A 144,179-nucleotide genomic window follows, 5' to 3' on the forward strand; every position below is an offset into this window, starting at 1 on the left:
GTTTGGACAAGACTACATGCATTTTCAATATAGTGTCCTTTAATGGTTTTAAATAAGGTGTGCATTCAAAAGGAGAGACTTGGAAGTCTGAGTAATTGAGAAAATATACAAATAAAGTTTAAAATTATTGGCTATGCAAAATTATTTGGGATTTTTCCATGTGCAGTGTGCACACGTTCACATGTGCACACCCTACATATTGGAGTTAGAGAGAAAAACAGTAATATTAGAAAGAAATTGAATATGATAAATGAGTTAATTTATAATTTAATATAATTATAATTATTCGTAAAATATACGAGGGTGTGTAAGCATTAGCTTTGCTAAAAATTATAAATAGAGAATAATGAACATTTTAATTAAACTAAGGTGAAAATCTAAAGTCTGAAGTTGGAAGGTAGAGTGCAAAACCTTCGGAGTAATTTTTGAGAAGTACAATAATTATTAAATGTGGAGACTAATAGATAACTCTAGCCGTGCATGAATGTAGTGGGAGTTGGCTTGATGTATGAATGGATGCATGAAGGAGTGGTTGAGTGCATGGGAAATGAGTGAATGCATGAAGTCTAAGGTTGAGTTGCATGGGTCTCTTATGGGCTACCAACCTTGAGTAAACTAAGTGAGCATGTAGAATGGCCAGCAATCATTTCAACTTTATAAAGAGTCTCTTGCATGACAAATCCTCTTGAAAAAAGATCATACTTTTCCCATAGATTTTAGTGCTGCACTTGTTCTATGGTCATACGTTTGCATTATCTAGGCTATCATTGCTCGCGGTTGCACTCAAAAAGGTAATAATGGATATTGTACAAGCTCATTAGGATCATCAAAAAAACTCATGGACTTTTGTGGAGGAGGAAGCTTCATTTCTCTACACACGGGTATAATACCTCCCTTACAAGCTAATTTTCAAGGTACAAATAGGCCCTTTATTCAAAAATTATAATATCTCTCAATTCCTTTGTATTTTAACTGTCTATTCTATAGAATGCTTGCTTTTATGCCTTAGATGTGCATGGATGAATTAGGAGTAATGCTAGTAAAAAAACTTAGGATTTAATTCAAAGAAATTAAAGTCACTTTTATGGAAAGGAGGATAGAATTAGGTAAATCTCTTCAAAAGATGATACACTTTTAGAGAGAGAAAGTGTTATTTGAACCATAAAATAAGGGTTTGGAAGCACATCCTCTACCAAATAAGTTTAAACTCTTATCGTAAAATCTTGGAAGAAAAATTATCCTATGTGCGTTATGTTAAAATGCAAGCAAAGTGATGAGCTATGGTGGATCAAATGCAAGAATCAACATCATCAGCAAAGTGATTAGATGATGATTAAGATAAGATTAGTGAGCAATTAATTGATAGCTTAACGTAGGCATGGATACTCAAAAACAAGCAAATACTCATTAGACTGATGCCTCAATTTATAGTGTTTGCATCCACAAGATGCCAAGCATCTAATCACTGATCTCTCCTTGATTCACTCCACCTCTTATGCTTGATTCTCTCCACCTCTTCACTTTTCCCAGAATATCTCTACACATCCTAAAACTTCTCATGCTACCCTTTATTCTCTCTCAGTAGATTCCACTCATCTTTTCACTGCTACTCACTCATTTACAAACTCTCTTTTACAGCCTCTTGCTAAGGGCTTGTTCCCGCACACACCCATTCACTTGTATATTTCAACACCTCACCTCAAGTGAAAAATCCTAGACATGGACCCTATACCAAGTTTCCCTCTTACTTTGGTAGCCCGCAAGACCAGTGCCTCAAGTCCCTAACTCATAGTCCTTGACAGTCTCTCTCTCTCTCTCTCTGTGTCCAAGGCTACTACAAGTAGTGCCCGTGACCTTGACTAAAGTTCTCACACATACATCTACCACATGGCCTACATCATCGATGACTCAGAGGTGGTTTTACTTTGTTGGGGCAGGTTACATTGGGTTGTGGGGTTTCTCTCTCTTTCTCTCTCAGAAAAGATAATCTGACTCCACTTCCTTAGGAGTCTCCATGAAGTTTGCCGATGTTGTTCCTTCTTCATTGGGTTTGCTATAGCAGTCTCTTGCCATGTGTCCTAGCTTCCCATAGTTGTGGCAAGTGAAGGTCCTTCCTCCTCCCATGCCTCTTCCTCATCCTCGTCCTCGTGAGTGAGAATCCTCCTCGGGTGAAGAATGCTTTTTTCTCTCCAGCTCTTAGGTCCACCCCTTTCTTCTCTTTGACCTTGGTCGCTTGCTCTAGTAGAGCTCCTTCTATCTCATGCAGCTTCAATTCAGGTACATTCTTTAGGGTTGCCACAATGTTTTCATTTTCACCTTTGTCCACACTCTTCAGAAGCACTGCTAGTGCCTCATCATCCTCTACCTTCTTACCAATGGTTGCCAGTTGTCGCTTAATGCTTTTGTATTTGTTCAAGTGTGTGATTAAAGGTTCACTTTCCTTCATATCAAGTTTGTAGAATTGCATTAGCAGATTTATCTTTGAATTTTTTGCTTGAGTGCCAAATAATTTATTGAGTTCATCCCATGCATCTTTTGCCCATTGTATCCCTGTGATGTGGTGAATGATTTTATCATTTAAACTGACTGCAATGAGTCCTAATGCTTTCTCATTCCTGCTCTTCCACTCATTTTTCCCAATCACCTCTCTAGGCATTTATCTCTTCCCTCAACTAGCCCCCACATATTTTTTCTCATTACCAAATACATGGTTTTTGTTTGCCATGTATAAAACTGCTCCCCATTAAATTTAGTTATTTCTTGTGCCGTGCTCATGATGATGACGTGAAGGGAGTCTTACCTCTTGATCCAATTCAAGATTCAAGGGTAGTGTCTACCCTTTTACAACTCAAATCTGGTGTTTAAGTGATGATTACAATAGATTTATCAGCATAAATTCACCAAAAATTACATAAGCCAAGGGTAACAAATCTGGACTGCATGGTTGGAGTATCAAACCATCTCCAAATTGCAATCTAAAGTGATAGAGATCTGTATCAAATACCCAACGGTAAATTTGAACCCTCAATTGTACTAAAATATAGTGATTAGTATTGATTAATCACTAATTAGTAAAATAATCTCCTATTTTGTGTGCAAAAAATCGAAGGTACGAGGAGGCCAGATCAGGGGCCTTAGAGTTCAAATGAGCTCAAATCCTTCCAAATGAATCAATAGAAGTTAGTCTAGTAAAGGATCAAGCCAAGAAACAAAAGATTTGACCAAACATTAAATGCTTAATCTCTGTTTTACCAAGGTCACTTGGTAGATTTGATGCAAAGCTTGATGCCACATTTCCTTGAAGAATTTCACAAGTCTGACATCACCAACATGTAAAGCACCCTTGAAAACCCCTGGGGCCAAGAGGAATTAGACCAATTACTTCTCTGTAAGTGTAGATCTGAGGTTTTCTCCATAAATGATGCACCAGCGAATTCGTGATTTTCTGCAGCTCTCCCGTTGGCATTTTGGCAATTTGTCTTGATGAGCCGGTGCGTGGGCAGAGCCTGGCTAGGAGGGGCTAAGAGGCTATTTCCTAATGTTAAGCGTGCAGGGAGATCAAGCCCCTCCACTAGCTGGGGGTACAGAAGCTAGTTGAAAATTGACTAAAATTTGATTAACTCCTAATTATAATTAATAAGCTAATTATCAAGATAATTAGGCTCAAAAATTGGATTAATCCTAAGCTTGGCTTTGATACCATGTTAAAATGCAAGCAAAGTGATGAGCTATGGTGGATCAAATGTAAGAATCAACATCATTAGTAAAGTGATTAGACGATGATTAAGATAAGATTAGTGAGCAATTAACTGATAGCTTAATGTAAGCATGGATACTCAAAAACTAGAAAATACTCATTAGGCTAATGACTCAATTTATAGTGTTTACATCCACAAGATGCCAAGCATCTAATCCCACTGATCTCTCCTTGATTCACTCCACCTCTTTTGCTTTATTCTCTCCACCTCTTCACTTTTCCCAGAATATCTCCACACATCCTAGAACTTCTCATGCTACCCTTTACTCTCTCCCATTAGATTCCAGTCATCTTTTCACTACTACTCACTCATTTACAGACTCTCTTTTACAGCCTTTTACATACCCATTCAATTGTATATTTCAACACGTTATGGTGCACAAATGAGATCCTCCTTAGATAGGTTAAAGACACAAAAATTGAGATCATAATGTTAAGACTAAGTCCAAGATTAAGAACTAGGAATGTTCAATTAAAGGAACAAAGTCCTTAAGCTTATGGAAAAACTGACAACTCACCAATTCGATCAAAAGAGAGAAGCCAAAGTTAGGATTGGTCCAGATATTTTAAAGGATTCTACGAGGAAGAAGAATGACCCTAAACTCTATGTGTATAAGTATGTACTAAAGAATGTACATATAACTCTTAAATATTTTCAGCATCAAGATAGAACCCAAATAAGTGAAGTACATAATAGATGACCTTGGAGAGACCCTCTTTATATGCAAGGGACTCTACTTGAAGTTGAATAGAATGAATTATGAGTCATAATCTCCTAACAAAACTTGGGAGTAATCCCAAGGAAGTTAGAAAACAAAATGTCTTGGGAAGACCTTGCCAAAATTTATACAGCCAAGAAGGAATTCAACTTGCTCGAAGTTTCGATTAGAGAGTTGTGATGTCTCATCGAGCTTGCGATGGTCTAGACTGTCTTGGATATGAATATATTACATTCAGCTTAGATTTGTCTTGAAATTATTGTTTGGACACTTCATTCATATGCGATGAACATGTTATTAGTTTGTGGAAGCCTACGAAGGTACCATAGAGATTTATGGTTTTCCACGAGGGTGCCATCATGTGGGGTGCATTACACAAAGACTATCATCTGCCAAGACCTTAACCCCTCTTGGTAAATCATGGGTGTGCCCTTGGTATAATTAGTGTAATGAACAAAGAAGCGACTCCAAAGGGAAATGGACACATTAGTGTTGGCTATGTATGCATGATAGTACTACACATATATGGCTCTTGTGATGCCAGCACCTAGAGTGTTCATGCTTCTAGGGATAGGTCACAATATGTGACAGATAGAAACGGTTCCTTGGATTATGACATTTGTGTTGAGGTGGATGTAAAACATGCACGGATCCTCCAAGAGTGTTTGCGCTCAGTGTTGTATTGGTTTGAGGATCATGTGAGGATATCTATATTGATGCTGTGAAATTGATGAGTTACCTTGCGATGTCAAATGGACATATGGGATTATGCATGGTATGAAAATAATTATATGATGTTATGTTTTTCTTTTATGAAAGGATTGTTTTCATGTGTGAAACTATTTTAAGTGGTGTGTATGTGTAAAGTGGCAATTTCAATTATGGGTGTGTGATGGTCACACCGGCTCCATAGGTCCAGTATAGGACGGAAGGCTAGACCCATGGATTGGATGGAGCTAGGTTGAGCCTATGGATTGGGTTTAAGTAGAAAAGGATTAAATATTAGAAAACAATTCAACAATAGAAAGTGGGTAGACACGGTGGACCGAGTTATGGGCACTTTCCAAAAACATACTATATTTATATTATAGAAGGAAGAACTTGGGATTAAGTAGTTTAGTTTAGCAAGCATGAATAAAGATAGAGAAATTTCCTTCATAATCAAGGAGTCACGATACCTTGTTAAGCCTCAGGGAGCCACTCAATGTGACATGCTTGTGAGAATTATGAAGGGGAAACACCTATAGGAACCATTCCTTACATAAGGATTGTTCTAGTCAAGCTAAGAGGAACTAACAAAATAGCAAAGCATTAGGACATTGTGATATGAGGCCCCAAGTGAGTCACTCTATCTTTGGTGTGATTCTGTTACCTATTATTGCATAGATAGAAGGGTAGGATTGGCCATACTCCATTTTTAAATTTACACATCATTACATCAGAGCTAAGCTAGGTTTAGATGACGTGAGCTTATAATGTTAGATGTGATTTTATTCTATGATGTGTGACCTAAAACCAAAACTTACAATATTTTATTAGGTTTCAATTTTAAATGGAGTAGGAGATGGTGAGGTCTGATCTATCAAGATTCCCTAGACTACAGAGGATGACATGATAGCCTTTACCATGCAGATCAAGTCACCTTAGTCACAGAAACTTCAAGAAACTTTACTTTCTGACCATTGCTGATTGGAGACATAGGTGGTGCTCGGGGTAGTGGATCATGGCACCGTGCAGAGCCAAGATGAGAGGTTGTCAAAGAACATTGCTTTCGCGTCTTATTCGATTGGATGATGAGATGAGAGGGATAATTCTCTAGGACCGCTTTATCTGCGTGATCTCAGAGTCCCATCGTTTTTGATGTATAGAACTCTTAGGAACTATATTCCTTGTCATAAGATCTCGACTGCTACCCGATCCTCTAATCATGTTTATTATGGCATGTCCATTCATAAGTATCATCGCTCTATAAGAGAGAGACTCAATCGTGTTGATAGCATGATGGCATCTTTCATTGTACTCAAATGAAACTTTTGGAATAAATATATTGCTTTGACTCTTGTTTTCAAAAATATTGTGATTTTATGTAATGATGTGTAAATTTAAAAATGTAGTATGGCCAGTCTACACCGAAACAACAACCCATCCAAGAGTTGCATTTGAGCATTTGGCTAGCAATGGAGTAATAGCCCACCATCATTTATCTTGACTGTAGAGAATATTTCTTCACGCAACCCTATCAGTCCCTATTCATGTGGCATCATTAGTGGGATGAGTATGAAGAGAGATTTATTGTGGTGATATACATAGACTATCTTCCACGTTATGCCTCGAATCTAAGCTCACCTATGAAAAAGTTTAGATTTTGTAAAAAAGCAATATAGGATTCATGAAAATTTTCTCTTTACCCTCGGTGTTTCTCTCTAGCCAGGCTTAATCATCTTAGTTTGTATCTTCCTCATTGAAAATTTGTAATTATATGCTACTATAGTCAAATCTAACTTTTTGGATCCTAGGATTGAGATTTTTCCCTATTCATATGTAATAAAATTTTGAATTAATAAAAGAAGTATTTTTCTTATCTTCACGTAACCTTGTATCTTGTTACTTAATCTCGTTGCAAAAATTTAAGTCAAGAAGTCTTTTCTTTCAGAAGAAATCATGAGGTGCGAACATCAAGGGAAAAATGTTATACCTAAAGTAGAGGCATGGACAATGATATCAAAGAGGCACTTTGTAGATCTCAACTATAGTTATTCCAAGGTGAAGGTGACAATCTCGAAGAAGCTATTTTAAACTCAATTGGATCTCATGGACGAATACTTTGACATTGCAGGTTACAATCAGACCTTAGCAAGATGGCTCTTGCCCAGCTCAAGATAACTGATATTTCCCAAAATACTTTGCCATCGCAGGGGTAGCAAGATGGCTCTTGCCCAGATCAAGAAGGTTGGATCCTCCTCTAGATATACTAGGTAGTGAGAATGGCTGAAGATTTTGTGCAGACTTTCCCTAAGGAGGCAACGCAGTAGAAATCCTTTCTACCCCCTCCCCCAAAGAGAGCTCTATCTAATTTCAGGTTTACCAAATCTAAAGAGAGATTGGACACACGATCAGAGCTAAGTCTCAAAGGCTAGTGGACCCAAAGGTCAAGATTCTCACCCCAGGATGCCTTTAAAATTGCAATTTTCAGCTCAAGAACGAGCATGTGTTTCAGATGCCAAGAACCACGGGTTACTTGATTAATGATTGTCCAAATGCACTTGTTATTGTTATTATTTTAGCTCCTTCTATCCCAAGATCTTGTTGCTAGAGACACAAATGTAACTTCTCAGGTGGGGCTACGAGGGGTGTGCAAGCTCGTCCACCCACATCCTTGGTCCATTGTAACACTGTAATGCTCCTTCACTAAGGGGGTGAAGGTAAATCTTCCTTTTCCATAAGGAGATATCCTTCGTGGTGGTTCTCTCTCTCACAAAAGGTGGGTAGAGAAGAAGCTAATGAGAGGGAGAATCCTATAAACAAACCTATCTAGCAAGCATCTATTAAAAAAGCAAGATTTAATAGAATACAAGCGAGAGGGTTGTGAGAAGAAGGGAAGCTCACAAGCAAGATTTAAACAAACCTACCTAGCAAGCAAGATTTAATTGAATACAAGCAAGAGGGTTGTGAGGAAAAGGGGAGCTAACAAGTATTCTATTGCAAGGAAATGAATGTGTGTTGCTCAATGTCAAAAAGAAACTATATAGCTTTCACACTAGGCCGGATAAATCTTAAAAATAATTTTGGACCACTAGTTCTAATCACAGAAAAGCAAGTATATAAACAAAGTTATGACTTCCCTATTTGGCATTAAGCTCACGGTAAGAAGACTTTATAAAGTCCAGAGCCATCTTACAAAAGATAGGTGCCCATTTGAGCAATTATTTTATAGGCGGGTAAGGTGGCAAAGTACCTTACGATAAGGTTGAGAGGGTGAAACCATGTTAGTCTATTAAGTGGTTAACATACTCCCCTTCTTGATAGTGAGACCATGTCATTGTATTACCCAGCCTCATCAGAGTTGTCTGGTTAGAGAGGTATGAATGGTCCTAGATACATCATAAAGTTAGCATGCAAGGTTACGTGGTAGATTTGGGAGCAATCTATGGTCACGAATTCAAGACATGTTGGTGATAATCTTTGGATAGCCCTAGTGGTAGGCAACTTGTTGAGGCGGCGTGAAACGTATATGCGATGATGTAGTCGTTCTTCATGCAAGGCCTCCTTCTATTATGGAAGTGGCCCTGCAAGAACACATGGTTTGGTAGAAGCGAGCTGTGCCTCTTCATTGGTGGTAGAATTAGTTTCAGACCACATTGAATAATTTACATTGGTAGATGGTAGTCCGGACCATCTTGGAGCTCTTAGAGCAACAAGAAATGATTCTTAGATCTCACATCTTAGATATTGGCCTTATTCATAACTAATCCATCAGTCTAGGCGACGAGGTTACGTTTGTGTTGAATTGGAATCAAAGCAGAGGTTATAAGCTTTGAAGCTCTCTGGAGATACTTGCAAGGTCGATGGTTATCCACGCAATGGTCATACCATGGGCCAGGCTTGTACTCACCATGATCTCCCTATCCATAGATTTGAAAGCTAAAACTTTCAAATACCATGACTTAGATAAAGTTAAATATTTTATTATGATTATGATCTGTAGAATCTATTGCCATTAAGAGCCCATGGATTCTATTTATCTTTATGGTTGTGTTTCCCAATCTTCCATGGCCTTTAAGCCAAAAACGAACCAAATCCATAAACATCATAACACTTAATCTTTTGTATAAAAGGTGTGAGATATCTTGCTAGGTAAGCTTGAAGTTCATACCTTGCAACAAAATGAAGAGTAGCATGTGTATCGTTTCCAATTCCAACATTTCCAATATGAACAAAGAGTTGAGTTAGAAAAGCCCCATAATATCCATAGGTCTTGATTCTACTTTGCATTGTTTGATATAATGGTGAAGCAACTTATCTATTATCCTTAGTTATACCTAAAGAATATGTTCTTTTCAACAAATAGAAAGAGTAGGTGATACGTCTCCATATGACATCTTTTGTGCATGCATTTTTGTCTGTTTTGGAGATACATTCTTGTTTGCTAGAGACATCTTGAGGCGCCAAGAAGTTAAATATTCTTTTCAATTTTTAAGTTTCCACCATGAACTCCAAGATCATTCAAAATAGCATTAGTATCTCTAAATATCTTCTCTTACCAAGACCCATGGATGTTCAACAACATATCTCTTATAAAAGATCATTAGATCCACATGAACACAATAGAGCATGCAAGCCAATGCCGCGCTTGGGAGCAAAAGGGCTTCTACTACAAGTTTAAGAACAAAAGATTACCCCATACACATCAAAGGAAGAACTGATTTGGGTAGTTCATTTGAAAGAATAAGCTTGGTTGTGGAAGAATTAGCTCAATCAGTAAGGGCAAAGAATTTCATTGGAGTGTGGGCAATGATGTAAGATCAAGTTTTAGCACTACCCTCTCATGGGGCCATAAATACATTAAATGTGAATGAAAAAAACACCCAAAAAAAGGGTTTCTTTTGGTAAAAATGGGAATAACATGTACCCACAAAACATCTTTTGCACGTTCATTTCTTGTTTAATAACTTTGATCATGCACATTTTTGTATAGTCCACTTGGATACGCTGGAAGCTCTCTGCAAGCACATGATTTCTATATGGAGGCTTTCATAATTACAATTCTACAACACTTGGATTTTTACTGGATTTCATAATCTTTACAACCTGTCTTGATTTTGCAAAATGGACAGCAAAAGATGGACCTTACAGTATGGTCATATTTGAAAATGAGATCAAGTGTTCTTGCTATTCGTTAAAAGCTCTCCAATATCTCCCACTAAGCAAAAAATTGCCATTATCATGTATAATAATAGCAAACATGCTTGCTAATTAAAAAATGGCCACTTTAAATCTCATCATTCCCTTTTGAGACATTATATATTGCAAGCCACTAAAGTGCCTTATTGAAGCTAAAGCCTGTAAAAACTAAGGTCCTGATGATGCATTGTTTTAGTTAATTGGAATTCTGCATGAAAATAGTGGAAATCCTCACCAATGCTTCACTCCAACCCCATTTAAATACATGAAAATCTACGTTCTCAACTTCTCTTCCAACAAGAATTGAAAATCAAGTCTCCTGCTAAGAAGTAATGATCATCTCAACCTCCTTTCAATGAATCATTCATATGGAGAAAATATACTTCAGTTGAGACTCAAAAATATACTTCAGTTGAGACTCATCTCTACTGCAATGATGCCTATTATTTCCCATGTTTCAACCATAAAGTGGGAATAAAAACTAGCAAGATTTCATCCGACACATTGATGGAAGCTTGGATCTTTCATTTTTTAAAGCTTGATGAAGCCACAATTTTCCCTTTTTTACATCATCCTTAGATGCACCTCTTATTATTTCATTTAAATGGTCTTCCCATAATAAGCTCGAAATATTCAGTTCATGTTACAAGAGAACCTACTCTCAGAACTGGAAACATGGAATTTCAAAGTAGAAAATTAACAACATGCCATTGGGAGGCCCAAAACAGACCCAAAATTCTCCGCCTGGTTTATGAATCTAATTTTTCAAAAACTTTTTATTTGTTTTAGTGGGTGCAGTGTTTATCCATAAAAATATTTTTTTACATTGAAAAAGAATAATAAGACTTATGACTTAATATGAAAAATATAGTGATTGCATGGATATGCCAAATAAGGATTAGTGTTTTTATGGAGTGCACAAAAACAGAACAAACTTTCACTGGTGCCTGTTTTTGCAAGGCGCTACTCACATTCAGCTAGAGCATTTTTACCTCGGGTGTGACTGCCTAGGCGCCTTGCAGCTTACATTATCCATAAACTACTACGTTACAAAATTTTGCTACGCTCAGCAGGATGAACAGCCTCCATAAGAGGATAGAATTACTCACTCACATTGTATCAGCCTGAAAACTCATAAGCAAAGCTTTTACTTGTGGAACTAAACAGTGCATCAGCACGCCGCCACTATCGATAATATGAACCCATAAAGAAAAGCAGAGTTGACGTCGCTACAGTTACGATAAGCTCCTGCAGGCATGAATGATACGAACAAGTTAATAATCCTGCACCACTATCATGATGACATTATCAGCTTTTCTATGCTTGACCATCCCATTCTCAGAATAACCCCATGATGAGGATGGAGGACAACGCGCTTACCTGGATGTCCATGTATATGACCATGGATGTATGCGTGTGCATGCAACTACTTAAGAAAGTACTTACCTGACCACTTATGAGAGCTCGTGGGATAAATTGCCCTAAGAGTTCAATCACGTTCAGCACTCCAGTGTATGCCTGCAATATTTTACAAGATCTGATGAATTTTGCAAAAGTACGCCCATATGCACATGCAAGGCCATATGCATATGCATGTCCATCTATGTGCATGAAAGCCTTTTTCAATATACATATGTACATGCATGTAAACCTTCTTGGAACACACAATTAAATCATATTTATAATTTTGAACTAGGTAGGTGATCATGAACATCTATTTAGGGTCTATACATTAACAACCCCCACCCATGAAAAGGGGAGATCTGACACTCTCGTCCCTCATGGGCGAGAGATCTCCCACATCCACCAACCACTGCCTGTCCAATGGGCGGGGGGATCTGTCTACAAAGACCTAGGTTTTCTTTCACCAAATGTCCAGAAACTAGTACCGGCATGCCAATGGCAGCAGCACCTAGGATACGCAAACACCCGAGAGCTCATTTTCAAGCTGTGAAAGGATTACCAATGACGAGACAGCAACACAACTGAACACTAGGCCGAGTGTTCGTAGAAGACGTTTCCCACTTTTGTTCCTTTTCCCTTGATCCTCTTCTTCCTGGTGCAAATGAATAGCATCATTGTACTTACCATGTGCACACCAAAATCCAGTCACATAACAGATACACCTACCAAAACCTTGCTATGATCCGCATAATAAAAAAGAACACATGGAGGTCAGGAAATACGCTTGAGACAGATGGCTCAGCCGGCTCAAAGTCCTTCAATTTGTCAAACACACGCCACATATAGCCAAATATAAGGAACTGTAAAGGCTTCCAGTCAGCTGACTGCGTACATATAATCCAGAGTCCCTGCAGTAGTTACACAATTTTAGCCTTTAGAAACGAATTCGAGCATTATGTTTTATAAATACCCTTGGGCAAAATAGTCAAACAAGCAGGTGCATCTATTTGCAAACCCTATGGGTAGTTTTGTCAAAACAATTGGGACTCTTCAAAAGCAGGACGTTGCAGGCAGCCAAGCTAGTGGAGGTTATAGTCACGCAGTGTGAGAGCACGCAGGAGAAAGGGTAGCGGTTGCAGTTAAACAAGCCACATGTGTGCGTGTTTTGACAGAGAAAATGTGGACCTAAAGGGCAGAGCACACCAGCATATGTGCAAGTGTAAGGTAGATCATATCAGCACAAATGCATGGCAACATCAGCAAATGTGTGCTAACAGCATCACACATGAGTTTCCATGTATGATGATTCGTCTACATATTTTATGTTAAGAGGAGGCAGGAAATCTCTCCGCATTTGTATGTTGAGGGATAGCAAGAATCCTCTGTTTTGTATAGTTCTTGGCTAAAAGGTTAGTTGTTGATGTAAAAGGAAGAAGTTGAGTGTAATGGTGAGGAAGTGTAGAGAGGAACAATGTTATGGGTGAGGTTGGTGATCACATGGACTAGTCACATGGCTCTCGCACATGAGCTAATCATATGCTGTGTGTCTCTGACTTTCATGTGGGAGTCTCGAAAGGTCTTAGAGAGCTATAAAGCTATGTACTTGCAAGCTCTTGCTCAAAGAGAAAGATAAGTAGATTGACATAAATGGTTTGAGTCTCCTTGTTGCTCATTGTACTAATTTGCATCCAAGAAACTCCTACAAGACAAGCTCACACATACAAATCAACGGGTATGGTGACGGGCAGCTCATCTGACTGAAACAGCACTCAATCCCAAACAGCTCCTCAACACAAACCAACAAGTACAGTGACTAGCGGCTCACCTCCCAACCGTAGCTCCATCCGGAGCACCCCTGAGCTAGAAGCTAGACCAGCACCGTGACCATGCTTGTTGCCCATACTCTCTTTTTCCATACTACCAAGCCCACTCTAAGTGTGGCTAGAGACATGGCCAAGGCCTTGCTTGGGTCTTGATCTCCAAGGAGTCCTCCCTACGAGGGATGATCACTTATGAGATAATAAAGGACTGTTGGGGATTCGGTGCTTTATTTTTGTGATCCAGTTCTTATTTGTGTGTGTGTGTGTGTGTGTGTGTGTGTGTGTGTGTGTGTGTGAACCACCTCTAGAGATATTATGTGTGTATGAAGTAAGCAGTGATGTCATTAGGTGTGCCTTGTGTCACTACAAGAGTCAAAGGTAAGTTCTCCAAAGCCTACGAAAAGGCATGTACTCGTGAAGTTGATTATCAATCTAATCACAATCATTGAGTCGTGCAGATCATGTGTTCTTTTCCTTCGTTCCCTCTCTCTCTCTCTTTCTGTCTCCATGATGTCTTCTTTGTGCCATCATCCACCATAGCCCGCTGCTTGGCCTGTCCAGTGCTCTGAAAGGGCTGGGCTATAAATAAAGAACAAGAGCACATTTATTAATACCTAAGTCCTTTCACACAGACCCATCCTCTTAAGTGTTCGGAAGTCACTTATTCCATTACAAGGCTGCCCACTGGTATAAAGCTAGCGCCAAATCCTAAGCCAGCCACATTATGACATTTAAGGACATAACATAATACCATAAAATAAGCTTTAGTCAATTCATCATTGCTGAGTTAATCCTTAGCTTTGACCCACCATGATTTTTAACATGGTATCAAAGCTCATCTTTCATTTAATGGCCAAGAAGGAGATTAGGTGGGCATTTCACTTGGCTAGAACTTTAATGTAGGACTCCTTTGACTAGGATATGACTAGATTTTAAGGGACATTTGTAAGAAGCTAGGGTGGTTTATAATCTTATGCCTTAAAAGGAGAGAGAGAGAGAGAGAGAAAGATATATTAACATTTCCAAAAGACCCGTAAAGCCGATGAGACCATTAATAGTACAATGATACCATAGGTATATTGTGCCATGAAAAACTAAAAAAGAACGTGAAAAGTGAACTGAAACATGACTCTGTAAGCCTCCTGATAGCAAATGTGGCTATGGTGAGGGCATGTCATTCTGTCCAGAGAATCTCATGGATCGGTCTCTATGTGGTGGAGATCCTCGATGCTCTGGGTCAAGGGGTGCCTAGCACGTAGGATGGAGTAGGCCTGCCCACTTAGAACTCCTCTCGAATGCAAATATGTCCCCTGTGTGAACGGCTGGTATGAGCCAATGTTGATGAGGCGGTGTCGCCGTGGGTAGCTGATGTGGATGCTCGTGCCGTGAAAACTTCGACTGCTTGAGCATCACAATAACAACACTTAGTAGTCATCCACTCTGAGAACACATCCTTCTAACAACACACACATCTGCTAATGAGCTTCATGAACATCAGCACTCAACACTCATAGTTGTTTCTCGTACCGGTACGAGCCCATTCGTACTGCACAGTTCGTACGGTACGAGGGTTCCCCACCGCACCTTGAGAAAAAATTCCAAATGCTAAAAAAAAATATGGAAATCCTGCTGAACGAAGATCCCAAATGCCCGCAATTCTTCGCAACTTTCGTGTTCACTCAGTATTCCATATGGGGTTGCTGAGAGACCTAAAAAATCTGGCAAGGTAGACTAGTAGTGTACACTTGATTGGTAGGATGAGAGAATCTTGCTACATCACTTGGAGATCCCTAGTATAGGTAGGCTAGACAGTCAGATCCTCAAGTTATGTACGAGGGAGAAGATTCGGACATGGCCATTTTGATCTAGAGAGGAGTCCCTAAACCTATCACCCTAGATGCACTGCTCGTATTTGTGCAAGGATGGTTTCTTAGTCATAAACGCAACCCTGGGAGACCTTTGGTAATGCATTACCCATGCATGTTCTTTTTTGGAGACAATTGGGAGATCCAATTGGGACAGACACATCTCCATGTTCTGGTTCCTCAAGCACTGTAGACTCCTTCCCCCCCAACCTTCCCTCACATTCAAGCTTGAAGCTCCATAGCTTGTAAGTGTTAATAAAAAAACTGTATTTTATCGTACGGTATCCGAAAATTTCATACCGTACCAAAAATTCCCGTACGGTATCGTATTTTCGTACCGTGACAACTATAACAGCACTAACCAGCATTTTGGCCCACTTCTGCTGGGCATCAAGCAAACCATGAAGACAAGAAGCATGTTTGTGATTGCGCAACTTCTTGCCTACTTTACACCTCTGCATTAGCAGCATGCATTGCTCTTCTTTGTACCCAACACAACCCAACCAGGAGGAAGCTGTGTAAACATCTTCAAGGACAGCAGCCTTGTAGATATCGATAGAAGGCTTTCTTAGTGCACCACAAAGCCAGTAGCACTTGGCAGATACAGCCATCCAACTTGGGCACGACAGCTTCAGCATGGTCATCCCAGACAGCAGCAACCTCCACTTCAGATCATAATGGCCTCCAAAACTTGGTCTACTCAATCGGTGGCAGATCCTGCATCACCTTCTCCGTTTACTTTGCCATGGTCATCTCAAACGGCAGCAACCTCCACTTCAGATCATAATAGCCTCCAAAACTTGGTCTACTCAATCAGTGGCAGATCTTGCATCACCTTCTCCGTTTACTTTGCCATCTCATCGTAGAGTTAAGGCTTAACCTTAAAGAGCCTAAATCAGGTGTAAAAAACCCTAAGAAGCCCTAGAGAGCTAGTGTAAAGAGGCGCTAGTAATTGTTTCTTTGGCTAAGAGTGTTGAGTGTAACAAACCTAAAGATAAAACTTCAAGAGCTTTAAGGCACTACCGCACATGGGAACAAAGAAGAATATCTCCAAAGCTTTATCAACATTGGGCTTGTAAATCAATTATCATCCATCAACCAAATCTTCTTTGAGAGCTTGATTGTCATGCTGGACACTTCTCCGATAAAAGCAATGGCCTAGACGGGCCACGCAGTTGGGTTTGGATGAACATAAGGGCTTGAACGAGCCCAGGATGCTCAGGTCTGGGATGTGCGTTCAAACCTATTACCCTTGAGCTCACTGATACATGTCTTTGAGACTGGGAGATTCTATCAATCACACTTGATGCACGTGCAACATGCATTCACGGCTGCCTGGAACAATGGATTTTGTATGCAATGTTTTGGTTGCTTGCTTGATGTGTTTGTGTCAGTCTTACAGAGCTAGGGACGCCTGGAACCATAGTGGTTGAGTACTTTAGGTACAGTGCGGTATGGTACATGTCCGGTACGAGTACGTAAAGTACACATCAAGATAAGACTATGTTGCATTCCATACCCGTACGGTACGAGTACGTACTCATCCCACAAGACTATGTTTGTGGAATTTTACAGGTGGTAAGTATTCCTTCAAAACTCTTGCAAACACTTAGAATATTTTGCTTTTTGTATTTGTTATAACTATGGTGGCAGGTTCACACTTCATTACAATGAAATGGATATTACCAATAGGCCGGCACCACCATGTCCATCAAAAAGGGCATTGTACATTACAACTATGGTGGCAGGTTCACACTTCATTACAATGAAATAGATATTTACCAATAGGCCGGCACCACCATGGCCATCAAAAAGGGCATTGTACATTATATTGGTAAAAAGGACTCGTAGGATTCACTGTGGGCACCCTTAGCTCTGTGGTTATGAACCAAGACCAACCATCTTAGAAAGCCCACCATGGCACCTGGCAGGTGGAGCCCCCCATGTGGCACAAGGGAAAGGGCCTTCAAATCTACCCAACTCCCCCCACCTTACGAAGAACTTACGCGTGCATGGAGAGGAGAGTGACTCTCTTCTCTCTCTCCTAGAAGCGTGACATCACCATAGAAGGGAGGAGAGGTCAAGGCACACAACATGTGTAACTATTTGGTCCTCTCCTAGCTCTATTTCACATGATGAAACCCATACCCAAACACCAAACAAGTGGAAGAAGACATGGAGACAGGGTCCATAAGGTTTGATTAAGAAAAAGCACCATTCTTGGTCAAAAAGCAAGAAAAGGCAAAAAGTCAAACAAGATTGACCGTGAGCCAAGGGCACTATTGGAAAGAGGAGACTGAGCTGGACCAAAAAGCTAAAAGCTACTTTTTCAAAAAGCAGCTCCAAGGCCAAAAGACAAGACCCTGAAGCTAGAAAAGCAAAACAAGAACTTTTGACTAAAGTTGAGTAATATTTTACTATTAAAAAGACCAAAAGCAAAGTAAAAGGCAAAAGCAAAGCAAAAGCATCACTTTTTGGCAAAAAGCAAGACTTTCCCAAGTATAAAAGAAGCATGAGTCACTCTTGAGCATCAAGTTGAAGAAGAACCTCTTCATCGTGTTGCCATCTTCGTTGAAGCATGGAGATCATCTTCTTCATCATCATCTATGAACCAAATCATGGAGTTTTTCATCGCTGTCCGTTGATTTCAGAGCACCTCCATCAACTACAACGCCACGTCATCATCTTTCTGTAGGACTCTACGGATCTGTATAGCCATGCGAAACTGTGCGGACTGTACAGATAGAAAATTACAAAAACCCTAAAAACTGCTTTTTGGAGGTTTTTATCGCCCAAAAACCATTAAAACAAGTTTTTATATCAGTTTTCTGGCCAAAAAGAGCTTTTCCATGGTTTCCTTCATCGACGAGGCTGTAGGAGTTGTGGAGATAACTCATGGTATGAGCGAGTGATTTTTGGACTTGGATTAGGATACGGATTTGGACTTGGATATGAACTTGAACATGGAACTTGGACATATAGCTTAGGCATGAAGCTTGGACATGGAAAACTTGGACATAGAGCTTGGACATGGAACATAGAACCTGGACATGGAGCATAGACATGGAGAACTTGGACATATAACTTTTTGGATCTAGACTTGGATTTGGATCTCGACTTAAATTTGGATCTGGATCCAGACTTGGATTTGGATATGAACTTAGAGTTGGACTTAGACTTGATCTGGACTTCGATTTAGATTTGGATCCAGGCTTGGATTTAGATATAAACTTGGAATTGGACTTAGACTTGATCTGGACTTGATTTGGACTTGGAACTTGGACTTGGATTCATTGGATTTGGATATGGTACTAGCCCAGTGAGAGATACTTGTGGGTCATCCCCATGGTGTGCTCGACATCAGAGATCTCGTGCCTTGACATCGACATCGACTTAGATATCCTACATCGGCATATATGTTTGTTTTGTATTCATTGATTGTATTGAACCTGGCCAGTGTGCTCGTGAATTGTTCCTAAATAAATTCCTGAAAGGGGACGGGAACTGTTCCCCGCCAAATGTGGTGTATTGTGCAAGATCCCCATTCCCTTTTCTCTCCGCCCTCTCTCTCTATATCTTTATCTCTTGGACATGTGGTTGAGTCTGTCACACTATACACCCCGCTAGGCTTATAGTGGTATCAGAGCAAGATTTCTCTTGAAGCAACTTTCTTGGGGTGACAGAGCCATGTCGAGAGAAGAGGGAAACCAAGGATCTAATGAAGGAAACAACTATCAAGCCGATCAAGAACTTCAAGGTATGAACCTGGGTCGTTGATCCATTACTCATGAGACCGTAGCCATGTCATCAGAAGAGTACCATGACTTTCAGCAGTTCAGACAATTTCTCAGAGATGAAGATTTCCTTGCTTGGAGAACCAAGAGGGAACGTGACCAAAGAAGGATTGGAATGTTTGAAGATTTCACCAAGGATCGAGGCACCGAAGTCGAAGGAGTTGAAGTTGCTAAAGCTTATCTTCGGGCTAAAGGAGTCACCATCATAGAAGGATCTAGAGCTACTTGGTCTATTTCTCATGGAGAAGACAAGGAGGCCATCCTAGACCTGCTATCTCATATGCCGCTTTTTCGAAACAAGTAAGGGAAAGAAGGGACACTTGGCTACAAATTGTCCCGACAAGCCAAAGTAAGAAACCAAAGATATTGGAAGATCATCAGATTGACATCATGGCAGGAAGTTAAATAAGAGAAGATTATGAAGCAAATGACCAAGCTATTGGAAAAGGGTTTGATTAGACCTAGCTCATTATCTTTTTGCTTTCCAGTCTTATTGGTTTAGAGAAAGGATGGTTCTTGGTGTATTTGTATTGATTGCAAGGCTCTTAAGGAGATCATTGTAAAGAACAAGTTTCCTATTTCTAGGATTGATGATATCCTAGATAGATTGGATGGAGCCACTATCTTTAGCAAGATCGACTTAAAGAGTGGTTACCATCAAGTCAGGATTGTTTCAGAGGACATTCACAAGACTACATTCAGGACTACATTCACAAGACTACATTCAGGACTACCTTTGGACTCGTGATGCCCTTTTGGTCTTACCAATGCCACTACTTTCAACCAAATGATGGAAAGAATTTGGATATGGTATTTCAAGAATTGCGGAAGCACAAGTTGAATGTGAACGGCAAGAAGAGTGAGTTCTTTTTGGCAAAAATCCACTACTTGGGCCACATAGTGTCCAAGGAAGAGGTCATGATGGATCCAGACAAGGTCAAGGCTATTATGGAATGGCCAGAGTTGACTAGTGTGCATGCAATTCGAAGTTTCCCTGGCTTATGCTCTTACTACAAGAAGTTCATCAAGTGGTTTGCCGTGGTAACAAGACCACTACATGATTTAACAAAGAAAGCCGAGGGATTTCGGTGGGCCAAAGTTGAAAAAGAATCTTTTGAAGCATTAAAGTTTTATGCTAGCAAAGGACTAGTGTTGATTATTCCAGATTTATCAAAGCCTCTTATGGTAGAGTGTGATGCCTCAGGAGATTGCATTGGAGCAGTCTTGAACCAAGAAGGCCATGCTATGGCCTATAAATGTCAAAGACAACAAGGAAGCATATGCATTATCTCGGAGACCCTTGAGCCATGTAGTTTCTTTGGGTTACCATATGGAGTTCACTTTGATGAAGGATCTTTATGCTACCAAGGAGGATTTCAAACATGCGTTGGAACAGATTGCAGAATAGAGATTTGGTGACTTCTCATGCCATCAAGAAGGGTTTCTCTTATGATGCAAACCCAGGTTATGTGCGACACAAGGAATCCAAAGTAATGGAAGACTACCATGCTCCTCCCTACATGGGGCATAGAGACACCTTGACTACACTTTAAACTTTGGAGAGCTACCTTTTATTGACATAGTATGAGAAATACATTGAGCTTTATGATTCGAGAATGTTTGGTTTGTCAGAAGGTCAAGTTATTCATTCTGTGAGAAAAAGAGGAAAGACAGAGGTCAAAAATTTTCTCTTGGACTTTGAGAATTATTCGCTTGTGGATGTGAAATGGATGCCAAGGAAGTGTACTTCAAGGACTATCCAGATATACTTCAAGCTTATGAGGAAGTGGTTGGTCCATATGAATTTGAAGTACAAATATGGACACCTTGCGATCAAGACAGAGACCTCTTCATTGTATATACATTGGACTGGAATTCATTATTCTGCTTATAATGGTTACTTGGACATGCTCTAGATGGGTGGCAATGATGTCGGATAGCCCAAGGAGCAAGATTTGTATATCGGAGGCAACAATGCCAGATGACCCATCGGACGGCAACGATGCCAGAATGAGATTTGTATATCGGAGGCAACGATGCCAGATGACCCATTGGACGACGACTATGCCATATATATTGGACTTCGCAATCCGGCAGTCATTGCAACCAAATGGCCCAGATGACTCTATTGGATTTCACAGTCGGACGCTCATTGCGACCGAATGGCCCAGATGACTATTGAATTTCGCAATCGGGCGGTCATTGCGACCAGATGGCCCAGGTGAGTGTATTGGATTTCACAATCGGGCAGTCCTTACGACCAGTTGGCCCCCAGATGACTGTATAAGGTTTCATAGTCAGGCGGTCAATGCAACCAGATGGCCCCAATGACTATTGATGAACTCTAAAGCGATCATAGTGACTAGATGGCCTTGAGGGTAGACTGGGCGGTCCTAGTGACTAGATGGCTCAACACAGTTTTGATGAAACTAGATAGGACAATCCATGAACAGGAGGATCATTACTTATGCACTGCATATTGATGTATGTATGAATTACTTTTAACTTTGTGTGCTATTTTTGATGTGTGGACAATGCTTGGATTTATGGCATGTGATAGTCCACTGGACTCCATACTACTTGGCCAATACCTGAAGTACCCAATAGACGCGAATGATGCATACTTGTTTGTTGACTAGCTTGTGTCTAGTTTTTGCAAAAGGTGAGTATGCATTTATTTTATCTGACACATGTGACAGGCCATGACGAAGTACCATCAAGAACAAAGCTATTGGTCAAAGAAAAGGCATTGAGATGTTGCCAGATGAGCAGATGACACCGCAGATATGGGAAAGACCAGATGCACAAGCTCACCAGATGGAGCTAGTACCTTGAACATATGAATGTACTTGATGTACCTTGAAACATATGGATGTATCTTGAAATATATGGATGTACTTGATGTACCAGGAACATATGGATATACCAGAGACATAGAGACATCCGGATGTACTTGGAAGATATGGGCATGCTTGGAATACTTGCGGTCCACAATTAAGGACAACTGCGATGTAAGAGAGAGGTAATGTAACTATTTGGCCATACCCGAACACCAAACAGGTGGAAGAAGACATGGGAACAGGGTCCATAAGAATTGATTAAGAAAACGCACCATTCTTGGTCAAAAACCAAGAAAAATCAAAAAGTCAAACAAGGTTGACCGCGAGCCAAGGGCACCATTGGAAAGAGGAGACTGAGCCGGACCAAAAAGCTAAAAGCTGCTTTTTTAAAAAGCAACTCCAAGGCCAAAAGACAAGGCCTTGAAGTTAGAAAAGCAAAACAAGAACTAAAGTTCAGTAATATTTTACTATTAAAAAGACCAAAAGCAAAGTAAAAGACAAAAGCAAAGCAAAGCATCACTTTTTGGCAAAAAGCAAGGCTTTCCCAAGTATAAAAGAAGCATGAGCCTCTCTTGAGCATTAAGTTGAAGAAGAACCTCTTCATCGCGTTGCCACCGTCATTGAAGCGTGGAAGTCATCTTCTTCATCATCATCTATGAACCAGATCATTGAGTTTTTCATCGCTACCCGCAAATTTCAAAGCGCCTCCATCAACTGCAATGCCACGTCATCATCTTTCTGTACGACTGTATAGATCTGTACAGCCATTCGGAACTGTACGAACAGAAAATTTCAGAAATGTAAGCCCAGCGGTGCGTGCAATGACAGACTCAACCATGTGTCCAAGAGATAAAGATATAGAGAGAGAGGAGAGAGATAGAAGGGAATAGGGATCTTCCACAAACACTACATTCAGCGGGGAACAAGTGCCGCCCTCTTTCAGGAATTTATTCAAGAACAATCCACAAGCACGCTGGCCAAGATCAATACAATCAATGAATACAAAACAAACAGATATACCGATGTAGGATATCCAAGTCGATGTCAATGTCTAGGCAAAAGATCTCTGATGCCAAGCACACCACGGGGATGACCCACAAGTATCTCTCACCGGGCTAATACCATATCCAAAATCCAAATCCAAATCCAATGAATCCAAGTCCAAGTTCCAAGTCCAAATCAAATCCAAAACCAAGTCTAGATCAAGTCCAAGTCCAGATCCATGTCCAAGCTATATGTCTAAGTTCCATGTTCATGTCCAAGTTCCATGATGTCCAAGTTCTCCATGTCTATGCTCCACAACTCCTACAACCTTGTCAATGAAGAAAACCATGGAAAAGCTCTTTCTGGCAAGAAAACTGATATAAAACCTGTTTTAATGGTTTTTGGACGATTAAAACATCCAAAAAGCAGTTTTCAAGGTTTTTGGACCAATTTTAGGGTTTCTGAAATTTTTTGTCCGTACAATCCGTATGCCTCCGTACACGCGTCCATATCGCCCATGCATATGTCCATGCTAACCGTACATCTGAAAAGCAAGTTGAAGAAGGTGTTGATGGCGATGAAGAAGCTCTCCATGCTCATAATGATGGCCACACACAATCCACGATCTCCTTCATGATGCTACAAGAGAGGTTCAAGCCTTTTTATTCTTGAAAAGAGCTCTGCTTTTTGCCAAAAGCTTGTCCATGCTTTTGCTTTGCCTTTTTATGCTTTGCTTTTTCCTTTTTGCCTTTGCTTTTGCTCTTTTTACTTTTATTAATAAAATATGACTAAACTTTTAGTGCTTTGCTTTTCTAGCTTTAAGGCCTTGCTTTTTGGCCTTAGAGTTGCTTTTGGAGAAAGCGCCTTTTAGCTTTTTGATCCAGCTCAATCTCCTCTTTCCAATGGTGCCCTTGGCTTGCAGTCAACCCTGTTTAACTTTTTGCTTTTCCCTGTATTTTGACCAAGAATGGTGCTTTTTCTTAATCAAACCTTATGGACCCTATCCCCATGTCTTCTTTCACCTGTCTGATATCCGGGCATGGGTTTCATCATGTGAAATAGAGCTAGGAGGACCAAATAGTTACATTCCCTCCCTAAAACAGTTTCAAAAATCCTTAAAAACTACTTTTTGGAGGTTTTTATCACCTGAAAACCATTAAAACATGTTTTTATATCAATTTTCTTGCCAGAAAGAGATTTTCCATGGTTTCCTTCATCGACAAGGCTGTAGGAGTTGTGGAGATTACTCACGGGATGAGCGAGTGATCTTTGGACTTGGATTAGGATCTGGATTTGGGCTTTGGATATGAACTTGGACTTGGATATGAACTTGAACATGAAACTTGGACATATAGCTTGGGCATGAAGCTTGGACATGGAAAACTTGGGCATAGAGCTTGGACACGGAACATAGAACTTGGACATATAACTTGGATTTGGACTTGGATTTGGATCCAGACTTGGATTTGGATCTGGAGTTGGATTTGGATTTGGATTTGGATCCAGACTTGGATTTGGATATGAACTTGGAGTTGGACTTAGACTTAATCTGGACTTGGATTTGGATTTGGATCTAGACTTGGATTTGGATATGAACTTGGAGTTGGACTTAGACTTGATCTGGACTTGGTTTTGCATTTGATTTGGACTTGGAACTTGGACTTGGATTCATTGGATTTGGATTTGGATTTGGATATTGGATCTAGTACTAGCCTAGTAAGAGATACTTGTGGGTCATCCCCGTGGTGTACTCGACATCGACATCGACTTGGATATCCTACATCGGCATATCTGTTTGTTTTGTATTCATTGATTGTATTGATCCTGACCAGTGTGCCCATGGATTGTTCTTGAAGGGGACTGCTCCCTGCTTAGTGTGGTGCATTGTGCAAGATCCCTATTCCCTTCTCTCTCTCTCCCCTCTCTCTATATCTTTATCTCTTGGACAAATGGTTGAGTCTGTCACTACATGCCCCGCTGGACTTACAACATGTCCCCCGTTCTTACCATAAATCCCCTCTAAATGAGAAGCCTCACCATTATGTATGATGTGACTACTCCACATGAAAAAGCTCATGGAGGCCATGCTGAAATTGCACTTGAAGAGAAGAAAGGATAAGGAGGCCAACGATCATCATCACAAGCGGCCCAAGGAATTCAAATTGGATAAGTCAATAAAATTAGTGAATTTTCGTGGAGATTTGACTAAAAGCTTTGTCTCATTTCTCAATTTGAAATCGTTTTTCAAAAGAGAGATTTACAGGGAAGTCCATGCTTCGCCATGTTGGGATGCACCTCAAAGGCATCGCTAGCAATCCGTACATGTCTAAACAATTAACTGGCCATATGATCATGTCATGGGCTGAGTTTAAACTCCAATTCTACAAATAATTTCTCTCTCCAAATTTTAAGATAAACATCCATAAGGAATGGGATTGGCTTCCCAAAAAGGAGAGTGAGCCAGTCCTTTCCTACATCTCAAAATTTTGGAAGGTGTATCTCATGGTTGTGTCATTCATGAAGATTAACAAAGAAGAAAAGATGCAGAGGCTTGAGTCAGGTCTCCTTTCGATCATCCAAAAAGGATTGGAGATCTACCCGAATTAAACCTTCCAACAGTTTACAAACTCAGCCGTAGTGGCTGAAAACTTATATATGAAATGGGCCGAATTTGAAGATGAATACATACATGCATAAAGGCAAGGACAAGGCTGTCCCGAATCAACAAGAGGGTGGACAGCCACCAAGACAGGACTCTGAAGGCTCCAAGAGGGCTGAAAATCACTCTCAAAATAAAGAAAGAAAGAAAAAAAGGAGGAGGAGGAGGAAAAGAGGGGGGGAGGGGGGGTGTTAAAAGGAACAATCATAGCCTTTCGGAGAAACAAAGGGAGATCTACAGGAAGAAGAATAAATGCTTCAGTTGTGTAGAGAAGAATCACAAGTTGCATAACGAAAGACTTCGTGGGAAAAGTACTTGCCATTGGTAAAGTTTGCATACAACAAAACTGTGCATCTGCATCTAACGGCAAGGCCCCTTTTGAGATCATTGGTATTTCCAATCATCCTTCGCACTACAGTGAAATATTTGCAGCCAATGAATATGTACAGGATTTGGATCTTCCCTTTGTACAAGGGCAGACAGTCATAGAGGGGTCCAAGAAAAGCACAAGAAGGCTGCAAATAAGCATAGAAGGCAACTGGATATCAAGGAGAGTAACTGTGTTTTGCTGAGATTTGAGAAAGCCTGACTCTAGAAGTGCCCAAGAAAGGAAAGCATGTATCCCAAGCTTTCCACGAGATACCATGGACCCTTCAAGGTTCCGGTCAAGGTTCCGGTAAAGTTCAATGAAAAGGCTTTTCGTTTGAAAATGCCAGATCATTAAAAGATCCACAATGCATTTCATATAAACCTCTTAAAAAAGTATGTCGGACAGAAGCTTGTGGAACTGGTCATTGAGGATCCACCCACACGCCAACAGCCATAGGTATATCAGCCCAGCTTCCTACAGGTCACCATTTTCTGGTTTTTCTCCCCCGTAGGGGGAAAGTGGCCAACAGTTCCAAGGACACACAGTCAGCAGCTTTGTTCGCCTCTCTCTCTCTCTCTCTCTCTCTCTCTCTCTCTCTGTCCAAGTAACACGCACATAATCGCTCATACACCTTCTTAGTTATGTGCTGTGCACAGTTATGGGCTGAGAATTTTTACTCGACACAGCTATTTGGGCTGTTCCTCTGTTGTTGTTATTGGGCACACAAAGGAGTCTTCTCTTCCGTGCACATATTTCCACACAAATACCCCTCTGTTCATGGGTGTGCACATAGCCATTAAAACACCTTTCTTGCTTGGGCCAACATCACTTGGTGTTTCATTCTCCCATGAACTCTTAGGCCATTGGTGATGCCTGCCCGGGATGGCCCGGTCTTCCTTGGCCCACAAAACTGTATTTGATAGTTATTTTTTTATGCTTTCCGATTGTTTGCAGAGAGTCTTCGAAAGAGTCTTGATTCACGCAAAGTATACAAGATACCCTAGTGGGTGACAGCAGCCCATCTTTGATCCCCTGTGTGGGGTAAGTGGCACACTCAAAGGCACAACATCCACTATGCATGACATTTTGCAGCATGATTGCTTTTATTCCAAAACCTACTAGTCTATCACCTTATAATTAAATAACAGCAACTCCAACCAATACAATAACATAGGAAGAAACTCACAAATACTGCTGAGATTGCAAGATTGATGAGAATGTCTCTCTTACTGGAGGGCGCATACCTGCAAAATACTAAGCTTATTTAAGGCTTAGCATGGAGATTCTTCTTTGGTTTACTGGTATATACTATTAAAAGCCACAAGCCTTTAAAAAATAGTGGAACAGACGTGCTTCATACATGTACGTGTGTTGAGTTTGTTCATAAAGTCATGTCTCAGAAACATAAAAGGCCTTTTCTGATACTTCCAACATAATAATCCAAATACACTTCATATAGTAAATCGCTTTACTTGTTGGGTATAACAAAACAAAAATAATAGACCCTGCTTTGATTATTGCAATGTTCTAACACAACGTCACCAGACAAGTTTTTAAACAAAAGACTATCCAATGCAAAGAATCATGGTGCTTTGGGGAAGTCCCCTGGGGTAACCAACTACCTACAGTTATCTTTGCACCTCCATTCCTATAAGGTTGCATATAAAGTCCTCCCATTACCTTCTTTATGTTGTTGCCCCTTTTAGTGTCTCACATGTGAGATCAGTGTCTTTCGTGCGCTCAAGATCACCTTCATTCGGCTTGTTATCAACTTTGATGGTAAACGACTACATTTGGTCAGGCAATGTTGGTCCGCAAGGGAGCAGCCCCATTCACTCAAGAACTTAGAATGCATAGCAACCAGCTCAATGGGGGGGGACATTGGAGTTGATCTTATGATTCGAATCCCCTCAACTTTTTTCATATAAGTTTAATCTCAAGGCTTAGGCTAAACACTCCAAAGTGCATATATAGCCAGCCACAACACTATTATGTCCCCAAAGTTCATTATTTAGACTCACACAAATGATGAGGTTAGACTATGATTTAAGAACTTCAATAGGGAGTGACTTAAGATAAGTTATGTGCAAGTATATTGACCTTAAGCTTTAGGACAATCAAACCCTAAGTCCATAAAAGTGAGTTATAGGCTCATTATTGGGGGAAGATCCACAAGACCACAACCTTTGTTAGGCCTTAGCTTTACACTAGCCATACGCTTCCATACTGGGCACAAGACAACATACCTCTATCAGCTTTAAGGGTGGTTCCCTTGGGGCTATGGCTCAATGATGAACTCATTAGCCCTCTAATTAAGGTCCTATATGCTCAGTGGCACTCACTCACAATGGCTTCACATAGTGTGCTAATTGCAAGTTCTTTGGGCAAAAACTTAGGTTATGAATTTCTAAAACCTACCTCAATCCTTTTGCCTAGAAGTAAATCCTTCTCAAACTCATTGTCGAGCTATTTCCAATGTCCATGTCTCTCGGCTAAGCACACCTCAGCTTGTAGACCCAAATGATGCCCAACAAAAAGCTGTCATTAGTTGCTTAGTAAAGCTAAAGTTGAAGAGCTCTGGCAGCATGTCAATGAAGCAAAAAGAGAGGTAGTGAGGAAAGTGAGCAGCAGATCCTTGAGAAAGTGGATCCAAGTGAAATCATCGAAAGCGACATGGAAATCGGAGCAAGAGAGGAGCAAGCACAAGCACAAGCACTGGCATTAGCACAATCCAAGTAGAGGGAGCAATGGCAGACCAACAAATAGTAGGGCCTCAAAGATCCCGTTCTTGCAAGTTTAAAATGACATGCAAAGCTACTTCATGGTGACAATGATCACCAAATAATTTCTGGAGGACAGACCGCAATGCTAACCATTTGATTTTCTTAACTTTACTGCCTTGTTCTTTTCCATAACGGAAAACATGGACTCCAAATCAACCGCTTCATCCATATCCACAATGTTGGAAACATGAGACAGAAGCTTCGGCCAAGCCCTACTAATATCAAAAGTAATCTCGGGTGGTATTGCAAAAACATGCTAAAAATGCACAACACATTCGTGCTCTAGCTAGTGTATGTCCTGTGTCCAATTGCCATCCTCTTTCATCACTCTAGATATACATTGTTTTTGTCTCGAAACATGCAAGCTTTTGAAAAAAAAAAAGCTTTAGATGAGCAACCCTTATCCAAAAGGGGTTTTTGACGTGATCTAACTTGCCATTTTTGCAATTTCTGATGGTCATTAAGAGCCAATGCATGAGTGGTAGGGGTCCATGGTAGCACATGGACCATCTGCCGAACATAAAACAAAGACTTTTGAAATAGTTGCTGCTTGAAATCAGGTTGCTTGAGCTTACTTTGGGAAAAATTACATTCTTCACGATAGTGCGCACATTAGTGTGGATTTGCGCTTCTCCCACTTTGCATCCTGAAAATCCTAATGCAACACATCATAAAGAAACTGCATAGTAGGATCCTTATGCCTTGGCTTCTTGGGATCGGTGCCATTAACAAGTTTCTCATGTCTTCTTTCATAGTGGATTACCTGTTCCTGTGTATCCACATGATGCTAGAAGCTCACACATACATGGATGAAAAGATTCAAGGGGGAAGAGAGCATGAGCTCTTGCAAGCACACACACACTCACAAAACCCTAATAGAGAACACACAAGGTGAGAGGCTGAAAATCTTCTTCTTCTTCACTCAACACACCATATACAAAGATAAGAGTACACACAATATAAAAGGTACTCAACCAAATACATACAAGGGTTCTCTATAGTGTGAACCCAACTAAAATGAGCTGGCGCTATAACTATGCCAGTCTCTAGAATGGCTGTCACACAGCCTGTCATCCCACTAGCCGCATATCACCCATGATCTCACCAACCATGCCAGTGGTGTAAGTGTGGGACCTATCCCCCAAGCAGGTCATCAGTGTCCACCGCCTCACTAGATGAGCTCGATATCTCAACACTCCCCCTCGAGCTCAACTCCATCTCATGTACACCAAGCGAAGCCCTGAATTTGCGGAGCTTCTCTGTACCCAATGCTTTGGTGAAGATGTCAGCTACCTGATCCTCTGTGCTGACATAAACAAGATCAAGATCTCCTGCCAAGATCTTCTCTCTGGCGAAATGGTGGTGGACCTCTATATGCTTCGTACGAGCATGAAAAACTGGGTTTCTGACCAACTGTATACTGCTAATGTTGTCACAGAAAATGACAACTTGTCTATCCACTGGTAGACCCAAATCTGCAAGTAGCTTTCTCAACCAAGCTACCTCACATGCTGCCATAGCAGCTCCTCTGTACTCGGCCTCTGTACTAGATAGAGCAACTGTAGGTTGCTTCTTGCTGCTCCAAGTCACAGCAGTACTCCCCAAAGAAAACATGAATACACTAGTAGATCTCCTATCTGAGATACTATCAGCCCAATCAGCATCTGTGTACCCATGTACACATATCTCTGTCCCAGTCTCATAGAATAGTCCACAATGCAAAGTAGACCTCACATACATCAGTATGCGTCTCAATGCATCCAAATGCGGTTTCCGTGGAACCTGCATAAACTGACTCACCAACCCAACAGCATAGCTCAAATCTAGTCTGGTGATCGTCATATAGATCAAGCTTCCTACCATGCGCCTATACATAGTAGGGTCCTCCAAAATCTCTCCTGAACTTATGTAGAAGGCATGTTGCTCTGAACTCTTTTTGTTTTGTGAAGACTGTTGGTCTTCACCCAAGCTCTTCTCTTCTATAATCAGCATAGACACCAAATCTGTAAAATTGGGAATGTTTTCTCGAGTCTGAATAGATGTCTTGAACGCCTTGTATTGTGGCCCGAGATCACGTAGACAGACTTCCACCTTATCATCATCATCTACTGACACACCAATAGATGCAAGGGATTCCACAATACCCTTTATCTTCAACGCATAGTCATTCACAGACATGCTCTTTTTCTCCACAGTATGAAGTTCATTCTTCAATTGTATCTTACGTGCCTTGGTATTTGTTTCATAGAGCTTTGCCAAGGTGTCCCACGCCTCCTTGGGGGACTTGGCATCCTGAATGTGCCCAATAATGGTGTCCTGTATACTGATAGAGAGCCAATACATAACCTTTCTGGCTCCTTGATTCCAATCCTTGAACTCTTTCACATCTGCAGCAGTCGGATTGATATCCGGTATCTCCGGTGCCTCTTCATGTTCACCTTCTATGTAGTCCCAATAGCCCTTTCCCATCAAGAAATTCGTCAACCTGAACCTCCAAGCATGGAAGTTGTTCTTATCAAGCTTCTCAGCAACAATCTGGGTTATGCCATCATTTGACATCTTGCCAGATACACAACTTTACCAGAAACAGCACTCTGGTTTTTTTTGCACAAACTGCTGTATTTTCTGCACAAACTGCTGTATTTTCTGCAGCGGTACTGCAGTAGACTCAAATGTCACAACCAGTGACCTCAATGTGCATACATACACCCAATGGCAACTGTTGACCTCTTTGCAGCACCCACAGTGTCTGCACAGCCAATCTGTCTTCCTGCAGTTCTTAAAACAGAGTTCTGCAGAGAATCGATGACTTACCCGCAGTGCTCGAAATCACCTGCTTTCTCAAAAACGGAGGTCCAGACGCCCCCGAAACGCGTTTTCAGCCTGAAAAATTTAGTCCGATAAGACAGTATAGTAGCCCTATAGCTTTACTCCCACGAAGAAAGCTCCTCAATCAGAGATCGTTTGCCGGTGCCTCCCGTAGAGCTCCCGACAAGGGTGTAGTCACCAACACAAATAGGAAAGAGTAGTTGAAGCTCTTACCCTCGTACCGCTTCCTGTGGTTCTCTTGCTTGCAGCTCAGTCCTTAGCATGAACCAGGCTCTGATACCATGAAAAGATTCAGGAGGGAAGAGAGCATGAGCTCTTGCAAGCACACACACACTCACAAAACCCTAATAGAGAACACACAAGGTGAGAGGCTGAAAATCTTCTTCTTCCACTCAACACACCATATACAAAGATAAGAGTACACACAATATAAAAGGTACTCAACCAGATACATACAAGGTTTCTCTATAGTGTGAACCCAACTAAAATGAGCTGACGCTATAACTATGCCAGTCTCTAGAATGGCTGTCACACATCCTGTCATCCCACTAGCCGCATATCACCCATGATCTCACCAACCATGCCAGTGGTGTAAGTGTGGGGCCTATCCCCCAGGCGGGTCATCAGTGTCCACCGCCTCACTAGATTAGCTCGATATCTCAACAATGGAGACACAAATATGAGAGCAATGAACAACAAGAGGCAAAGGCCAGCAAGAGACAGCAACAGACAGGAAGGGAGTAGGAAAGGACAACAACAAGAGAAGAAGATAGTAAGCAGGAACAGAGGAGAGACAGCAAGAAAAGGTGGCAGCCCACTGCAATAACAGGTCACAGCCCACAGCAAATACAAACGGGAGAAAAGGACACCCAAAAGAAGCAGACGACAGTTAGTAAAATAAGGCAACAGCTCTCTGCAGAAAGAGGCGACAGCCCTCAGCAAGAACTGACGACAGCCTAGAGACTGGCAGGAAGAGGCGACGACCAGACTCAGCACTACAGGAGCAGAGAAAGTCAAACAGCAAAAAAGCAGGCAACGAACCTCTGCGCAGCTTCTGTGTCTCACACCCGAACTCTCATCCAAACTTCAAAGTTCCAAGTTGTGCCAAGTTCCAACTTCCAAGCCATCTCTCTCTCTCTCTCTCTCTCTCTCTCTCTCTCCAAGCCATCTCTCTCTCTCTCCAACTTCCAAGCCATCTCTCTCTCTCTCTCTCTCTCTCTCTCTCTCTCTCTCTCTCTCTCTTGCACCCTTCTTCCCTCTCTCTCACACTATTCATCGTCCCATACTGTTCACTGTTCAGAACATACTGAAAGGCCTGAAACTTGCACCATATTACGGAATGCAACCTTGATTCACAGCTGGAGTGGAGAACTCAATTTGGAGCCCATGAATCATTCTCTATATCTTCCTAGGATACGACTCACTTATCATGTGTGGTGTATTTTAAACGGTTTGAGTTTTGGGTTCTTATATCCAGGCTGAGACATTTAGAGGTCTAGGTTGCCTTCCCCAAATAGTCATACCGTGATATGGCATCTCAAGGTGAAGGCGCCGCCGCCACATCTTCCGTTGCGGGCTCTTCACGAAGGAGGCCGCTTGAAAGGAATCTCTACTTCTCACTGTCCCATTGATAGGTATCCGGTGTGCATACAGTGATGTCTCAAAGCTTTGATCCCAAACTTCTTGTCTAATCATTTTGATTCTCCTAGATTTCAGTCAAGGTCCTCATCAGGGTTTTGTTGATGCTTTATAAATTCTCCTTGTTCTTAGCACCTCAAGTAGTAGGCCATATATTTATTACACAGCATCATAAACCCTATGGTTAACTTCTTCATTGCTCCTTCAAAACTGCTCACCTTGATAGCTCAAAGGTAGAAGAACAAGGCCATGCTGCACACTATATTGCCTTGCAGTGTTTCTGTCAACCTCTTTCCCATTTCTGAAAAGCCAGAGGGTGACAGGTGTCGTGTTTATGGCATAATGCATTGTGCTTCAAAATCAATTCAACAGACCAGACTCTCATTATCCTGGGGCTGCTTGCAAAAACATTCGAGCGTATTGATGCATAATATGGCATACAAAGAGATTCAAAATATCTTCCTCATGCCCCAACTAGTATAAACTTAAATAATGGACCATTTCTAGCCTTTTATGAAATTGGCAAATTCCCACAAGTAGCCCCTGAGACTTGACACGAAAACGCATTTGAGACGAACCATGCCTCAAGGCTTGAAACAAATGCATTATACTTGCATAATTATGGGCCACTAGTGTATCTATAAAACCTTTTGGAGCAACAATAACACTAAAAACATCTAGTCTAAGCAAATTTGTTGGAGTGTGTCTTCACTAACCTTGGTCCCCATGGAACAAGGGGCTGCTTATCAGCATACTTTATGTCTTTTGATACCTGAAAATAAAGCACAAAACTCAGAATCAGCAATGTTGAGAAAAATATATTCATGCCTTGCAGAAAAATGAAAAAAGGATTCCCCTTGAAAAGAAAGATAGTTACATCCATCACTCAATGCAAAGATGAATGTGGAATTCATATTAGCACCCTCAAAGGGCTCCGAAAATGTCCATCAGCCTCCTAAGAGGTAGCTACAACATGTTACACATTTTCGTCTATGAGTTGAATCGCATGTCCAGGCAAGTGCACCCGCTCTGCATCTCTGGATACGAATCTTTGCCTTTCAATGCCACGGGCCATCTGGAAGATCTATGCAATTGTTGGGATTGAGAAATTGGGCAGTGTGTCTCGTAACAACAAATGCATAAATTTCCAATAAACTTAAACAGTAAACTTGGTGGGGCTAATCCAGCCTCAGTTCCTGTTCAGTTCAAATGCTGCCTCGTGCTGTGCACAAGGACAGCTGAGCAGATACACAAGAAAGAGAGGGAGAGAGAGAGAGAGAGAGAGAGAGAGAGAGAGAGCTACGGTGACTGAAGAGAGAAAAAAGGAGCCTTTTACAAGATTCACGGCTTATTACAAAGATGGAACACACTTATATGAGGAAAGACTGACACACAACATTCATTGCAATCAATTTTGGAGGACCACTCGGACAGAGAACCCATGACCCAACATGTTGGCTTTTGAAAATCCCAATCATAATCGTCCTCTTTTAGAGAAAGTTATCCACGACAGTAGCTGCGTGTTATGCTGCTGAGGATGGTTCTACTTCATGGACTTCTTCATCTTCCGCCACCAGGTTTGCATGCACCTTCTCTCGTTCTTTGGCCATCTTCTTTGTAACATGCGGAAGCTTACAAACAGGATTATACTTTGATAATGTATATTCAGCACCTTGGTTCCTGACAATTGCACTATGTAGCGGAGATAAGAGAGAGACACACACACACACGCACAGAGGAGGAGAAGAACAACAAGAAGGACAAAGTACACCCGATTAGGTTCCAAATACCCTCTGAAGGGCCCCACCAAGGACTAGTGTATTTGCTTTATTGAATAATGAGAAAAGATTGACTTTCTGTAGGTACACCTCAGCTGTAAATCTGCAGCCTGTAGTGACCTGACTCTGACCTTCAAGTTCACCTTGCATGGGTTCTCCCATGGCTGTCTTGGCCCTTGGATACCTTCAGCACTTTGTGAATTATGAGATGGTGAAAACCCTTGACAAGCTGTCACGTGCACACCAGTCAGGTGTACAGTGACATGGCATCATTTTAGCATCATTAGCATCATCAGGTATTTTACTGGCATTTATGCAATTTCATAGGCATTTATGGGGCAGCCGACAGCAGTCGTGGACATTCAGCAACTGGCCGACTGCATTAATGCTGGCCGACCAGCAGCCCTCACTCATATAAATAGAAGAGCCTCTCCATTCAGCATTGCAAGCTCATCCTAGCAGCATTCAGCAGTGTTCTCCAACGCATCTCCTCCAGGAAGCTTTGGGAGCAGCATATCCAGCCAACGCATCAGCATAATCAGTAGCGCATCATCTTCAGCATCATCATCAGCAAACGCATTCAGTTCAGCCCATCAGATCTGCAAACGCATCTGCGTTTCATCATCAGGTCAGCATAACATCTGTTCCAAAGCCTCCCTTCAGCGTTTCCTTCCCAGGAGACAAGGGAAAGATAATGGACAGCAGTTCATTCAGCATATTCAGCATATAGGCAGCATATTCAGCAGTATAGATCCATTTGGATCTCATTGTAACCGCATTCATTCATCTAATATAGCTGCATTGCATTGACACATATTTGTCTATCTCTTAAACATCATTAAGTGCAGTTTAGTTAGACTAAGGTTGTGTTTACGACGGTCTTAAGCTCTTAAATGTCACATTGGTATCAGAGCATTACAGGGTAACCGGCCTTAGAGCATGTTCAGTTCATCAGTCATTCAGTCAGTCATCATTTTTATCGCTTTCACACAGTTAAACCCCGTTCTCAAAATTTTGCAAGCCACCCTTAGGGATTTTCCCTTAGGTATGCATCAGTAACCCATCCATCTGCATTCTTGCAGAGCATATAGGGTTGCACATGGCTTGCATAGCAGACATCTTAGCAGACATCTTAGCAGTCAGTCTTGCATACATGTTGCCCATGAACTCTCAGGGAAGAATGACATCCATCATCTAAGGAGGACATAAGTTTTGGACTTCAACTGGCAGCAGCAGAAGGGGGTTTCTCTTCCACAAAAGACGGAAGTTTGCTCCAACATCGCCTCAAGAGGTTCAGAGCTTCAGGTACGACGAAGATGGCAGGTGAAAGGTTTCCGGAGGCAGGTCAGGGGTGACTCAGGCATTTGCCATTCAGTTCCCGCAGTACATAGAGTCTTGGCTCGAAGGATTTCACTCCTGCAGACGACCTCAGTCTCGGCAGCAGAAGACAGAAGGGGGCAGTGGTTCGGAGGAGAAGGATCACAGAGGAGTCGAAGGTTGCCAGGTTTATCACCCAGCAACAGTTTAGCAGCGGGGAATGTCACGTGCACACCAGTCAGGTGTACAGTGACATGGCATCATTTTAGCATCATTAGCGTCATCAGGTATTTTACTCGCATTTATGCAATTTTATAGGCATTTTACAGGCATTTATGGGGCAGCCGACAGCAGTCGTGGACATTCAGCAGCTGGCCGACTGCATTAATGCTGGCCGACCAGCAGCCCTCACTCATATAAATAGAAGAGCCTCTCCATTCAGCATTGCAAGCTCATCATAGCAACATTCAACAGTGTGTTCTCCAACGCATCTCCTCCAGGAAGCTTTGGGAGCAGCATATCCAGCCAACGCATCAGCATAATCAGTAGCGCATCATCTTCAGCATCATCATCAGCAAACGCATTCAGTTCAGCCCATCAGATCTGCAAATGCATCTGCGTTTCATCATCAGGTCAGCATAACATCTGTTCCAAAGCCTCCCTTCAGCGTTTCCTTCCCAGGAGACAAGGGAAAGATAGTGGACAGCAGTTCATTCAGCATATTCAGCATATAGGCAGCATATTCAGCAGTATAGATCCATTTGGATCTCATTGTAACCGCATTCATTCATCTAATATAGCTGCATTGCATTGACAAATATTTGTCTATCTCTTAAACATCATTAAGTGCAGTTTAGTTAGACTAAGGTTGTGTTTACGACGGTCTTAAGCTCTTACATGTCACACAAGCCTATGCTTTTATAGTTCTCTTTTATGCTGGTCGGTGGGTTGCAAGAGGGGGCCGGCCTGTTTATAATCCCACGACTTGTTTTAATGACATCAAAGGTGTCTTTTCACACTGGGCAGCCACTCAGGCTACATGCCACCTGTGGTATGGCTCCAAAGGGCTGACCGACTGCAGACTGCAGTGAAGGACTCTTAAGGGCTGGCCGCTGAATCAACAGCCATCGTTGGCTGGCCGCCTTGCTGTCCAGGCCCTCCAGGCCTGGACGACAGCCTGCCCATGCCTCCTAGAGGCAGGCCGACTAGGCCTATGCCCTATAAGGGCTGGTGAATAAGGCCTATGCCCTACAAGGGCTGGCCAATAATTCTTATGGGCTCTTGTGGCCTAAGGTCATGGCCCATGGGCTGCCTCACATGGCCCAAGTGTAGGGCAGCATGGATAAACCCATGACCCTACACTCTATGTAGTTCTACATGCGGCTATATGCTCTCTAGGTGCCCTTGCATCTAGCTACAAGCCTATCAATACCTGTAAACACCTGTCATCATTCCACTGGGTGACTCGTAGTATGGACTGGCACTGCTCCATGTGCGGGACTTGCACACCTAACCAAGACCATGTACAAGACTTGTACAACTGACCCTGGACGCTTAGAGTGGAACCCTAGCTGACTTGTCCAGAAATGGGGCTCACAAGGGACCACTTACCACTCCAAGTCCTACACTTGCTACATGGATAAGTGCGGGATGCACGTGACATCCCCTTCTGCTTACCTTGACGGACGCTACAAAGCCTCCAAGAAGTCCGTCAATAATGCCGGCCAATCTTCAAAGAAATCCCTGTCAAGCCACACCGCTTCATGTGTCCCTCGGCCTTGAAACTTCGTGAGGCACCGTCTTTCTTTTTGGCCATAGCCGTGCTTGAAACGATGCAAGAGGATCACGATAACTTCAGCTTCATCCACTACGTCTAGTTCCTGGTCATCGTGGACATCAAAGAGAGAAGATCCAATATATGGCTTCAACCAACTGACATGGAACACATCATGCATGGTCCAACTAGGAGGTAGCTTTAGCTTCATAGAAACCTCATTGATCTTCTTTAGAACAGGAGAGGGTCCAAAGCTCCGAAACAATAACTTTGGGTATTGCTTGCCCACTTGTTTCAACCTTTGGTTCACGATCCTGCGATTTACCCAATCTCCTTCCGAGAAGATCACATCTCATGTCCTTGTTGACCTCTCGAGTACAGGCCTCTTGCGCTTTAGCCAGCCTATCTTTCATAGACTCCAAAATCTCCTGGTAAGACTCCAACCTGTTAGCTGCAGGCACTGAGGAAGACGTTGTCAGGCAAAATTCTGTAAAGGTGTTTTGAGTCCGTGTACATATGGGATGCATGGTATGCAATAAAACTTTGCCCTGAATGCCCTGGCAAATGTACAGACTGAATGGCTTGCAGTGAGTTAGTACATGCATTTTTTCTTTGGAGCAGGTGCTTGAGACTTGAAGTTTTTATTGTATGAGCTTTCTATTGGTCAAGAGGGTGTCTTGGATGTACTGTGCAGATTTTTGGAATGGCCGTATGTCTCCACATCGCAGGGGGTTTGTGCATGATAGGCATGGTGATGAGATGTAGTATATGTGTGGATTCCGATGTTACAAAAGATCTTGATAGAAGCCTTGATAGGCACTGCAGTGTGGCATGGGAACCACCTTCTAATATATATATATATATATATATATATATATATATATATATATATATATATATAAACACCACCAAGTGGCAAGCGAAAGAAGGGCTAGCTGGCCGCTTGCTTTGCTGCCAGCACGACCTCTTAGAAGGTTGGCGAAGAGAGTTTACGTGGATTTGCCGCCAAGGAGGAGGATACTTCTAGGACCAACGAACGGAGCCAACGAAGAGGCGGGTGTGTTTCCTTTGTGGGTGCAAGGCTGACGGGACACAGAGCTGCAGGGGAGCCGCCTCGGAGGGAAGCCACCTTTGGAGCTAGCGGTGGTTGGCGATACCAGAGAGGGAGTCGCTTGGCACTGTGGCAAGACTGACTAGGGGATGCTGGTGTCGAAGTCCTCAGGGAGTGAAGGTGTTGGCGTCGACTAGGCAAGGGAGCCGACTAGGGGAGCAGCAAAGGAAAAAGCCAGAGGAGTGGCTTGTGTCTTGCTGGGGCCGGCTACTGCAGGTTTGACGTCAACTGGGAGAGCCAACGGCTAGGGAAGGAGTAGTCGACTACACCAAGGGAGAAATGCTGGACATGAAGAGGCAGCCGCTGAGTGAAAACGGGTTGAAGGTCGTGGTGGTGACTAACGCAAGCCGCAAGCGCAAGGAGAGCAGAGGCGAGGGCTGCTGGCGAATACTACGTGAAAGGAGAGCCGCTTAGGTGCAGAACAGAGCCGGTGGACTTTGGTGATATCAGGCAAGGCTGCTGGCGAAGGGAGTTGGCCGCCTCTAAGTGACAGCCTTGGAGTAGTGAGGGTGTTCTTGGTCAGCTGCACAAAGCTACGTAAAGTGAAGCTGCCGACAGACAGAGTCGAAGGAGTTGTGCATTAAGAGAGGGAAGCAGGGTCAGGGTGGCCGCTTTTGGGATGCAGAAGTAGAGCTGTGGGCAAGCAAAGGGAGTGAAGGAAGCCGAGTGGAGCCGGCTGAATTGTGAAAGAGGGACTTTTTTTACATTATTGTGGATAAGTGTGCGGTCTTTGATTATCTTGTGGAGTACAGAGTTTTGAGGTATCTCTGTGTGGTGTTTCGTGTTGGTTACTGGTACCCCTTTGTGCTGTCTTTTTGGTGTGAGTGGTGTGGTGAACTGTGAGAGAAGTGTTCCAGCCTGTGGCTGGTGGTGCCCCCGTTGGTGTTAGTGTTTTCAAAGTTGGGAGGTGAAGGGCTATAGAGGCATGGTCTTTTTTTTCTTGTTTTCACCTTACAGATTTCTGGTGCCCCCACTGAGGATGACCAAGTTCTTATTCAGAGGGTGTATGCCACTGTTAAGAGATTGGAGGAGGGTGATGTGAAGATTTTCTTGCACTGAAAACGAAGACATTAATAGCTGAAGCTACACTCGTGGAAACCTTCAGTTTACGATGGTGAAAATCAGTAGAGTTCTTCTTCGAATGAACCAGAAGGTGAGGAAGCTACAGCTAGAGTTGATGGATGAAGTCCAAGCGCATTATTGGAGATTTAAGAGTCTGCTTGGGGTGCTTGAAGCGGATTACCGTGTGGTTTTGACCAAGAAAGAAGTGAAGTTTCTGTGTCTTGGCACATTGCCTATGCAATTGGGCATCCAGATGGCCTGTATGAATTTTGTGAATGTGAAGAGTATGGTGGCATATCTTCTGACATTTCCAAAACAGGATTTGCATGCTTCCACAGATTCAGAAGCTGATGATTCGTCTAACGACGATGGGGATTCAAACTCTTTTTCCAGGGATGTTTATGATGAAGATAACAGAGTGGAGGTGAAAAGTGATGCTTGTAAGGAACAGGTGCAATCGGAAGAAGGGCATGATGAAGAGTTGTTTAAAGATGAAGTGTTTGAAACAAGGATTCGGCAAATCGATCTTGGCTGCGAAGAGAAGCAAGAGTGCTATTGTTTAGATGAAGCTTTGTGTGAAGTGGGGACGGATGAGGTCCATTTTGATGAGGAACGGAGTGCATCTAAGGATGTGCTGAAGATGGATGTTGCAGATGATGCCAATCCAAGTGTGGAGTTGGATTTTGAGTGTGTGCCTGAGGGAATAGGTGGTTTGTTTGATGGTAACGAGCTTGACAGCTACTTTGTGGAGTCCATGAGTGAGGGGGTGACTGCAAGTAGTGGGCCGGAGGAGCCTGAAGAGACTGTGCAGGTCATGACGCCCGAAGAGATGGATTGTCAAAAGTCAGTGTCAGAGACGACCTCCAAGGTGACAAACCCTAGTCCTGTTAAGGTTGAGGAAGTGAGTGTTGAGTGTGTGCAACTGGATGTGGCGTGACACTGCAACGAGTGTGAGGACAGTGAAGTTGGTAGGAATATTGAAGAGCTGGACACTGAATTGGAAGCGCTCTTGGATGAAGCAGCCATGGGGTTTTTGGTGTGTGGTGATGAAGTGCCAGGGCTTGTTCCTTCTTGTTATGGTGGAGATCAATTGGGAATTCCCCTAGTAGATGGGTGTCAGCTTGATAAGTGTGAAGATGGGAGTTTGATTAATAATGATGCAGAGTTTGATGCTATCTTGGATGGTGTACTCGAGGACTTTGTATGCTTAGGGGACTTGGAAACTAAGCAAGTGAGTGAGTGTTCTGGGAGTTTAAAGGTTTGTGAAACTGTAGAAGAATTAGCTTGTGAGTTTGGAGTCTTTTGTACGGAGGATGCTAAGAAAGAAATTATCAGTGGTGGGGCATCAGGTGTTCAAGTTCCTGACGAGGTTGAGCTGTTGAAGGGCTTTCGAGATATTGACGGCAAGGTGGAGCCAGACAACTCCCTTGTGAATGAGAGTGTGTTTGATGTGCGGGAAGAATACGCAAGCACAGTGGTGGACGGGATGTCTACAAAGACTTTGGACCAAGCATATGTAGAGATGGATTCAGGTTTGCGTGATGAATGCCACTATAAGTGTGAAGGACAGGTTCCAGATGGGTTTCCAATGTTTTTGGAAGAGGTGTTTGGTGAGCCTGTGAATGTAGATAGCAATCTTGGACAAATGGTCCCCTGTAAAGATATGCAGCAGCAGCAGTGGAAAGTAGATGGGAGTAAGCAGTTTGATGGCGCCAATGCATGGTGTGTGGGAATTGATGATCATAGATTTGCAGTCTATGCATTGGGTTACCTGGTTTTTGCGGGAGCAATTCTTATGCGGGCCTTGTTTATTACACTTATGCGTGGAGTAGCAATAAGGTTTAATTAGGATCCAAGTGGTAGAGTTGTTTGACAGCTACTTGAAGTGTTGTACAAAGTGTTGTACATATGGTGTGGTTTGTGCAACCGTTTTTTAGGGTTTTAATGGTGATTATACAGGATACAGTGTTAGACGATATGATTTCCAATGAAGGGCAGTCTTTGGATATGGATTTAGGTCTTGAAATGCTTTTTACTGCTGATCATGAATGATTCAGCAGGCTGGGGATTGGGCAAAGTATGTCAGGTAAAATTCTGTAAAGGTGTTTTGAGTCCGTGTACATATGGGATGCATGGTATGCAATAAAACTTTGCCCTGAATGCCCTAGCAAATGTACAGACTGAATGGCTTGCAGTGAGGTAGTACATAGATTTTTTCTTTGGAGCAGGTGCTTGAGACTTGAAGTTTTTATTGTATGAGCTTTCTATTGGTCAAGAGGGTGTCTTGGATGTACTGTGCAGATTTTTGGAATGGCCGTATGTCTCCACATCGCAGGGGGTTTGGGCATGATAGGCATGGTGATGAGATGTAGTATATGTGTGGATTCCGATGTTACAAAAGATCTTGATAGAAGCCTTGATAGGCACTGCAGTGTGGCATGGGAACCACCTTCTAATATATATATATATATATATATATATAAACACCACCAAGTGGCAAGCGAAAGAAGGGCCAGCTGGCCGCTTGCTTTGCTGCCAGCACGACCTCTTAGAAGGTTGGCGAAGAGAGTTTACGTGGATTTGCCGCCAAGGAGGAGGATACTTCTAGGACCAGCGAATGGAGCCGACGAAGAGGCGGGTGTGTTTCTTTTGTGGGTGCAAGGCTGACGGGACGGAGAGCTGCAGGGGAGCCGCCTCGGAGGGAAGCCGCCTTTGGAGCTAGCGGTGGTTGGCGATACCAGAGAGGGAGTCGCTTGGCACTGTGGCAAGACTGACTAGGGGATGCTGGTGTCGAAGTCCTCAAGGAGTGAAGGTGTTGGCGTCGACTAGGCAAGGGAGCCGACTAGGGGAGCAGCAAAGGAAAAAGCCAGAGGAGTGGCTTGTGTCTTGCTGGGGCCGGCTACTGCAGGTTTGACGTCAACTGGGAGAGCCAACGGCTAGGGAAGGAGTAGTCGACTACACCAAGGGAGAAAAGCTGGACATGAAGAGGCAGCCGCTGAGTGAAAACGGGTTGAAGGTCGTGGTGGTGACTAACGCAAGCCGCAAGCGCAAGGAGAGCAGAGGCGAGGGCTGCTGGCGAATACTACGTGAAAGGAGAGCCGCTTAGGTGCAGAACAGAGCCGGTGGACTTTGGTGATATCAGGCAGGGCTGCTGGCGAAGGGAGTTGGCCGCCTCTAAGTGACAGCCTTGGAGTAGTGAGGGTGTTCTTGGTCAGCTGCACAAAGCTACGTAAAGTGAAGCTGCCGACAGACAGAGTCGAAGGAGTTGTGCATTAAGAGAGGGAAGCAGGGTCAGGGTGGCCGCCTTTGGGATGCAGAAGTAGAGCTGTGGGCAGGCAAAGGGAGTGAAGGAAGCCGAGTGGAGCCGGCTGAATTGTGAAAGAGGGACTTTTTTTACATTATTGTGGATAAGTGTGCGGTCTTTGATTATCTTGTGGAGTACAGAGTTTTGAGGTATCTCAGTGTGGTGTTTCGTGTTGCTTACTGGTACCCCTTTGTGCTGTCTTTTTGGTGTAAGTGGTGTGGTGAACTGTGAGAGAAGTGTTCCAGCCTGTGGCTGGTGGTGCCCCCGTTGGTGTTAGTGTTTTCAAAGTTGGGAGGTGAAGGGCTATAGAGGCATGGTCTTTTTTTTCTTGTTTTCACCTCACAACGTCCTAGTCAAAAATGACTGGAACACACTTCCAAATGCTCCCTCATATGGAGTCTTGCCGATAGCTAAAGAAAACGAGTCATTCAATACAACTTGAACCAAAGGCAAAAACCGTTTGCACTTACCTTTGTAAATATCCATCTAGTTGTCCATCTCTTGTCAGCCAAGGCCTAAGGCCAAGGCAGCCCAGTCGGCTAGCCTTGTGGCGTGGCCAAACTGCTGGCTAGCCCTTGGGCAGCCAGCCAAGCAAGGTGACCAGCCTTGGCCAGGCTGGACAGCACAGCAGAAAGGAAGCCAAAAGCATGTGTGAACAGGTGCATGATTAAATGCATGAATAACAACAGGTCATGGGAGATAAATCACCAGGCCGACCCTGTATGGACCCACCGACCAGCATATTAAGAGGCTATAAAAGCATGGCTAACAATTCATTTCAGTTATCTTACAATTCACAAGGGGCTGAAGACTTCCAACGGCCATAAGAGACAAGGGGAACTCTATAGCCAAGGTGACGGTGAAAGGTCAAGAACCAGAAGATTTTACAGATTTGCATCATTCTAATAAAGCAAATACACCATCTGAGGTGGGGGCCCTACAGAGGGTATTCGGGACCCAATACTATGTCCGACTCACTCTCTATTTCTGCACATATCTCTCTATGTTGTGCATTATCTTCATCACGAAAGATTACTGAATTCTGTCCATTTAAGAACCGATTCTTTTCATCAAGCTTCCGCATGTTACTCTATAGCCAAGGTGAAGGTGAAAGGTCAAGAACCAAAAGATTTTACAGATTTGCATCATTCTAATAAAGCAAATACACCATCTGTGGTGGGGGCCCTACATAGGGTATTCAAGACCCAATACTATGTCTGTCATGTGCACAGTGTGTATCTACCGTGTGCTACACGCACACAAGACTAGCTTCGAGGTTGGGGAAGCTTGAAGCTAGGCAGGCTGATTGACGAGCTGAGTTAGGGGTAGACTAACGGGCGGGCACCCAAGTGTGGACCCTCGATGACCGACCAAGAGCCTATAAAAGGGTGGCCAAGGTTAGTTATTAGTCATATAGAGTCTCACGTGTCTTTGTGAGAGCTCTATGGTCAGGAGCCTGGATCTAGTGCAGATGTGCACCTGCTTCATGCAGTCGAGGCCGGCAGCAGTCTCGAGGCCCACAAGGGTAGCTTCGTGGCAGTATGAGACGTCACGAGATAGAGATTGGTTGGTACGTCCATCTAGTTAGCTCAGCTCGTGGCTCGGTGGGGGCAGCCAAGACTTGTGGGCTTGCCCACGGCTGTCAAGGTTGGGACTCGGGAGGTGAGTGAGGCTTGCACCCCCGTCATGTTTGTTTCGTTTGTTTGCAGGTTTCGAGTCTTGTACCAGGAGCATTCTACGAGGAGATCCTATGGGGAATTGACAGTGGTATCAGAGCAAGCCTCGTGAACGAGCAAGTCGGTAGGTAGAGAAAAAGAGGTCGAAGAAAAGGTATGAGTTCGAGAAGCTTGCTGTTTTTTCTCTGCATACTGCTGTTTTTCAATTTCAGCGTGTTGTTTTTTCATCGTAGGAACCCGTGAAGAAGATTGTGGTCTAGCATGGGTTGTTTGCTTTGCAAAGAAGAGGAAACATGTGTTTTGTAGCTGTATGAACAGTTACGAGAGAGAGAGAGAGAGAGAGAGAGAGAGAGAGAGAGAGAGAGAGAACGAAAAAGCATAGTCACAGGGGACGGAGGGGACGGAGGCTTGGAACGCCGAGACGGCGCAGGGACGGGGACGGACGGACGTCCCCCACGGGACGTTTCTCACAGGGGACGGCAACGGGGACAGCGCAGGGACGAGGACGGCGCTGTTCGGGGACGGCAGAGAGCCGTTGCGCCTGCCGTTGCTCGCCTGCCTGCCCATTTCTAGCCGTTTATGGCTGTTGGGCCTTGGCTCTTTGAGGCTTGGTCCTCTCTCTCTCTTTTGCCCTTGAGGCTTTCCTCTCTCTCTCTTGCCTATCTATATAAGAACAAGCCTCTACAAGGCTACAAGCACACACAAGTTCACAACTCTCGAGGCTCAAGGTTTCAAGGCTCAAGCTTCTTGAATCTTCTCTCTTCCAACTTCCAAGTTCCAAGCTCTAGGGCCTAGGCTCTCACGGTCTCACCTCTCCCCCTCAAGCCTCGAGTCTTGACTCTTCCAACTTCCAAGCCTCTAGGCTCTCTCTCTCTCTCTCTCTCTCTCTCTCTCTCTCTCATTCCTCAAGGCTCAAGAGTCAAGCCATCTTCAACCATGGCATCCTCCTCACGTGCCGGGGCTTCTCGTAGAAGGACAATGGGATGGACATGGTGGGAGGAGGTTAACTACACCACATCCGTTCATGGAGGCGGTTCTCGGCCATGGGTATGCAAGCTTTGCCCGTACCGGCGAACGGGTGGCGCCGACAAAGTGCGAGCCCACCTCTTGCATGAGAGTGGGCATGAGGTGAGGTTTTGCACGAATGTCACGCCCAAGAAGAGACGGGAACTTCTTGACAAGCTTAGCGTCTACGAAGCGGTCGAAGCGACAAGAAGGACACCACAAGTGGTCGTGGATCCTGCGACAATGGGGAGAGGAACTCAAGAGACAAGCCTCTACAATGGAGTCATGTGGTGGATCGGGATCATGCACACCATCACCTTCACCATCAAGTCAGAATGTTACTCCATCCACGACACCCGCACCCTCCATCTCCACGGCCTCTCAATCATTACGTGGCCCACGGCGACAATCTACACTTGGGGAGAACTGGAACCCCAAGTTGAAGGAGAAGGTGGATATGGCGGTGGCCCGCTTCTTCTTCCACGACCACATTGCCTTTCAAGCGGCTAGGTAAGTGCAATCGATCATTGCCAATTCATCATTCATGTTTTCATCATCCTAGTCCCCTTCTCATTAGTAAATTACTTTCTTGAATAGGTCGGAATACTTCAAGGTCATGGTTAAGAAGATTGGGGAGTATGGCTCAACCTATACGCCCCCCTCATCCGAGAGCTTGCGCACTACATTGCTCGAGAAGGAGAAGCGCATTGTAGAGCAAGCGGCTGACAACACAAAGCGGCAATGGGAGAGGAACGGAGTCTCCCTCGTTGTGGATGGATGGAGTGACATCCGCAAGAGGAGTATTCACGGCATGGTTGCATATTCCCGCAGAGAGATGTACTTCATCTCATCTCATGATGCATCCGGCACTAGGAAGAGCGCGGTTGTGCTTGCGGCGGAGTGGGCTACCACCATGGAGATCGTTGGCCCCGAGCATGTAGTGGGCTTTGTTGCGGATGGGGAGCCTTCCAATAGGGCGGCGGGAGCTATTCTCCAAGGTATGTATGGACATGTCACGGTGTCCTTTTGTATGGCTCATTGCCTAAACAACCTTCTCAAGGACATCGGGGCATTACCATGGATCAGCCCGCTCATTGAGGAGGCCAACACCATGGTCTCCTTTGTCCTCAACCACCAAAGACTTCGGCATGAGTTCAACAAGAGGTCTTGTCTCTCTCTCCTCAAATATTCCGACACCCGGTTTGCCTACAACTTTCTCATGTTGAGCCGGTTGAAGGATTGTAGCGGTGCTTTGAGGGGGCTTTTCCTTAGCGACGAGTTTGTCGCCATGCAAGAGTCCCATACAAACACTGGCCAAGAGTGTAGGCTACGGGCGGATGACGCCTCTTGGTGCAAGCGTGTGAAGACCACAGATGCTATGGTGAGGTCCATAGTCCACCTATTGAGGATTGTAGACGCTATGCAACCATGCATAGGCAAGGTCTATGAGGCCATGGATCGCATGATAGAGAAGTTGAAAGACTTCGTGCCTGACGAAGACAGATACGAGGAGATCCATGCCTTGTGTCTAAGAAGGTGGAATTCCTACTACTCTCCATTGCATGCAGCAGCTTATGTGGTGGACCCAGAATTCCAAGGCAACAAGCAGGAGAGCGACCGGGAGGTGAGCGCTGGCTGGAGGATCATCTTGGATCGTCTTGTGCCTGATGCATCGGTTAGGCGCAAGATCAAGGACCAGCTTTCGATGTACAGGTCATTTCATGGCTCCTATGGCTGTCATGATGCACAGGTTGACCGCTCCAAAGTTGGTGCTGCTCTATGGTGGGAGGACTTTGGTTCAAATAGACCGGAGCTGCAGCAGCTTGCCATCCGCATACTTAGCCAGGCCGTCAACTCCTCTTGCTTGGAGCAATTTTGGAGTACCTACAGCCACATTGCCTCTAGGAAGAGGAACCGACTCGGGGTAGAGCGTACCAATGACCTTGTCTTCGTCAGCGCGAACTTGCGAATGCTTTGCAAGAGCGTGACCAAGAAGGCAGATTCCTTCACCGAGCGGGAGATGAGTCAACAAGAAGAGCAACAAGAGGATGAGGTGCAGGAGCAGCATGCCAGTGAGGATGAGACTGAGGATGAGCTTGATGCTTCTGCTACCCATGACCATGAGGCGAGCACTTCACGTGGATGATCATTCATGGATCATGATTCATGGGCCTTACTACTTAGCTCTAGCCTCTAGTCTCTAGCCTCTAGTCTTCAGCACTTTTCTGTCATTGACTCATTTGAGTCCGTCCATGTATTTTGCCTTCTTAAGGCTTAGTCCTGACTCTTGAGTCCTAACTCCCGAGTCCTGACTCATTTTGTATCTACTTAATTATTAATATGACTCAAAAGCTTACCATTTTAGTGTAAATTTGTGCTCATTTTGATGTACCTCCAAAGTAGAATAAGTGTAGAGTAGAAAAATTTTTAAAAAAAAGTATTTTTTGAGGGTCGTTCCCTCCCCCATCCTCGTTCCCTACTTATGGCCGTCCCCCGTCCCGTCCCGTCCCCGTCCCCCGTCACCGTCCCCCGTCCCTTGTGACTATGCGAAAAAGCCTGTCGATTGTTTGTAAGAGCGAGAGAGAGAGAGAGAGAGAGAGAGAGAGAGAGAGAGAGAGAAATGAAATGAAATGAAATGATATATTAACGTCTTCAAAAGGCCAAAATGACCTATGAGACCAAAAAGGTTACAACAATTGGTGGATCTGATACAATGTCTGTGTAAGGAAAGCTAAAAACAATTAAACAACTAACTGAAACTGAAACAACTATGAGGAAAAGTACGTTACCAGGAGCTCCTAATGGATAACATGTGGGAGGAAAACTCCAGCAACAAAGGTAAGCATCATACACATCACTATCCAAAGATGTCTCTCATCGGTCGATGGCGGATATCCTCAATGTCCTCCATGGTGAGTACTCTAACTGGACGTCTCCCATGCCGTGCTAGTATGGTCCTGATCCTCTGTTATAGTCTCCGCTGGTGTCGAGATGGACCTCTCACCTTGGGGCGCCTGGACCGCCCCAGCTCTATAGCCCGATCAATCAATGTACCTCTGGTGCGGCTGTACTCTGGGGCTAGCTGCAATGCCTGCTGACCTGACTGCTCAATCTCTGGTCGAAAGAAGTCTGTAATCTGCCTCTGTAGGTGTCTCTCCCTCTCTGATCCCCTCCCTCTCAGGAGACCCTCTCTATGTCTACGCAGCTCTAGCAAGTACAATCCGAGGCATCTCTGATCCTGGTATCTCATGACTCTAGAAAGTGGTCCAAAGCCCTCTCTGAACAGGCAGTGAAAACGGCCTCGTATCTCATAATATACCGGACAGTGACATGTTTAAAGAAAAATCCCCAATTGACCCCGAAAGTGGTCCAAAGCCCTCTCTGAACAGGCAGTGAAAACGGCCTCGTATCTCATAATATACCGGACAGTGACATACCGGACAGTGACATAAGAGAGAGAGGTAGCGATGGCTGTACACGCAAGTAGGTGACTAGCCTTGTGCAGTCCGGTGGACAAGGCGCAAGTAGGCCGTATGCAAGCAGTCGGTTTGTATGTGCAGCCAAGCGCAGGCTGGCACAGGCACCCATGTGATGTGCAGGCGGACAGGTACATGCACGCAGGCAGTCGGGCGCAAGATATGTGCGTAGGCGGCAGCGCCAGGCAGGCGATCGCAGGCGCACGCGGGCAGTCGACGGATACCAGTGGTGCGCAGAATCGCTGCAGGCAGCACAAGTGGGCAGTCGACGAAAGGCATGAAGGCGGCTCTAAGGTGCTGCAGGAATTGGCGAATAGCAAAGTCGCCGCCTGGAGGGTTTTTTTAAGATAAATTTAGCTTCTTCTTTTTTTTTACCCCCACGCCTTGTTTGTCCTTGCTTTCGTTTTTTTTTTTGCTAACCTTAGTAAAAGGGTTTAAAAACCCACTTATTGCTTTATAAGTGTTTTTTTTTTCTTTTTTTAAGAAAACAGAATATATATATATATATATAATTTTTTATTTATTTTTTTTTTTTTAACACAAAAGCGAAAGCTAAGTTAGCTTTTGGGGAAGGCTATATATTCCCCTTAAGCAGGCTTCTTGCCACACATCTCTCAAGCTCTCTAGCACTCTCCTTGTGCAAGATAAATATTTTCTCTCCTCTTGCCCTCTTTAAGATGTCAACCCAAGAATCCGAGTTGAAGCCCTTTCTCGAATGTGAAGACCTTCTGGCTACGAAAGCCACCGATGCCGATCTTTTCGACAATTATGTTTCAAAATCAAATTTCCAAGAGTTTAAAGTTGCTCTCGAAGCTTCTTCCTCAAAACGTCAAGCATAAATAGCCGTGCAGATGCAAGCTTTACAGAACTCCATCTCTTTGTTGACCACTACCCTATCTACTCTTTCGGATATGGATACCTTGGCATCTGCTTTAGGGCCCAGTATAACTCCGGAAAAGTTTGGGGGCGAGCAAAAGGAGCGTACCAAGGAGATAGTGGACACTTGGCTACATAAGTTGCAAGTCCATTTTCAGTTTCATCCATATGACGATAGAAAAAAGATCCAATTAGCAGCAGGTTTCCTCTCAAGCAAAGCTTTGCTTTGGTGGAAGGAACTCAACCCTAAACCAACGACTTGGGCACAGTTCGAAGACGTCTTCAAGAAAGAATTCCTCAAGAAGGAGGATGACTATGATGTTGTTGCCCAGTTTACTACTTTGACCATGACCTCGCAGAACCTCACTTATGAGGTCTATCTTAGCATTAGCCGATCCTAGTCGGCCTTATGTTCTTGAAACTGATGCCAGTGACTATGCCATCGGGGCTGCTTTATTTCAAGATGGTAGACCTGTTGCTTTTGAAAGTAAAAAGCTAGACGACACTCAATCTCGTTGGCCAACCCTTGAGACGGAGCTTTATGTTGTGATTCACGCTCTCAAGGTTTAGAGACATTATTTATATGGCTCCAAGTTTGTGGTATTGACTGATCATCAGTCAATCAAGTATGTGTGTGATACGGATGATTTGAGAGGAAAGAAAGCTCCATGGGCTGAATTAATGCAAGATTTTGATTTTAAGATTCGTTATAGAAAAGGGTCCATAAATAGTGTCGCAGATGCGCTAAGTCGAATTAGAGAGATGAATACTTTGTCGTTCACCAAGATTTCTACTCTCTTATTTCAGTCATTGAGAGAGCTTTGCAGGACTGATAGTTATTTTGGTCCATTTTGGCAAAAGATCCAAGACGAGAGCTCATTGATTGACCAAGACTCAATGACTGAGCACCCTACCATTCAGGCTGCAGGAGGCCAATGGATGATTCGGAATGGTTTACTATTCCGTAATAACAAAATTTGTGTACCACAGATCTCGAACATTAGGTCCAAGATTTTGAAGAGTGTCACGACGCCCCTTCTACTAGACACCCTGGGGTACACAGGACATTATCGTTAGTGAAACACACTTTTTATTGGCCAAAGATGAAAGGATATGTAGAAGATTATGTTCTCAAGTGTCAAGTTTGTCAAGCAAATAAAGCTAAACGCTTTAGACAAGCTGGGTTGTTGCATCCTTTGCAAATTCCAAAGTATTTCCATGGATTTTATTACCGGATTGCCAAGAACATATCAAGGCCACGATTCTATTTGGGTTGTGGTAGATCGCTTGACAAAAATGGCTAGATTTTTACCCACCCGGAAGACCATTATAGCTACGCAATTAGCAAGACAATTTATCGAGCAATTGTTTAGACTGTGCGGGTAACCACATGACATAGTCAGTAATAGGGACTCTAAGTTTACGAGTGATTTTTGGAAACTTGTTTTTGAGAAGTTGGAAACAAATTTGAATTTGAGTTCCTCAGTTCATTCTCAATCTGATGGCCAAACTGAAAGAGTGAATCAAATTTTGGAGGATATGCTTCGAGCATATATATATATCCAAAAGACAGAGTTCATGGAAGGATTATCTTCCTATGTTAGAATTTGCATATAGCAGTACTAAGCATACGAGTACAGGTTTTAGTTCTTCATGCTTATGTATGGTTTTCAACCAAGATCACCCGTTACAGGGATTCTCAGGACTTCAACATGATGCAGCACGTAATTTTTTGCAAGATATGCAAGAAATGTTACGAGTTGCAAAGGAATCTATTAGAAGTGCTCAAAACCGAGACAGATTTTATTCTAATAGACATCGTTCACCCAGAGAGTTCTATGAAGGAACGATGGTGTATTTGCGAGTTCCGAAAGATTCCAAGACTTTACGGACAGGTCGATCTCCGAAATTATCCCCTAGATACTATGGACCATTTCGTATTACACGACGGATTGGTTCAGTTGCATATGAATTGATTTGCCTTCTCGTGTTAAAGTTCATCATGTATTTCATGTCAGTAGACTTAAGGAAGTACTGGGTGGAACAGACCAGTTAGTTACTCCTCAAGAAATTATAGATGTCGAGGACATGACATTTGTTCCACACGAACCTGAAAAGATTCTTGGATTTCGTGAGAGAAGATTACGTAATACGCTTATCACGGAATACAAGATCAAGTGGAAGGATCGTGTTGAGGAGGACGCTACATGGGAGACATTGACTACTCTTCAGAGACATTACCCTGGCTTTTTAGTAAGCTCAAGGAGTGAGCTCTTAGAGGAAGGGGAGTATGTCATGTGCACAGTGTGTATATACCGTGTGCTACACACACACAAGACTAGCTTCGAGGTTGAGGAAGCTTGGAGCTAGGCAGGCTGATTGACAAGCTGAGTTAGGGATAGACTAACGGGCAAACACCCAAGTATGGACGGGCGGGCACCCAAGTGTGAACGCCCGATGACCGGCCAAGAGCCTATAAAAGGATGGCCAAGGTTAGTCATTAGTCATATAGAGTCTCGTGTGTCCTATGGTCAGGAGTCTGGATCTAGTGCAGACGTGCACTTGCTTCATGCAACCGTGGCCAGCAACAATCTCGAGACCCGCAAGGGTAGCTTCGTGGCGGTATGGGATGTCACGAGGTTCGGTACGTCCATCTAGTTAGCTCAGCTCGTGGCTCGGTGGGGACAACCAAGACGTGTGGGCTTGCCCACGGCTGTCAAAGTTGGGAGGTGAGTCAGGCCTGCACTCCCGTCATGTTTGTTTCGTTTGTTTGCAGGTTTTGAGTCTTGTACCAGGAGCGTTCTACGAGGAGATCCTATGGGGATTTGACAATGTCCGGCTCACTCTCTATCTCTCTCTCTATTTCTGCACATATCTCTCTATGTTGTGCAGTATCTTCATCACGAAAGATTACTGAATTCTGTCCATTTAAGAACCGATTCTATTCATCAAGCTTCCGCATGTTACTCTATAGCCAAGGTGAAGGTGAAAGGTCAAGAACCAGAAGATTTTACAGATTTGCATCATTTTAATAAAGCAAATACACCATCTGTGGTGGGGGCCCTACAGAGGGTATTCGGGACCCAATACTATGTCTGACTCACTCTCTATTTCTGCACATCTCTCTCTATGTTGTGCATTATCTTCGTCACGAAAGATTACTGAATTCTGTCCATTTAAGAACCGATTCTATTCATCAAGCTTTCGCATGTTACATGGTATCAGAGCAGCTTTCTTCAAGTGTGAAGATTCAGCTAGAAAACCAAAAAAAAAATCGCTTGTGGTGTTGGTTTCTAGACTCCGGAGGACCACCCCTTTCGGTGTGACTCCCCATCCCTCGAAGCACGGTTGGTTTTTAGCCTCTGAAAAGTCCCCCACACGCATAATGGATGGTTTTGCTGCGGCCCAGAAAGGAGTTGCATATTCCCACTATGGTGAACTTCGACGAAGAGAGAGAACAAAGAATTCCGGAACAAGAAGCACTAGGCAGTACTTCGAGAACGGCAGACATGAGTGTGCACGACATGTTCCAGATGCTGATGCGAGCACTCAGCACTCGCAAACCAAAACACCAAGTTGGAAGAGCCCCTTTTCCTTCGTCTCCTCCTCTCTCTCCTTCTCTTTCCCAAAATCCGATAGCAAATCCTTCCCGGGTAGTTACTACCACCGCTGAGTTCGACACTCGAGTTGCCTGTGCGAGCAGTCGAGATTTGATTGATGGAAGACCATGTGACAGAATCCCGTACTGCCACACAAAGACACCCGGCGATGCGTGGAGCATGAAAGATTTCTTGTGGCTTTAGGCGCAAGAACGACACCAGCTTCTTCCTCGAGTCATCCTCCAAAGAGGATAAACTTCAATAAGTACACTGGAAAACTCGACCCCACGACTTTTTATTCTTGGCTACATCAATTTGAAGCTTATTTTGTTGCTCTTAGAAAAATGATACTGATAGGGTGATCTTGGCTAGTTATTATTTAGAGAGCGAGGCCATCCCATGGTGGACTCAACGGGCTCATGTCCACACCAGATTTGGTGTGGCAGCTTATGTCTGGGACGAATTCATCTTAGATCTTAAGCGACGCTTTCTGCCGCCCCACTACCTTGAGTGACTCGAAGACGAGTTCAGGGAGGCGCGTCAAAACACACAACCAGTCCTACGGAATGCCCACAAAATTTCTAACTTATATTTGCAATTCTAACAAGAAGAAGAAAGGGCAGTTTCTCTATGGCCTTGACGCACAAATCCAATAGGATGATCTTGGCTAGTTATTATTTAGAGAGCGAGGCCATCCCATGGTGGACTCAACGGGCTCATGTCCACACCAGATTTGGTGTGGCAGCTTATGTCTGGGACGAATTCATCTTAGATCTTAAGCGACGCTTTCTGCCGCCCCACTACCTTGAGTGACTCGAAGACGAGTTCAGGGAGGCGCGTCAAAACACACAACCAGTCCTACGGAATGCCCACAAAATTTCTAACTTATATTTGCAATTCTAACAAGAAGAAGAAAGGGCAGTTTCTCTATGGCCTTGACGCACAAATCCAATAGGAAGTACATATGTTTCAACTAGCCACCTTCGAGAATGCACTCTCGCTTGCGCACAGTGCTAAGATGAAGCACAATGGAGGAAAGTACAAGACTTTCCACCCTTCCACTCCCAAGGCACCCGCCTTGCGAGAAAAAGACCAAAACCAGACGGGGTCTTCCCTAGGACGGAACACGAGAGCTAAGACCGATGGAAAACTAAGTCTAGAAGAGACAGCTAAGTACAAGAAGAAGGATAGGTGTTTCTTTTGTGATACAAAACGACACACTTCTAAGGATTATTCAAAGAAGACACTCCGCAGATTACCACTCCAACCTCCACGGCTTCCGTGGTGGACCCCGCACCCTTGAGGTCGTCCCTAGTTCTTCAAACCCCATTTCTTCAATTGGTGCAATTGGTAGCCGGGTGCTCGAAGATAAGCAGAAGAGTGCCCAAGACTAGGAGTATGAGCGCAATGAACTACTCAACATTTGGCTACATAGGTGGCCAGAGAATCATTGTCTTGTTTTGACAATGGCAGCATGGAGAATGTGGTAACGGAACACGCCGCTCGGTAAACAAGAAAGTTAAGGAATTTAGCAAAAGCATGACAACGAGCATGAAGTTTGAAGCTCAACGTGCTAAACTAGTGATTCAAGGCATCGCATTTGTACGAGATTTTATAGTTGTCCCTCTTTTGGGGATTCAATGGTTTCACAAGTTCCAGTCAGACATTGATTGGACTGTTGGAAGGTTGCCGATTTCGAGCGTGTGATCTATGGCTAGAAGGTGCCTTGGATTATCCCATAAGTGGAAGCATGGGAAGTTGAAGAGCCATATATAGGCTAGAGTGGCACCTTGTCATAATCATCTCCTCTGGCCAGTGTTTTGGGAGGCAACTCACCGGGAGATGGGAGCCCGGTGGAAGGATGCTGCAGTGCCCGTTGGGGGTGTTCGTGGTGCTCGATGGTGATGCGTCTCCTATGTGCGTGTCTTCCGTTGCACATTCTGACATGGTATCAGAGCCCGAGCGTGTGTGGTCCTGGGCGGCTCAGGCATGTGTGGTCTTGGGCGACCCCCTCGTGCCTCGATGGCTTGCGGAGCTCGAATCGAGGGATGGTGTTGGAAGGTTGGCGATTTCGAGCATGTGATCTATGGCTAGAAGATGCCTCGGATTATCCCATAAGTGGAAGCATGGGAAGTTGAAGAGGCATATATAGGCTAGAGTGGCACCTTGTCATAATCATCTCCTCCGGCCGGTGTTTTGGGAGGCAACTCACCGGGAGATGGGAGCCCGGTGGAGGGATGCTGCAGTGCCCGTTGGGGGTGTTCGTGGTGCTTGATGGTGATGCGTCTCCTACGTGCATTAGTCTTCCGCTGCGCATTCTAACATGGACAGGCACAATTTCAGATTACCCAGAATGTGTTCAAAGCCCCAGTAATCATTAAGTGTGAGCCAAGGATCCCGAACTTTCCTCTCATAAGTGACATGCAAGCTAAACAAGAAATACAAAAGGTGCACAATGTGCAATGATTTATATCAACACTACCCATACGGTGGCCAATGCTTCCGAGAAATACCAAGTGACAAGTTCCATAAGATTTTTCTTCGAGACATCTCCCTCCCAAGTCTCCCCCTCCCCCGTCTAGACCAGAGGACCACAAGATAGACCTCATCCCGGGCTCGGATCCTCTAAGCAAGTTTCCATAACGCGTGTCCAAGGCAATTGAATCAGAATTGGAGTCGATAGGGCCTTCCCTCGCCATGATGAAACGAAAGCTGCTTGTACGATATTTTTTCCCAACGATTGCTCTGGTGTATGTTTCCTCACTCTTTTCAAGGGCCCGACTACACGACTGCTCTAGCCTTTGTACCTGCTCTACGGCTGTTTTTAGTACCTGCTATACCATTCTCTACCTATTGTACATACCTATCCTAGTGGTTGTACTATTATGTATCTATTGTACAACTTTGTAGCCACTGTACACTTGATAACACAAGGTGGAGGTGTGTAACTCGCGGCGGGTGCCCGGGGGACTAGGACCTTTGACACACTTGTTGATACCATCAATGCATATTAAAACACTTAACCATGGTCACATCCTTAACACATACATCATCACTTTGCATAAAACATAAAAGCTGGACAAAACATCCACAAATGCTGAAAATGGAGCTTGCACATGTGACACCACATAGAGGCCGGAATGGGCCGATCCCCCCCCCCCCCCCCCCCCCCCCGCCTTGGAGTATTTTATTACCCAAGGAGAATAATATCATGTACAAGCTTTGAGGGCCTTACTCTCCCCACAGGAAATGCCAGATTATCCATATACAAATGCCATAACACAACCCAACACAAGGCTACCAGCCGGAACACAGGCTGTAGAAATGCTGAGCCAACAATATAATCCATATACCTCTGTGTGGGTACTGATTCTTCCCCAAAAACCACGGGTCTTCATGCAATAAAGCTGGTACAACAGGTTCAGCTCTCCATTCAACCAGTACAATAGGTACCGTGGCTAGTACAGCCAGAATAGTGGCTGGTACAATGGCTGGTATAGCATGTACAACAAGTACAAGGACTAGTACAACAGTAGTGGCTGGTACTGTAGGTACAAGGGCTTGTACAGCCAATATAGTGGCTGGTACAGCAAGTACAAGGACTGGCACAACAAGTACAATGGCTAGAAATCATAATAAATGATTAAATACCCTTGCCTTCAGTATTTCTTCACGATGGAAGCCTCCAAAACAGTCCCCAACAGCCGGTATTCTTCATGGGCAACCTTCAAGAGATAGAGAAAGAGAGTAGCCATCATTAGGGCAGCTTTCAACGGTGGTAGAGGCTAGTTTGCAGCAAGAGAGCCTCCATTAATGAAAGAGAGAGAGCTCTAATTTATAGATTTGGGGCTCCCATGAGTGAAAATGGAAAGAGAAGGCTATGATGACAAGTGGAGAACCACACAATAGCTGGAGTGACAAGTGTGAGGCTACTTGTCTCACTTTGATCCACTTTCTGACAAGTGTGAGGCCACTTGTATCACTTTCATCCACTTTCTTGCCACATGTCCCAATCTAAGAGATGGGTTCTCCCATAATCTTTACCTCTAAAAATATCCCAACTAGCTTCTCGATAGCTTTTAAAAAGCAAGTTACTTTTTAAAAGTGCTTTTTAAAAGCAAAACTTGCTTTAAAGCAAGCCTAAGCCGACTCTATAGAAGTGAGCCATGGGAGAGGACTCTAGTCATAACCACAACATGGGTTTGAGAGGAGGCACCCAAAGAAGCCTTCACTCGCGGGCCTTGGGTACTAGTGCATGTGTGGGAGCACTCCTAGACGAGGATACTTAGAGTGAGACCGATGAAGTTATATATACCTAGATAAATCCAAGAACATGTCCAAATTCACCTTATAAGAAAGTACAATTTATAACCTCATGGTAGTCGTCCACAGGACAAGTAAACCATCAACTCCATCATGCATAGTATGGACTAGATACTACGACATCCCCACTAACGTCATCAGTGCCCAATAGTGGGTGTAGAACTAGGTATCAATATATACTCCCACACACACACACACACACACACACACACACACACACCACGCACCCACACACACGCATAAGAGCATACTTCATACAAAGACCTGTGTACTGAGTTTCTGTCAGAGCTCCGGAGATGCACGGCAGACTCGGCCATAATGAAGCCTAGCACTAAGGATCATAACAAATAGAAAGAATTATCACAACAAAAAGGTAGTTGATAGGGCATATGCACCACTAAAGATAGAAGGAATTAACACTAAAAGGTGCCTTTTCGCACTGGGCAGCCACTCAGGCTGCTGGCCGCCTGTGGTATGGCTCCACATGGCACAAGGACTGGCCGACTACTACAGTGGAGGCCCCCTAAGGGCTTGGCCAATTGGGCTGCAGCCCTCTTTTTCCTGGCCGACTGAATCAAAAGCCACGTTGGCTGGCTGCCTTGCTGTCCAGGCCCTCCAGGCCTAGCTAACAGCCTGTCCATGCCTCCAAGAGGCATGGCCGACTAGGCCTATGCCCTATAAGAACTGGCCAATAATGCTTATGTGCTCTTGTGGACCAATGTCGTAGGGGAGCATGGGAAACCCATGGCCCTGCACTCTACGCAGTTCATAGTCACATGAAACTGGAGACAAAATTGAGACCAGCAGCTACCGGAATCGGAGACCGGTTCAGATGTAGGAAACAGAATTGGGTAGGAAACGGCACATACACTTTTAAAAGAACATGTATGCAAGTACAATGAGAGTTCAAAGTGTGTGTGCAGGTGCGAGGTATGCAGAACCAATGTTTGTTGTCCAGACTCCAACGTTCAAGAAAAACCCTTTTTTTCAATATTGTTAAGAGAATGTTTTTGATTACTGGTTATGTTTATAATGTTGTATAACGTCAACAAGAATTTTATGCATAGGTCAAGGTACGTTTTCTTTTTCATCTTTTGCTCCCGTTTCCTGTTACGGGTGATGACGTGGCAATTCCCTACTGTTTTGCACATTCCTACACTTTCACCCCCTAGGAAACACAGTTTCACACTTCTGGGTCCCATTTCCTACGTTTCCAGTGACTACGATGCAGTTCTACATGCAGCTATGTGCTCCCTAGGTGCCCTTGCATCTAGCTACAAGCTTGTCAATGCCCAAAACACCTGTCATCATTCAAGAGGGTGACTCACAATACAAACTGGCACTCCTCCATGTGCGGAACTTGCACACCTTACCAAGACCATGTCAGGACTTGTACACCTAACCCTGGACGCTTAGAGTGGACCCCTGGCTGACTCATCAGATTGGAGCGCACAAGGGACCGCTGTACATATATGTCCACATGGCATCCAAGTGTGGGATGCACGTGACGTTCTTGAAACATCACTCCTCCGTGTGTCCGAGCTTTTTGCAAAAGTTGCATCTGATAGTTCTTTTCCCTTTCCCCTTTGTGAACGTGACACTATCTAACTCAAAGGAAATCTCGGATTGCTCTTTACGGCGGTCTTCAGATCTACAATCATCTCATCATAAGTCATTTCCTGAGCCACCCGTAGTATAGTCAAGGTTTCAGAGAATTTTGAAACCTCTTCTATACTTGATAGAACAACAACTTTCTTGTCATCCTCATTTCCTGCAACTCCCAAGCCAAAGAGTTGTTGTATTATGGAGCCTAGATTGCTTAAATGTTCTCTCAAAGTTTCTCTTTAATTCATTTTCAAGTAGGAAAAAAATTGTTTAAGGAAGACTTTGGAGCTCAAGATTTTATTACCAAACAAGTTTTCCAACTTGTCCCATACCTCCTTTAAGCTTTTGGTGAAATCCATGTGATGAATCACATTGTCGGACAACCCGAGCCCGATGAGCACCATGCCCTTGTCATTACAATCATTCCACGTGTAAATCTTCTTCACTCCGTCGCTTGGTTTGAGGTTCATGCTGTTGACCACATTCCAAACGCCATCTCTCATCCTCAGGAGATGCATCTTTATTTGCCATGTTGGGAAGCTGATTCCATTGAACTTTTTAGCCAAGCTGGCTTTCTTGGTCTCCATAATGCTCTACTTGAAAAAAACCCAAAATGTTATGAATGCTAAAGTGGGTGAATTAGACAAACGTCACCTGAATCATGGAGAATCCCAAAACTACGTAGAGATGCATCATTGTAAGAGGTGACAATTTGAAGGCACAAGTAGGAAGAGCTACGATGGTTGGACACAACGCGGTGCCAGCAAACCATGCTCAGGGCGAGGGAGGCGGGAGTCTGCACACTAGGCGGAGCAGCATACAGCATCGACAGCATGGAGGCTACAGCAAACAGCCACTAGGGACGGGAAGAGGCAGCAACTGGAGGGAGACTAGAGCAAGAGGATGAAATGCCGACAGCGGTGGTCAAAAACAGGGTCCGCCCAGGAAGCCCTGCATCTGCCCAGCCGATGGAGCAGCCTGCTCAGCCCAGCCAACCGACACTTCTATCACAAGCTCCACCAGGTGGGTGGTGGAATGGTGGTGCAATGGGAGGAGATGAAGGCGGCACCGGAGAAAAACTGAGACCGCGATGATGTCGTGCAGGAAGGCTCAAGCGGTAGTGGCTCTAATACCATGTTCATTTCGCATGGTGCCTGGTGCCGTGCAAAAGGACAGCTAAGCAGATACATGAGAAAGAGAGGGAGAGAGAGAGCTACGGTGACTGTAGAGAAGACAACAAAACTAAAGAGAGAGAGTATTGAACAACTCAATGATGATTTTAATTGATTGATAAAACCCTTCACAAGTACATGCTTTTGACATTGGTAGCCTTATCTTTTGACCCATAGAAATCACACACACAGACTATACTACACTTATCCCATCCTTTTATAAGAGGATGTTCACACACACTGAGCCCCAAATCCTAACAGTTCCTTCCTTTAATCCCCAATACATGAAAATAGAAACATTTGAACAGGCTTCAATGGTCCATAATGGACCCACAGCCTCCTCGGGTGGTGGATCACCCGAGATAGGAGGATCCATACGAGACCCCTCCGCTGTTCCAGCGCTCGACTCATCGCGGTGGTCATGGGGGATGCCTAATTCGTGGCTCTTGCCCGATGGTACGTGGCCCTTGCCCGACCATGATAATTGGCTAATTGTTGTAAGGGGAAATCGGCTCCACCCACTTGAGTGGGCCCCGGGTGTGTACCAAAAAAAAAAAAAAGAAACATCTGAACAGGCTTCAATGGTCCATAATGGACCCATGCCCCAACCTTCCAGGAAATAAATATTAATGGCCTCTTGCTGGTCCACCTCAGGCTGGTCTTCAACCTGTATGATAGAAGGCGACCATTGATGCGGTGAAGTACATGAAACATCATTCAGCTCAAAGGAGGTTGAAGCTCTATGTTGACACTACTGATGATTTTATGAAAGGAAACACTCAAATTCCTGGAGCTTCGAATACTTTTGACCTGCCCACTAAAGGCTATAATTGATGGTTGCAAACATGCCTAGTCATCACTTTTACTTGAAATCCTCTGTATGTTCTTGTTCTCTAAATGCTTTCATTAGCTTGTGCAGTATCATTGATCCTCTGGTTGACAGATGCTAATACATCTTGTGCACTTATTTCATTGAGTTACTACAAAGTCTTTACAATTTCAACATCACAAAGCATTGATATGAAATGCTCTGAAGAAACAATGAACAGATGGTATGAGAATGAAAGTGAATATGCGGAAAACATGACATACCTCGATCGAGCCAAAGGTAAGACCTTGCTTTCGATTAGCAAGCTGTGCCATCATAATTTTGTCGTATGCTTTCTCAATCTGGTTAATGCATTGTTAAAAAAAGTCTCTCTCTCTCTCTCTCTCTCTCTCTCTCTCTCTCTCTCTCTCTCTCTCTGTGTGTGTGTGTGTGTGTGTGTGTGTGTGTGTGCAGTTGAGGTGGTCAGGTCATATGTATACTTGGGGATCACCTTTATTGTGACCCGCACTTTACCATGTGTCTGCCCCTCCAATCACAAGTATCGTGAGGATATGCTGCCCTCGCTTAACTGGAGACGGTACTTCTAGGCACGTTTCCAAGAACCTAGTACTAAATGTTGGATATTTGATACTTTGGTTCGCCCGTGACAGTGATGTTTGGGGCTTCTTTCTGGGGCCAGATTTGGGAGTGGACGGCTGGAGTGGAGAGATTGCAAGTTATACTGCTTTGATGCATGATCAGGAGTAAGCCCTCACTGCTACATGCTATAGTATTGGCCAAGTTCGTATCAGCCCCCTTGCTCATCAATGCCATGTTCCAGAACCTCATATACATACAGCATCTCTACACATTACATAGAGATCATTCCCATGGTTGGACCCAGAGTCCTCTAGACAGTTGGCACAAGAGAATCATATCAATTGTTAGTATGCACACACTATCAGTTGATTTGGATCACATGGCCTTCAGATGGGTAAAGCCCTCCTTGATCTCTAAAGACAAATGATCGACCACATCATCCGCTTGGATTTAACTTGGCTTCACATAGACCGGACATGGATATCCCCGACTGAGCTCTCCCCGAAGCTTCAATTCTGGGCAAGTGGCACCGCAAGATGGAGGAAAAAGGAGGGGGGTAGCACGAGCTTGCTGAGCAGCAACTAAGCACGGTAAAGAGGCTATTGGTAGCACACAGGTCAAAAGCCGGAGGGTGTGCGAGGGGCTGTAGGCACAGCACAGGTTGCATATATTTTATTTTTATTTTTTTTGAAGCCGAGGAATGGAAGGGGGGGGGGGGGGGGATCCGGCTGATTTTCTCTCTATATAAATATCAAAAACTTCTGCTAGAAAATATCCATCTATGTGGCCAACTATAACAATGCAGGAATCCTCTCAAGTCAACACACACATCCATTGTTAAGGATATGCAATGAAAGGTATCTATCATACAGGCGTAGGGAAGAAATATATGCACTAGTCGGGGTGGAGCAGAGCAACATACAGAAATATCTAAAATGAAACAACTAGCTTGTAGCAAACTTATGAAGCATTCTTCCAATATCACAGCTTTAGATGCAAAAGATGGTCCAGGTTTTCTAAAAAGAAATTAAGATAAGCAAAGCGGAGAATACAAAGCATATACCTACTCGAGACAATGCAGCATCATCCCCTCTTTTTTCAGCATCTTTCTGCCTCTTTGCATAAGCAGCCTTTACCTTGTCAAACCTTTCAAATGGACTAACCCCAAGCACCTGCTCAACCAAAAATATGATAGCAATCATGTTCATTATGCTTGCAGGCTGGTGCACTCACCAAAAGGAAATGGAAAAAAGCAACTTATGAAGCAAAATTCAAATCAACAGATACATACATACATGCATATGTATGTATATGTATATGTATGTGTGTGCGTGTCTATGTATGTATGTATATAGCAGCTACAATGCTTTTATCACTCAACAGCTTAAGTTAACCTTCAAACTTAGAAGCCCTTGCTCTCAAAACATGGATGCCTTATAAATCTTCACAATGAGGGGGGAAAAATCACCTGATATGGATTTTCATCTGGTTCTGCTGTTTGGCCTCCTCCAGTAGAACTAGCTGCACTGCATACTACTCGTAAACATCTACTTATTGCTCTGATTTCCCTGTGCATGAAACCAAAATTGGACATCTATGAATCTCCAAAATACAATAAGGTTTTCAAATGGCCCTTGGGACCCCTCCATACACATGGGCTATAAGGACAGCTTGGACTTGATGACTCAAAAACATTACATTGTCCTTTGAGAAATTTTCATGCAATTATGCAACAAAAAGAGATCCTTCACACAACCTGGTAGCAAAAGCACTGCACAGTAAAGTTTGTTGCACATGTCTTTCTACTCTGCCTGGATTCAAGCAGTCGCTGCTCTATACTCCTTCACCTACAGCAAATTTCTAACAGAGATGGCAAAGGGGAACCCTTTCCGTCTCCTTCTCATTATGTCAAGACTGCCTGCCAGCACTTTGTCTCTTCTTGTCTATTCTTGGTGGCCCAAGATACCCACTCCACAATAACTGTGACTTCCCATCAGGATTTAGAGGAGCACCTACAGTTGCATATTCATACAATATTTGAGGGAAAAAAGTGGAGCCTCCATCCCTTTCAGATGAAAAAAGAATAGAGATCTACTTGCCCCCACACCAAATAGCAAGAGTCCCAAGATTCTAGTTGAGCATGCCTCCATCTTGCCCTTGCAACCACCACTGAGGCAAGATCCAAAGGCAAATGTGGACCAACTGGAGCATTTTTGACACCCCAACAGGCACCCAAAGCTGCCCACAACATGCATTGATGGATGGGACAAGTTGGGCACAATATGATCATGTTTAATGACCTTTTTATTATATTTTTGGGTCAGAAAACCGATTTCTGACCAGCATATGACCTACTATCAGGTGCCTATATAAAGGCAGGTCAAGGGTCATTTGGAATCATTTAAAGTCAAGGTTACAAAGCCAAGACTAAGGGCTATAGAGCCAAGACCAAGGGCGTCTAAATCAGCAACATCAGCTGGGGATTAGCACAATAGTGAACTTTTGTACGCATTGTAGCTAGTTTGCACAACGTACTAGATCAGATCTAAGTGTTAGTGTAGATCCGATATCATCAATGTATATATAGCATGCAATATACAATAGATTAGAATTTTACATTTCTTTCCTATTGTTGTTTGTCAAGTAGGATTAGCATTGATCTGTCTTTGAGATCACCCTTCCACAACATGTCACAGCATGTAGGCATCTTCAGCCTAAGCTTTTTTTGAGTGAGCCTTGGCTCTGAGTAGTGACTTTGGCAGCGCTTGGTTTGGAATCAACCCTTCAATACCACCTTGGCTCTGAGTAGTGACTTTGGCAGCGCTTGGTTTGGAATCAACCCTTCAATACCACCTTGACACCCCTTAAGACACACATAGCAAATCCCTTTGGGCTTTTGCAGCCTTGGATATGCTTGTTCCTCTCCTAGCTATCTTTGACCAAGCTACCAAAGGCACCCTGGAAAAGTAGTATAACATGCGTGCTAGCAACGGAAGACTTGATCGATGATTAATGCTGAGCAAAAATACGGATTAACGCTCATAAAGACAGTAAACACACACTAGAGAAGACCATAGAAATATGTACGATGATAGTCACAAATCTGAGACATAGATCTGCTCGTGCATAATCGTGCATGACTACCGATGCATATGCAAACGGTTACCTACAGCTCTCCATGTGAAAACGCACATGAGAACCACTGGCTTCTTTGATCCAGCTCTCGGGTTATTACATGGAGGATGCACCTCAAAACATTGCCTCTGAATCAATGTTGAATGCATGAAAGAATGGATGCCCTTCTATGACCTTTGACCTCCTTTATATAGGGATCTGATGGCAAGTCGTTTTCAAGTCAACCATCCATTTTCAAGTGATAAAACATCATCAAAAACACTATAAAACATGTCCATATTGTGCCCAACTTGTGTCCCAACCATTGGGCCATGTCCTAGGTGCCTATTAAAGGGGGGCTATTAAAGCTGCCCAAATCAGACCATATTTGCCCTACTCTTGCCTAGAGGAAGCACCTAAATGAGGTTCAAAACCCCCTTTATATAGGATACTTGATCGGGTGATTGCTGGTCATTTTCCAGTGAGCCACCAACACCTTTCAGGTCCAAAAACATCATCAAAAATGCCATAAAACTTGTCCATATTGTGCCCATCTTGTTCCCGTACCATTGGGCGCCTATTGGGCTGTCAAAACTACCCAAATCGGACCATGTTCTGCCACTACTCTTGCCTAAGAGGCGGCTGCAAATAAGATCCATGTCCATGTGTCACTCGTAGATCTGAATCCTGATGCACATGACAAGTGGATGGTGGGATCATGGCTGGAGCACACCAGTTCTTGTACCTTGGAATCAGCATCACGTGCTGCCTGCTGAACAGTGGGAAACATTTCTCTCCTCTAGGCCATTCACTTGGGTGCTTGGACTTTCAAATGAGTTGCTGCCAATGATCTCCACTATCACTGATCATATTGTTACATGACTGGCAACGGAAGCCCTTTAAAGATGACTAAGGCATGTGTTCAATTACTGAATCAGAAGTTGAGAGAAGAAGAGAGAGAAGAGATAGTAAGCTTTGTATAGTACTGTGGGTCCGGACTCCCAATTATCCACTTAGTCCATCAGCAATGCTTGGTGCTCCTCAAATAAATCCTCGTTGTCATGTGCACAGTGTGTATCTACCGTGTGCTACACACACACACAAGACTAGCTTCAAGGTTTGGGGAAGCTTGGAGCTAGGCAGGCGGATTGGCGAGCTGAGTTAGGGATAGACTAACGGGCGGACGCCCAAGTGTGAACGCCCGATGACCGGCCAAGAACCTATAAAAGGGTGGCCAAGGTTAGTCATTAGTCATATAGAGTCTCGCGTGATTTGTGAGAGCTCTATGGTCTGGAGCCTGGATCTAGTGCAGACGTGCGCCTACTTTACGCAGCCGAGACCGGCAGTAGTCTCGAGGCCTGCGAGGGTAGCTTCGTGGCGGTATGGGACGTCGCGAGGTAGAGATTGGTCGGTACGTCGATCTAGTTAGCTCAACTCGTGGCTCGGTGAGGACAGCCAAGTCTGTGGGCTTGCCCACGGCTGTCATAGTTGGGTGGTGAGTCAAGCCTGCACCCCCTTCTTGTTTGTTTGTTTGTTTGCAGGTTTCAAGTCTCGTACCAGGAGCGTTCTACGACGAGATCCTATGGGGTTTTGACAGTGGTATCAGAGCGTGCCTCGTGAACGAGCAGGTTGGAGGTACGGAAGATGAGGTCGAAGAAAAGGTATGAGTTCAAGAACCTTGCTGTTTTTTGTCTAGGCATACTTCTGTTTTTCAAATTAGTATGTGCTTTTTTCATCAAAGAAACCCGTGATGAGGGTGTAGGTGGTTGGCAGGGTTGTTTGCTTTGCAAGAAGAAGGCTGAAGATGTGTTTTGTAGTCATATGAACTGTTGAGAGAGAAAAAAGAAAAAAGCATGTTCGCTTTTGTTGGAACGAGAGAGAGAGCGAAAGAAGCGAACGCCGGCTATTTGCGGGTGCTGGTCGAGTATGGCTGGCCGGGCACGAGCATTGCTACCGGTTGTTGTAAACACAGGCGTGTAGGCAACCACGCCTACGCAGGCGCCCAGGCTGGCAGCCGGCCAAGCCTACGCAGGCACCCAGGCTGGCGGGCGCCCAGGCTTGCACGGGCGGGCGGGCGGCCGCACGGCCAGGCCTGTGCAGCCACGCGGCCAAGCCAAGGCGTAGGCTGGCGCAGGCCGCCCCGGACGCTTGAGCGAAGGCGGCGCCGGCAGGAAAGCATGCAACAACAGCCAGGTGGGCGACAACAACAACGCAAGCGCCGGCAACGCTAAATCCAGGAGGGGAGAGAAAAAAAAAACACTAAAAGCATTCACGCCAACTTCAGTTTGCTTTTGTTTTTTTTTAGATTAAACTTTTTTTTGAAGAGTTTAAAGACCCCCTAAGGTTTAAAAGTGTTTTTTTTTTAAGAAAACAGAATATATATATATATATATACATATACATGTACATGTACATTATTGGATAAATGTAATCCCAACTCCTTAGTCCAAATTAATATGTGGTTGATAGGCTAGTGGTCAGTGGTTGGTGTATAAAGCCTACAAATGGTTGGTGCATGTTGTTCATGCAACTCATGCAACTAAAAATAGGATAGAGGAGTCTCTAAATAAGGTGCAAGTCGTGATCAAGTGATTATGTAAGTTTGGTTCATGTCTAATCACAATTAGTGTCTTCTTGTGTTAATCTCATATCAATTTTCTGCATATACCAATTTTTGTCTCTCATATTCATGATGTCTTGTACAATCTTTGATCCACCTTGAGTATGTTTTTGATCAATATTCATAGCTTAGTTATCATATCCAACATTTGGTATCAGAGCTTGACTCAATTAGGTTTAGTTTATTAGCAAAAACCCTAATCAATTTCTTAATCACCATAGCCAGTTTTTTCTGTTTGAACCCCTTGCTGTAGTTTGATTCCATGTGTGCACCTGAGTGGATGAAACCCTAATATTATGATATAGCCTTCTTGCCTCGGTCCCACGCATCCCCTACAACAAAGGTCATCGCTCAATTTCATCGCAGCTAGGCGAATTTCTCATCGCCATCAGCGCAAACGTTTTTCTGTTCATTGAATCAATTCGCCGTCGTCCGTTCGAATTGTGCCAATTCCTTTGAGCTGTAGCAAGACTATCAAGTGAAGATTGTGCGTATCAAATCTTGTGCTATTTGGTGCACTGTAGCTGCTGTACGGAGCAAATTTCCAGTCACCCCTTTTCTGCAATTTTTGCTCCTTCAACATGGTGATACCAATTTTAAGTTATATTGATGATATTTTTGTTATTTGAGCTTAAATCATTTATGTGAGCAAGTTCTCAACATTAATCATCATATTTCATCATCGTGAGTTTCAAATTCCCCGACAAATTCAACGGAACTGGGTTCCATACCTGGCAAATCAAGGTGAAGAGCTACCTCATGAAGAAAAATCTGTGGAGTATGGTCAAGCCACTTACTGAAGATGAAGCTGGTATTTCTGCTGAGTTACAAGAGCTACAACGGCTACACTTTAAGCAAAAGATGAACAAACACTTGGTATTATCATTATTGCTTTAGAAGATGATTTTATTCATTATATTGATGATGTTGAGTCAGCTATATGAAAGCTTGGGAATTATTAGAGCGTACTTTTGGTGCAAAGGCAAAGCACTCCAAGATCAGTTTGAAGATGCAACTCTTTGATCTAACCATGGAGAGTAATGAAAATTTAGCAGCTTTGATTAACAGGTTGAAGAGCTTAATGACACAATTAGTTTATGTTAAATCTCCTGTTCCTGAAGAAGATGCTATTGCTATTCTGCTTAAAAGCTTACCTTGGAAAGTATCATAAATTCTTTGCAGGAAGAAGACAAGAAGATTACAAAGGATGTGATAGATCCTTATGCATATACTGTTACTACAACATCGGCAAAGAAGAAGTGTACTATTTGTGGTCATACAAATCATCTTACTAAGGATTGTTTCTCTAAACATCCTTGTGAGTATTGTGGAAAGACGAATCATCCATCCTCAAAGTGCTACTAAAAAGATCAAAAGCAAGCAAAGGCACATGTGGTTGAAGAAGTCAACCAACAGGAAGAAACAAATCTTTGTTCTAGTCTTAGTATAAAAGATGTAGATGAGGAGTATGCTTTTTAGATTATGTCATGTATGTGGTTGAGTCAAGACTTATGTTGTTCCAACTTGACGAGTTGTAGAGGAGAGTACACTACCCTATGTTGTTATTAAGGGGGGACTCTTACTCATTGTGTCAAGGAGGTTTGTTAGACTTGATTCATGTTTTGTAAGAAGTTGGTCTTAAGGGGGGATTGTTGGATAAATGTAATCCCAACTCCTTAGTCCAAATTAATATGTGGTTGATAGGCTAGTGGTCAGTGGTTGGTGTGTAAAGCCTACAAATGGTTGGTGCATGTTGTTCATGCAACTCATGCAACTAAAAATAGGGTAGAGGAGTCTCTAAATAAGGTACAAGTCGTGATCAAGTGACTATGTGAGTTTGGTTCATGTCTAATCACAATTAGTGTCTTCTTGTGTTAATCTCATATCAATTTTCTGCATATACCAATTTTTCTCTCTCATATTCATGATGTCTTGTACAATCTTTGATCCACCTTGAGCATGATTTTGATCAATATTCATAGCTTAGTTATCATATCCAACATACATGTATATATATATACATATACATATATATATATATACATATACATATACATATACATATTACATATATATATACATATATACATATACATATACATATATATATACATATATACATATATATATATATATATATAAACACAAAAGTAAAAGCTCAAGTTGCTTTTGGGAAAGATTATATAAACCCCTTAAGTGGGCTTCTTGCCACACATCTCTCAAGTTTTCAAGCTCTCGAGCTCTCAAGTTCTCTCGCACTATTCTTGTGCAAGATCGAATTCTCTCTCCACTTGCCCTCTTCAAGATGTCGACCCAAGAATCCGAGTTGGAGCCCCTTGTCGAATGCGAAGGCTTGCCGGCTACGGAAGATACCGATGCCGATCTTTTTGACGATTATGTGTCAAAATCATATTTCCAAGAGTTTAAAGTAGCTCTCGAAGCTTCTTCTTCGGAACGTCAAGCACAAATCGCTGCCCAGATGCAGGCCTTGCAGAACTCCATCTCTCTCTTGACCACTACCCTGTCTACTCTTTCGGGTATGGACCTTGGCCTCTGCTTTAGACCCCAACATTACTCCGGAATAGTTCGGAGGTGAGCAAAAGCAGCGTAGCAAGGAGATCGTGGACACTTGGCTACATAAGTGGCAAGTCCATTTTCAGTTTAATCCATATGATGATGAAAAAAGATCTAGTTAGCAGCAGGTTTCCTCTCACGCAAAGCTTTGCTTTGGTGGAAGGAACTCAACCCTAAACCAACGACTTGGGCACAATTTGAAGACGTCTTCAAGAAGGAATTTCTCAAGAAAGAGAATGATTATGATGTTATTGCCCGGTTTACCGCTTTGACCATGATCTCGCAGCACCTCACTTATGAGGTCTACCTCCAGAAGTTTAGGGACTTGCAGATAATCGTACAAAGATGGATCCCACTACTCTTTTGAGGTTATTCGTAGCCGGTTTACCAGACTCATACCGTTTACAAGTTAAAAATAACAAATGCAAAACTTTGGACGAAGCCATTCATTCAGCTCGTATCTATGATGATACAATGGTCTCTTCCAAGTCTAAACCCGTTACCGAGCAGGGGAACAAGCACAAAAGAAAGTTCTCCGCACCAATGGCTAACACGACTGAAGGAAAGTCTTCGAACCAACCTTTGAAGAATTCAAGTTCGACACCAGCGAAGAAGAAACGACTCCTTAAGGCTTTGAAGCTCAAGAAGGAGGGACGTCGTTTCATCTGCGAAGAAAAAGGACATATGCGTAACGAGTGCCCGAAGCAAAAGGGTGCAAAGACCAACGCAGGACCCAAGCCAAAGGCAGCTAACCAGTTGTCTTTGACAGGTACGTCAGTTGCTGTACTTTCTCGCCCTAGTACATGTTCTGATTGTCTGTTCAACTCTAAAGTTTTTGGCTTGCATGATCTTCTCCGAGTTTATGGAGAAGTGAATGGCCATAGAATCCACATTCTTCTACACCTTGGTTGTTAATTACAAACTTGTGCAAAAATTGGGTCTTGACACAACACCCAGCGATCATACCTATGAGGTACGCCTACTTGCGGGTCGGCAAGTATGGGATCGAAAGGTGGAGACACTACCGATCTGGATTCAGGACTACAAAGATACTCTGGAATACTATATTATGCACCTAGAACATGTAGACTTGTTATTACGGATTAAGTGGTTTAAGACTCTTCAAGTCCAAATAGATTGGTCTAGTCATATTTTTTCTTTTGAACATAGGAACACCCAGTATAGTATCATAGGTGATTGTATACATCTCAGGGACCTCTTGTAAATACAGTTGATTTTGGCAATATAATGGATTCTTCTTTGTATACTGCTTTCCATTGTGTATTGATTCCACTTTCTTCATTTCTCATACCTTCTATGGATGTCAATGAATTAAGTGTATTTGAAAGCAAAGAATTACAGAAGATACTTGATTCGTTTCAAGATATATTTTCTAAGGAACTGCCATCGGGTTTACCTCCTGAAAGGGCAGTAGATCATTGTATTGACCTGATCCCTGGTGCTCATCCTGTCAGTATTCCACCTTACAGGATAAGCCAAGCTGAGGAAGATGAGTTGGCTAAACAACTCGAAAATTATTTGAGGATGGGTCAGATCCGTCCAAGTAAATCACCTTGGGGTGCACCTGTGTTGCTTAGGAGAAAGAAGGATAACACCTGGAGAATGTGTATAGATTACAAGAGATTGAACAAGCTGACAATTAAGAACCGTTATCCTCTCCCTACATCAGATGACCTAATTGACCGGTTAGCAAAAGCGAAATATTTCACGAAGATAGATTTACGTACTGGCTATCACCACATACGTATTCATGAAAGGCATGTCGAAAGAACTGCCTTTCGGACTAGGTATGGCCATTACGAGTTTCTCATATTACCTTTTGGGTTAACCAATGCTCCAGCCACTTTCCAGCAAATGATGAACGATCTTTTTCGTGAACATTTGGTGGTTGTGTTCGTGGATGATATTTAGCATATAGTCATACTCTTGAGGATCATGTTAGACACCTCACGATTGTCTTATCTATTTTAAGACAGAATCGACTATATGCTAAAATTAAGTAAATGTGAGTTTTTCATGACAGACATCATTTACTTGGAACACAAGATCACTAGAGATGGATTGAGCATTGACTATGACCGAGTTCAAAAGGTTCTGGACTGGCCTATACCACGAACAGTGAAATAACTTCGTTCTTTTCTCAGTTTTGTTATTTTTCTTCGGAAATCTATGCGGGAGTACTCGCAGCTCACACTAGCGATGACCGACTTGTTGAAAGGTCGTGGACGTAAGTCAAATCAACCTATCACTTGGAATAACGATTTGGATATAGCCTTCAGACTTTTGAAAGATAAAGTCAAGGAAGCACCTATCTTGGCATTACCCGATCCTAGTCGACCTTATGTTCTTGAAACTGATGCCAGTGACTATGCCATCGGGGCTACTTTCTTTCAAGATGGTAGACCTATTGCTTTTGAAAGTAAAAAGCTAGACGACACTCAATCTCGTTGGCCAACCCTTGAAAAGGAGCTTTATGCTGTGATTCATGCTCTCAAGGTTTGGAGACATTATTTATATGGCTCCAAGTGTCTCATCCATGTCCATGTGGCATGCACATGGCATCCCGTCCTACCAAACTTGATGACAGTGATTTTTAGAAACTTGTTTTGAGAAGTTGGGAACAACTTTGAATTTGAGTTCCTCAGATCATCCTCAATCTGATGGCCAGACTGAAAGAGTGAATTAGATTTTGGAGGATGTGCTTCGAGCATATGTATCCAAAAGACAGAGTTCATGGGAGGATTATCTTCCTATGTTAGAATTTGCATATAACAGTACTAAGCATACGAGTACAGGTTTTAGTCCTTTTATGCTTATGTATGGTTTTCAACCTAGATCACCTGTTACAGTGGGATTCTCAGGACTTCAGCATGATGCAGCACGTAATCTTTTGCAAGATATGCAAGAAATGTTACATGTTGCGAAGGAATCTATTAGAAGTGCTCAAGACCAAGATGGATTTTATTCTAATAGACATCGTTCACCCAAAGAAATCCTGAAGGAACGATGGCGTATTTGCGAGTTCCGAAAGATTCCGAGATTTTATGAACAAGTCGATCTCCGAAATTATCCCCTAGATACTGTGGACCATTTCGTATTACACGACAAATTGGTTCAATTACATATGAATTGGATTTGCCTTCTCATGTAAAAGTTCATCTTGTATTTCATGTAAGTAGACTTAAGAAAGTACTGGGTGGAACAGACCATTTAGTTACTCCTCAAGAAATCATAGATGTCGAGGATATCACATTTGTTCCACACGAACCTGAAAAGATTCTTTGATTTCGTGAAAGAAGATTGCGTAATACGCTTATCACGGAATACAAGATCAAGTCGAAGGATCGTGTTGAGGAGGACGCTACATGGAAGACATTGACTACTCTTCAAAGAGATTACCCTGGCTTTTTAGTGAGCTCAAGAGTGAGCTTTTAGAGAAAGGGGAGTATGTCATGTGCACAGTGTGTATCTACTGTGTGCTACACGCACACAAGACTAGCTTCGAGGTTTGGGAAAGCTTGGAGCTAGGCAGGCGGATTGGCGAGCTGAGTTAGGGATAGACTAACAGGCGGACGCCCAAGTGTGAACGCCCGATGACCGGCCAAGAACCTATAAAAGAGTGGTCAAGGTTAGTCATTAGTCATATAGAGTCTCGCGTGATTTATGAGAGCTCTATGGTCTGGAGCCTGGATCTAGTGTAGACGTGCACCTGCTTTACGCAGCCGAGGCCGGCAGTAGTCTCGAGGCCCGCGAGGGTAGCTTCGTGGCGGTATGGGACGTCGCGAGGTAGAGATTGGTCGGTACGTCGACCTAGTTAGCTTAACTCGTGGCTCGGTGAGGACAGCCAAGTCTGTGGGCTTGCCCACGGCTGTCATAGTTGGGTGGTGAGTCAAGCCTGCACCCCCTTCTTGTTTGTTTGTTTGTTTGCAGGTTTCGAGTCTCGTACTAGGAGCGTTCTACGAGGAGATCCTATGGGGTTTTGACACTCATCCAGCCGTACTGCATCATGGATCCCTCAGTCCTTGAACTTGGTCATGAACTGGCGCTTCTCGTGACTTGATATGTCCAATGGAAGAGGTCCCATGTACTAATTCAGCCAACTGACACAAAACATAGGGTGCATTGTGCAACTAGGCAGTAACCAAAGTTGCATGGTCATGTCCTTGATCTTCTTTACAATCAAAAAGGGACCAAGACATCTAAACGGTGAGACGTGAGACACAATCCTTCTTCCAATCCGGAACTAGAAAACTTAAAGAACCATTTAATACCCAATATCACATCTACTCCTCTACAAGAAGCAACCAAGAAACCGTGCATGAACTTAATGTGTTGTATGATTGACTTAGCATTACGAGCTTCGAACTCAATTCAGACATTCATGCCTTTTCCAAATCCCGCTACTTCATGGTTAGCCAACTCCGTCAAGATTAACTTTCCTCCAATTATGCCCTAACTTACTTTCTTCTGATCTAGGGTCAACTAGGGTTAAGTCCCATCCCCTTGGTCTTGGATCCACCAGGAAGACCCTCAATGCTGCCTTGCTACCCCCATCAGCCAGCCCTTGGCCCAAAGGTACCCTCTAATAGGTGCCCAAAGACCTAATTTTGGTCACTGCTCCATGGCCCCTGAAACCTTAGGCCTTTTTTCCCCTACACTTGCATTGCTAGGTGCCTGTTAGAACCAAGGCTTTCACACGTGCTAACATTTACGACTTTAAGACTCTGACTGACTCTTAACTGGCCAGATACCTAACCAGAGGCGTAAATTGTTCCGGTGCAGTCATACATCATTACAGCATTCAAGTGGGTTACATTTGACGTCCAAGACTTGCACATAGGACTTGATACTAACTTCACACTACGACCTAGGTGCTGCCTGGTTTCATGCCCTTGAACAAAGGCTCACAAAATGCACCGTGCCCATCCCAGGTGTCTTGAGTGTACTGAATATGCAAAATGTCCACGTGGAACTCTAGTACAGCAAGTGTGCACATGACACATATAACGGCAACAGGTTGTTGTCAGCTAGGAGGTGCAACATAGGAAGCCCAACAAACCTCCCCACGCAGACCAAGTGGTAGGATGTCATGGTGCAGCTGACACATCAATCTTAGGACCTCTCGCTTCATCAATGCATCTGACCCATCCTCACAGCTGTTGATATGTGTTTAGTAAGATCCATGGGCCTGGCACATTTGCACCCCTCATGCTCACCATCTGAGAACCTTTTCCTTGGGTTCGGGGAACAGATTCAACTTCAGTGATGAAGAGACAGACCCAGGCTGGCAAGATTGGCCGGCTGACTACATGCAGGTGGTGTAGGTGTATGTGAGAATGGTCCCTGCTCAGCAAGCTAGGTAAACAAATCGTTAAAGCCAAACGGGGGGCACATTACTTGTGTTATAAAGACATAACCAGCTATACGATGCGATGGAAGAACTCCTCATGGAACCAAAAAATCAGAGCCAGCGTCATTTACAGAGCTATACATAAACGGAAAAACCCTACACACTTGAATGCATAAACTTGTCTTGAGCTACTTGAAACTGTGTTATAGCAAACGAACGTTCAGACCCATCGATGGAAGTGAAGATGACCTTGTAAATTATGGCGGTGAAGCGTACCTTGGAGGTAGAGATGAAGTGCGAGCAACTTGAATCCTGCGCGTAAGGCCATAGCCTGAGCCAGAGGCAATGAAGGAGGCCAGAGGAGAACACAAAGCCGCCATGCTTGCGAGAGAATGCCTTTAGAAACCAAAAATGTTATAGTAGAGGTTTTAAGACTTTGAGGGTTAGGGAGAGGATGGTAATTGCTCATGAATGAAGCCGCCATGCTTGCTAGGGGCACACGAGTGAAAAAAAATATTTAATTAATTAATGGAGGGGAACTTAGATAACATTTGATTTTGTTAGTAAGGTTTGACTATAGGATAAAAAAAACCTTACGTAATTAAATTTTTAGTTTTTAGAATGCCTTTAGAAACCAAAAATGTTATATTAGAGGTTTTAAGACTTTGAGGGTTAGGGAGAGCATGGTAATTGCTCATGAATGTGCACCCATAGATGGTAACAGATTTGTTCAAACATGTGAGATGAATGATGATTAAATTTTAAGAGTGTTTTGAGAATCCATGGAGAATACTGGAATGTTTTAAATATAGTGTGAATATTTTTTTTGCGCCAAAAAAGACAAAGATAAATATTCTTCGTGGTAGCCCCAAAGAAATGTATCTGGGGCCCAAAAAAATTCAAAGCAAGGAGAGAACAACTACAAGAAATATGAAACAAAGATACCCAAGATATCAAGGAGGATACTTGTGTGACAACCTTATAAACCATAATATTGTCCATCATTGCTCATTGATATAGAAGAAATCATAATGAAGGAAGCCAATGTTCAGATTGTACGTTCAGTAAAGACGTTTTTGGTCCAAACGAATTATTTCGTATTTATAGGGATCAATAAATGGACATCAGGTTCATATTTTGTTTGATCTTGGTAGTACTCATCACAATTTTATTGACAACATTGTAGTACAAAGGATGAAGCTGGAAACCACACAGAATGATCACATGTACAAGGTTAGGATGGCTAGAGGACAAGTCCAATTATGGGACAAGAAGGTGTCAAAACTACCATTAGACATCCAATTGTACTCAGATAGACTTGATTTTCATGTCATGAGCTTAGTCATGTAGACATAATTCTAGGGATGGAATGGTTTCATTATTTTAAAAATGATTTTTCTGTTGATTGGGTCAAACATTTTATGTCTTTCCATCACAATGGAAACCTTGTTACTCTTAAAGGAAACATTGTTGTACCCAAGGAAACTTTTATTATGAGCTTGAGTCAATCGAAAATCTTTTTAATTATGAACTTTTTCAATTGCTTATGGATCCAGTATCTTCATGTGCTCATTTTGATGTAAACACTATTTCTATAAATGTTTGGGAAAGTAAAGTGTTAAATTCCATAAAAACAAATTTTAGGATGTATTTCCTAATGAGTTACCTCATGGTGGATTACCTCCTAAACAAGATGTGAACCATAAAATTGAGCTAGTGCCAAGTGCAGAACCTGTTAGTACCTCCATAAAGTATTTCCTGATGAGTTACCTCATGGATTACCTCCTAAACAAGACGTGAACCATAAAATTGAGTAGTGCCAAGTGCAGAACCTGTTAGTATTCCTCCATATAGGCTTGGCCAGACTGAGGAAGACGAGCTGGCAAAGCAACTAGCTGAATACTTGAGGATGGGTCAAATTAGACCAAGTAAGTCTCCTTGGGGTGCACCACTTCTCCTGGTCAAGAAAAAAGTCAAGGTACCTAGTGGAGTGTATTGATTAAAAACATCTTAGCAAATTTACAATTAAAAACAAATACCCATTGCCTACATCGGCGGATGATCTTATTGATAGGTTACAAAGAGCTAAGTATTTCACAAAGCTTGATTTGCGAACTAGATATCATCAGATCCGTATTGCAGAGGGAAGATGTTCCTAAAATTGCTTTTAGGATATGTTGTAACCATTATGACTTTTTAGTGTTGCCTTTTGGTCTCACTAATGTACCAGCAACTTTCCATGAATGATATATTTCAGGATTTGTTGGGAAAATGTGTGGTGGTTTTCTTAAATGATATTTGATAGATAGTAAAACTTTGGCTTAGCATGAGCATCATCTTAATAAAGAGGTTCTAGGAAGGCTCATGAAGGAGAAATTGTATTGTAAATTATCTAAGTGTAATTTCTTTAAAAAGGAATTGTTATACTTGGGTCATAAGATCTCATGAGATGGCTTAAGTATAGATTTGGATTGCATCCAAACGGTTTTAGAATAGCCAATTCTGCATACGACCAAGCAGTTAAGATCTTTCTTAGGTTTCGTGGTATTTCTTCGAAAATCTGTCAAGGATTATTTAAAGTTGACAGTGCCTTTTACCAACCTTCTTAAGGGTAAAAATAAGAAGTCTAATTCTCCGATTGAGTGGAATGAGAGGCTATAGGAAAACTTTCAATACTTTGAAATATAAAGTTCGAGATGCTCCTGTGTTAGCCTTACCAAATCCTAGTAGGCCTTACATTGTAGAGACTGATGCTAGTGATTTTGCAGTAGGCGTAGCTTTGTTCCAGGATGGGAAGCCTGTGGCCTTCGACAGTAAGAAACTTAACAATGCATAGATTAGGTACCCAATTCAGGAGAAAGAGTTGTATGCAATTATTTATGTTTTAAAAGCATGGAGACAGCATCTCTATGGGTCTCAATTTATGTTCTTGACAGATCATCAATCTTTGCAGTTCATTTGTGATCAACCGGACTTGAAAGGTAGAAAGGCCAGATGGGCTAAATTTATGTAGGACTTTGATTTCATGATTAAATAAAGAAAAGGTAGCTTGAATAGCATTGCTGATGCATTGAGTCGAATTGGTGAAGTTAATGAACTTAGCTTCACGAAAATTGCTTCTAACTTGTACGATTCACTCAAGGGAAAATGCAGTATAGATATTTTATTTGGAAAATATTAGAATTTGGCAAAATCAGGGTCCAACTCTAAGGTAGATCAAAACTTGGTGAATCAAGCAAAAGCCAACCAATTTTTAATTCAAAATGGTCTTTTATTCCAAAATGATAAGTTTTGCGTATCGGATGTGTCGGAAATTAAATTGAGGATCCTATTTGAGTGTCATGATGCACCATCAGCAGGACATTCGGGAATATAGCGTACCTTGGCTTTGGTTAGAAGGACTTTTTATTTTCCAAAAACGAAGGATTTTGTTCAGAATTATGTGGTCAAATGTCATCAGTGTCAGGTTAATAAGGCAGAGCGTCTTAAATATGTTGGGTTATTACATCCTTTTTGATATTCCATCTCGAAAGTGGGAAAGTATTTCCATGGATTTCATTACAGGACTTCCACGTACCAGTAGGGGTCACAAAGACAACTGTTAAAGCTTAAGAATTGGCTTACCAATTTATCGAGCAACTGTTTAGACTATATGGTCTACCCTCTAGCATTGTGAGTGATCGGAACTGTAAGTTCACAGCTCATTTTTGGCAGGAAGTTTTCAAGAAATTGGAAACTACTTTGAGTATGAGTTTCTCTGATCACCCGTAGTCTGATGGGCAAACAGAGCATGTGAATGAGATTGTAGAGGATATGCTTCATACATACATCATATGCTTCGTACATATGTCTCTGGAAAACCATCAAATTGAAAAAATATATTCCAATGATGGAATTTGCCTATAACAGTTCTAAGCATTCGACTACTAGTTATAGTCTATTCATGCTTATGTATGGGTATTAACCTAGGGTACCTATTGATGTCAGTCTTAAGGACATTGAGCTTGATGCATCGAGGGATTTCTTGCATGATATGCAAGAAATGTTGACCCAAGCTCAGGATTCTATCAGGAGTGCTTAAGATAGAGCACGGTTTTATGCTCACCTCGGTCTTTTGAGCCAGGAGAATTGGTTTATATGAAAGTTCCTAAAAATTCTCAGACTTTGTCACAAGAAAGTGCTCAAAATTATCTCCTATATATTGTGGTCCATTCCGATTTATACATCGTATTGGCATGATTGTGTATGAATTAAATCTACCTCCACATGTCAAAGTTCATCCAGTCTTTCATGTCAATAGACTGAAAGAGAAGTTGGGAGGTGAGGATAACACAGTTACTCCTCAAGAACTCGTTGAAGTCAAAGATTTGTCTTATGTTCCACATGAACCTAAAAAGGAACTTGAATTCAGGGAAAGAAAACTTGTAGTTACCTAATTTCTGAGGTTAAAATTAAGTGAAAAGATAGCGAAATTAAGGATTTGACTTGGGAGTCAGTTGAGAACATTCAGCGCAGTTTTCCTTCTTTTCATTGCAAGAGTGCAATGTTTTGAGAGAGGGGAAGTATGTTATGTGCACATTATATGTGCATATACTAGGAGTCTAACCCATCCTAGGCATGTGAACATGGGAGCATGGGAGCATGCTCTAGTGGGGCAAGGGCTAGGTCTAACCTTAGGTTGAGGTTAGGGTCAGGCAACCAAGGGCCACACACGGAAATGGAGAGTCAAGAGTCACTTGAGGGCCCTCCTATATAATAGGGGCATGGGGCATTCTCAAGGGATGTTCTCTTGTGTATAGCATTGTGTCTACTCTCTTGCCATTTCAAGCTATAGCTAAGTGCTTCTGGACTGAAGTCATATCTCTTGGTGGTATGAGACACTAATGTAAGATATGTGATACTTCGTTGTATTTATGTGTGCACGCTTGGGCTCAAGGGTGGTTGGGTGGATGAGTATATGCTTGATTCATGCATGTTATGCATGGTTATTAGCTAGAGAAATCTTTAGGGTTTTAACAACGATCAAGGGAGCCCATCCCATCTATTTTCTCCCCATACTCCTCTTCACTTGAGGTTCCATTTTGCTTTTCCATAGTCTTTTCACTTTGATCATCTGGATGTTCTTTAATAGTAACCACCTTTTTCAACCATCTTCATATGGCAAAGAATGTTATCAATGCGCCCTGAACTATGCTATAAAAGTAGGTCATTTTACACATGCATAGTCACCTAACTAAATGACGTATGTCCTATTAATGTGTGACTTAACTACAACCTAATTTAACCTTTTTTTAAAAGAAATTTAATAATAAGACATCTGAAGAAATACATAAAGACATTTAGGAATAAAACATATAAAGAAATAAAATTAGTTAACATTGCATGAGTGAGAGTTGACTTATTGTCATGTGCCAAAGTAATAAGGTTGCACAAACTCACACATGCATAGGCTCATTGAAAACATGATTCTGCTTACTCATTGATCCTTGTTAGTGTACGAGTGAGAGTTGGCTTATTATCAAGCAATAAAGGTTACACAAACTTGCACATGCATAGGGTCACTGAAAGTGAGATTCTCCTTGATGTTATTATCCAACCCATCAACAATCATTAACATTCCAGTGTATAGGTTGGTGATGACACCAAATGTAATGTGCAAAACCCAAGGAGTTGTGAATAGTTAGTAGAACATTATATGCAATGACTTCGGTGGTGATGATACTAATGACTTGCACATGCATAGGCTCACTGAAAGAAAGGTTCTTCGTGATTGTATTTTTCCAGCCCATCAACCATTATCAAAATTCCAACATATATACCAATTTGTGGTAATACCACAAATGTAACGTACAAACCCTAAGAAGATGTGAATGGTTAAAGAACATTATACCATGTCTCCGATGGAAACCACCTAAAAACCTAAAGTATAAATCGTGGAATGATGTCAACAACCTCTGTAATGTCTCCAATGGAAACCACCTAAAAACCTAGAGTAAAAATTATGGAATGATGTCAACAACCTCTATAGTGGATTTTAGGCATCTTCCCCTTGTCTTGGTTCACATGAGAAGTTTTTCTTGATAGTAGGCTATCCAAAAGAAAGGGTGTTTTCTTGATAGTAGGCTATCCCCTTATCTTGGTTCACATGACAAGTTTTTTTTATATAGTAGGCTATCCAAAAGAAAGGGTGTTTTCTATCAATTATTCATTTATATTGTCTATTTGTTATGAGATAGGTGCCCTAAATTACAGTTTGCCAAGTGTGAAAATACGATGGAGTTAAGCTCTTTCTTCTAACTCTTTTTATTCTTGTTGGCAGCTCTTGAATCCTTCTCATGTCAGGCTAAACTTCATGTGTGATTACTAGCTATTAAAGCCATAATTCAATCTCTATTTGCTTAGGCTCAAAGTTAAAGGTGACAATTCTTTGCACGGCCCCTACTCTTCATTGTAAACCAACCTCAAGATCTCTTGAAATAGCATCTTCTCTTTGCTTCCTAGGTTCGTAGCAAACTAACTTAAGAGTCTACCGATCATATTATTGGAGGTTCTTGTTGGTGAATTTGGTAGTGAAGTTAGTATTACTAGATTTGTAGTCCTCTTCATGACCACATATCTTTGCTACAAGTTAATACTTTTGTCTCTTTATTCCATGGATTCCTCACTTAAAGTTGTGTCCAGATATTCTTAATGTCTTAGGATAGTAACACTCCTCTAAATATCACCTGAGTGATGCTCAATTTTGCTACAAGTTAATACTTTTGTCTCTTTATTCCATGGATTCCTCACTTAAAGTTGTGTCCAGATATTCTTAATGTCTTAGGCTAGTAACACTCCTCTAAATATCACCTGAGTGATGCTCAATTTTGATAAGAGGATCTTGGATCTTTAATGCACTCTTCTAGATGGCCGTCATTTCCCAGAATTCAAGTGCGTTCAATAGATTGGTTTAAGACTAAACCTCTCTTCCTAAAAAATCTCAATCTTTTCATGTTTTTAAAAGATGTATCCAATCCTTACAGATCTCTATCAAAAGTTTAATTGTACAAAATGAATTCTTTAACATACAATTATAAATGTCTGATAGTTCTTTTAAATTATGTGTACATACAAGATCAAATGTATGGGATTCATCTTCCATAGTAGGCCCTTATAAGCTACTCATAGTGAGATGCTGTTAATCACTTCCATCATAGGCTCTTCTACTCATAGTGGGAGGATGCTAACCACTTCGTAGGTTAGCATGGTTTTAATTGCTTGACCTACTGAAAGTCACTTTGTCATCTTACCTGCCTAAATGGGCACTTATCTTCTGTTACAATGCTAGGGCTGATAAAATGGCCTTAGCATGAACTTAACACGTCAAATACGGAAAAACTAAGGACTTCGTGTACACACTTGCTGTTAGATATCCGTAACGCCACTACGGGCGTTACCACGAGAGGGGACGGCCTCTCGCTCACCACCCAGCCATAGAGGAAGAATGAGGATTGCCCCTCATCCCCCAGGCTATATAGTGTGTGGCCTGCCGTCCACACTAGCCTGGCCGCCCATGACTCCGCATGGGCGTCCTCTCCCACTGAACCCCGGACATGGCCATCCGGTCTGCAGGTCGGTCACAGGCATTACAGCCTACGTGACATTACCCCCCCTTAAGAAGAGTTTTCGTCCTCGAAAACAAACTGGGGAAACCTTTTGGAAATTGCACTACGGCGTTCCCAGGTAGCTACCTCCTCATCCCTATCTATCCATTTAACAAGTACCTCCTAGTACACTTTATGTCGGGTCTGTCTATCACGATACTGTAGAATCTTTTCAGGTTCATGTGGTATCTTTGGTGGCTCTATCAAGTCCACCAAAATCTCTGGAGAAACTGCGTTCTCTAACCCGTGAACTGATTTCTTCAGTTTACTGACATGGAAGACAGGATGGACTTGAGAACTCTCCGGTAACTCAAGTTTATATGCTACGTCCTCAATCTTTTTAAGGATTTTAAAAGGACCACAATATCTCGGAGAAAGTTTATCACACTTTCCCGTTTTCATGGTTTCTGACTGCGCAGGAACCTTGAGGAATACAAAGTCACCTTCTGCAACGGTCACCTTTCTTCGTCCTTTATCCGCATAAGTTTTAGCGCGATCCTGAGCGCTACGAATGCTCTCACGTGCGGCTCTGAGCATATCATTCATATCTTCAAGGAAATCCTTGACAGATTGAATCTTCTCCTTTTCTAGGCCTACAGCCATTGGAGATCTCGGCTGGAATCCATACATTAACATGAATGGTGTAAATCTAGTCGCTGAGTGTTTGGAGCTGTTATAGGCAAACTCCAGTAAGGGTAAGTACTCTTCCCAATTAGATTGCTTCTTACTAACATAAGAACGCAACATATCCTCTAGAATTTGGTTAACTCTTTTAGTTTGACCATCAGACTCCGGATGATCTGCCGTACTCATACTCAGAGTAGTATCCAGCTTTTTGAAGACTTCCCTCCAAAAATGACTGTTGAACTTTCTATCTCTATCCGACACTATATCTGCGGGCAGGCCATATAGCTTGTAGAGATGTTCAATAAAGAGTTTTGCCAACTCTGGCGTTTTAACAGTTTTCTTCGTGGCAATAAACTTTGCCATTTTAGTTAACCTGTCTACTACCACCCACACCGAGTCATTCCCTCGACTCGTCTTGGGTAAACCAGTAATGAAATCCATGGAAATGCTTTCCCATTTCCCTTGAGGAATCTCCAGCGGATGGAGTAGTCCTCCAACCTTAAGACGTTCATGTTTATTGACCTGGCACTTATTGCATTTCAGCACATAAGTCTGGACGTCCTTAAACAAACTAGGCCAATAAAACTGTCTTTTTACTAGTGCATAGGTCTTCTGAATCCCGGGATGACCCGCACTTGGACTATCATGACTTTCTTTAAGAATTTGGGCCCGAAAGTCACCACTAGTTGGTACACATATTCTACCCTTGTAGAGTAAGTACCAGTCGTCAATGGAGTAATTAGCATATTTCTCCCCCCGACGAAGTTTATCACTCCCCTTTGAAGCCGTGGCAGTCAAAGGTGATGAAGGGCCTACGTCAGAACTCTCCGGTTCCAAACTATACCCAGAAGACACGGCTAGTCTCTCCGGACTAACTCTCGCTTTCCTTCCCGTTGCACCTTCGGCCAGTCTCTCCGGACTAGCAATACGTGCCAACGAGGGAGGTGGTCGCGTCTGTGAAGAAGTGCGTACACGTACAGCGCACCAGACCTCTGTAAAAGATGGATCATGCTCACATAAACCACGTAGGGACTCCAAGAAATCATTCTTGAAGACTGTGAAACTAAGTTCATTAATCTATGGCATGCGACTAAGTGCATCTGCCACCACGTTATACTTACCTTTCTGGTAACGTATCTGAAGGTCAAACTCCTGTAGAATTTCCGCCCACCGAGCTTTTCTACCCTTCAGTTCATGTTGACTTGAAAGCCATTTCAGACTTTCATGGTCCGTCCGGACCTCAAAAGTGGCACCATATAAATAGTGTCTCCACTTTTTCAGTGCATGAACTATCGCTTGTAACTCTCGCTCGTAAGTCGAGTAGTTACGCTGCGCACGATCTAACTTTTTACTTTCAAATGCAATTGGGCGTCCCTTTTGCATAAGTACGGCCCCAATGGCCTCATTACTAGCGTCTGTTTCCAAAACAAACGGCTCATTTGGATCGACAATTGTCAAAACAGGTGCAGCTGTACGGTCACCTTGAGCTTGTCAAAGCTCTTCTGTTGGGCGTCCCCCCAGCTAATGTTTTTTGTTTTTGACTGTAAACTGGTCAGTCAACGGGACTGCGATCTTCGCGTAGTCCTTCACATACTGTCACTAGAACCCCGACATGCCAAGAAAAATCTGCAGTTCCTCGAGATTCTTCAGCACTGGCCATTTAAGAATAGCCTCTACTTTTTCTGGCTCCATCCGCGTACCATCGGCGGATATAATATGGCCAAGGTAGTGAATTTTTGTTTCAAAAAATTCACATTTGCTTTTCTTCGCAAATAATTTGTGCTCTCGCAACAACTCGAACACTAGACGCAAATGCTCTATGTGTTCTTTCTGTGTCTTACTGTACACAAGAATATCATCTAGGAAAACTACTACGAATTTTCCCAGATATGGACGTAAAATACTGTCCATTAGCGTCATAAACGTCGCTGGAGCATTGGTTAGCCCAAATGGCATAACCAAAAACTCAAAATGCCCGAAACGGGTCCTAAATACTGTCTTCGCAACATCTTCTGCTTTTATTCTAACCTGATGATACCCAGATCTCAGGTCTATTTTTGTGAAGTATCTCGATCCATAGAGTTGATCAAACAACTCATCCATGCGTGGCATCGGATACTTGTTCTTAATCGTTATCTGATTAAGAGCCCTATAGTCTATGCACATCCGCATAGATCCGTCTTTCTTCTTTACCAGAAGAATAGGCGATGCCCACGGACTTGAACTAGGCCGAATAAAGCCTTTGTTCAAATATTCCGTTAATTGTTTTTCCACCTCCTGTGCCTCGGAGTGGCTTAGTCTATAAGCACGTTTGCTTATAGGTTTTGATCCTAGCATAACTTCGATGCCATGGTCTACTTCTCTAGATGGTGGTAAACCATCTGGTAAATCATCAAGAAAAACATCCTGAAATTCCTCTAATAAATTCGTTAAAGTATCTACGTACTTTTTCTTTAATGTCTCATTCACCTTGGATTTTTTCTTGTTTGAATCACATGCATGCCAAACAGGGTTTTCAAACAGTGGGTCTCGTCCAAGGTTATTTTGTTTTTCTTGTTTGTCTACGCAAACATCATTTATCGTTTCATCTACGGAAACAGAATTCAAAAGAGGGTAACAAGCATATACCTCTGCTATCTGGTCTCTGCGGACCGCTGTACACAACTCCATGGAGGAAATAAGTGGTGTGGCAGGGACAGTACGGTCGCCCTGCAGGGTGATGACTCTACCTCCATGCTCAAAACATAGCGTATTATGTAAGTAATTCCGAGCTAGACTAGGGCCCAAGCCATACAGCCACTCCCTACCTAGATATACGTCTGCTCTGGCTAAGTGCATGACCTGAAAGTCAAGCGGAGCCTTGTAGTCCTGCATAGATAATGGGACCCCCAATACTACAGTATTCCATACCGTTTTGTCATATCCGTTGGCTAGGCCAACAGTATACTCATGATCACTCCGGGTCTCAGTCAATCCCAACTTCTTGACTAACGAGTAGTTCAAGAAGTTATGGCTAGCTTCATCATCAATAAAAACTGTGACTCTACGGCCACCTATGGTGCCATACATGCGCACCATGTCATGCGGACCTACAGTAGACTGCCACATCGCTGGTGTCACTGAACAAGTGTGATGCTCATCACAATGACACACTGTCACCTCTCTGAACTCTGCGGAACTGAGAGGGAGTCTCTGCACTGTATGCAACTGCCTAAAAGATTTACCATCTTTTTTGGGTTCGTTTGCCAATCGTGATGGCTTTAGGCTTTGGACACTCAGCCTTCGTGTGTCCTACTTCATTGCAATTAAAGCAGCGATTTTCCTTTCGCGCTTTAATATATTGCTCTTTCTTTTGGTTTTCGGTGTCTCTTTTTTTTCTGGATGGTCGCGGTTTTTTAGACCAATGACCACCCTGTCCGTCCTGGTCCGTCCTATCCCCTTGTTTCTCACTGCGGAATCCTTTTCTTTTGAGGCCTGACCTCCTCTTTTCACTACCCTCGGCCCTGCTAGAACCACCACGCGCACTACGGCGCTGGATGTCATCGAATATCTGTGCATATTGAATTGCCTCTGCTAAGTCTTTAGGCTGTAGGGGTTCTACGTACTCAAGGTAATCATCTTTGAGGCCTCTCTTAAAGCCTCGCAATGTCTGGAATGCATCGATTCCCTTTAACTTGAGTACTATCTCCCTGTAGTTCGAGATGTACTGAGTTAGGGATTTGTTCTCCATCGAGCACTTGTCCCATAACTCCCAGCTTCTCTCTGCCTCATTAACAGGCAAAAATTCTTTTCGAAACATTGTTTCAAATTCCGTCCAAGTGGCAGGGCGAGTTGTCAGACTCATCCACCACTTGTACGCTTTGCCGGTTAAAGAGAGGCTAGCCTCTACGGGCTGTATACGGCTAGGCTGCTGTCGCAGCGCGTGCAAATCTGACCACTTCGCTAGAAACATATTGACTGACTCCTTGTTTCTCTCCTTTTCCTCGCCACCAAAACTAGGCGGCTTTAAGTCTTTTAACAACGACGAAGCTGTCGCTCTACGGACGGCCCCGCAGGCGCATCGGCCTGTACTCCTACAACCACTGGCGAGGCTACGCTCACCCGTGCCGCAGGAGCTCGGCTACCACGAGGAGTCGGAGTATTAGCCGAGGCGGCTGTCAGTGCATCTAACCGTGTGGAGATGCTCTGTAGCATCGTGACTAAATCAGCCTGGACTTTACCCATAGTGTTCAATTTGGCATTAAGATATTTAAACAGTCCACTAGAGAGCTCCGTCTCTGTCAGGACATCAGCAGGGTCCAGTAGGTCATAGTCATCGTCGTCATAATCCAAGAGGTCCTCCTCGGTCCCCTCGGCGACGTCAGTGTTCATGTCCTCTGGCTCATCGGCCAGAAAGGGGTCATCAGCCAATGCGGCCGTTGCGGGCTCGCCGGGTCCTAAGACGGGGTCAATAGACGAGGAGGGCGCTGGCGGATCACGAGTGATCGATAAGCGCGCTCCGGACCGAACAACGGTCGGGCGTGTACGGCCTGACAATTCGGTCGGGGTCAAACCCGCGACCGAGGACAAGAGACTGGAAAAACCTAGAGAAGTAGAAGGCGGTGGAGACACACTACGCCTAGCAGACATTTTTAATTCTTGCAAAAAATAATGCGAGAACTCGAAAATTACTAAAAAAAAACGCTAATAAAAATGAGCAATGGTGGAGAGAGAATAATAGTCACCCCCCTTTACGGTCGCCTGTCGATTTGTTGCAGGGCGCTTCCGGGATGCTCCGATCCACGAGAAAATATGCCTGCAACTCATAACAAAAATTAATCTCCGGACTTATCCCTTGCCGGGATTATTTCTTGCGGGGATGATTTTCTTCCCCAGCCGAGAAAGAGTGTTTCCTTGAATTTTCTGATTTTAATTTTCAAGGAATGAATAATGAAAATTAAATTTAAAAAAAATAATTATTTTTTTTTGGCAGTTAGTGGCCGCTGGGTGGGTTGGCTAGCGTCGCCGGCGTTCTGGTTTGACTGGCCGCCATTCCTGGCCGGCCGCCGCCGCCGCTGGGGCTGGCCGCCATGGCTGGCCGGCACCGCCGCCCATGGCTGGCCGCCTGGGCCTGGCTGGCCTAGGCGCTTGGGCTGGCCGCCTAAGTAGGCTAGCCGCTGGGTATTTTCAGACGGCGCACCAGATGGTTTTCCCCCTGGGCCTTCGCCGGCTGGCCTGACGCCGCCGTGGGTTTGGCTTGCCTGGGCGCAAGTAGAAAGAGAAGCGCGCTGTGCTGGTTTTGATTCTCCACGCAGCACAATAGCATTACGCGATGTAGGGGCTGCTGTTCGCCCCCCCCACACACCGCATTAACGCGTCTCGTGGGCCTGGCCGGGCTGGTCTTCGCCCCCCCCCCCACCTCGACACACAGGTCGTTTGCAAGGCAAGACCCCCACGTAGAGTTTCAGCTACATGTTTGCAGCCTAAGCTACTGGGTTTCGCCGTGGGTTTCGCCGCCTCACACAAGGAATTGCAGCTTCGCCCCCACACACACACGGGTTGGTCGTGGGGGTGGTCTGCGCCCCCCTTAACGCATACGGTGTATTACGTGGGTGTATTTCGTGGGGGTTGGTCTGCGCCCCCCCCACCTCCACACAAGATTTTTCTTTTGAAAACCTTCAACGCAGAGTATTTCGAAGCGATTCAACGCGGAAAACAAAAGAAAAATGAAAACAAACAAATTTTGCTTACCTCGATGCTGTGTGTGACGGGGAGAGAGAGTGAGAGAGAGAGAGAAAGAGTTCTTCCCTTCAAAAGTCTTGGCCCTCCTTCCTCCACACACTCCCTTGTGGAGATAAGGGTGAGGAGATTGTGGATGAAAACCATCGAGTGGGCTCCGGTCCCCCGTTCGCGCGCGGACTCTCACGATCCCTTCGAACCATGCTCTGATACCAGTGTTAGATATCCGTAACGCCACTACGGGCGTTACCACGAGAGGGGACGGCCTCTGGCTCACCACCCAGCCATAGAGGAAGAATGAGGATTGCCCCTCATCCCCCAGGCTATATAGTGTGTGGCCTGCCGTCCACACTAGCCTGGCCGCCCATGACTCCGCATGGGCGTCCTCTCCCACTGAACCCCGGACATGGCCATCCGGTCTGCCGTCGGTCACAGGCATTACAGCCTACGTGACACTTGCTTAAGACCAGTAATAATGGTCAAACTATTTTTAACATTGGTTAGCTAGTGTGAAAACTAGTCACTTGTATTCCCTTGTAATAGAATACTTGTGGGCCCTTCTCTTCTCCACTCTTACTTATATGTATAATATTGAATCTTTCTTGCATGATCGATGCATGTATACTACTGAATCTTGCATGCTTGATGGATACATGCATGATAGGTTTGTTTGTATGTTTCCCTCTTCCATTAGCTTCTTCCCTATCCATCTTTTGTAAAAGAGAACCATTGCAAAGGCCATGCACTTCTTGCCTCCATCTAGGCATATAGAGCTCTTCCTTCACCCCCATATCTATTAAATCTTGCCTGCTTGATGGATGCATGCTTGATAGGCTTGTTTGAAGGTTTCCCTCTTCCATCAGCTTCTTACCTATCTATCTTTTATAAAAGAGAACCATTACAAAGGCCATCCTCTTCTTGTCTCCATCTAAGCACATAGATCTCTTCCTTCACCCCCATAGCCGAGGAGCATTCTGGTGTGACAACGTAACGTAGTAAGGATATGATAGACAAGCTAGCTTACCCACATTGGGGAGTTTTATTATGCCTCGAAGGCAAGACTCAATGACACATGATTTGGTAAGGCTAAGGTAAACACTTAAACATATTTGCCACCATCCACACGAATTAGCCTAGGTCTTAGCTCCATTCTTCCGTCCCCATTCCAAGCTAACGGGACTACCCAATATTGCGAGGTGTTGATTAGGAGGTCACACTCTAAAAACATTGGTTTTTGGAGCTTTGGATGTGTTAGTTTATTATTATTTATTTAGTTTTGAAGTTTGTTGCATTCCAGTTTTATATCTTAGAAGGGGAAACCCAAGTTTCTTAGTGTTTTATATGGTTTTGAAACCCATATGTTAGCATCGCCTTGCTAACATGGGGAAAATATAAATTATTACATCATTTTCTTATGATTTTAACATTTCCATTTTGGTTTTTGTTTGTTCCTTTTCCTTATAGGCAACTTGGTAGTAGGAACCTCAGTGAACCTTTTATCCAAACCTCATGCCTTCTTCACTGGGTCTTACGAGTGTCTCAGCAGGTATCTCATTAAGCTTTTCCCTCCGGCTTTCATGCCTCTTTATCCGGGACTTATAGGCGACTCAATACGGATCTTTAACTAGGCTTCCTCTAGTCCTCATGCCTTCTCACTGTTGAAAATACAAGTGAATAGGGTGTGTGCGAGAATAAGCCCTTGGTTAGAGGTTGTAAAAGAGAATGAGTAAATGTGAAAGAACCTGTGAAAAGGTGAGAAGAATCTACTAGGAGAGAATAAAGGGTAGCATGAGAAGATTTAGGAAGTGTGGAGATATTCTGGGAAAAGTGAAGACGTGGAGAGAATCAGGGAAAAGAGGTGGAGTGAATCATGGAGAAATCATTGGGATTAGATGCTTGATGTAAACTCTATAAATTGAGGCATAGCCCTAATGAGAATTTGCTGGTTTTTGAGTATCCATGCCTACATTAATCTATTTGCTAATTACCCACTCTTAATTATTTGCTAATCACTTTGTTAATGATGTTGATTCTAGTGTTTGATCCACCATAGCTCATCATTATGCTCAAATTTCAACATGGTATCAGAGCCATGCCTAGAATCCATCAGATTTATGAGCCCATTATCTAATTAATTAAGATTAGTAGATAATTAGCAAATAATCAAAATTTTAGTTAGTTTTCACTTCACCCCTTCACCCCTAGCCAGTGGAGGACTCCATTCACCTTGCACACTCACAATTAGAGCAAGCCCTTCTAACACAAGCTAACCAACTCCCTTGGCTTCAAGCCCATCAAGACGGCGCAGCAAACCGCCACGTAGAAGCGCAGATTTTCACAGATTGAAGGGCACCGTTTTTCTGAGCTGATTTGGTGATTTCTACTTCCAGAGATCAAAGATCTCTAATTCCTCTTAGCCCAAGGTGTATTCAAGCATGCTCTACAAGCTGGTGAAGACAGAATTCAATTTCATCAAGTCTACATTGAGATCCAAGCTCTTCATCCTGCAGGTGACTTTGGTAAAACAGAGATTAAGCTTTCAATATTTGGTCAAATCTTGTGTTTCTTGGCTTAATCCTCTACTAGACTCATTGCTATTGATGCCTTTGAAAGCATTTGAGCTCATTTGAAGTGTAAGGCACCAAATCTGGACTCCCCGCATACTCTGTTTTTTGCACACAAAACAGAGCATTAATTTACTAATCAATGATTAATCAGTGCTAATCACTGTATTTTGGTACAATTGAGGGTTCAAATTAACCATTAGGTATCTGATACAGATCCCTATAACTTCAAATTACAAATCGGAGTTGGTTTGATACTCCAACCATCCCGTACAAATTGGTTACCCTTAATTTAATGTAATTTCTGGTGATTTTATGCTGATAAATTTGTTGTAATCATCTATTAAACACCAAATTGAGTTGTAAAAGAGTAGACACTGCCCTTGAATCTTGAAATTGGATCAAGAGGTAAGACCCCCTTCACATCACCATGAGTTCAGCACAGGAAATAGCCAAATTTAATGGGAAACAGTTTTATACATGGCAGACAAAAACCATGTATTTGCTGATGAGGAAAAATATGTGGGGATTAGTTGAAGGGAGAGATGAATGCCCAGAGAGAGGGAAAAATGAGTGGAAGAGCAAGAATGAAAAAGCATTGGGACTTATTGCACTCAGTTTAAATGATGAAATCATTCATCACATCACAAGGATACAATGGGCAAAAGATGCATGGGATGAACTCAATAAATTATTTGGTACACAAGCAAAAAATTCAAAGATAAATCTGTCAATGTAATTCTACAAATTGGACATGAAGGAAAGTGAACCTTTAATCACACACTTGAACAAATATAAAAGCATTAAGCAACAGCTGTGGCAGCTATTGGCAAAAAGGTCGAAGATGATGAGGCACTAGCAGTGCTTCTGAAGAGTGTGGACAAAGGTGATTATGAAAACATTGTAGCAACACTAAAGAATGTACCTGAATTGAAGCTACAAGAGATAGAAGCAACTCTACTAGAGCAAGAGAGCAGAGGCAAAGAGAAGAAAGGACTCGACTCAACAGTAGGAGAGGAAAAAGCATTCTTCACCCGAGGAGGATTCTCTCGAGGATGAGGACGAGGATGAGGAAGAGGCAGAGAAGAAGGAAGGACCTTCACTTTCCACAAATGTGGAAAGCCATGACACGTGGCGAGAGACTGCTACAGCAAACCCAGTGGAGAAGGAACGACATCGGCAAACTTCATGGAGGCTCCAAAGGAAGTGGAGTCGGATCATCTTTTCTGAGAGAGAGACCCCACAACCCAATGTAACCTGCCCCAACAAAGTAAAACCACCTCTGAGCCACCGATGATGTAGGCCACGTGGTAGATGTATGTGTGAGCACTTTAGTCAAGGTCGCGGGCACTTATAGTAGCCTTGGACACATAGAGAGAGAGTGTGTCAAGGACTATGGAGGTTAGGGACTTGAGGCACTGGTCGCGGGCTATCAAGTAAGAGGGAAACTTGGTATAGGGTCCAGGTGTGCTAGAATTATTCACTTGAGGGGAGGTGTTGAAAATACAAGTGAATAGGGTGTGTGCGGGAACAGGCCCTTGGTTAGAGGCTGTAAAAGAGAATGAGTAAATGTGAAAGAACCTGTGAAAAGGTGAGAAGAATCTACTGGGAGAGAATAAAGGGTAGCATGAGAAGATTTAGGAAGTGTGGAGATATTCTGGGAAAAGTAAAGAGGTGGAGAGAATCAAGGAAAAGAGGTGGAGTGAATCATGGAGAAATCAGTGGGATTAGATGCTTGATGTAAACTCTATAAATTGAGGCATAGCCCTAATGAGAATTTGCTGGTTTTTGAGTATCCATGCCTACATTAATCTATTTGCTAATTACCCACTAATTACGTCTTAATTATTTGCTAATCACTTTGTTAATGATGTTGATTCTAGTGTTTGATCCACCATAGCTCATCATTATGCTCAAATTTCAACACTCACTGGGTCTTACAAGAGACTTGGTAGTATCCTCGAGGAAAGACTCTTCCTCTGGCCCTCATATCTCGTTTTTTCAATATTAATATCGTTTGGGACCTCGCTGGGGTTCCTCCGGTCCTCATGCCTTCTCACTGTGTCTTATAAGCAACTTGATAGTATCCTAGCTAAGCGTCTCCTTGACCCTCGGTCGAGACCTCGTTGGGCTTTCTCCAGACCTCATGCCTTCTCACATGGACTTACAGGCGTCTTGGTAGTATCCTAGCTAAGTGTCTCCTTGACCCAGTTGGGACCTCGTTGGGCTTCCTCCGGACCTCATGCCTTCTCACACGGACTTACACGCATCTTAGTAATATCCGAGCTAAGCGTCTGCTCGACCCTCTCATGCTTCATTCTTTTAATATAAATATCATTTTTCCATTGACACCGTATTTCAAGACAATACTTCAAGAATTGGCTAGTTACTTACCATTTAAATTCATCAGGTCATCCAACCCGTGGTCCACACCGTACCCCAAATTGGAGTATTTTTCTTGTAGTAATATCTCTTGAAAAGTGTCCACCAGCTACCTCTTATAAGGGCAACGTCTCAATATGGTGTGCTTGTTTAATGATGTGTCATCCTCCCTTGGGCAACATCTCAATATGTCATCCTTACCTCTTCTATAAAGAGTTCCAACAAAGCAATTGCTAAGGTTCTTCTTTTTTTAGCAACCTCTTTATACTAGATCTTGCCTTAGCTTCTTTCCCTCTGGAAAACCATTAGCTAGAAAGTTAATGATTTTCCCACTCCACACGTGTAATCTCGGCATAGAAGATAAATCGCATGTAGTAGCCTACATGTCCCATAAACATTTGGACTCCCTTGCAGTTTGTTGGTGGAGATAATTCCAAGATAAATTTGATTTTACTCTCATATGTGGAAATCCAATTTTTGGATATGTCCTAAGATGATTCTGTGTTCAATCTAGAATTAGCATTTGAACTGGTTTAGAGATATGCGATAAAGTCTACAACGTTCAAATATCTTTTGTAAGCAAGATAAATGCTCCTTCCATGACAAATGAATGCATAAATCATCTAAGAAAGTTTTAAGAAACGTCCATAGAAAATCTTTAAAGGAAATGTTCATAAGTTGTTGGCTGGTGAATTTGTCAAGCCAAATGGCATAAATCTATAAGTGTAAACTCTGTGTTTTGCAACAAAAGCAATTTTAGCTTGATCCTTTGGAGCAATGAAAATTTAGTTATATCCTAAATACCTATCTAAGAAGTTATATGCTTCCTTGCTAGCTACGCGCTCAAGTACATGTTCTGAATACAACAATGAATAATTATCTCGTCTTGTTATTGCATTGACCTTCTTAAGATCGACACATACTTGTAATTTTCCATTATTTTTAAGCACAACCACAATGGGTGATACCTAGTCCGAATGTTCAATCTCATAGATAAATCCACATTCGATGAGCTTGTCTATCTCTTCTTTAACAATTTTAGCATACTTTGAATTCATTGGATAAGGTCACTACTGTGATAGACATGTTTAGCATTTGGTACCATGGGGATTGGGTGTTACACAACCTCCGTGGCTACTCTCTTCATATCATGGGGTAAGTAAAGCAAGGTTAATGAATTCAGCTTCCTAACTCGGAGTGAGGCCTTTTGCCATAAATACTAGCATACGGTCTTTCCTAGGTTTAACCAAGTCTACTTCCTTCTGTAGTAGCTGGACCATCATAGACTCCTTCTGCCTCACTTGTCAGTTTTCATGTGGCATTATCAAACACTAACTTACAGTCCCCAGTTATAAAAGATTTATAGTGCTTTGGAATAGGCCGTAAATTAGGTGTTAACTCCTCATTGTTTTTGGCTGCTTTAGCTCTAGCTTTTGCTTCTTTCTCTTTTTAGGCCACCTCAAAGGGGTAACTAAGAGCTAGATGTGTTGACTGAAAGAAACTAGATAAGCTAGCTATATAGATAACATAATCACCCTGCCAATACGACGGCAACATATTGAAGATCTTCATAGACATAGCACCCCATTAGTTCAACAAAACATAGTTAAGCATTAGAATCAATATCCCCAAGTAGCTTGAAGCCAGAGCTTTGATAGAGAGAAGGATGAGGTGAGTGTATGTGTGAAGGGCATAATATGGGGGTATATGTGCAAAAGCTTAACTAGATGGGTTTATCAAGGCACACCAACATACACAATCGACAATTGAAAAAAATCCACATTCCCCAAGCTTGCCCTCTCTCACAACGTTTCTTCACGACGTTGAAGAGTACAAAAGCTCACAACTTTTGACGGGGTTCAAGGCAGGGTTCTGAAGGGCGGTGCCAATGAGCACGCCTGCTCGTCTTGTTCGCGCGGGCTCTCGCTTCTCCCCCCAGCTTCGGCTTCTCCACCATCGCCCCCAGACACAGGCGAGTCCACCGTTCCTTTCTCTTAAATGTATGCACGCTCTGCTTTTTTAAAACTGTTTTCTGCTGCCCTAACTCCATAGCCAGAGCGTGGTTTTCTTGTTTTCATCGCGGATATGGAGTTAGGTCAACAGAAATTAGAACTATGGATTCTTAGCTACGAGGTAGGATGTTTTCTGATACCCTAACTCAACAGCTATAAATAATACCCTAACAAAAAATTGTTTTCTTGCTGCCCTTATCCATAGCCAAAGTCATGCATCTTCTTCACCCAAAACTGCAGTTTTTCTACTTTGTTACTTTGTTGCAAAAGCACTGTTACGGAACTGATACCAGTGATTGTGCTGTTTGCTGATGTTGTGGGCAAGTGCATCCCTATGTTGTACCCAGAAGCTCCTTGGTGTACATGTATCCCTCATGTATGCCGCAGTCATTATGATTGTCTCTTTAGAAGCAGTCGGAATGGTGCTAAGTCTCATGGGTGCCAAGCCATGTTTGCAAAATGCATTGCCTTTTTCAGAGATAAGATGCATGTAGATGCTCCTTTCTCGAAGTCTCCTTGCAACTTTCTTTTATCATCAAACCACTAGTATCTGCCAACTTCGTGTTTGGCTTAAAAGGTCAGTTCTTCCTTTGTACACACTCATGGCTTGGAAGAAAGTCCTGTTTTGACTGCTCGAGAAGCTAGCATACCTGTTATATGGATTGAAGATTGTTTGGCGTTTAATGCCAAATCATATCATCACGCAAAAACTTGTTCTATGGACCTGGGTGGGTGTTGATAGGCTTCTTGCTCTGCCTTTGGTTCAGCAATATCGAGGACAATATATGGCTTCAAGAGAGTTACGGCTAAATCTTTGCCTTGTGATGCCTTGCAAAGCAAGGTTGTTTTTTGAACACCTTTTTATCTGCTTAGCGTACTCATTCGAACTCCCTTCTAACATTTCTAACATAGCACTTAGCTCCATTTGAAAGGTTATGTACTCATTTGAAGTCCCTTCTATCATTTCTAACATAATCTCTTATAAAACTACTGTCTCTTATAAAACTACTTTCACCTTCACTTCATTGATCTTGGATTTTGTTGGAATCATGGTGGCTTGAATGGAGTAATTAGAGACATGGCATAAACATGATGACTTGCATTACAAATTAATCAAAAGTGATTAGGCAAATGATCAACATAATGATAACATAAGAGTAGAGAATGAGATTATGAGAGTGTACTCTTGCATTAGATTAAAGCCTTTAAATAGGCATGAGTACAATGGATAAAAGGATAATTAAGAACTAATCTTCTCTCATAATCTCCTTAGATTTGAGCACCATAAAAAGAGCATCCTTTGCCTAGATTTGAGTGAAAACAAGATCCTCCTTTCACTAGCTATCCATGAGTTTCTCTACCTGATGTGGAGGGTTGAATAGACCATAATATCCTTTACTAATATTGACTTTTGACCTTAGAAACTACTGCTCTTAATACCAATGTCATATACATGAGTATTCAGTGTGGCCCAGACTGTGTCAACCAAATAATAGAACCAAGAGAAATGATAGCATCCCTCTTAATCCCTCCCAAACTTTCTGCCGTGCCACATCTCTCTGAGGGGAGGGCACCTTTGTTGTCAACAAAGAGCGATAAAATTCTGAAGCAATATCCCTCTCCTTATCAGGCTCAATTTGAACCTCACCTTGTGAATCCTGCAAGTACCTCACAGAGTCCCTGCTATGGGAAGGCCTGTGTGCTGAAAAAAACTCTTTGTTGCATCTGCCACCCATCTGAGTCCAAAAGGCCTCGTTCGCATGAAAGGCGAACTCAGCCCTCCTGTCCTTGGCCAACTGTAGCTCTGCTCTAACTGTGGTCATGAGGTATGTAATCCAAGTCGCATGTGGATGCTTTTCATGTTCCCTCTTAAGAGCAGCAATCCTACGCCTAATAGCTCTCTCCTTGTCTAGAGCCTCCTGCTTCTTAGAGACAAGGCAATGCTATGATAATGATGGCTGGTCCTCTCAAGAGCTAGCGCAATATTATGACGGAAGAGGCTTGTGGGATTGACATAAAGCGGTAGGGGCGTATACACTGTGGGTGAACTTCGGTCGGTCTCTGCTGGAGTTTAAGTTATTTTCAGGATCAGGATCGTCACAAGATCTCCATATCTCTCTGATCTCAAGGGAAATGTCAGCATCTAGATAAAGAGAGTCAGGACACAAAACGACGGGGCAATGATCGGATTTGGTGGTGCCAGGCATAATAGCAATGGTGCCTCCTCTGTCCAAGGACCAATCATCCACATAAAATCTGTCCAGACGTGCAAAGATGCTCTCATCCCCGCTCCTGTGGTTATGCCAAGAGAAAGATAAGGAATTTGGCCTTCTCTGGAAGTCATCCTCAGTCCAGCAATCCCTGCCAAAAAAGGAAAGCATGAACCTCTCCCATGAGGCTCGCTCGAAAGGGTGTAAACTCCCTTCGCGTCCACCCTTCTTGTCAGAAGGTTGCTCAACCATATTAAAATCCCCTCCCACTATCCAATGATCAACTTGGGGAATGACATTTGTAATGGTGTCCCAAAAGGCCACCCTTTCATCTCTCACGTTAGGTGCATAGATATTCAAGATTCCCAATTTCTGACCCTCATGCATGATCAAGATCCACTGCGCTCTAGCAGGGATGATAACACCGTGCCCAATAACATGAGGTATAATAGATGCTGCCACTGAAATACAAACACCCCCTCTAGTCCTAACTGTCGAGGACAAGAAGGTGTGGCCAAAAAGCATCTTACCAGTTTTGCCACACTGAGATCTATCCAATTTGTGTTTCTGCAACAAAAGCACATCCATAGACCCTCCTGTAAAAGCAGGGTGAAGTTGGTCCTTCAGAAGGCGCTTCCTACCACGGGTGGGAAGCCCTCCAAGGCCCTGAACATTCCATGTGACATGTCACGATTGTGACGTATGTATGTATCAGATCCTCTCTTCATTGCTGATTCTTGTTGTAGATGCAAAGTGTAACCAACCAAGGGAACCCCTACCCTCGACTGGTTGCGACTCTTTGCCAAAGGATGTACCTCTTCATCGAATAGCCACATCCCTTCGACGAATGGTTGTATCTCTTGATGAGTGGTTGTGCCTCTACATCGAATAGACACATCCCTTAGCCTAAAGTTGTATCCTTTCGTCTAAGGTCATGTCCTTTCGTCAAAGGACATGCCTCTTCAAATGTGTCTCATCTCCTATATAAGAGACCTATTGTACTTAGTTTAATGAATTCAATTCAATCTTCTCTCAAGTGTTCTCCTGAAGTCTCTTGTTGATAAGTTAAGTACTTAAGTAGTAATTAGTGCACAATATGAGGGATTAACAACATAATCCTCACAGTGGTATCAGCCCTTTCCAAACAGCACTACAAAAAAATAATAATTTGTACGCTGCTTAAACAAATGGGTCCAGTCCTATGTAAAAAAAAAAAGCAACACGTCACTTTAATAATAATAAAAAAAAGTCCTCCAGTATGCATACGGGCAGTCACGCTCAAAACACAAACAAAATAAATCCTCCCCACCCGCTTCTCACGCACGCGCATGTGTGAAGAAGCCTTGAAGTTGGCATTAAAAAAAAAAACAAATTCACCCGAAGCATGGTTCTTCGGAGACAACCAGACACACATTATCTTCGTTTGAGCAACAACACTTGACATCGACATTCTTACCGTTCACAACCACCTTTTTCTTTGAATCAACATCAGCAACACAAGCAGCAACATGAAGTTTTGAGAAGGTCTCCCCTTGAAGAGCACTTAACCTCTTCAAAGTGGACTTCTCTAGTGGAACAAACTTCCGACCCTAGTCGAGCACTCGGTCGTGAATGCCGCGATGATGGACAAGTTTTCCCTCGCGAGCCATGTCCTTCTACTTCGGAAGCCTTAATACCCGCTGAAAAAGCTGAAGATTTAAGAAATTATGGTTCGTGTGTGACAACCCAAAAGCAGTGGTGAATGAGAACCTTAAGTCAACTCTGAAGACTCAAGACCTTACCTTGAATGGTACAACGGATACTGCGGACTCTTGCAGCATGACTTCAGTCGCTGCATATGAATATTTGAACAATACCTCTTCGGTGTCAACAACTCTTGAAGATTCCACTTGGCAAACAGATGAAGACATACAGCAGTACCCTAATCTTCTTCAGGAGTCCTTTGACAAACGGATGTCTATCATTTGACACATGGGTTTTATTTTAAATGGGAGGGAATGTCACGATTGTGACGTATGTATGTATCAGATCCTCTCTTCATTGCTGATTCTTGTTGCAGATGCAAAGAGTAACCAACCAAGGGAACCCCTACCCTCGACTGGTTGTGACTCTTCGCCAAAGGATGTACCTCTTCATCGAATAGCCACATCCCTTCGACGAATGGTTGTATCCCTTGATGAATGGTTGTGCCTCTACATCGAATAGACACATCCCTTAGCCTAAAGTTGTATCCTTTGGTCTAAGGTCATGTCCTTTCGTCAAAGGACATGTCTCTTCAAATGTGTCTCTTCATCTCCTATATAAGAGACCTATTATTGTACTCAGTTTAATGAATTCAATTCAATCTTCTCTCAAGTGTTCTCCTGAAGTCTCTTGTTGATAAGTTAAGTACTTAAGTAGTAATTAGTACACAATATGAGGGATCAACAGCATAATCCTCACAAGACAATTCTCATGGTAGAGAAGAGGGTTTGACCCCCGATCTAAGAAGACGATGGGCAGCGTGAGGACGCCTCTCAATGTTGGAGGACGGGAAAATCCACAGGGCAAAGTCCACTGACAAGCCCCTGTCTGAGGTCCTGCACCGTGCCTGCATATGTACGAGAAACCTGTTCGCCCTGCGGGGCATCAAGGGCAATGGCATCATGCTGAAAATCCTGCAATACATGATCCCCATTGTGCTGAACATCCTGCATATCACCCCCTCCACAAGATCATCCTGATCTGAAATATCATCTCTCTGCAAAGATGCATCAGCTGACACATCCCTCTAACCAGAAACATCATCTATCTGCACGTGATCTGAGGAAGCCTTCCCATCAATCGCACCAAGGGGGCGGGCGTGAGAGAACACGCCACACCTAGCGGACTGAAGGGCGGGAAGGAACCAAGGGAGGTGGCACCTGAGAGGCACGCTTATGGGGCCTCCTGCGACCTCGAGCCCGAGGACAATCTCGAGCAAAGTGACCCTGTTGGTGACAAACCCGGCACTGATTGGGTTTACGTGCAATCTCCATACGTTGCTTCAAAGGGCCACAAGGGCCCGGAAGCAAAACATAGTCCTCAAAGAGCTCAATGTCACGGGCAAGAACCATGACCCTGGGGACAGCATCCGCCGAGGCAGTGACCACCTGGGTAGAAGATGTCGGCAAGGCGTGAAGGGGGGGCACTTGAAGAACAAGCCCAAAGGCAGACCCGATGGCCTCTAACATAGGCCAATATGCACGCGGAAGACCTGAAAATCTGAGAGTAATTGGGAAACGGTTCCGGTCTTCCTCAACAGGGTCAAAATAGCTGGAGTAGGGAAGAAAGAATATCTTCCTCGGGCCCAATGGCAAAGGGCTGCCCTTCAAAACCTCTGAGGTTGCGTCCTTAGAGTCAAAATCCACTTGGAAGAAACCTCTTCCAACCAACTTGACATCTCGAAAGTGTAGAGCGAGGTCGGAGGGCAGAGCCACCAGGACCCAATCCCGAGCCTGGAGACGGGACGGGTGAGATCCAAAGATTCTGGCAATGAGGGTCGTTTTGGAGTCTTTCTCTGTTTCGGCGTAGAGGACCACGAGCTCGGCTTCGGAGAAAACAATGGTTCGGCCGGCCGAGGGAGAATGATTAGACATGACGCTAATCGAAGAAAAAGGCCGACTTGAACCCGGATGATAAGCAATCCGAACCAAGGGGAAGAGGAAGGCGACGAGGCGGAGGAAAGGAAAGGAGGGAGGAAAAATGAACAGCAAAAAAGGGAAGAAAGGGGGAGAGGCTGGACACAGAGGCGAAGAGGGGCGGGGGAGGGGCAGCACAGCAGCGCTGCGCTGAGGGAAGAGGCGGAGGGGAGGCGATTAGAGGCGAAATGGGCGGGCAAAGGCAAGGAGGGGAGGCGTAGGAGGAAGGGGGGCGAAGCAGCAGGCAGCGATGGAGGAAGAGGGGCGCGGCAATGGAGGAGAGGGGCGCAGCGATGGAAGAAGGAAGCGATAGGAAGGAAATGAGGAGGAAGGAGGGGGCAGCGATGAGGGAAGGAAGCGAAGGCAGAGAGGAAGGGAACGAGCGATAGGAAGGGAACGAGTCAGGCAGCGATGGAGGAAGAGGGGCGCAGTGAAGGAGGGAAGAGGGGCGCAGCGAAGGAGGAAGGAAGCGATTCAGGTTCGGGGAGCTCGCCGGCCCTGCTCTGCTTAATCCGGTCACAACAAACTCAAAAAAAAAAAAAAAAATCTGCTTGTTTGATTTCTAAGCGACGGTTGCTGTACTTGCAACACCTGCTTGTGTTGTACATGCCGCACCTGCCCGTACTATACCTGCTGCTCTTGCCAGTATCGTACCTGCTGCACGTGCTGAATTTCCTACCGGTTGATGTGCTGTACCTGTTGTATGTACTGTACCATACCGACTGCACTTCAGCCAGGTACTGTACTGCACCCGTACCTGCTGTGCGCTGTACCTGCTGCTTGGTGCTGAACTGTATCTGTTATACTTGCCGCCTTCTATAAGAAGAGGTGGAGCCAAGGTGTTACAAGGCAGGGCCACAATGATGTGTTGAGAGAGGATAGCTTTCATTCAGTGTAAAATTTCTCATTGATTTGCAAGTGTATTCAAACTAGGATTGGTGTTTCCACTTGGGTGCCCGCGCCGTTACACTATCACCCCTCTTGTTGCGGGCATCGTGCACTTTCACATAAGACTAGTGGGCATGCCGACTTGACTTGCAAATTTTGGTTCCAGTCTTGTTCACTATCATAGGCGTGTGCCTCTGGCCATTGCTTGTTAACCCCGCATAGGCGTGCACCTAACATCTACCCTGTTCAAATTCTAACCTATAGTCAGTCACTCATTGATCATGTCCTTTTTGTGAGGGCTCACAATGGCCTACCAAAACCTATTTGCCCTATCCTATCATACACTTCCTTGGGATATCTTGACACGTGCATATGACAGAAAGACTAGTAATTTTACATCTAGATCAATGTACGTATTTTATATAGTGGAATGTTTGAGTCTTTAGTGATTCTTCTTTTGTGCGTAATCTCTAGCCCCTGCTTATGAAAAACTAGCCAATTACTTGATGTTAATGTTGTATCTTAGCAGCATGTTTGCAACTTAAGTTTCCCAAACTTGCATCATTTACAGCTGTCATGGGTCGGGTTTCCAGTTGCAGGTAGACAGATATGACGCCGCTCTTTACAGACTCAACACTCCGTGTGTGCGTCACATGGGTGTGTTCAAGGAGTTCTCAAAGCGTTTTAAAGGAGAACTGGATAAGTAAGAGTCTCTTGTTCGGTGTTCATTTCTGATGTGCTTGAAATGGCAGAGGTGGCAATTTTTTAATGTGTTTGTCATATGCAGCAATCCAGAGTTGCAAAAGTCAATAGAACAGCTTAAAGAAAAAGCAGGGGATTTGAAGCATAGGTAACGTTGAGTTTGTAAAGTCCAGTTCTTGGGTATCAATGCTAGTCCTCTAGAACTTATATATTTGTAACGGGCCTAGTCGTGTCAATTTGACTTGTCACACAACTTCTTCCCATCAACAGGAGGGTCATCCAGGCTACCTATCTTCAACTCTCCATCTGACAGCACGGGCAGGGAATGTTGTGTAACCAGCTTAAGGCTTTATGTTTTTTTCAGTTGAGTAATGAGACGATTGTGCATGCAGAACAAAGGAGACAACTGAGCAGATTTACAAACATGTTGAGGGGGCTGAAGCAAGGGCTAGACAAGTAAGGCTCCTTTGCCAGATGCTGTTCTTGGACAAACTACTGGAACAAGTGACTTATATTTGCTATACATGCCTTATGCAGGTTTCAGCTGTCGTAAAGGAAAAAGTCAATGTAGCAAAGGAGAAAGTTTCAGAGGCTACTGCACAGGTATGTGAGGTGACAGAAGTTGAGTTTTGTTTTTTCCCAAGTATGTGTACATACATATACCTTGTGTGGAGGCAGATAACCCTAGCCCTGATTTTAAACACACTCCCATGTATCAACAACATGTGCCTTGAGTGTGTCAAAAAGCTACCCCTTAGTGCTAGGCTCTTGACAGTGAGCTTAGAAGTGTTGTTGCTCCAATCTAGGTCAAAAAGCTACCCCTTAGTGCTAGGCTCTTGACTGTGAGCTTAGAAGTGTTGTTGCTCCAATCTAGCCAAAGCCACATACCCTCTCATCAGCTGAGCTTAGGCTGCCGGGTGCATAATGAAGTAGGGTCCATAAATTTATAAAAGGCGAGACAATAAGCTGAGACAATGTCTACCCAATCCCCTGCCTAGGCCTGATTTTAAACACACTCCCATACATCAACAACATGTGCCTTGACTGTGTCAAAAAGCCACCCGTTAGTGCTAGGTTCTTGACAGTGAGCTTAGAAGCGTTGTTGCTCCAATTAAGCCAGAGCCGCATACCCTCTCATCAGCCGAGCTTAGGCCACTGGGTGCATAGCTGAGACAATGTCTACCCAATCCCCTGTAATGACATCAAGTGTGTCTATAGCCCACTATATCGTCAGCATAAAGCAAAATGTTTCAATGTATCACATAGTGTGGAGACCGGCCCACCAAGTCTGTCAATGAAGTCAGAGATCTCATCTATCATTGACTCATACAATGCCATGGCTTTCCACATCATCTCCACTGATGGGACAACTCCTTAAGGCGTCTAAGAAGTCACGCTGGTGGTATAATATGAAAGGCTTCGTGGAAGTCCACAAAGCAGCAATACACCTTCTACCCCTTTGATCGGGCCTCCTCTCAATGTAAAAATATGATCCAAGGTGGAATAAGTCCTCCGGAAACTTGCTTGTCTCCTAGCTGTGTGCCCATGTTTCTCTGCAAATGAGTTGACCTTGAACTCCATCATTGACCCTTAAAGTTTGGCCAATGTGTGGTTGATCATGATGGTGCGATAGTTATTTGGATCTAATGGGTCCTTGGCCTTTTGGATTGGCACAACGGTGTGTTACTAGACCATGAGGGTGGAAAACCTTGGCAAAGGGTTGTGTTAAACATATCAGCTAGGAAAGGGGTCAGAGCGTCATAGGTGGGCGATATGCTCAGCTAGTAAGTCCTCATGGTCCTTGGCCTTCCCATGGTACAATTTGTGTATGGCTTTAGTGACATTATTTATTGGTACAGAGGGTGGCAAAAGTGGGTCGGAGGAGGCATGATAGACCTATGGAGTTGACGTTAGGAATTGTAGGATTATACGTATGTGGTAGTGACCTTGTTCATGGGGGCTTATGAGAGGCATGATAGGCCTATGGAGTTGACGTTAGGAATTGTAGGATTATACGTATGTGGTAGTGACCTTGTTCATGGGGGCTTATGAGGGGCACTTTTTCCCTCCACACATTATGAAGGTTTTTTCCTTGTGGACATTTTGTGTGTCCTGACACCTTTACTTTTACATTTCGGTTTTTACTTGGGTACTTGTGGTTGTACACATCTTATCACTTCATTCTAGTATATCCACACTTTCGAGCTCTCTATTGCTCCCTACTCTGTGTTCTTGCTGTGTTTTGTGTATTTTTGTTGAACATTAGGGTTACCTAGAGGCAAGAAGACAAGCTTGACGGGAGTAATTACTCCTTGTGGAGGTTTATGATAAAAACTTGCTTGTGGCCAAGGACCTATGGGGTTTTGTGAGTAGGGATGATATCTGTCTTGCAGACATTGTGCTTGGTACGCCAAAAGAGGTGATGGGCTAGGTCGTTAGCAAGCCCAAGCCGAATTTGTTGCGCCCCTCACAGGAGAAAAGAAGATGGGATGCAAGAGATGCACATGCCATTTTCTTAATTGCTTTGTCGGCCAAGAGGTCAATTATGCCTCATATCTGATTTTGCAATATGCCAAAGCATGCTTGGGATACTCTAGAGGCTATGTACCATGGGAGGAATGAGGCCAGGGTTATGTATTTGGAAAGACTACTTGATGGTATGCATATGAATGAGGGGCACAGCTTGTCGGATCACTTGACGAAGATCCAAGATCTTCATGAGCAGTTGTTAAACATTAATGAAGTGATTCAAGACAGCCTGCTAGTGTCCACGACACTTAACTCTTTGCCTCAGTCATACTCGAGCTTCCACACGTCGCTCAACCTGTTTGTTGAGGGGGAACCTGTGATCAAATGCTTAATGGGGTTTTTATGTGGGGTGTGCTCTGGTGGTATCGGATGTTGACATCTATGTTATATGGGGAGTGGTGTGTGATCACTAGGATGTGTTGGGACACTTTTTACTCTCTTTAGGAGAGGTTTTTTCCCCCGAGCTTATACGAGTGTGATACTCTTCTCCCCTTGTACGGGACACATACCAGGTGTTGGGCATTTGGACACTCAGCCCCTGGCTGGAAATCAGCCCCTAGTTGCTGAAAATCAGCCCCCAATTGCTGCAAATCAGCAATCAGCTATGTGAGATGTTCCACCCATTGATCACACAGACATTGATGATGCAATGGAAGAAGAGAGGACAGCAATTCAGCAAGCTAAATCAGTGCATTGGCTGCCCATTATGGTTGGAAAATACATCAGTTGGATATTAAGACGGCTTTCCTTGATGGGCACTTGCAGGAAGAACGGTATGTATGTAAGCCCATTGGGTTTGAGGCAAAGGGTCAAGAATGAAAAGTATGTAGATTGAAAAAGGCATTGTATGTCCTTAAACAAGGTCCCTGAGCTTGATATGGGAAGATACATGCTTATTTTGAAAGCAAATGCACACTTATGATAGTGCTACGTGTGAATAGGACCTAACCAAGGGCACTTTTTTCCATGTGGTTTTTCCCATTGGATATCTAGTGTGAAAGGATACTCTATCTATTGCTTTGTACTTTCATATTATTATGATGGATGGATATATGTGGATGGTTGATTCCATCACCTCTACGGAATCTCACTCACCTTTTGTGTACTTTGTCTACCTCCATCTTGGTTTTGGTTGGATATATGTGGATGGTTGACTCCGTCACCTCCATTGAATCTCACTCATTCACCTTTTGTGTACTTTGTCTACCTCCATCTTTGTTTTGGTTGAGAGCTAAAACCCTAACCCCAACCCCCTCTCTCTCTCTCTCTCTCTCTCTCTCTCTCTCTCTCTCTATGGCTGTCCAACATTTGGTATCAGAGCTGGTCTCTCTTGGACAGACTTGCGTGCTAGATTGCGTGGATCTGCCCGTCCTTGAGCTGTTGTGGACAGACCTGTGCGCGCTTGTGAAATTTTCTCTAGCCGGATCGGTGTGTACTTGCGAATTTCTGCCACCTCCCCACTTGTCACGATATCTCTAGTACCTCTTTTAAGTATTAATCAAGCTCACATATACGTTAAAAGAACAAAGCATGGGTTTAAATCAAATTGACAAGACTAAAGTATAACATAAAAGCATGAAATAGAGTAAACATTACCATTGACACAAGATTGGGTGTAATCTCTTTCCTCATGCGTGCAACTCTTAGTTTCACAACATGAGTATTTTTGAGAATCGTATTCAAAATATAGTCTGAAGTAATAATAGTTGTGCGTAAAAATTAGGGCTTTGCTCTTCCACTTTTACAAAAATAATTCAAGCACTAAGGCTTGTTCACATACTATGTGTAAAATAATTAAAATTTCTCTAATACGTGTTCTAGTAAAATAGCAACGCTACACACAAGTGCACATAAATAACATTTGGCACATGGCTAATTAAAGTAACCCATATAAAATAATAATCCGAGATGTCATAAACAAGATCCGCTATGTGCTACACACGCACTGCTCATCACCTATCTCACAAACGTAAACACATTAGTTGTTCCAATTAATTATTATCACAATAATTAATCCCAATATGAAACGTGGATAAGCACAAATACAATGCACTCACCACTTGTTACACTTCGATGAGCGTATCACTATACACATCATCTAGCATGGCGTGTCATTTACATTAACCACTTATTACATAGTTACACTTGGACCGTGTAGTTGTCTAGCGTAGTCCACTTGTTTCACTTCGACAACACATAATAGTCGTCAAGCATGGCACTACTTGTTACACTCCGATAACATACACTTGTTAAACGTGGTCACAAGCTATATCAATAACACTAAGTAACTAGTATTTAATGTGGGGTCACCTACGATACCAATTCACTTAGCATGGCACACTAGCATCACGGGTGTCCTCGTTTATCCAAAGGGTGGACATTATGTAACATCCCTCCTGCTTGGATAAGCAACTGACCTCCATTGCGTGTGCTTATTTCGAGCAAAGGAGATCAAAGTCTTGCAAAATACAAATTCTAGTATCTTCTCTAAATATGACAAATAGACATTCCATCAAGAAATTCTACTTGTAATAAATTCTAGTGTCCCATATCACCAAAAAATATCCCACATAAGTCTAGAGATAAGTATGCATCAAGATCTTTCACACAGAATTAGTCTCTGTCTCATATCATGAAGACTAATACGTCGTGAAAATTTATAGAGTAGAGTTCAAGATGGAAGGGTGTCACTAGTCTAGACATTTCCCAGTATGAAAGGGGTCTGGTGGACTCCAGGACGCTAGGACGGCGAGATATTTGGAAAGTACAAGCTTTGGGAATGGGAAATTATCTTGGAATACAAAGGACCACACTCCTAAAATTTAAGAGTTGCCATCTCTCTTCATTAATGGAGGCTCTCTTGTTGCACACTAGCCTCTACCACCGTTTCAGGCTGTCCTTATTATCTCATGGATATGATGCTTTTATGGGTAAAGTCCACCTCTACACCAAGGTGTGTAGTTAGCACGGAGTATTTGGTAAGAGTTATGGTATACAAGGATTATGGTATACATGTCTATGGATTCTTGGACTTCTTTTCTAGGGATTTGGATCCATCCACAGGTTTATGGATCATGTTTATGGCTCCTTTTACTGGGATGGATTATTCTTTTTGGCTCCCTTTATTTGGGAAGCGCTGGACTTATGGAACTCATGGTTTACATACCTTGTGTACTGTTCTCTTATCCTACGTGCTCTCTTGAAGATTGTTTCTACCATGCGTGGGTGGAACAATAGAGAGCAGATGGAAGGGAACATGGGAACTTCAGATGGTAGTGTCAAGCACAACATACTCTGTGTAGTGTTCTCTTGTCCTACGTGCTCTCTTGAAGATTGTTTCTACCATGTATGGGTGGAACAATAGAGAGAAGATGAAAGGGAACATGGACACTTGAGAGGGTAGTGTGAGTTGGTGGCCAAAATGCCTACAAACTATTGATGGCCGAAATGCCTATAAACTATGTGTAGCAGAAATGCTTATGGAATACTAGGCTATCTATGCCTGTGAGTGATTGTTTTATCTTGTTACTTGAGTCCACCTCTCATCCAAGGTGTGTGGTCAGAATACCAACACGGAGTGCAAGTGGCAACATGATACTTGGTTAGCAACATAGTTGTATCCAAACTATGTTTGGATGTAATCCAAACGTTTGAAACGTTCACTAAGGTTTGGAAACGTAGTGAACGTGCACTTTTAATTTTATAGGTTAAAAAATGAACGCAAGCCAACGTCTTTTTTTTTTCGCTTTTCCTTACGTGCGTGTGGCGGCCTTTGTGCGGCACTCAAGTCTTCTCTTGCGGGCGTCTCTATGCGGCGCTCATCTCTCTCTCTCTCTCTCTCTCTCTCTCTCCCTGCCGCAAAATTGAAACTAAAGGTTGTATAATATTAGTAAGTGCTTTAATGTTCTTTGATGAATCTTTAGACTTCATATTTCAAAATTTTATAAGTAAACTATAAATTTTGTATATATATATATATATATATATATATATATATATATATATCGGGGGCAGCGTTCACTACGTTTGGAATCTTTTCAGCACGTTTTCCAAACGTACTAAATGTATCGTTCACTACGTTTGGAACCACCTTGGTTGGTAAGGGACTTATGTGTACGCCAAGGGTCATGTGGATTGGCATATGTTTGTGTGCCTTGAGCTCGTTTGTTACTGGATTATACAGTGACATGGATCTTATGGACTATATCTATGGTTTCTTATTTGGCTGAAATGCCTATAAACTAGGAGAAACAAGGTATACCTATGATATTAACTATGGAGAACTACCTTATCTATCACCATGACTTATGATCTAGAATGGCACTTTGTTTGTGTGTATAGCACATGTTTCTGTGCGAGGCACTAGTTTCTTGTGAGAGGCACTTATTTAAGTGTCTTAGCACCTAGTTGGTGATTTTCATTGGCATATGATTATCTCATTGATATTGGTGATTGAGACACAATTGGCTCTTGTGCTTGTGTGTAGCATATCTTCCATGGAATTCTTGCCCATTTATTTGGGACATGGATTCTTTAGTTATATTGGATTTTTGAGACTGTCTCGCCTCGCCTACTTGATGGGACATGATTATATCTTGGATATATGGCTTCAAGCTTAAAGTTGTGGACAACTTTTAAGAAGCTCGGGAGGATGTCACCAGCTTGGACATTTTCTAGTATGAAGGGAGTTTGGTGGACTCCAGGATGTCGAGATATTTGGAAAGTACAAGCTTTGGGAATGGGGGATTATCTTGGAATACAAAGGACCACACTCCTAAAATTTAGTAGAGTTGCTATTTTTGGCCCGACTCCAATAGAAATTATGTTCGCGTCATTACATCTGGAATTGAGCAGATACCAAGAGTTTGCAAAGTGCCTATGACAAAATGTCTACCAGTTGGGATATTTTTAGAGATAAAGTTTATGGAAGGACCCATCTCTTAGATTGGGACATGTGGCAAGAAAGTGGACCAAAGTGAGACAAGTGGCCTCACACTCGTCAGAAAGTGGATCAAAGTGAGACAAGTGGCCTCACTCTTGTCACTCTAGCTATTGTGTGTCTCTCCACTTGTCATCATAGCCTTCTCTTTCCATTTTCACTCATGGGAGCCCCAAATCTATAAATTGGAGCCTTCTCTCTTCATTAATGGAGGCTCTCTTGTTGCACACTAGCCTCTACCACCGTTACAAGCTGTCCTAATGATGGCTACTCTCTCTCTCTCTCTCTCTCTCTCTCTCTCTCTCAGGCTGTCCATGAACTATACCGGCTGTTTGGGGACTGTTTTGGAGGCTTCCATCATGAAGAAATATTGAAGGCAAGGTATTGAATCACTTTATTATTACCAGCCACTATACTTGCTGTATCAGTCACTGTACTTACTGTACCAGCATTTATACTTATTGTACCTGATGTACCAATCACTGTACCGTTTGTATCAGCCATTGTACTTACTGTTTCAACCATTGTACTTGTTGTACCGGCCGAATGGAGAGTTGTACTTGCTGTACCACCTCTATTGCATGAAGACCCATGGTTTTTGGGAGAAGAATCAGTACCCACACAGAGGTATATGGATTATATTGTTGGCTCGGCATTTCTACAGCCTGTTTTCCGGCTTGGTAGCCTCGTGTTGGGTTGTGTTATGGCATTTGTATATGGATAATCCGGCATCTCCCGTGGGGAGAGTAAGGTCCTTAAAGCTTGTACATGATATTATTCTCCTTGGGTAATAAAATATTCCAAGAAGGGGGGGTTGGCCCATTTCGGCCTCTATGTGGTGTCACATGTGCAAGCTCCATTTTCAGCATTTGTGGATGTTTTGCTAGCTTTTATGTTTTATCCAAAGTGATGATGGATATGTGTTAAGGCTGTGACCGTGTTTAAATGTTTTAATATGCATTGATGGTATTAACAAGTGTGTCAAAGACCCTAGTCCCCCGAGCACCCGTGAGTTATAGAGGTCCAGTTCCTCCAAGAAGTTCTACCTTGATGCATAAAAACTCTTCTTGAAATTTATAAAAACTCTTGAATAAAATTTATTGTAGAAATTGTTAAAAGAAATGTGTATGTCACCTTAGGAGTCGGAATACTCTTGGTTGTAGATTATGTTGTTGTTATCCTCGATGTCGTCTTCGATTATATTGATTCTAGCTAATTGATTCTTTGACTTTTGTGGACAATTTGATGTGATATATCCAATCTCCTTACACCTGTAACACGTCTTTGAATCTTCTTTGTTAGCTTGATTAGAATTGTCAACCTTAACTTTCTACACTTGTGTTACTTTCATTGGGAGGTTTGGACTTCTCGGGAGGTTTATCAAAGGGTTTGGAGAAAGTTCCAGGCTTCAGAAACCTCAATGTCGAGGGTTCAATTGTCGTTGTTTCCTTTGGGATGCCATTTTTCCTTTCACAATTTATGGCTAAGAAAATAGCCGAGCTAAGAGAGTGCGGTTGAAACATGTTCACTCCTGCTCGAATTGTGGGTTTTAAACCTGCTATAAACTTTCTTCTTTGATCCTTGCTGTGAACTTTCTCAATTGCGTACATTTGTAACAAGGTCTGCCAAAATCTATCCATATAAGCGGACATATTTTCCTTCTCAAATTGTCTGAAGGTGGTCCATCGTTGTCTAGCCCTAGCTTTGTAATGTGGATGTATGAAGGCCTTCTTGATGAGCGTCTGAAATTCCTTCTAGGATTTAGGTATGTGCTTGTTGGTTTTAGTCACGTTCCACCATAATGCTACACTTTCTACTAAAGGATTACTAGCACACTGATTTTATCCTTGTCAGAGAATATCTCCCTTGAAAAGTAATCATCTAGTTGACTAAGCCATGCAAGTATTATGCGAGCATCTTTCTTGCGATCAGAATTTTGAAAGTTAAAAGCTTTGTTGCTAATTTTCTTCTCCTTCCTAGACTCTTGAGCTTTAAGCGTAGCTTGCTCTGTTCTTTGAATTTGGTCACCATCGGGGTCTGAAGATTCACCATAACTAGCATCTCTATGCCTCTTCTTGCGGGATAACCTATCCTTTAGATCCCTTCTCAGCTCCTTCTCAACTAAAATCTGGTTTTAGAGTGTTTGAATTTACTCTTGAATGGTTGGGAGTAGAGAAATCTAGATAGATAAAAGGTGCAAATTTTAAATGTAGAAATTGACGGAAAGGAAAATTGTTGAAATAATGATAATACTTATTGCTTTCACCCGTAATTTATAAGAAGTCGGAGGCTCGTTCAACTTGTGCTGTGAGAAGAAAAATCCACAAGTGCAAGCGACCGTCGAGTAGTATCAAAGTAGGCATGTGCTCGCCATAGAAAACTCAAGAGACTTTCCCTTGAATTCTTTGTAAAACTTGAGTTAACAAGAACAATTTCTGAAATTTCTGCTAGGAGTTCCTAAATCTGAAATTTTTTGGTTGCGAATTACTATCGAAAATCTCCTTGAAATTATTCGTTTTTGAAGAAATGAAAGGCTTGTTTGGCTAGCATATAATAGCCTTTAGCTATTAGCTTTAGGTAATAGCTTTAGTAGGCTTTGTAAGCAAGGCTAGAGTAGCTGGCGGGTAGCGGAATTCAGTCTGTAAGGTTGCTCGAAAATCGGCGATGGAGAAATGGAATGAGAGCCCTTAAATCTGCAAAATCCTCAAGCTTATTGCCTTAGCAATTCTGAGAATGGGGTGTTGTTGCTCTTGAAGGATTTAAAATGCCTTCCATGTTAACCTTTTAAAACCCTATGCAAGACCACCATGAGAATAGCTTGTTATGGAGGAACTACCGGAAGTGGATGAACATGAAGAGATATTGCAACCAGAAGAGATTATCTTTCACATGGTTAGAAAGAAAGGAAGGAACATCACCAAAAAATTCCTCTTGAAGTTTAAAAACTATTCTCATATGGATCGTAAATGGATGCTAGAGGAGTATTTCAAGGATTATCTTGAAATACTCAATAGCTTATGGAGAAGCGGTCGGGTCAGAAAGTTGTCTTGAGGCCAAGACAGATTCTTAAGGGAGGGGGGATGTAACCAGCCTTCTACTTGTTCTTCACATTGATCATTGTCGTGCTCAAAACTGTTCCATATGTGAGTTGGTAATTATCAGATAGCTCATGGAGCATAAATTGTGATTTGTATATCTTTTGAGTGGCTAATTGAGCTAGATTGCTCATTTCTATTTACGGGTGGCCATTGGCCAGAACGACCAAAGTTTTTAGTCAGGTGGTCATAGACCAAGATGCCCAGATGACTTGTTTAGCGCTCAGGTGGTCAAATTGACCAGAACACCTAGATGAGTGATGAGTGGTTTCGTAGGCAAAACTAGATGCTTAAATCATTTGAACACACCGTGAACATGTGAATCTTTACAATGAAGCCTTCATGGACCTAAAGCATGCAACTCCTAGAATCTAGGAGAGTTGCTATTTTTAGTAGACTTTGATGGAAATTGTGTTCGCATCAAAACCTTCGGATTTTCGCAAGGATAAAGAGTTACTAAAAGCACCTTTGTCAAATTCTTTATGAGTTGGGATATTTTTAGCATAGAAGGTTATGGAAGAATCACCTCTTAAATTAAGACATGTAGCATCTAGAATAAGACATGTGGCATTTAGAATGAGACAAGCGTTTCTACAATTGTCCAATTAGCTTAGTACTCGTCAAATTAGCTTAACACTTGTCAATCAAAGTAGCCATTTGTCATTTGGAGCTTACTCTTTCCATTCTAGAGCATTGAACTCTTAAACCTATAAATTGGAGCACTCCCTCTTCATTTGGATAACACATTTTTGATCTATTGTAAAGATTTAGGCACTTTGTGTCCGTGGTTTGATTCAATAAATTCTTGGAAAGAGAGAGGGGTTTGTTTCCCTCACAGTGAGGTTTCGTTTCTCTTTTCTTTGAATCCTACTTTCTTTCATTATTTGTGATTGTTAATTAAGTGGGTTTGCTACAAGTAGTTCTTCAATTTTGTCACTTTCATGTGTCCCTACGTTACACTTTACTTATTGATTGCATTCATGCTTTATGATCCTTGGGGAATGAAAGATTGAAGAAAGTGGTTTTGAGAGAACAAGGGTGGTTTTAGTTTGAAGTTTGAACATAGGTGGTTTTGTGAAAAACGTTACTTAAAACTCTTATCCTTGATCCAAGTCTTCATCCAATGGTCCACAGAATTTCCATAAACTATTCAACCTTTTGTCCAAGGATTTTCATAGCTTTGCTTTCTTTACTCTTTGGGTTTTTGTGAGTTTCTCCTTTTTCTTTAAGTATAAGTACCCATAGCTTTGATACCACTGTCACAACATCTCTAGTATCTCTTGAAGAATTAATCAAGCTCATAAACACGTTAAAAGAACAAAGCATAGACTTGAATCAAATTTACAAGACTAAAGCATAACATAAAAGCATGAAATAGAGTAAACATCACCTTGACACAAGATTGGGTGTAATCACTCTCCTCATGCATGTAGCTCACACTTTTACGACATGAGTATTTTTTAGAATTGTATTCAAAATATAGCCAGGGGGTTAATAATAGTAGGGCGTACAAAATAGGGCTTTGCTTTTTCACTTTTACAAAAATAACTCAAGGATAAAGTTTGTTCACACACTAGGTGTAAAATAATCAAAATTCTGTTAACACGCGTGCTAGTGAAATAACAATGCTACGCACAAGCGTACATAAATAATATGTACAATCATTTGGCACATGGTCAATTAAAATGACCCATATGAAATAATAATAGGAGATGTCATAAACAAGATCCTCCATGTGCTACACACACACACTACTCATCACCTATCACATTAGTTGTTCCAATTAATTGCTATCACAATAATTAATTAGTTGTCTTGAGGGAGACACTATGGGCATTATTTCTTTGGAGTATTGTGTCTCTCAAGACAACCTAGCCGATCTCTTCACCAAGTCTCTTTCTCGAGATACTATTGATCAGCTCCTTATCCGTATGGGAGTCAGACCAGCATGCTGGAGCTGAGAGGAGGTGTTGGAATGACCCGTTTGATCCCTTTTATGCCTCCTTTTATTTAACATATTTATGGATATTTTTTTCATCTTTTATTAGGCGTCATTATTTCTCTGGAGTATTAGTATCTAGTCCATACTATGCATAATGGAGTTGATAGTTATATAGTCTTGTGGGTTGACTACCATGAGTATATAACATGCACGTTCCTAAAAGGTGAATTTGGGCATGTTCTTGGATTCAACTAGGTATATATATTGTCCCTCTCAAGACAACCTAGCCGATCTCTTCACCAAACCTCTTCCTTGAGATACTATTGATCAGCTCCTTACCCGTATGGGAGTCAGACCACCGGGCTAGAGTTGAGAGGTGGTGTTGGAATGATCGTCTCTAGCCGCGTTGGATCCCTTTTATCCCCCCTTTTATTCAGCATATTTATTTGATATTTTTCAGATCTTTTATTAGGCGTTTTTCCTAGTCGTGGACTTTGTCCTCAGTCTTTGGATTTTTATGCTCGCCAACCAACCCCTCCATGATGTATCTAAAAAAAGGCTTTTTGCCATATAATTCATTCGTCATTTTTGCTCGAGTGTTGGATCATTGTTGGCTGCTTCAACTCTCTCCTATGCTTGCGCTTGCTCCCTTCAATCATGCTCGCATGATAGTGAGCCATGGAACAGTCAAAGACTCAAACAATAGGATAGACTAGCTGCACGCCTATCATATCATCGTTAGTAGCAACATCATGAGAGAGAGAGAGATAGAGAAAGAAAGAAAGAAAGAAAGATATATTAAGCGTCTATTAAAGACCCAATGGGCCTATGAGACCAAAATGATACAATAATGTCCATGGTATATCTCATCATGGAATGGAAAATAAAAAAGAAAGAAAACATAAACATAGCTATCTCACTTAGGTGAGATACAAAACTGTCCATGGAAACTCATCATGGAAATACTAAGAACATAGAAACATGAGAGCAGCATCAGCTTCGAGTAGATGGTATACCACTCTCCAAAATATCAAGCATGGGACTAATGAGTATGGCCGAAAGGTCTCCCTTAGCTATGTCACGTGGAAAGGTAGCTCGATGGCAGTGGAGCATGTTTTGGATTTGGAGCTGTAGAGCTGATGAGGTGATCGTGGTCAATGGGGGGGCCGGGGGCGTCGGGCACGCTGGAGTGCGGAGGCTCGGTCCGAGGTAGGTCCGGAGCAACTCATGGAGGGTCCACAAGATCCACTATATCGGTGTCCTCCACCTCTTGGGTCTGGAAGAAACTGGTGATGGTTGGCTGGCGAGGGAGGGGGAGGGGTGGTTGGGGCTGAAGCTCTCTCAAGAAGGTGTCCCTATGTCTGCGGAGCTCAAGCAGGAAGAGGCCTAGGCAACGCTGGTCCTAGAAGTCAATGATCCTGGAGAGTGGACCAAATCCCTCACGAAATAGACAGTAAAACCTCTTGCGGATCTCATAGTATGTTGGGCAGCGGCATATGTAATGCTCCTCTGTCTCAATCTCTGTGGCATAATCGGCAGATCCTCTCCTCTCTGGGTCTCCGTATGAGCTTCCCGGCTTTGAAGATGCGCTCAGCTGTACCTATCTCCACTCTGAGGTGATGGGATGAAACTCGTATCTGGCCAATTGCAATCCGCATGGCATGGGACACTCAAGTAGCCCAGCTGCTGGATGAATCCATCCTCAGTGAGTGTGAGGAAGTGATCTCTGTAGAAGTGCATCTTCGTGGGGAGCTCCGAAGGTGTGATCCATGTGCAATGTGTGTAGAGGCTGAGAAGATCTAACCGGATAACCCGGTTGGTATCCTTGTGAGAGAGCCGGAGAAAAGGGGAGTCCAAACTGTATTGAAGGGGGGGTAGGTGGTCCATGCGGAGCCCATATATTGAGAACCAAGTGGAAACTAGTGCATACCATACTCCAGAGTGGCGCTCAAGTGCTAGCTGTCTCCACAAGATCCCCTCTATATGTGAAGCTCAATCTGGATGTGAAGGGGCGAGAGGTATTGAAGACCATTACCTTGGTTTTACCAAGGTTAACAGAGAGGTCCCGCTGAGTGCAAAAGTCCTGTAAGGCATCCAATTGTCTCTGAAGCCCCTTGGCTGAGTCTGAGAGGAGGACGATGTCATCTGCATAAAGTCGTATGGGGATCAATATGCCTGCCACTGTGGGACCAGCCCCACCTAATCCGTCAACGAAGCTCGAGATCTCATCAATGTAGAGGACGAAAAGAGTGGGTGACAGAGGGCAGCCCTGTTTCACCCCCAATAGTGCTGGAAATCTCCTGTTCCTGGGGCTCTCACTTGTCCGGTGAGAGAGAGAGAGAGAGAGAGAGATTGATTTTATGTATGGGCCGAAGCTCAACCTTCTTTTTTTCTTTTTGCAACAGGTAAAAGAGTCTGTATCAAGCTTTAAAACCAGCAGCCCACAATATTCCAAGAGCCCCTCAGAAGCTAGCAGTTGGCCATCATCTACTGATACAGCAGCTGGAGACAGCCAGTCTGGGAGAGGCACTGCTGCCAATGTTTTTTCAAAGGGTTTTCAGATGCTCTCTTCTTCAGCTTCTGTTCTCATTGATAAACTGAGGGGAGCAAAGATAGTCGATTTGGCAAAGAAAGGATATGCTCTTCTTGTAGAAGAGCTTACGGTGACTCCTTCCAAGAGACGGTTGCAAGCAAGTTACACTGCCACAACCACTGCAGCACGGAGTACTAGTACTGCCCTTGTTCCTGTGGTGAAGAAGCGATCAGGATGGGACAAGAGATGGGATGACTTGAAGGATAAGGTAACATGCTTGATGCTCATGATCTTTGTCTCAAGCATGTTAGCAGGGTTTTTTGAATCCTAGGTATAACATGAAGAATTTCTTTTGACAGTTTCGGGCTCATCCAATGTATAAGCGTGTAAGAGGTATTAAGGAGCTTCCTATAGTCGCTAAAAGCCAAGAGGTATGATTCCAATTGAGCTCTGCCTTGTCTGCATTAGATTGCTTGTTATTTTCGTTTGCTTTCAGATGACTGCTTATGTGATCCTCTTACTGCTTGGATTTTTAGATTGCTGAAGATGTACGTGAGAGATGGGAGACAAGTGATAGCCCAGTTATACACAAAATTCAGGAGTAAGTGTTCTCTGATTATGATTTGTGCATTCATGCATTAAGCTCTTGGGATTTGGTCATGTCGAATTCTGATGGAAATGTTTAATGCTATGTGGCATTGTTTTAGCTTGAATGATTCTCTATTCGGTGAAACGGCATCCGCAGTGGCAGTGAAAGAGATTCGGCAGCGAGATCCGTAAGTTAGCAGATACTCATTTTCTATGACATTATAGCTTTTCACAGCTAGTAATTTGCAGAGAGGAATAGAGATGGTGGGGGTCTGTGAGTGTGCACGTGTGGGGGGTTTTGCATGCCCTTATGTGTGCTGTGTGGTCAAGGGCCTCATAATAATGCTAAGAGAAGATATCAAGTGTGCCTTTATTTTCCATATGTATCAGAAGCTAATAAAGCAGTTTGTTCTTGCTTCAGATTGTTTTCTTTCCCAGATTTTCTTGTTGAGGTTCAACAAAGCACTCGACCTGTGCTCCAGGCTTATTTGAAGGTACCGGCTTATGCATTGTTTTACTAAAAACCACCAAGACACCCATATACACACCCCCCCTCCCCCCTTTTTTCCTCCCTCTTCCTCCTTTCTCCTAGAGGATCACATTTTTCTTTCTTCGTTGACAGGGAGACCTGACAGAACTGCAGAAAAGGTGTAGTCGTGAAGTAGTGGATAGGTGCAGAGCTGAAAGAAGAGCATACGAATCTCAAGGGATATTTATGGATAATAAGGTAATAAAAGTTTGGTGAAACATCGGACCTAGCATTTGTGGCTTTGACCTCAGTTTTAAGTGATAAGCATATTGATTAAAGACCAGCCTGGCCAAGGTGTCAAGAGGCCAAGGGTTGGGCACCTTTTTAGCCTAGTATGAACACATTGAATTACTTTTATGACACTTTTTTTGGGCTTGCAAGAGGCTGGCCGACTAGTGCTAGTTGGACAAGGATTTTCTATAAATAGGCCCCTCCACTCCTCATCCAGGCATTTCACATCTCAAATTCGGGGGTTGGTTCCAAGGTACCAAGAACATCTAGGAGCATCAAAGACCAAGACAACAATACTTCCTTCAAAGGAGACCTAGGAAAGAGATTTCAAAGGCACACAAGAGTTAGGTTGTGTTGATGAGGATATAGTGGGAACCAATCGGGTGTTTGTGCATTCTCTCTCTCCTCTCTTCTCTCAAGTTAATGCACCTTATGATTGCCCTGTTAACTTAGTAATCCACGTAAAAGGCTTCTGCGCATGTTATTGTTATCAAAGCCATAGTGACTTGGAAGGGCGGCCAATTCAATTCCCATACATTCTGAATGTGACATTCGTATTAGACTATCAAATACACTTTGAGGGTGCTCAAAGGCTCAAAGGCTCAAAGCAAGACCTATGCCAGTGCATTCGACATTTTATAAGTTTTGATGTAGATGATGCGTTTGTCCTCGAGAAGCGTGCAACAATTTTTCCAAGGACTGTGTAAAGTTGATGATGCCACTGTGGACTGGATGTCACATGCACTCCACACTAGGTCCAACTTGGAGATGCTAATACTATCATGTACTAGTTGTGGGTTAGTGGTGAGCACTTTGTCCTGTTGTGAGCCCTAGTCTAGGGACATGTCAAGCCTCTTGCCATCAGGGCAGGCCTGGGTAGGTCGAGGGAGTCTTCTGCGCGTAATCCACTTAAGAGTGAGGTTTGTACGGAATCCGGTCCCTTGGCCAAGCTGGTCTGCTCATGCTTAAGCTGCCCAAAATTGGTCCAAGACTGCCTTGTGGGCTTTCCACGCTCTGGTCCACCCTTTCTCAAGCAAGAAATCTGATGTCCAACTTGTCTGCCTTGATGTCTAACTCCCGGTACTTGTCCTAATAAGCTACCAAGACATCCAGTGTTCTTGCCATTTTCCAACAGAGTAGACTCACAAAGCGTTCTGCGTTCATCTTTCTTCAACGCACCAATTTCTTAGGGCTTGCAAAGGCTGGCCAATCAATGTAAATTGGACAAGGATTTTTTGATGAGGAGGTCTCCGTTCCTCATATAGGCATTTCATTTCCCATTCGAGGTTGGATCCTAGGCATAAGCAAGAGCATTTAGGAGCATTAAGACCAACGAAATAGGGATTCCAGTGACACTTGAGCCATGTTGTTCCGACATGGATAGAGTGGGAGTTACAAGATTGACAGCTTTGGACAGTCTGGATGCGCCCCCCCCCCCCCCCCCCCTCCGCGCCCTGGCCCTGGGGTGCTAGGGTCTTTGACACACTTTTGGAGACCATCAGTGCTTAGTAGACATAAAACATGACCATAATCACTCAAAACTGAAAGATAGAGATATGCACAGGTGATGCCACACTAGGTCCGGAATGGGCTGACCCCGCCTTGAAAAAATCCATTACCAAGGAGTATTTAAATGTGTTCAAGCTTTGGGGGCTTCTCCTCGCAGAGAAAACCAGATTATCCAAGTAGATATGCTGATAACATGAACCATATACAAATGGGTAAAATCCAATGCCCCATAAGACCATATAAATATAAATGTGAAAGCTTCTTTCTGGGAGGGCACTGATCTGCTCCTTCTCACAAGTCTTCAAGATTACCATAAGATTTCCAAGCGTCAAGAACAACAGCATAAACTCTGAATTTGCAGGTCTGCAAACAGTGAATATGCTGTCCATATAGCATATGATGTAATTTGCAGGTACAAACAGGTTGCCCATCAGAAGATGCAGTAGCAGCAGCAACTTGAATGAGTCTTCCAAGGCCGCAGGTGGCATTCACCAGCGGTGTTAGCTTCTTTCCTTATTGCTTGTCCAAAGAGAAGGTTTTCTAACAGCTACCAATGACAATTGCAAACGGGTAATTGGTATGGTTGAATCCTGCAGAAGGTACACAGTATTGATGACACCTGAATAAGGTAGTCATGTACTGATGGTGTCCGTAAAGAGTATTACCGGGTACAGCTGGTACAAGCGGTAGCAACAAACGGGGGCTGCAGTTCAGAAACAGGTACAGGTATACTGTAAAGCCTGTAGAAAAATGCTGGCATTTTATTTACTGCTGGTAGAACAAGGACAGCAGTAGTACTTGCAAGTATGGCATGTAACACAGATGGAGCACTGGTAAGGCTGAGTATAAAGAGAGAACACAGCAGCAAATAGTACGGACTGTCAGCTCGGCTAAATACTTGCAAGTACTCCTATGTACTATCATATACGGGCTATGCATTATGCTGTACGGAGGTGAAGAAAGGTCAAGCACATTCTTGTACGGAATCCATTAAGTTAACCAATTACAAAAGTACTTCCACGTCAAAGCATGTGCGGAGGCCTGTACCACACATGGTCTTTACTTCCATAAAAATACCCCAATTGTGTCTAATACCCATAAACATGCCCAATATGTCCAAATATCCACGTCAAAGTATATGTGGGTGCCTGTACCACACGATCTTTACCTCCATAAAAATACCCAAAATTGTGTCTAAAACCCATAAACATGGCCAATATGTCCAAATATCCACCCTTCATCATCAGTAAGAGAATTCACACATTTAAATTGGGTGCATATTTAATAAGGTGTCCCACTTCATTAAAAACATGAGCGCCCACAGCCCTGGGAGTCTTAGCTTCTCTCGATCGGATAGGAGCAGCATTGGCCCAACCTCTCTTGGCTGGATAGGTTTTATGTTAACGAGTGGGCTTGCAACCGTGGAGGCATGCTTGGTATTCTGGCAGGCACTACATTTTCAGATCATGCCCCAGTTATTCTGTTAGAGGACCTATGGAGGCATGACAGACATGTGAGCTCCAGGATTCCAGACAGCCTCATTCAGGACCACGAGATTTGTAGCTGGATTGAGCAGATATGGGCGGCTGTAGACTTTTCCTTAGGATCTGCAGCGTGCACTTTGGATGAGGGCCTTGGGGAGGTCAATATTTTCTTACACGAGGCAGCCTAGAGGAGATTGGAGGGATTTCAGGAGCAGGAGAGGAGTCTGAGGGAGGGGCCTAGCCTCTTTACAGTGTCTTCGGGAGAGTTCCCCAGACAGCCCGTGGATTGAGAGTCAGATCGCAGCTGCCCGCACGGAGATTCGGTGCATTGAGGAGAGGAGGGTGGAGTAAAGATACCATGACAGGGCCTCATTCTGGACTCAGGCCGGTGACAAAGTTACTGGATACTTCTTTGAGATAGCCGGCCCTCATAGGAGGAGAGACGGTATTCGCAGGCTACGTGGCCAGGATTGAGTTATTGTTTCCGATCCCCCATAGGTGAGAGCCATCGCCACGGATTTCTTCTGGTCTCTTCTCACTGGTGTCCCATTATCCCCCTAGGTGATGGATGCGCACGAGAGAGTTTGGAGACACACGAGAGAGGTGGTTTCCTCCTTCCTTCGGTCTTTCTTATTGACCCCTTTCACTGCAAAGGAGCTGGCGGAGACAGTGAAGGCATTACCCAGGGGAAAATGCCCGGGGACGGATGGGCTTCCTACTTCTTTCTTTCTTCGCCATTGGGACCTCATGGAAGGTGGCTTTCACGCTGCCTTCAATGAGACTATGCTCACAAGTGCCATGCCAGAGAGGCTCACAGAGGGCTTGATACATTTGATTCCCAAGGAGGGCGGGGATAGATTGGAGATCCGGTAGTGGAGACCCATCACCCTTCTAGGGACGGCCTACAAGATTTTGGCCAAGGCCATCAGCAGGCGACTATATTGGAGCTCGGTGAGGCTATCACTTGCAGGCAGAGTGGTGGTGGCGAACCAGGTATTGCTTGCCACCATGTGGTACATCACCTCATGCTGGGCCTTTTCTCGGGCTTGTATTGGCTAGGTACAGCGTTTGATCCGGAACTTCTTGTGGGCCGGAAGTGATGGGAGACGAGCCAGGGCCAAGGTGGCATGGAGAGTGATCATTTAGCCAGGTAGCAAAGGGAGGCTAGGTTTCATTGATCCAGCTATACAGAGCAGTGCCTTTGATTTGGAACCCCCTGATATGTTTACCCAGTGGCCACATGCTAGGGGCCCAATTGCACATATCCTGGGGCACCTTGAGCATGTGATCAGCCAGGTCTCTTGGCGATTAGGTTGCACACAGGCAGTTACCACAAGAGGAGCACGAGAGAGGCGTGACAGGGATCCGGGGTAGAGACAGGCTCAGCATCGACATTGACTTAGCTATTTCTCCGGAGTGGTTGACTCCTATTCCGGACCTGATCCCCCGATATGGCTAGGCGTGTTCACGAGACACGATATTCTTGTGGTGGTCTATGGAGCAGATGAGGACAGTTGTCTGCTCACTTTTTCTATTGGATTACATGGCAGATTAGAGAGATCAGAGCACCTCTTGGAGGATTTCAGAGGCTGCACCATGCAGAGGGTGAGGGTGATTGGTTTTCGGGCACATGTATGACACATAAATCCAGTACCGGCCAAGGTGGGTAGGGAGAGATTTTGGCAGTTATGGATTTGGGAGTGCCAACGTCTCACGCAGTTGCAGTGGAACCTTGGAGAGTGGACGTGGCATGATCCCCAAGATCGGGTGGAGACTCTGGATGTCTCTTTCTTTGCATAATACAGCGAGGCTCGGTCGCCGCAGGATCGAGATGTCGGAGATAGATGGCACACCGGCAACAACAGCACATTGGCAGTCTCAGGGCCTATCACAACGCTTCCTTTCAGATTTCTGGAAGAGGCTTTGGGACAACTTTCGATCGAGGAAGATCACTCTCTTCCTCTGGTTGACGGCACACAGGAGTCTAGCAGTGGGTATGTCATGAGAATATATTTTAAGTCCTCTTTAAGAATATTATTTTTTCCTCTTGAGTAATTTGGGGACGCCTAGGTTATTCTTGCGTCATGCCGGCTAGGTTAATATCGTGGGTGACACCACTATAAATATTAATACGTGCAGTATATGACGTATGCTTGGGGCCGTTTATGATTATTTCAGTTAGGTTTGTATGGCAGGGTGATTCCTGGAGTACTTACGCTTGGTAGTCATGAGTTGGTGATGGTTTGTGCCTGTTTAATATTTGTGGGATTAATTTAATTATTAATTGGGCTTATATTTTCACGTGATGAAGATTACGAGGATTGATAAATAATGTCGAGGAGAATGTTTCTTATGCGCATCATATTTGTTTTTACAAGCGTAGCTTGTAACCTTAGTAGTTGATTTTTTCATTTTGATACATTGGAAAAAATATATTTATAATGTTGAATTTATTAAAGCCTAAAGGCTTTACCCTAGCCCCAATTTTTGGGACACTCTATTTTTGTTGTGGAAGAGTGTTGTGCTCTCTAAAAGTTCACTTTGTATATTTTTGGGGGCTATGGCCTATTTTTGGTTGAAAGCTAATAAAAATACTCTTGTGTGGGGAAGGCCACGCACAAGGGGGGGGAAAGATTGCACCCAACATGTTTGTCTTGGAGCTAAGTATTATGTTTGCTATGCTTTTGTTCAATTTATTTGATTTTGTTGAAACCTGCAAAGCATGTGTTTTCATGGTTGAATTTATGTGTTGAATTTCTCAAGTGTTCCACAAGCTATCCTAGAGAACGATTCCGTTTTCAGTGGTATCAGAGTTTGGGCTAGGAGATTTGGAAAGGTGGGAAAGGTCTTCATCAACACAACTCTCAAGAAAGTTGCAGGCTTTTAACCGGTGGGCAAAAGAAGGGTTTGTGGTCTTTAACCAAAAATTCAAATTCTCAAAATAGCTCTACTTCTCAAACCCACTTACCTCTTTCCAAAACCATTCTTCTTCATCAAAAAGTGGTTTTGCTCAAAGCTTCATGAATTTCAAATCCAACCGTATAGATGGATTCTCCATAGCCAAAAACCTCATGTGATTTGCTAAGTTTTTGCAAAGGTTGAAGGTAGAAGCAACCTCTATAATGGACGGACTGCATGCTAAAAACGTGAGAAGAAGAAGACCAAAAATCAATTAAGCTACTAATTACTTAATCTCAATTAAGTCAAATCCTCAACTTAATCTAATTCTACTTTTCCTAAGCCCAATGCATGTCACATCAACTTTTGGAGCTTTCACACTACCTATTTTCCTATTTTAAGGAAAATTCCAAAGAATTGCAATTTTCAGATTTTTGGGTGCAGAAAATTGATTTTTCAGGGCTCAAAGAGGCTTAAAAAGGCCAAATAAATGTCAGAAAATTTTAAAATAATTTTAAAAAAATTTTAAAAATTCTCAGAAATTATTACAGAAGTTTGGTCTAAATTTCAGAATTGTTTAAGCAGTGTTCAAGATGCAGAAAATTATTTCTTCAGCATTTTGACTAGCCCAAGTCTCCTAAATCACTCGGAATTATTCAGGACTTGTGCGAAACGAAGGGAATTCGACCCAACCATTGAACCAAAGTCTTTGTTCAGTTTGAACACAAATCGAATTGCGGGAGAATTGAGATATGTACAATCATTTGCTTTATTTACATACATCAAATAATATCAATTTAACTTGTTTACATTGGTTGTATGAGCACTATGGTAAATTTTTCTATTTTACCTTCAATTCAAGAGCAACTCCAATCTCTACAACAACAAATTGTAGAAGAGAGAGAGATGCGAATTGAATTGGAGTGACAGCTTACGAGTCGAAGACGTAAGCGTGACTCTTCGTCATCTTATAATGACGAAGACGACATCATTCAAAGAGCTGTCAATACTACACTTCAAGCACAAAATTCACGGAAAGATTCTAAAATCAGTCGTAAAGCTTTTTCATTTCAGAATTATGATGGCAAGAAAGATGCTCGAGTCGTTTTGGCATGGCTTAGTCAATTGGATGACTACTTTTCGGGGGAGAAATTTTCCGAGAAGGACAAGATCAAATGTGCGGCTAATCACATGGTGGATAGCGCAGCTTTATGGTAGAGCGTCATCAAGCAAGGACGTGATAAACCGGATTCATGGAAAAGGTTTCAAAGGCTAGTGAAAAAGCATTTCTTACCTTCACAATTTAAATCTAAAGCTAGGCATCAATGAGATACATTGCATCAACTTGAAAAAGAAAGCATGTCTCAGTATGTGGAGAAGTTTTGCAATACATTACTACAGGTACAGGTTGTGGAGAAAGTCAATGAGCAGGACCAAAAGAGGAAATTTTTTTCGGGCCTTAAAAAGTCTACAATTAGGGCCGATGTGAATATGTTTAGGCCTCATTCACTTTCTACAGCTCTATCTTTGGCAACAAATTCCGAACGCAAAAATGGTTTTCCTAGAGAAGCCAAGTCATTTGAGAGTAACCACTCTAAACCTTTTCATGCTTCAAGAAATTTTCATAAGCCAGGATTTGACAAAGGCAAGGAGATGGTCAAAGGCGAATGAAATTCAAAGAAAGTCAAGGGTGGCAAGCCCAAGGTGTTGCGTTATGCCCACCCTTATAGTGTGTACAAGCCCATAAGTTATAGTACATAGTACACTTAGTACTTTTAATGTACTAAGTGCACTATGTGTACTAGTGCAATATACATGTGTGATAGGGGAGTCACACACTCATGCCTCATGAGTTGACTTATCCCCACAACTCTCTCTCTCTCTCTCTCTCCCTTACTTCTCTGTGTATGTCTCCCACATGACCTAACCCTAACTTCAACTGGTATCAGAGCCAGTGCCCATTTGAATCTCTCTGCTGTTCGTACCCTATCACTTGTCTTAAGCAGTGCTGCTCTCCCAGGCGCAGGTGGAGAAGAAGGCGAATGCAGGACAGTCAGCGCAGCAGCAGCCAGCGCACCAACAACAGGCGTGGAGCTGGTGAAGCGGTAGACTAGGCAGTCGTAGGCCTTTGTCTATACTCAGGCGATAGCACCTGGCGTGAAGTGCAGGCAGGTGAGCCGAAACAGAAGTGGCGGGCGTTGGAACACACACAGGCGTGTCAGCGCTGCCAGGCGCCTTCAGCAGCGCTCGCAGCAGGGGTCGACTACAATCGTGTAGCGTGGCTGAGGCAACGAGCGAAGCGCACAGCGCTAGGCGAATACGTGAGGCGGGCGTTAAACGAAGGCCTTCATATCCAAGGTGAAGCTCCGCAACGCCATCGGGGTGCTGAAGGACCGGATGAGCATCTCCGTTATCAAGGTAGCGAGCGCGCGGGAATGCTGTGAACGCCTGTGTCTCCGGCATTGCCAGACGACTCACAACTGGATCGTGCCCTCAAAGCCCTTATGCTTGCCCACCGCCTGCTGCGATCCCGCCTTCGAACAGGAGCTCATGCTCTCCGGAAGACAAGGATTGAAAAAAGTGTTGCTTAGTTCAAATTCGAGTAAGGCGACCTACAAAAGAAGAGGGGAAACCAGGAGTTTGTCACCCAGCCGTCCCTACCTGCACATCTGCAGGAGCATCAGCATCAGCATCAAGCATCAGCACCAAATTCGCCTGCAAATCAGAGAAAAAAATCAGAAAATTACAAGGTATTTGCCTCAATTTTTTTTTGGGATTTGCAATTGAGCAAGTACAATCAACAATTGAGCAGGTACAGGTACCCAATTGCTCAATTTTTGAGCAAAATTGGCAAAATTGGGTGACATTGGTCACAATCAGGATAAATTTGCAGGAAATTGGTCAAATCAGGATCAAATTGCAGGAAATTGGATGTCGAAATTTGGGGCTTTTGATGTAATTGTGCAATTAAGCACTCATACATGCTGTATGATGTGAAAAATCGCACATTTGGGCAAAATTGCAGCAAATTGCAGTGCAAATCAAGGGGCTTTTGTGCCGATTTGGTTGATTTGCATGCAGGCAATCGCATTTGATGCTGTGGATAATGTGTTGATGCCTTACAAGCACTCAATGTGCCTGTAAATCAAGGGGCTTTCATGTATTTGATGTATATGTGGCCAGGGGGAAGCATCGTGAACACTCTGGTGGATGCCTTCATGTGTGTCAATGTACCATGTATGATCAGCAATTGATCTTAAAACAAGGGGCTTTTCAAGTTTTTATGCTTGTTGAGCTTGGCAAAGCAGCAGGCAAGACATTTATGCCTTGAATCCTCAAAAATCAGCTTGCAGTCAAGGGGCTTTTGCCCAATTTCTGTTCGGGACTGTTTTATGCAGTGTACAGGACTGTAAAAGTCTGATTTTCACTCATTTGGACAGCCAAGAGAGCATTTATTGCTACTGTACTTGCTGGTACAGATTTGGCACAGCTTTGTGCATGTTTTGGCATGGCTGTACACTGTTTTGAGTGACCAAAAGGTTCAATTTCAGCTGCTGTACTTGCCGGTACAGGTTTGGTACATTACAGGTGAGCACTTATTATTGCTGTACAGTACTTTGGAAGGGCAAAAGAGCACATTTAAGGTGCTGTCCAAAATCTGCAGCAACCAGATTTTGGTGTTTTCATCACATAAAGTGGGAGAAAAGTTGCATTCTTGCTTCCGCAGTGGGAGATAAAGCTTGGGAGAAAAACTGTGAGCACTGTGTGCGCTTTTGGTGCAGTGTTTGCACATTTTGCAGGGAGTCAGGCATTGACAGGTTGCATTTTGCTATGGCAACCACAGGTGAGAGCTCTTCATTGCTTCACATCAAGAAGCTTGAAGGCTCGCATAACTATGATATTTGGCAAACCCAGTGCTACAATGTGTTGCTCCAGAAAAAGCAGCACAAGCCTATCAAAGAAAGGGGTGTGATGCCCGCTTCTCTTACTGCTGAAGAGTGGGAAGATATGGATGAGCTGGCAAGATCTACTATCATGTTGTCTGTGTCAGACTCATTACTTTTCAGCATTCGTGAAGAGAAGACAGCTTGGGGAATGTGGCAGAGATTGCAGGACTTGTATGCCCAACAAAGTGCCTCAAGCAAAGTGTATTGGTTGAAGAAACTCATAGGTCTTCAGATGAAGGAAGGGGCTTCTATGACAGCCCATCTAAATGAGTTTAATGGTATTGTCAGCCAGGTCATTAATCAAAAGTTGGCAATGGACGATGAGTTCAAAGCCACTTTTCTGTTATGCACTTTGCCAGAGAGTTGGGACACATTCAGGACAGCCACTAGCAATTCGAATGCTATGCTGTCATATGCAGATGTTGAGGGTGCTCTTCTTCAAGAAGAGATGAACAGGAAAAACAACTCTGTTGGAAAGTCAAATGCAATGAATGCACGTGGGAGATCCCAGCAAAGGGGGAAAAGCCAAGAAAGGGGAAGGAGCAAGTCTCGCTCCAAAAAGGATTTGGAATGCCATTATTGTGGCAAGAAGGGACACATTAAAAAGCAATGCTACAAATGGAAAAATGATCAAAAAGAAAAGGGAAAAGGCAAAGACAAAGACAAGGATGAAGCCAAAGATGTAAAGCCAAAGGGCAAAAGTGGAGTCAAGATTGAAGAAATCAATGTGTCACATGCAGGTGGCTGTGAGGATGAGGTCCTCTTTACGTCTTCACTTGATGCCCATTCACTTCTTACAGGTGGTCATGGTATGCACTCATGGATCATTGATTCAGGTGCCTCCTTTCATGTCACAGGTTGCAGAGACTTGTTTGTCAGGTATACTGCTGGCAATGAAGGAGTTGTTTATTTGGGTGATAACCATGCATGCAAGATTCTTGGTAGAGGTGATGTGAGGCTTGTGTTTTCAGATGGCTCACAGCTTATGCTCCATGATGTCAGGCATGTGCCTGAGATCAAGAAGAATCTGCTTTCTACTGGACAGCTTGATGATGCTGATTATGTTACCACATTTGGTAGTGGAAAGTGGAAAATTAGTAAGGGCTCACTGGTTGTTGCCAGAGGCTCTAAGGTGGACACTCTTTACTTTATGCATGCAGGTGTTTGTCACCATGCTAATGTAAATGCAACCGAGCTGCCGGAAATTTCTATGTGGCATAGCCGGTTGGGACACATGAGTGTCAAGGGAATGGAGCAATTGTCTCGTTTGGGTTACTTGCCTTCTCTAAAGTTTTCAAGTTTTCAGTTTTGTGAGCATTGTATATATGGTAGGCAACTACAGTGCCCCCACAAGAAAGCTCTTGGACAGAAAGATGCTCAGTTAGAGCTTGTGCATACAGATGTATGTGAGATGCCTCAGCTTTCTTTGGGAGGGGCAAAATACTTTGTGTCTTTTATTGATGATGCCACACGCAAGGTGTGGGTTTATCCTCTTCGTTTGAAGAGTGATACATTCTCAGTGTTTCAGAAGTTTGTTGCTCTTGTTGAGAATCAAAACTGGTAAAACACTGAAAGCTTTGCGTTCCGACAATGGTGGAGAGTATATGTCCAAACAGTTTCAGGACTTTTGTGATGCTAAAGGCATCAAGAGGGAGCTCTCTACTCCTTATGATCCTCCACAAAACGGAACAGCAGAGAGGATGAACAGGACCATACAGGAGAAGGTCCGTTCTATGTTGTCACATGCTGCATTACCTCATGGTTTTTGGGCTGAAGCTGTTATGACAGCCGTTCACCTTATAAACAGGTCACCTAACACGAGGCTTGGTGGGAAAGTGCCAGAAGAAGTATGGACAGGAAAGCCTCCGTCATACAAGCACTTGAGAGTGTTTGGTTGCGTTGCGTACGTGCACATACGCAGGGAAATGCGCACCAAACTTGATCCCAAGTCTCACAAATGCATATTCCTAGGATATGGTGACAGAGGTGAAATGGGGTATAGACTTTGGGATCCCATGAATAGAAAGATCATACGCAGCAATGATGTCATTTTTGATGAAACATGCATGTATAAGGAGCCTGCAAGGCAACAGGAGCCTGGCAGAGTCATCTTTGATGATGATGGACATCATGGACAACAACAAAGGGCTGTAAATCAGCCATTACAGCAGGAAAACCAGCCCTTAAATGGTGCTGAAAATGGTCCAAATGGACAGCCAGACATGGCAGAAGATATCCCTATGGATATACCACAGTTAGAGGATATACCGGGCATGATATTTCAGCCTTATGGCATGGAACAGGAGCCACCAATGGGTGATATGCAGGCTGGACAGCAACCTGCAAATGATGGTCATTGGGTACGGAGGTCCACAAGACCCTCCAGAGTCCCTGACAGGTTTGTTCCAGGGGTTGATTACTTGATGCTTACTGACTGTGGGGAGCCCTCATGTTATAAAGAGGCTTTACAGAGGGCAGACAAGGCTCTTTGGGAGCGTGCCATGAAGTCAGAGATGGATTCTCTGCATAAAAATGAAACATGGAAGTTGGTGCATTTGCCTGCAGGCAAGAAGGTTTTGCCATGCAAGTGGGTATACAGGCTCAAAGTTGCACCAGATGCAAAGCCAAGATACAAAGCCAGGTTAGTGGCTAAGGGCTTCAAGCAGGAATATGGTGTGGACTTTGATGAGATCTTCTCTCCAGTGGTCAAAATGACCACACTTAGAGCTGTGTTAGCTTTGGTTGCGCATGATGATCTGGACTTAATTCAGATGGATGTGAAGACTGCTTTTCTTCATGAGGAGATATATATGCAGCAGCCAGAGGGTTATGCAGTGAGTGGAAAGGAGAAGCTTGTATGCAAGCTGAAAAAGAGTCTTTATGGGCTCAAACAGGCACCAAGAGAATGGTATCATAAATTTGATACATTCATGAAATCACAGAAATTCAGGAGAAGTGACATAGATCATTGCTTGTACACCAAGAAAGCTTTGGATGGCAGTCTATTGATTCTCATCTTGTATGTTGATGATATGTTGATTGCCGGGAAATCTCGTAAAGAGATGGATGCCTTGAAGCAGAGGCTGCATCAAACCTTTGATATGAAGGATTTGGGTGATGCAAATCACATCTTGGGTATGCGGATACTTCGGGACAGAAATCAGCATGTGTTGTATTTGTCTCAGAAGGAATACATTGGCAAAGTCTTGCAGAGGTTCAATATGGACGGGGGGAAGAAAGCTAGTACTCCTTTGCCTCCATATGTGAAACTCAGTGCTATGGACAGCCCACAGTCAGATAGAGACAGGGCTGATATGGCCAAGATTCCGTATGCTTCAGCTTGTGGCAGTCTCATGTATGCCATGGTTGCTACTAGGCCGGACATTGCATTTGCAGTGGGAGTGGTTTCTAGATACATGGCCAACCCTGGCAAGAAGCATTGGGAAGCAGTGAAAGGTGTCATGAGATACCTGAAGGGCACACAGGATTTGTGCATTTGCTTTGGCAAACAGGATGCATTAGTGCATGGTTACACGGATTCGGATTATGCCGGTCATCCAGATAACCGGAAGTCTACTACCGGTTATGTGTTTACATTCACAGGAGGTGCTGTGTCATGGATATCCAGGATGCAGAAGTGCACAGCCTTATCTACTACAGAGACCGAGTATATTGCAGCCACAGAGGCTTGCAAGGAGGCATTATGTCTATCTCGGTTAGTGGTTGATTTGGGTTATACAGGGGATATTCCATTGTTGCATTGTGACAGTCAGAGTGCCATCCAGTTGGCAAAGAACCCTGTCTTTCATGCAAAGACGAAGCATGTGGATGTGAAGTATCACTTCATCAGAGAGGTGATAGAGAACAAGCAAATTCAGCTTGTTAAGATTCATACGGATGACAACCCGGCTGATCTGCTGACGAAGAGTTTGCCTCCGGAGCGGTTTGCTCATTGTAGACACTTGATGGGCATTGGATGAGGCCAGTTTCAGCCTTGATATGGCCTTGTATATTATCATGTACATGCTGATTTTTTCTTTTCCTTTACTTAAGGGCACTTTGCCTTTAAGTGGGAGGTTGTTGGGGTAAAGGCGTTATGCCCACCCTTATAGTGTGTACAAGCCCATAAGTTATAGTACATAGTACACTTAGTACTTTTAATGTACTAAGTGCACTATGTGTACTAGTGCAATATACATGTGTGATAGGGGAGTCACACACTCATGCCTCATGAGTTGACTTATCCCCACAACTCTCTCTCTCTCTCTCTCCCTTGCTTCTCTGTGTATGTCTCCCACATGACCTAACCCTAACTTCACAAGGGTCCTCCAATCAAATGTTTTCGATGTCATAAAGAAGGACATATAGCACCAAATTGCCCAGAACGTGCAAAGAATCCGACACCTGCGGCACGAGTCAATATGCTTGAAGGGGTTGACAATGAAGATGAATTGCTCAAGCAAGAGGGTAACTCTGACCCCGACTATTCAGAAGCAGAAGGTAAGCCTCAAGCTCATTCGCTACTCAAAATAAAAGGAAAAATTAATGAGCATGAAGTTATTGTTTTGCATGACGATGGTAGCACTTATGGCTTTATTTCTGAAAAGATAATTAGAGCTTTAAACATTCAATCTTCACCTATACATTATAGAGTTAGAGCTGCATTTACTGGAACCAAGTATAATTGCATGTAAGAGGTGAAAGGTTTAACTTTAAGCATCAATTCCTTACGAGAAAAAAAGGATTTCTTAGTTGCACCTTTACAAGGTGTAGATATAATATTGGGTATGCCTTGGAGACATATGTACAACCCTATTATAGACTATGATACACATAGCATTTGTGTAAGGAAGGACAATGAAAATATTTTCCTCCAATGTCTAGTCAAAGGAGAGACGAGGCCTTTATTGAGTCATACTGAAGCAAAGCGAGCTCTTAGGAAAAGGGAGAAGACTTATATGGTTTGGGTTAACCACCTTAGCGCTGAGTTTAACACATCCAAAAGTCCAAAACTTGATCCTTATATCTCCAAATTCAGGGATTGTTTTATGGAAGATTTACCTCCAGGATTACCTAAGTCTTAGACCCGAAGACCGTAGTATTGACTTATTGCCAGACAACTCTCCACCTTGTAAAGCTCCTTATAGAGTCAATAATTTAGAGCAAAAAGAAATCCAAAAACAAATCGAGGATTTGTTAGAAAGAGGCCTTATTAGACCTAGTAGTTTACCCTTTGGAGCTCCAGTCCTTCTTGTTAAGAAGAAGAATGGAACCTTCCGAATGTGTGTTGACTACCGAGCATTGAACAAAATCACTGTCAAGAACAGATACCCTATCCCTAGGATAGATGACTTATTTGATAAGCTTAGAGGTTCAAAGGTCTTTAGCAAGATTGACTTAAAGTCTGGTTATCATCAAGTACGCATGACTGAGTCAGACATATTCAAGACTGCATTTAGAACCCAGAGTGGCCATTATGAGTTTTTGGTTATGCCATTTGGTTTGACCAATGCTCCAGCTACATTCAGTCCTATGATGAATCGCATTTTCCTAAAGTTTCAAAACTTTGTTGTGGTGTTCTTTAATGATATTCTTGTTTTCAGCGAGAATCGTCAAGAGCATAAGCAACACTTGGAGCAAGTGTTTGACCTTTTGAGAGAAAATGAATTGTATGCCAATCGTGAAAAGAGTTCTTTCTTTCAAAAAGATATTGAATACTTAGGCCATATAGTGTCAGCTGAAGGAATCCGTGTGGATCCTGAGAAGATTGAGTGTATAGCCTCTTGGCCTACACCTCGAGACATTCATGACCTTAGATCTTTTCTAGGTCTATGTAGTTACTATAAGAAGTTTGTCAAGAATTTCGCTTATATTGCACATCCTTTCACGGAACTTCTCAAGAAAACTACATTTTTCCATTGGACCGAAAGTCAAGATAAATCTTTTCTAGTACTCAAGGATGCATTAACTCATACACCAGTTCTTACACTACCTGACTTTCAAAGACCATTCTTTGTGGTAGTAACTGATGCTAGTGGTAAAGGTTTTGGTGCTGTGCTTATGCAAGACAACCATCCTATTGCCTATGAAAGTCGAAAGCTAAAACCTGCTGAAACAAATTATAGTACATATGACAAGGAATTAGCAGCAGTTGTGCATGACTTGAAGATTTGGAAGCATTACCTAATGGGCTCAGAATTTCTTATCAAGACTGATCAACAAAGCATTAGGTATTTGCTTTCGCAACCCCTTGTTTCAGATAAGCACATCAAATGGGCATCTTTCATACAAAGTTTCCAACCCATGATTCAATACCAACGTGGAAAGGAAATGTTGTTGCCGATGCTTTAAGTAGAAGACCACATATCAACAACATTTTCGCTATTGAAAGTGAACCATTTGTACTTATGAAAGAAACTTATGAAGTAGATCCAGATTTTTCTGAGATATAGATCAAATTGCGTGAAAACAATTGGACACCTTTAGGAAATTATTCTCATAATGATGGCTATCTTTTCTTTGAGAAAAGATTATGTGTTACTCAACCCTATAGACAACTTGTCTTGGAAGAGATGCACCAGTCACCATTCATGGGACATAGAGGAGTTTCCGCAACACTTCAAGTAGTTTCTCGAGAATTCTTTTGGTCTCATTTGAAAAATGATGTAGCAAAATTTGTAGCTCAGTGTAACATTTGTCAAGCAATTAAAAGCTACCAAGGCAAAGCTTTGGGATTGCTTATGCCTTTACCCATTCCAAACCGACCATGGGAACAAGTGTCTATGGACTTCATTACAGGCTTTCCTACTACTTCCAGCCATCATGACATGATTTGGACAATAGTGGACATGATTTGGACAATAGTGGACATGTTTAGTAAGCAAGCCTATTTCATTCCATGTAAAAAGACACTAACTTCTCAGCAAGCTGCGACCATATTTGTCAAGCAAATCTTTGTTCATCATGGTCTACCCAAAGTGATAGTTTCTGATAGAGATTTCAAATTTTGTAGTCACTTTTGGATTGCTCTTTGAGAGAGATTTCAAATTTTGTAGTCACTTTGGGATTGCTCTTTTCTCAAACTTAGGCACTAAGTTAGATTTTTCTACAGCTTTTCATCCTGAATCAAATGGACAGACCGAAGTCACGAATAGCACTATCTTGGATATGCTTAGAGCCTATGTTTCCAGCAACCTAGTTCATGGGATAAGTACATACATCTACTCCAATTTGCTTTTAATAATACTCCTCATTTTGCTATTGGTCGAGCACCATTTGAGATTATCTATGGTAGAGCTTTGCCTATTCCGGCTATTAGACTCTTCCATAAGATTGAAGCTACTGACCAATATACTCGAGACTTTGATTGCATTTTATCTGAAGTGCGTGATTGTATTGCAAGAGCTCAAGAGAAGTATACATTTCAAGCAAATAGGAAGCGTAAAGATTTTTTATTCCAAGAAGGTGATTATGTACTTTTGAGAATTGAGAAGAGACGATTGAAGAGTGGAAAAATTTCTTGCAGTTAAACTTGCACCTAGATACTATGGACCATTTAAAATTATTGAAAAGATTAACGATGTGGCCTATAGACTAGAGTTGCCATCTAATTGGAATATCCACAACTCTTTCCATATTCATCTTTTGAAACCCTTTCGAGGAACACTTCCTTCTCACCCAATTTATGAGGAACCACCTCTTGTTGAAGAAGAGGAAGAAGTCTTAGTTCCTGATACTATTATTGATCAAGAGACGACAACAACAAGAACTGGGAACCAGTACATCAAATATCTTTTGACATTCAAAAATCATCTTCAAGAAGATGCAAAATGGATGTCCGAGAAATTTTTCCGAGCTTATCCTGAGATCCTTCGTTCTTTTGAAACCCAGCAAACCTGCAATTGAGGACAATTGCAAACTCAAGCAAGAGGGATGCTATGAGAATATATTTTAAGTTCTCTTTAAGAATATTATTTTCTCCTCTTGAGTAATTTGGGGACGCCTAGGTTACTCTTGCGTCATGTCGGCTAGGTTAATATCGTGGGTGACACCACTATAAATATTAATACGTGCGGTATATGACGTATGCTTGGGGCCGTCTATGATTATTTAAGTTAGGTTTGTATGGCAGGGTGATTCTTGGGGTACTTACGCCTGGTAGTCATGAGTTGGTGATGGTTTGTGCTTGTTTAATATTTGTGGGATTAATTTAATTATTAATTGGGCTTATATTTTCAGGTGATGAAGATTACGAGGATTGATAAATAATATCAAGGAGAATGTTTCTTATGCGCATGATATTTATTTTTACAAGCGTAGCTTGTAACCTTAGTAGTTGATTTTTTCATTTTGATACATTGAAAAAATACATTTATAATGTTGAATTTATTAAAGCCTAAAGATTTTAACCTAGTCCCAATTTTTGGGACACTCTATTTTTGTTGTGGAAGAGTGTTGTGTTCTCTAAAAGCACACTTTGTATATTTTTGGGGACTATGGCCTATTTTTGGTTGAAAGCTAATAAAAATACTCTTGTGTGGGGAAGGCCACGCACAAGGGGGGGGAAGATTGCACCCAGCATGTTTGTCTTGGAGCTAAGTATTATGTTTGCTATGCTTTTGTTCAATTTATTTGATTTTGTTGAAACTTGCAAACCATGTGTTTTCATGGTTGAATTTATGTGTTGAATTTCTCAAGTGTTACACAAGCTATTCTAGAGAACGATTCCGTTTTCAGCTGAAAACGATTTATGTGTTGAATTTCTCAAGTTTTCCACAAGCTATCCTAGAGAACGATTCCTTTTTCAGCTGAAAACGGAATCGTTCTCTAGGATAGCTTGTGGAACACTTGAGAAATTCAACACATAAATTCAACCATGAAAACACATGGTTTGCAGGTAGCTGAAAACGGAATCGTTCTCTAGGATAGCTTATGGAACACTTGAGAAATTCAACACATAAATTCAACCATGAAAACACATGGTTTGCAGGTTTCAACAATGGAATCGTTCTCTAGGATAGCTTGTGGAACACTTGAGAAATTCAACACATAAATTCAACCATGAAAACACATGTTTTGCAGGTTTCAACAAAATCAAATAAATTGAACAAAAGCATAGCAAACATAATGCTTAGCTCCAAGACAAACATGCTGGGTACAATCTTCTCTCCCCTTGTGCGTGGTCTTTCCCACACAAGAGTATTTTTATTAGCTTTCAACCAAAAATAGGCCATAGTCCCCAAAAATATACAAAGTGTGCTTTTACAGAGCACGACACTCTTTCACAACAAAAATAGAGTGTCTCAAAAATTAGGGCTAGGGTAAAGCCTTTAGGCTTTAATAAATTCAACATTATAAATGTATTTTTTTTACTGTATCAAAATGAAAAAATCAACGACTAAGGTTACAAGCTACGCTTGTAAAAATAAATATGATGCACATAAGAAACATTCTCCTCGACATTATTTATCAATCCTCATAATCTTCATCACCTGAAAATATAAGATCAATTAATAATTAAATTAATCCCACAAATATTAAACAGGCACAAACCATCACCAACTTATGACTACCAGACGTAAGTACCCCAGGAATCACCGTGCCATATAAACCTAACTTAAATAATCTTAGACAGCCCCAAGCATACGTCATACACCGCACGTATTAATATTTATAGTGGTGTCACCTACGATATTAACCTAGCCGGCATGACACAAGAGTAACCTAGGCGTCCCCAAATTACTCAAGGGGAGAAAATAATATTCTTAAAGAGAACTTAAAATATATTCTCATGACATCCCTGTTGCTTGAGTTTGCAATTGCCCTCAATTGCAGGTTTGCTGGGTTTGAAAAGAACGAAGGATCTCAGGATAAGCTCGGAAAAATTTCTCGGGCATCCATTTTGCATCTTCTTGAGGATGGTTTTTGAATGTCAAAAGATATTTGATGTATTGGTTCCCAGTTCTTGTTGTTGTCGTCTCTTGATCAATAACAGTATCAGGAACTAAGACTTCTTTCTCTCCTTCAACAAGAGGTGGTTCCTCATAAATTGGGTGAGAAGGAAGTGTTCCTCGAAAGGGTTTCAAGAGATGAATATGGAAAGAGTTGTGGATATTCCAATTAGATGGCAACTCTAGTTTATAGGCCACATCGTTAATCTTTTCAATAATTTTAAATGGTCCATAGTATCTAGGTGCAAGTTTAACTGCAGGAAATTTTTCCACACTCTTCAATCGTCTCTTCTCAATTCTCAAAAAAGTACATAATCACCTTCTTGGAATAAAAAATCTTTACGCTTCCTATTTGCTTGAAATGTATACTTCTCTCGAGCTCTTGCAATACAATCACGCACTTCAGATAAAATGCAATCAAAGTCTCGAGTATATTGGTCAGCAGCTTCAATCTTATGGGAGAGTCTAGTAGTCGGAATAGGCAAAGCTCTATCATAGATAATCTCTAATGGTGCTCGACCAATAGCAGAATGAGGAGTATTATTAGAAGCAAATTGGAGTAGATGTATGTACTTATCCCATGAAGTAGGTTGCTGGGAAACATAGGCTCTAAGCATATCCAAGATAGTGCTATTCGTAACTTCCGTCTGTCCATTTGATTCAGGATGAAAAGCCGTAGAAAAATCTAACTTAGTGTCTAAGTTTGAGAAAAGAGCAATCCAAAAGTGACTACAAAATTTGGAATATGTATCAGAAAGTATCACTTTGGGTAGACCATGATCAACAAAGATTTGCTTGACAAATATGGTCGCAGCTTGCTGAGAAGTCAGTGTTCATAATGGCCAGTCTAGGTTCTAAATGCAGTCTTGAATATATCTGACTCAGTCATGCGTACTTGATGATAACCAGACTTTAAGTCAATCTTGCTAAAGACCTTTGAACCTCTAAGCTTATCAAGTAAGTCATCTATGCTAGGGATAGAGTATCTGTTCTTGACAGTGATGTTGTTCAATGCTCGGTAGTGAACACACATTCAGAAGGTTCCATTCTTCTTCTTAACAAGAAGGACTCGAGCTCCAAAGGGTAAACTACTAGGTCTAATAAGGCCTCTTTCTAACAAATCCTCGATTTGTTTTTGGATTTCTTTTTGCTCTAAATTATTGACTCTATAAGGAGCTTTACAAGGTGGAGAGTTGTCTGGCAATAAGTCAATACTATGGTCTTCGGGTCTAAGACTTAGGTAATCCTGGAGGTAAATCTTCCATAAAACAATCCCTGAATTTGGAGATATAGGGATCAAGTTTTGGACTTTTGGATGTGTTAAACTCAGCGCTAAGTCTTCTCCCTTTTCCTAAGAGCTCGCTTTGCTTCAGTATGACTCAATAAAGGCCTCGTCTCTCCTTTGACTAGAGATTGGAGGAAAATATTTTCATTGTCCTTCCTTATACAAATGCTGTGTGTATCATAGTCTATAATAGGGTTGTACATATGTCTCCAAGACATACCCAATATTACATCTACACCTTGTAAAGGTGCAACTAAGAAATCCTTTTTTTCTCTTAAGGAATTGATGCTTAACGTTAAACCTTTCACCTCTTGCATGCAATTATACTTGGTTCCAGTAAATACAGCTTTAACTCCATAATGTGTAGGTGAAGGTTGAATGTTTAAAGCTCTAATTATCTTTTCAGAAATAAAGTCATGAGTGAATGAGATTGAGGCTTACCTTCTGCTTCTGAATAGTCGGGGTCAGAGTTATCTTCTTGCTTGAGCGATTCATCTTCATTGTCATCCCCTTCAAGCATATTGACTTGTGCCGCAGGTGTCAGATTCTTTGCACGTTCTGGGCAATTTGGTGCTATATGTTCTTCTTTATGACATCGAAAACATTTGATTGGAGGACCCTTGAGCTTGCCACCGTTGACTTTCTTTGAATTTGATTCGCCTTTGATCATCTCCTTGCCTTTGTCAAACCTTGGCTTATGAAAATTTCTTGAAGCATGAAAAGGTTTAGAAAAAGGTTTAGAGTGGTTACTCCCAAATAACTTGGCCTCTCTAGGAAAACCATTTTTGCGTTCGGAATTTGTTGCCAAAGATATAGCTGTAGAAAGTGAATGAGGCCTAAACATATTCACATCTGTCCTAATTGTAGACTTAAGGCCCGAAATGAATTTCTTCTTTTGGTCCTTCTCATTGACTTTCTCCACAACCTGTACTTGTAGTAATGTATTCCAAAACTTCTCCACATACTGAGACATGCTTTCTTTTTCAAGTTGATGCAATGTATCCCATTGATGCCTAGCTTTAGATTTAAATTGTGAAGGTAAGAAATGCTTTTTCACTAGCCTTTGAAACCTTTTCCATGAATCCGGTTTGTCACGTTCTTGCTTGATGACGCTCCACCATAAAGTTACGCTATCCACCATGTGATTAGCTGCACATTTGATCTTTGTCCTTCTCAAAAAATTTCTCCCCCGAAAAGTAGTCATCCAATTGACTAAGCCATGCCAAAAAGACTCGAGCATCTTTCTTGCCATCATAATTCTGAAATGAAAAAGCTTTACGACTGATTTTAGAATCTTTCCGTGAATTTTGTGCTTGAAGTGTAGCATTGACAGCTCTTTGGATGATGTCGTCTTCGTCATCATAAGATGGCAAAGAGTCACGCTTACGTCTTCGACTCGTGAGCTGTCGCTCCAATTTAATTCGCATCTCTCTCTCTTCTACAATTTGTTGTTGTAGAGATTGGAGTTACTCTTGAATTGAAGGTAAAATAGAAAAATTTGCCATAGTGCTCATGCAAACAATGTAAATTAGTAAAATTGATAGTATTTGATGTATGTAAATAAAGCAAATGATTGTACTTATCTCAATTCTCCCGCAATTCGATTTGTGTTGAAACTGAACAAAGACTTTGGTTCAATGGTTGGGTCGAATTCTCTTCGTTTCGCACAAGTCCCGAGCAATTCCGAGTAATTTAGGAGACTTGGGCTAGTCGAAATGCTGAAGAAATAGTTTTTTGCACCTTAAAAACTGCTCAAACAATTTTGAAAACTAGGCCAAACCTCTGTA

General features: G+C 42.9%; 2 protein-coding genes across 3 annotated transcripts in view; one reads left to right on the plus strand and one right to left on the minus strand.

Annotated features, from left to right (window-relative positions):
* Nucleotides 1-11,209: 11,209 nt before the first annotated feature.
* CJD1 (Chloroplast J-like domain 1) lies at nucleotides 11,210-76,968 on the minus strand. Its single transcript, XM_086815401.1, has 10 exons — nucleotides 76,805-76,968; nucleotides 64,318-64,417; nucleotides 63,917-64,021; nucleotides 62,534-62,611; nucleotides 34,080-34,135; nucleotides 27,300-27,357; nucleotides 12,564-12,689; nucleotides 12,341-12,433; nucleotides 11,824-11,895; nucleotides 11,210-11,625 (listed from the first exon to the last, which is right to left on the minus strand). Exons 1-10 carry the CDS (start codon nucleotides 76,906-76,908, stop codon nucleotides 11,563-11,565), a joined length of 855 nt encoding a protein of 284 aa, XP_086671527.1. The 5' UTR covers nucleotides 76,909-76,968; the 3' UTR covers nucleotides 11,210-11,562.
* A 20,264-nt stretch (nucleotides 76,969-97,232) lies between these two features.
* The window catches only part of LOC147626877 (mitochondrial import inner membrane translocase subunit TIM44-2-like), a 50,949-nt gene continuing 4,002 nt past the window's right edge, over nucleotides 97,233-144,179 (plus strand). The window contains exons 1-11 of one of the 2 annotated variants that reach the window (XM_086815403.1): nucleotides 97,233-97,434; nucleotides 104,825-104,934; nucleotides 105,019-105,081; nucleotides 105,326-105,389; nucleotides 105,471-105,536; nucleotides 119,844-120,239; nucleotides 120,331-120,402; nucleotides 120,508-120,572; nucleotides 120,679-120,747; nucleotides 120,981-121,053; nucleotides 121,182-121,286. In XM_086815403.1, coding sequence (XP_086671529.1) covers nucleotides 97,351-97,434; nucleotides 104,825-104,934; nucleotides 105,019-105,081; nucleotides 105,326-105,389; nucleotides 105,471-105,536; nucleotides 119,844-120,239; nucleotides 120,331-120,402; nucleotides 120,508-120,572; nucleotides 120,679-120,747; nucleotides 120,981-121,053; nucleotides 121,182-121,286 — 1,167 coding nt within the window. In that variant the 5' untranslated portion in view covers nucleotides 97,233-97,350. The remainder of the gene's footprint in view (nucleotides 97,435-104,824; nucleotides 104,935-105,018; nucleotides 105,082-105,325; nucleotides 105,390-105,470; nucleotides 105,537-119,843; nucleotides 120,240-120,330; nucleotides 120,403-120,507; nucleotides 120,573-120,678; nucleotides 120,748-120,980; nucleotides 121,054-121,181; nucleotides 121,287-144,179) is intronic. The other variant, XM_086815402.1, reaches the window with a different exon arrangement.

This window comes from Cibotium barometz, chromosome 21, assembly GCF_041138505.1.
Source record: "Cibotium barometz isolate CiBa-2024 chromosome 21, ASM4113850v1, whole genome shotgun sequence".
Classification (NCBI taxonomy): Eukaryota; Viridiplantae; Streptophyta; class Polypodiopsida; order Cyatheales; family Cibotiaceae; genus Cibotium; species Cibotium barometz.

Excerpts from the sequence above, each read along its gene's own strand:
- CJD1 (XM_086815401.1), bottom strand. The coding sequence starts at position 76,908 with ATGGCGGCTTTGTGTTCTCCTCTGGCCTCCTTCATTGCCTCTGGCTCA. Across the intron at positions 27,358-34,079 it reads CTTGTTCCATGGGGACCAAG|GTATGCGCCCTCCAGTAAGA; the intron begins GTTAGTGAAGAC and ends AGTATTTTGCAG. Across the intron at positions 11,626-11,823 it reads GAGCTCTCATAAGTGGTCAG|GAGCTTATCGTAACTGTAGC; the intron begins GTAAGTACTTTC and ends TCATGCCTGCAG.